This window comes from Leucoraja erinacea, chromosome 2, assembly GCF_028641065.1.
Source record: "Leucoraja erinacea ecotype New England chromosome 2, Leri_hhj_1, whole genome shotgun sequence".
Lineage (NCBI taxonomy): Eukaryota > Metazoa > Chordata > Chondrichthyes > Rajiformes > Rajidae > Leucoraja > Leucoraja erinaceus.
This window is the reverse complement of record NC_073378.1, coordinates 4,807,964-4,924,441: the sequence shown is the minus strand read 5'-3', so window position 1 is coordinate 4,924,441 and position 116,478 is coordinate 4,807,964. Positions and strand designations below refer to the sequence as shown.

The following is a 116,478-nucleotide window of genomic DNA, read 5'->3' as shown; positions in this document are numbered from 1 at the left end:
TAAGAGTTTGGACTTGAGTCCTTATCTGAAGCTGGCAGAACATCATCTAGGCCCGTGATCTTTTGCATTATTGAGGGAATGCTGCAGTTTTTGGTACATCTATTTTAAAGAACATTAAAACTAGTCATTGGTTGCCCTCTTGGGTGGATGTCCAAGGCTGACTGTCTTATAATCAAAGGGCTGGGGTGTTTTCCATGCTTTTGTTTTTTCTTTAACCACTGCAACTTATCATCTATCCATTTACTTTGTGGAATTTTGCAACGAGTAAATTGTTTGTTACATTTGTTTAAGAAAGAACTGCAGATGCTGGAAAAATTGAAGGTAGACAAAAATGCTGGAGAAACTCAGCGGGTGAGGCAGCATCTATGGAGCGAAGGAAGAGGTGATGTTTCGGGTCGAGACACTTCTTCAGACTGAATTGTCTTTTACACTTCAGTTGACAGTAAGAATTCATGGACAATTCATAGGCATGAAAAATGCTACATAAATCCAGTTCTTTTGTGGTCCAAAATCAGGACCGCAAAAGAGTGTAGTCGGGATGCCTTTCTTCAGAGACAGTTCCTCCCGCAGATCCCTTCCCAACAAAAGCTTTTCACTGTACCTTGGTACATGTGACAAAAAACAAAATCCCCTCACCAGCTACTTTCCCCTGCTAATGTAGGAGGAGCAATATCTGTCCCTATATCTTCCCCCTCGACTCTATCCAAGGACCCAGACAGTCTTTTCAGGTGAGGCAGAGGTTCACTTGCACCTCCTCCAACCTCGTCTACTGTGTCCGTTGTTCCAAGTGTGGACTCCTATATATCTGCAAGACCAATCGCAGGCTCTGCGATCATTTTGCTGAACACATTAATTCCCCCTCCCATACAGACATTTCTGTCCTGGACCTCCTCCACTATCAGAGTGAGGCCCAATGCAATTTGGAGAAATAGCAGTTCATATTTTGCTTGGGCATTTTATAATCCAGCAGAATATTGGCTTCTCTGACCAAGTAATCCTTGCTTTCCCTCTCTCCATCCCTCCCCCTCTCTAACTAGTTTGACTATCCTCCTGATTACATTTTACATAGTATGCCTCGTTGTCACCTTCCCCTAGCTAACGATACATTCTACATTTTCACTGATTTCATCCTTTGATCTCTCGTTTTTAACCTACACCCTTCCATACCTCTCATTTTCCCTCTTCCCGACTCTCAGTCTGAAGAAGGGTCTGGACTCGAAACGTCACCCATTCCTATCCAGCGATGCTGCCTGGCCCGCTGTGTTACTCCAGCACTTTGTGTGTATCTTCAGTATATACCAGCATCTGCAGTTCCTTCCTATACATGCCTTTCTGGATGGGACAGATTGTAACTCTGCTGGGTAACAGCACTCAGGTTGGTTACTGTGAGGAGTATGGGTTGATGTTTGACAATGTGGTAACACACAATATGTTTATGCCACAATAGACCAACAACCCTAACTGCAGACCAGTCCGAAGTAGGCGCAAACAAGTTTCACACAACGGATCATTCATGATAAAATATTGATTTTATTCTACATAATCCAAGCTGTTGTGCAGATTTGTAAATTTCCTGCCTTGAAAGAAAAAATAATCTTAACATTCTGTTTTCTCAATCCGACATCTGGAAACATAGTTAACTTTTCAGTACTTATTCAGCTGGCTACTGAACTAAGTGGATAAAAATATATAAATCTATAATAGAAATACAAATAAACAATTGCCCGACCAGTCACTATTCACCCTTTTTAAAATGCCAAGAATTGACATATTATGAATATAAACTGATCTTTGGTTTGTAATAAATTGCACAGTTCCCTTGGATGCAAAGTAATTTTTAGTAAACATTGATGGCTGTTTTTCATATAGTTTAAAGGCTCTCAAGCAATTTATTCATGTCACCAGTGAAGAACCAGCCCAATTTGAAACTGAATATGTTGTAGAATAAAACCATCCTATACCCAGCTAATCAAATGCAATACCAGCCATAAATTAAACAGCAGTAGAATCCCAGTTATACTTCACAGCAGAAATATGTACATCAAATGATTTTTGTTTTAAAGATATATATAATACATTTACACATCTCCTTCATTTAAAATGCATAGAAGAAATCCAACTAGAAGTGTTAACCTTCTTGCCACCACACTAATTTTGCTTGACTTTAAGAAGTGAAATATTGTGCAGTGTCTCTGAAAGTTTCTGCAAAATTAATAAATTCCAATTGTTGCTTCTAGAAAACGAGTCCCCTTTAAGAAACAAATCTAAGGCATGTACCCAATTCGACAATTCCTTGAGAGTAATCAAAGGGGCTCTGGACTCACTGTAAGTGAGCAACCTTGAGTGGGACAGTACTGTGAAAGTCCAAGAAGAAAGGACCTTCCTGACCGGGGAGGAAGGTGGTCGGGATGATGTTGTAAACTCCGCCAGGAACACGCTCGATTTCTGAATAGCAAAACCCACATCTGTAACAGAAGAAATGCACATGTTAACTCTCCCAGGTTGCACATGGACTGTACAAACTGATAACCAACACAAACATGAATCTATGCTCTGTCTCAGCACCAATGAGCTTTACAGCCAAAGTTGTAGTTTGGAAAAGGCAGTAGCCAATTTACAACAGAAAACTTCTTCAAGTAGCAATGTAAAAGTCTTTAGATAATCTGCTTCATTGATGTTGGTTATGGGATCAGTATTAGCCACCCTCTTTCACACTGTGTCATTTGGATGACTTTGCATTCCTGAGAAATCTAATATGCGTTGGTTTAATGCCTTATTGAAAAGACATCACATGTGGGCAGTGCAGCACGGCCACAGCACTGCATTCGATGTAGCAGCTTATGTACTTATGAACCTGGCCGTGCCTTAAACTCAGTGTGGCGATTCTAAGGTAGGTGCAACAAGTGAGTCAAAGCTAGCACCAGAAGAGAACATGAATCTTCCCCATTATTGCATCTCCTTAATACAAAATTTCTTCAAGACTTTTCAATGAGCAAAACCCAAACAGTTCCAGATGTTGTCACATTCAGGATAATGCAATCCTTGGCATTATAAAGTATGTTGGATTATTTTGCCAAATACATAATAATAATAATAATAATAATTTTATTTATAGAGCACTTTAAAAACACACATAGCTGCAACAAAGTGCTGTACATCACTAATCATTGACAAAAAAGTTAATACACACCAAAAATAACAATCAAAAGAAATAGTAGGAAAAGACATGTAAAATAAAGAAACATCAAAAACACCACAAACAGAAGCAAAGCCTCAGGCATGGTCAAAAGCCAGGTTTTAACACTGGATTTGAAGATGGACCTGAGGGGGCTGTCTGATGTGCTGTTCCAGATTGCCAAGCAGCAACAGAGAACATGTACTCAGTCTGTTAAAGCCTTCCTCTGGCTTCACAATTTGCAACTCTTCAATCCATATATAGCTCTTAGGGCTAACGGAATTAAGGGATATGGGGAGAAGGCAGGAACGGGGTACTGATTTTGGTTGATCAGCCATGATCATATTGTATGGTGGTGCTGGCTCGAAGGGCCGAATGGTCTACTCATACACCTATTTTCTATGTTTATCTCACATCCTGTTTATTCACATGTGGCCTTTGTCCAACCATCTGCCTATCAACCCCCACCCTTCCTCCTTGGCCGTGTTCACCTCTTATCTGCCACACTTTATCCTGTACCTCCTCTCCTCCCGCTTTTATTCTCCCTACAATCAGTCTGAAGAAACATAGAAATTAGGTGCAGCAGTAGGCCATTCGGCCCTTCGAGCCTGCACCGCCATTCAATATGATCATGGCTGATCATCCAACTCAGTATCCCGTACCAGCCTTCTCTCATTACCCTCTGATCCCCTTAGCCACAAGGGCCACAGCTAACTCCCTCTTAAATATAGCCAATGAACTGGCCTCAACTACCCTCTGTGGCAGAGAGTTCCAGAGATTCACCACTCTCTGTGTGAAAAAAGTTCTTCTCATCTCGGTTTTAAAAGATTTCCCCCTTATCCTTAAGCTGTGACCCCTTGTCCTGGACTTCCCCAACATCGGGAACAATCTTCCTGCATCTAACCTGTCCAACCCCTTAAGAATTTTGTACGTTTCTATAAGAGCCCCTCTCAATCTCCTAAATTCTAGAGAGTATAAACCAAGTCTATCCAGTCTTTCTTCATAAGACAGTCCTGACATCCCAGGAATCAGTCTGGTGAACCTTCTCTGCACTCCCTCTATGGCAATAATGTCCTTCCTCAGATTTGGAGACCAAAACTGTACGCAATACTCCAGGTGTGGTCTCACCAAGACCCTGTACAACTGCAGTAGAACCTCCCTGCTCCTATACTCAAATCCTTTTGCTATGAAAGCTAACATACCATTCGCTTTCTTCACTGCCTGCTGCACCTGCATGCTTACTTTCAATGACTGGTGTACCATGACACCCAGGTCTCGCTGCATCTCCCCTTTTCCTAGTCGGCCACCATTTAGATAATAGTCTGCTTTCCTGTTTTTGCCACCAAAATGGATAACCTCACATTTGTCCACATTATACAGAAAGGTCCCGACCCATATTATCACCTCTCCATGTTCGCCAGGAATGCTGCCTGACCCATTGAGGAACTCCAGCACTCTTGGAGCCTTGGATTTTTTTCCCTATTCCTTCAACATTATTTGCTCTAAATGACCGACGTAACACATTGGAAAAGGCTGCTGGACTGCACAAAGATAACTGCAACATTTCTGTACTAATCCTCACATAATATGCACTTCTCTCTTTAGTGGAGTAATGGGTGATATGAAGCAGGAGGAATTGATATGGCGGAGTTTGCGGTCGAGTCCACTGGCTACTGTTAATGCCAGGGAATAGCTAATACCAGAAGAGCAGATGAGTCATTTACGAGGGGATCAGGCAAGGCCAGCTAACACTGACCAGAATAATTAATTCCTTTGAGTAAGTGAAGCTGCAACCAGTATGGGAAGGGCTGGAACAATATTGAGGCTTATGCAACTTCCACTAGAATAATCAATTCATTTTTTAACCTCAAATATTCTTCAGGAACTGAAAGTTATAAATATGCTTAAAGTTACCATAGAAATGACTACAATCATTGTATTAAAATAAAAACACACGTTCATACCTATAATCTCCACTGGCCTTTTTTTGGAACTCATTGTCTCCTGTTGTTGAAACGATCACCATTTCAAAACCAACACTGTACTGTCTATAAAAAAGGAAAGTTAAAATGAACAGAGAGAAAAATACAATGTATAATTACAATTTTGGTTTGTTCCCTCTCTCAGATCACGTCATATTAACATGAATTGTCCCATTTATCCCATTATCATTTGTGCTTGTTGAACTACATGGGGTCTCAAACTATCACTGGTTTGGTTTAAAAATTCTCATCATTTGTGTTCAAATCCTTCCATTATCAATCACTTTCCAAAGTTTAAACTATTCTGGCCCTACAGTTCTCCAAGATCTCTGCATTCTTTTACATTCTGGCATTTCGTGCCCCTATCAATTGGCCTAAAAGTTGGTTTAGTGTGTCAGTGATAAGTTTGTCGTGTGGTAACCAGTCAGCGGAAATACAGTACATAATTACAATCGAACCATCAAGTGTACAGATACATACTAAATGGAATAATGTTGAGTGCAAAATAAAGCCTTGTAAAGTTGGATTAAAGATAGTCTGAGGGTTTCACACAGAGAGTTGTGAGTGTGGAATTCTCTGCCTCAGAGGGCGGTGGAGGCAGGTTCTCTGGATGCTTTCAAGAGATAGCTAGATAGGGCTCTTAAAAATAGCGGAGTAGAATATGTCTTCCGACTTATTGGATGAAGCAATGAAGACCAAGGCGGAATCAGCTAATTTAATATCGTACCTATATAATATCATTTTAAACATAGAAATACCCACAACAGATGGAATTAGAAAAGATTGGGAACAAGAATTAGCTATAAAAATCTCAAAAGAGACCTGGGATAATCATTTACTACAGGTGCATAAATGTTCGATCAACGTACGACATACGCTCATTCAATTTAAAACATTACATAGATTATACTATTCAAAAAATAAATTAAATAAAGTTTCACAAGAAGCACCAATGAGTTTTTTGTAGTTCTGGTATGAAACAAAATTGATCAAAGAACACTGGTACCCCCAGAATGGATTACTTCGGAATGGAAGGTAACCCACAGAAGAATTTATTTAATTACGGCTAAGGCAAAAAAGCTTATACTCTGGAAAAATGCGCCGACACCAACAATTGTGGATATCAAATAGTTTGAAACTACATCTGAAGAGATGAGATTCTCCTAGCCGGTAAAAGACCAATTCCAAAAGACGTGTCTATGTTTCTGGACCTATTACAAGTATGGGTGCAATAGTCAGGACCTGGTACGGGGAGGTTGGGATGACTTGGTTGGTAGTCCCCTTTCTGCGGAGTTTGAATGTTATAATGAGCGATTGTTTCTATTTTCTCGAAGGGTCTATTTTCTCACTACTCCTTCTCTAACTTCTTTCTATTGCTTTCTAATAAGTTGCACCCACGACTCTCTTGCACTTGCTTTTCTTACTTATCTCTTAAAGCTCAAAAAAAGGGTCAAAAAATGTATTAGCATATATGCTGTTGTAATTTACCGTACAAAAAAAAAAAATTTTAAAAAAAAAAAAAAAAAAAAAAAAAAATGCGGAAGGGGATATGGGGAAAGGCAGGAATAGAGGGAGATCAGCCATGACACATTGAATGGCAGTGCTGCAGATGCTGAATTGTCTATCTAATAAGTCCCCAAACTCGTACTACTCTGTCAGGACAAGGTCATGTAAAAGCAGAGCTGTGGGCAAAAAATGTTGGAAAAGGCAACCAGTAGAGAGGAGACAAGGAACTGCAGATGCTGAAATCTTGTCCAAAACATAAAGTGCTGGAGGAACTCGGGGACAGTCAGCATCTTTCGGGGATATGGATAGGTGACATTTTGGATCAGAACCTTTTTGTTAGGAAACAGGTTTGGGAACTTTTTGGCATAAGTTTCATTAATTTGTTCTATATCTCTCTACATCACCATTTATATCTCTCTTTTCACCTTTCCCCTGACTCAGTCTGCTGTAGAGTCTCGACCCAAAACGTCACCTATTCCTTTTGCTGTCCGACCCGCTGAGTTACCCCAGCTTTGTGCTTATCTTTAGGATACTTGAGCCTGACAGGATATGCTCTCCCGCTTTCCTTATTTATATATCAATTCCTAATCCTCAAAAATAAAAGCTGTTTCGATGTCCTCTTTGGAAAGCAGACTCCTACCCAATTTACAGCGTTTCACCTTTCCTAGTAGTAAAATATTAAAGTATAAGCAGGAAAAATTGTGTGATGAGAACGTGCTTTCTCCTCAGAGGATATTCCCACTGAAATAGATCATTTATTTGATGCCGAGGAAAGTTATTTTATATTATGTTTGAAACTATCAAAGACTGAAAAATGTAGTTCTTTAGGAGAACAGGAGCAGAGAACTAAACTCAATGTCTTTAAAATTACTCAGAAGTTTAAAATGTCTTTGTCAGAGGCTTTCACTTCGAAGTAAATGCTTTAAAATTGTTATCAGATTATATTTTACAAATAATCAATAACATTAAATAGCCATTATCATTAGACAGGTACATGGATAGGGTAGGTTTAGAGTGATATGGGCCAAATACAAGCAGGTGAGACTAGTGTAAATGGAACATGTTGGCCGTGGTGAGCTAGTTGTACCAAAGGGCCATTTTCCACATCGTTTGGATCTATAAATAATCAATCATAGCCAATGAGACATAAATGTAATTTATCGTCTTTGCTGTTACTTCAGTCATGCAACCCCCATTAAAGCCAGGAGACTTTCTAAGCAGAATGCTGGAGAATCTCAGTAGAACTGTGATCTGCTGTCGGACTTTGTCGTTACAGATGGCTGGGTCTTAATGCTGTTACATAGCAAGTGGTTGACGATTCCATTCGGAATCACTGGCAAAAGCCAGCTCGTTATCTGATGTGATTTTCAACCTTGAAAATAAAACCAGAGTGTACTAATCTTGTAACTCAAGGGAGTGCCGCCTTGTGTCATGAAAAACAAACACAGAAACCAAACACAGTTAATCATGAGCTGAAGGTTATTTTTCTTCTTTACTGACCTGGGACCCCGTAGTTCGATCAGCAAAGGCCCAGTTTTTTCTGCCGTGATCTGGTAAATTGGATTCATTTTGTAGCTGTCCCTGTAGTTTCCACATCCTCCTGCAGACTGACCTTTCCACTGACCATTAACCTACCATAAATCACAAACACACAGTAAAAAAAAAAACAATAATGTATTTCGGGTCAAAGGAATAAAGACAAGACACCATAATATTTGTTACAATGACAGGCATATATCAGGAACGTGGCATTTATTTGGTCAAGCTTGTTCTATCGTTTATAAAGATCTTTGACTGTATCTATCGATGTTATCCTTACCACAATTCTGCCAATATCAGATTTTATATTAATTGACAGATAATGATAATCATTTCAGTTAAAGGCTTTCATCTCAGTTGCTCTGCCATATCAAGATCATTTTTTAAACGCCAGGACTCATTAGAGAAAAAACATCTTTGGCAATTATTTATTCGAAGAGCAGAGAAAATTTTGAATGAACAGATTTTACCACAAGCCCAAATTGGCACGGGCTTTCTCACAAATTTGCTTTAATATTGAAGACATTGAAGCTACAAAAGGGAATGGGTTGTTTGCCCAACCACAGCAAATTGGCAGAAGTAAAAACAAAATTGCAGATACTAGAAATCCAAAACAAAATCGGAAAATGCCAGTTGCACACAGCAGGTCAGGCAGTATGTGTGGAAAGAGCAAGAGTCAATGACTCCAAATCAGATGATGTGACCACTCTATTAACAAATAATCATGATTCCATTTACCCAACCTGCCCCCTATATTTATATGTATTTTTCAGACATGTGTTTAAACCATCTAATCATGAACACTGGTATAAGCTCACCCTCAGCCACTGACGTTGGAAGTGAATTCTATATCCTAGTTTTGTCCTCCCAGCAAACTCAATGTCAATGTCAAAATGATTCTACATTCTTCTTGCACTTAATCTTAGAAACATAGAAAATAGATGCAGGGATAGGCCATTCGGCCTTTCGAGCCAGCACCGCCATTCAATATGATCATGGCTGATCATCCAAAATCTGTACCCCATTCTGGCTTTTATGACTTGGACTAATCCTTTTACTGCTATCCAAATGACCCATTATTATCTCTTTAATAATTGACTCCAGCATCTTTCCCACCACCGAATTCAGGCTAACTGGTTTGTAATTCAGTTTTCTCTCTCGCTCCTTTCTTGAAAAGTGGGATAACATTAGCTATCCTCCAATCCACAGGGACTGATCCTGAATCTATTGAACATTGGAAAATGATCACCAATGCGTCCACTATTTCTAGAGCCACCTCCCTGAGGACCTTGGGATGCAGACCATCAGGCCCAGAGGATTTATCATCCTTCAGTCCCATTAGCCTACCCAATACTATTTCTCGCCTAATGAAAATTTCTTTCAGTTCCTCTACCCCCTTAGATCCTCTGTCCTCCAGTACATCTGGGAGATTGTTTGTGTCTTCCTTAGTGGACAGATCCAAAGTACCTGTTCAACTCTTCTGCCATTTCCTTGTTCCCCATAATAATTTCACCCGTGTTTGCCTTCAATGGACCCACATTTGACTTTGCTACTCTTTTTCCCTTAACACATCTAAGGGACACTTTCACTGTCCTTCTTTATATTCCTGGCCAGCTTCCCCTCGTACTTCATCTTTTCAGCCCGTATTGCCCGTTTTGTTTCCTTCTGTTGTCCTATGAAAGTTTCCCAATCCTCTGGTTTCCGGCTACTCTTTGCTGTGTTATACATCTTTTATTTTAGTTTTATTCTATCCCTAACTTCTCTTGTCAGCCACGGTTGCCTCCTACTCCCCTTAGAATCTTTCTTCCTTTTTGTAATGAAATGATCCTGCGTCTTCCGGATTATGCCAAAAATTCCTGCCATTGCTGTTCCACCGTCATTCCTGCTAGGATCCCTTTCCAGTCTACCTTGGCCAGCTCCTCCCTCATGCCTTCATAGTCCCTTTGTTCAACTGCATCACTGACACTTCCGATTTAACGTTCTCCTTCTCAAATTGCAGATTAAATCTAATCATATTATGATCACTACATCCAAGCGGTTCTTTTACCTCTAGTTCTCTTATCAAATCTGGTTCATTGGACAACACTAAATCCAGAATTGCCCTTTCTCTGGTCGGCTCCATTACAAGCTGCTCTAAGAATTCATCTCGGAGGCATTCTACAAATTCTCTTTCTTGGGGTCCTGAACCAACCTGATTTTCCCAGTCTACCTGCATATTGAAATCCCTCATCACCACAGTGGCATTACCTTTGTTACATGCCAGTTTTAACTCCTGCTGCAACTTACACCCTACATCTGGGCTACTATTTTGAAAACTCACCTCAAACTGTTTATTTGAGTGATAGTCAGACATTCTTCAGTGAAGAACAGATTTATTGGAAGTCAATATGCACCATTTCCAGCCAAATGAGAAAATACTTAAACATACCTGATGATTTCTATAGGGTTGCAAGCAATTTTAAAGTTATTGTGGCTTCGTACCAGTAGCACTCACCCGCTTATAGTGTGTGTAGGGGAATAGGATCTTAGAAAACGCAAACTTGCACATGGAATATACCTATAGGAAGGAATAAAAATCCTGTAACTGAACAGTATAATTTTTGTCGTTGAAATAAAACCCAGCATGTTGAGCAACTGGTTTCGTGTTGCCAAAGAGCAAGTTAAAATTGAGATACATTGTATTCTAAAAAGCATAAATCACAATTCGTTAGGAACGTGTTCAACTTTTTTTTGTTATGGAGACAAAAGACTGCAAATGTTGTAATCTGAAGCAAAAAAACAAACTGCTGGAGGAAGAGCAGGTCAGGCGACATTCGTGGAAGCAGAGAGGCAGTCGACGCTTCTGGTCGAAAATCGGCATCAGGAATGGGACAGACTCCTTTGCCTCCACTAATACCACCTGACCCGCCGAATACCACCAGTACTTCGTTTTCCTCCCTCCCCTTTTCGCTAAGTTTTTTTTCCCACGCTAAATTGCCATCTTATTCCTCAATGTGTTTCTCTCCTGAAATCATCAATTTTTTAAAATTCAGTTTAGTCACCTGGTACTCAGAATAGATCTCCGTCAATGTTTGGCTTTTATAAGTAGCCATTTTGTCCATGCATATAACTTTCTCAAAAGTCATACATGCAAAATTATGTGAATCCAATAGGTGTCGTTCCTGATCACAATGAATTTATTTGCTACTGCCTCAGCTGAGCTTAGAGATACACCGTGGATACAGGCCCTTTTGGCCCAGCGAGTCCACACTAATCATCGATCACCACTACACTACTTCCATGTTATTCCAGTTTTGCATCCGACACCCGAAGGGCAATGTACAGAAACCAAATAACCTACAAACCTTCATGTCTTTGGAATGTGAGAGGGAACCAGAGTACCTGGAGAAAACCCAAGTGATCACAGGGAGAACATACAAACTCTGCACAGATAGCATCCATAGTCAGGATCGAACCCTTGTCACTGGCACTGTGAGGTAGCCTCTCTACCGCTGCACCACTTGGTACTGCCATATGTAATTCACTGGTAACATGCCCACGTCGAAGAGCTTCATGTGTTTGAGATGCATTCTTGAGACTCGAGTATGAAAGTTATACTGAAAATAGAGCATAGAAGCCCAAGGCACAGAAACAGGCCCTTCGTCTCTCAATATCCGTGCCGAAAATGATGTCAAGTTAAACTAATCTCCTCTCCCTGCATGTGATCCATGTCCCTCCATCCTAAAAGCCTCTTACATGCCACTAGTGCCACTATTTAAATGCCAATACAGACACCACAACACTGAAGAGGTGCAGTGTCAAGGGTGTTGTCTTTCAAGTGTTATGTGGTGAAGATCACAGAAACATGTTTAAACATATCAAACGGTCTCAAATTTCTCAGAAATCAATGTTTTACATTTAAGCTAATAACAGAGGGTAAACAGTAACAAATCAATAATATGCGTACCCTGAGTGTGTAATGGATGGTGTTCTGTTTCTCGTACTGAGACACCACTAAAGTAAACGTGTTTGTCCCCGGCGTATTCAGCTTAATCTTGGTCAGGTAATGAGGGCTGTTTATTCGAATCCCATCGATGTATGGAGGCGGTTCATCTACAAGATAATTTACAATATATCAGACTAGCTTCAGAGCTAAGAATTATACTGTCTGTTATTTAATGGATTTAATCTTCAATCAATAGCACTCTATATGTGCCAAGCATCCATTAATGAAACTCTGCTCCTAATATTACATCAATACTAATGCATGCCTGCATGCCTCTGGTACTCATCCTGAAAACAAGGATAAAGGAACATCAGACAAAAACACTGGGAAAGAGGTAACCCCAATTCTAATTTATTAGGTAGGCAAAATGTATTTTGTGAACGTAAATGTATTAGTTTACTTAGTGAGCCCAGAATATTTAACATTTATATTTTAATACCATCAAAAATTCTGAAATTGTCAAACTTGGAACGCTGAACGCTATTCCCTTATCATGTACCTATACGCTGTAAATGGCTCGACTGGAATCATGTGTTGTCTTTCGCTGTCTGGCTAGCACGCAACAACCTCGGTAAACATGACAATAAACTAACCAGTACCAAAAACGTACGGTTCATACTGTACTCAGGAAATTGTGATGAACTAAATGATCCCACAAACATCTGACCATCGTTGGTTCAAGAGAAAATGTTTGCGGTAGACAGAGGCCTGAGCATTCTGTCACTGACTCCATCCTCTTCCCCAGCCACCAATACAGGCTTGAAATGCACTTCCCTTAGAATTAAGTTCCTGTTTTAACCTGCATCATTTAAATCTGCCTTTAAACAAGCACATTCCAATCCTAATCTTTTCTCGCCAACAATTTTGTGCTCGTTGAATTCTGGCCTTGATCATTCTCAGATTTCTTCCCTGCTCCACTGGCAGTCACGTCTTCAGCCAAGTCGGCTCTGAATTCTTGAAATAGTTTCCTTAAATATTTCCATGCCTCTCTCCTCCTTTACGATATTCTATTAAAACTTGCATCTTCAAGCAAGTTCTGCAAAATTTGTCCTAGTATCATTTTTGTTTTTCAGCAAAATTGAGGGGCATTTTATGTTCTCAAGTACAATGTACAGTAAGCACCATTTAACTGTGTATCATCTCATTGCTCTTTGGGTTACCTTACCATGTGGGAAATGCTTACTGCATTTTCCTGCAAAACTGTAGTTGGCTCAACTACATTCCTACTCTTATCATGCAGCAAAATCCGAATATAACATGGCTGTTTCTATATTAGAAAATAAATGGTCCACATGTGGGTGATTTATCGTTAAACTGGGTTTACCAGAATATCTATTTTACAAATATATTACACAGTGCAATACATTTCTTTTTGATCTCGTTGCTTGTGGCTTTCAGGCACAGTCTTAAGTTGGTTCAGGTCATATCTACAAGATAGGAACTATTTTGTTTCCATTGGCGACTTTGTATCGGAACCAATAAGATCCCGCAAGGTTCGATCTTAGGGCCCTCTTTATTCAACATCTATATGCTCCCACTAGGGCAAATCATGCAAAATAATAATATTAACCACCACTGCTATGCCGATGACACTCAAATCTATGCAGCGCTATCACCAAATGACTATCACCCCATAGATCTGCTGTGCCAGTGCATTGAGCAAGTCAAAGACGGGATGTGCCAAAATTTCCTCCAACTAAATAAGGACAAAACGGAGATAATTGTTTTTGGTGCTAAAAAAGAAAGGCTTAAAGTAACCCAACACCTTCACTCTCTGTCCCTGAAAACTTCAAACAAAGCCAGAAATCTTGGGGTTATTATGGATTCAGATTTACATTTCGACAGTCACATCAAATCAGTAACAAAATCGGCCTACTATCACCTCAAAAACGTAGCAAGATTAAGAGGACTCATGTCAGCTCAAGACTTAGAAAAACTTGTACATGCCTTTATTACTAGTAGGCTAGATTATTGTAACGGTCTCCTTGCAGGTCTTCCGAAAAAAACTGTCAGGCAGCTACAGCTTGTTCAGAACGCTGTTGCTAGAGTTCTAACAAAGACCAAAAAATTTGAACACATTACACCAATTCTTAAATCCTTACATTGGCTCCCTGTATGTCAGAGAATTGATTTCAAAATCCTGCTGCTCACCTATAAATCACTACATGGTTTAGGGCCAAAGTATATCACTGACATGCTTCCACTATATAAGCCTTCTAGACCGCTAAGATCTTCTGAGACCAATCTGTTAGTGATTCCCAGAGTAAATACAAAACATGGGAAAGCAGGATTTAGTTACTATGCAACAAATAGCTGGAATATACTTCCTGAAGATTTAAGACTTGCCTCAACTTTGACCACTTTTAAAACAAGACTGAAAACTTTTATGTTTACTTTAGCTTTCAGCTAAATCTTAACTCCATTGCACTTTTAACTTTTGCACTTTTTATAATGCATTTTTAATTTTGCTTTTCTTTTCTTTTAATTCTTCCATTTTATTTCATTTTATTATTTCATTTTATTTTTTTACATGTTTTTATGTGAAGCACTTTGAGTCTGCCTCGTGTATGAAATGTGCTATATAAATAAAGTTGCCTTGCCTTGCCTTGGCTTTTTTAAATTTATTAGTCATGTCCTTTAATTCCACACTCACTGTTCAAGTTAAAGAAACCTAATGATATCTTTGTTATCGTTTAAAATCCCACATGAACTTGGTCTTTGCTCTTCAGGTGCCATATGGGAAGAAATCAACAAATAAAAAATACTGGGATCTCACTGAACCTTGGACTGTCAAGACGTTTTTTCACTAATGAGCTCTTTGTTAAGCTGATTAGTATCTTCACTGTGAACATCCAATCCTTCCACACTTCCATCCCACTGTAGGATAAACTGTAGGAGGGCACTTCTTTAATGAACATAGACCTGTACAATGCCCCTCTACCCTTTGCCCATCTGGCTGAACTCATTCTCACGTCAAACCACCTTGCCTTCAACTCCACTCACTTGCTCTAAATCAAAGATGCGGCAATGGGAACATGCGTGGGCCAAGCTACAACTGCCTCTTTGTGAATACATGGAACAGTCCTTTGACAGATTGAAAATTACAGCATGGATACAGGCCCTTCAGCTCACCGAGTCCATGCTGACCATCAATCATCTGTTTATGCTGGTTCCATGTTATCCCCTTCCACATCCATTCCCGACACATTATGGGCAATTTGCAGAGGCCATTTAACCTACAAACACACACGTCTTTGGGATGTGGGAGGAAAGCGGAGCGAAAACAGAGAGGATGAGACGGAGGTTCTTCCCACAGGCCATTAGGACTGTAAACTCTAATCTCACCAGGACTAATTTACTGTTGTGTTGTGTCTTTTTTAGTTTTTTCTAAAATGTAGATACTGGTTCTGTTCTATTCTGTTCTGTTGTTTTTGCACAATCCGCAGGCATCGCCGCTTTCATTTCACTGCACGTCTTGCATGCGTATGTGACAAAAAAGTGGGCTTGACAGTGAAAACCTATGCCATCACAGCGAGACCGTACAAACTCCACATACAGGTAGATACTACCCAAGGTCAGGATTAAATCCGGGTCTCTGGCTTGTGTGCAGCAGATCTATCAGCTGCGTCACCGTGTCACACTTTGGTCCCACTTGGCCCCTTGTTTTTTTGTTAAACCACTGCATTGATAAACATATTGCATTGTGTCCTACAAAACATAGGCATTTAAAAACCAATAACTCAACTCCGTTAATTTTTAAGCAACATACTTACTCGGGTAGTAAACCTTCTTTCCTCCAGTCTGGTAAACTACCAATGTAATAAATTCTCGATTGTGGGCAAAATCATCCTGTAATTAGAATGCAAATTTAATATTTAGGTTAGGGTGTAAAGCACAAGGTGGAATCATGGTAGATTTACTAGAACTAGACAAGTAGATCACCTCATCCATCACACCACAGACACATTATTGTCCACATGACCATGCCCACATCTTTGACCCAATCACCACAAACTTGAACACATTTGTTTAATTTCCCTTTCCAAACTTTGAAGAATAAAGCTTCCATTACCATCAGAGGAATAAACCAGGTGGATGCAGTCTCTTGTTCAGAGAAGGGGAAATCAAGAACTAGAGGACATAGGTTTAAGGTGAGGAGGGGAGGGGCGCAAAGATTCAATAGGAAGCCGAGGGGTAACTTTTTCACACACAGGGTGGCGACTGTATGGAACGAGCTGCCTGAGGAGGTAGTTGTGGCAGGTACTATAACAACGTTTAAGAAGCATTTAGACAGGTACATGGAAAGGACAGGTTTAGTGGGATATGGGCCTAACACCGGCAGGTGGGACTAGTGTAGGTGGGACATGTGGGCTGGTGTAGGTGAATTGAGCCAAATGGCCTGTTTCCATGCTGTATGACTAAGATAATTTCTAGTACTGATTTCCCAACCCTAATAACTGAATGTTTTTTTTTTGATGATCATCATTCTTTTGATGATCTTAAGCCAAACATCCATAACATTGTATAAATTGCTACAAAACAATTATCAGATACACAAGAGTGGCAAGGGTGGATTTGGCCTTATTTCCTCTCGCTGTTACCCAGGTCCTCAGGAAACTATTGTGAAAAGTAGAATTTCACAGGCACTTTTTACCATCTTACGCCACAGTACATTAGAGTTTCAAGAAAGCTTTTGGTGTGCTGTCCTTTATAAATCAAAGCATTGAGTATAGAAGTTGGGATGTAATGTTGAAATTGTACAAGGCATTGGTGAGGCCAATTCTGGAGTATGGTGTACAATTTTGGTCGCCAAATTATAGGAAAGATGTCAACAAAATAGAGAGAGTACAGAGGAGATTTACTAGAATGTTGCCTGGGTTTCAGCAACTAAGTTACAGAGAAAGGTTGAACAAATTAGGTCTTTATTCTTTGGAGCGCAGAAGGTTAAGGGGGGACTTGATAGAGGTCTTTAAAATTATGAGAGGGATAGACAGAGTTGACGTGGATACGTTTTTACCATTGAGAGTAGGGAAGATTCAAACAAGAGGACATGATTTGAGAATTAAGGGACAAATGTTTAGGGGTAACACGTGGGAGAACTTCTTTACTCAGAGAGTGGTAGCGGTGTGGAATGAGCTTCCAGTGGAAGTGGTGGAGGCAGGTTCGATTTTATCATTTAAAAATAAATTGGATAGGTATATGGACGGGAAAGGAATGGAGGGTTATGGTCTGAGTGCAGGTAGATGGGACTAGGTGAGAATAAGTGTTCGGCACGGACTAGATGGGCCGAGATGGCCTGTTTCCGTGCTGTAATTATTATATGGTTATATGTGTTATATAAGAACACGGGACTCTCTTTTGAAATTGAATTGCTCAATCCTACTATCAATTTGCACTCGTCTGAAGAAGGGTTTCGGCCCGAAACGTTGCCTATTTCCTTCGCTCCATAGATGCTGCTGCACCCGCTGAGTTTCTCCAGCTTTTTTGTGTAACCATCAATTTGCACTTTTTGTTTCGCATTTTAATTCCTGCTAATAAAGCAACATCACAGCCATCAGCAAAGATTTGAGAGAATGATCGCATCTTGTTCACTGGTTGCCAACCTAGGCTGAATGAACATGGATCAGATTGCGTTAGATCAATGGCCAATTGAAAGAATCGTTTACCATCGCCAAATTACCCTTCAATATAAATAGATCCTGATATCAATGTTTCTTCAGTCACAAAACGAGTCTGTGCAGATCTGTTTGAGATGCAGCAGACCCAAACAACCAATTTACAAATCAATCCACAATATTTCTAACCTGTTCCCCAGGGAAACACAATGTAAATTGACTGGGAAAGAAAGTGCGCAGACATCTCAGAAACCTCATGAAATGCTTAACACCTTCTACATTATACACAACTACAGGAGAATAAAACAAAGCAGGAGTATAGTGAACTTATTGTAAACCAGATACACCAGAGAGTCATCCAGCACAGAAACAGGCCGCTAAACCCAACTTGCCCATACCGAGCAATATGCCCCATCAATGCTAGTATCACCTGCCCGCATTTGGCCCACATCCCTCTAAACATTTCCTATCCATGCAACTGAATTGAATACATTTTATTAGCCAAGTATGTATACATACAAGGAATTTGTCTTGGTGCTTTGCTCGCAAGTAACAACACGATATACAGTAGACAATTAAAAATAAAATATTATAATTTAAACATGTGAAGAATGAAATAAAATACCAGAGCAAAAGGAGGCTACAGACTTTTGGCTGTTGATCAGAGATACTGTTTGTGGAAAAAGCTGTTTTTATGTCTGGCTGTGGCGGCTTTGACAGTCCGGAGTCGCCTTCCAGAGGGGTGCATCAATGAGTTTGTGGCCAGGGTGAGAGTGGTCAGAGATGATCTTACCCGCTCGCTTCCTGGCCCTTGCAGTGTACAGTTCGTCGATAGGGGGAAGGTTGCAGCCAACAACCTTCTCGGCTGATCAAAAGATGCACTGCAGCCTCCGGATGTCATGCTTGGTGGCTGAGCCAAACCATGACGGAGAAGGTGAGGACAGACTCTATGAAGGCAGTATAAAACTGGACCATCATTGCCTGTGGCAGATTGTGTTTTCCCAGCTGCCGCTGGAAGTACATCCTCTGTTGGGCCTTTTTGACTGTGGAGTCGATGGTGGCCTCCCATTTAAGGTCCCTGGAGATTATGGTTCCAAGGAACTTAAAATGACACCACGGATGTGACTGTGGTGTTGTTGATGGTGAATGGGGGGGAGGATAGGGTGAGCTTTCCTAAATCAATCAATTCCACTGTCTTAAGAGCATTGAGCTCCAGGTTGTTGCGATGGCACCAGGATGCCAGCTGTGTCACTTCCTGTCTGTAGGCAGATTCCTCCCCATCCTGGATCGGGTCATTCAGGGTTGTGTCGTCTGCAAACTTGAGAAGCTTGTCAGAGGAGTCAGTGGAGGTGCAGTCATCGGTGTAGAGAGAGTAATGGAGAGGGGAGAGTACGCAGCCTTGCGGTGCTCCTATGCCGAGGGTCTGCGGGTCCAAGATGTGCTTTCCCAGCCTCACATGCTGCTTCCTGTCTGTCAGGAAGTTGGTGATCCACTGACAGAGGGGTTCAGGCACAGTCAACTGGGAGAGATGAGTGTAGTAGCTCTGGCACAATGATGTTGTATGCAGAGCTAAAATCCACAAATAAAATCCTTGCATAGGTCCCCTGGCGGTCTCGGTGCTGGAGGATGAAGTGCAGGCCTAGACTGATACCAGGCCTGATATGCATACAGGTCTGGTATGCAAACTGCAGGGGGTCCAGCAGGGGGTTTGTGATATTTTCCTGGTGGGCCAGCACAAGTTTTTTCAAGGGTCTTCATGATTACAGAGGTCAGTGCGACAGGCCTGAAGTCATTAAGACCAGTAATCCTTGGCTTTTTGGGTACGGGAACCATAGTGGAGACTTTGAAGCAGGCAGGGATTAGATTAGATTAGACTTTATTAATCCCTTTATTCAGGGGAAATTCAGATGTCCTTGCAGCACACTAATAAAAATACAACATAGTATTCATGAAGAAATTCAACACCAAACATAAAACATCCCCCCACAGTGGTTCCCACTGTGGGGGAAGGCACAAAGTCCAGTCCCCATCCTCTTGTCCACCCAAAGTCGGGCCTATCGAGGCCTCTACAGTCGCTGCCACGACGCCCGATGTTCTCGCCGGTGATGGTATTCCGGCGTCGGGAGAACCCCCAGCGGCTTGAGGGGCCAGAGAACGGCCGCCTTGCCACCGGAGCCCGGCTTCCAAGCCAAACAGCCGCGCCAGACGATGTGCTTTCCCAGCGGTACATCTGCGAGATGTCTTCAACGTCGCAGCTAGCCGATCCACCGAACCGAGGCTCCACGCACAGTCATTATCGGGGAGAGCATACTGGAGTTCCAGCGCGGCGACCCCAAAGGATCGCCCGCTCCGCACAGCGCTCCAGCGCCGCGTCGCACCAAATAAAATTCTGGTCAGGTCCCCTCAGGGTCTAGGTCGCTCCAGGACCCGTGGTAGGCCGCGAGGACTGATCGAAGACGCTGCTATGCAGGAAGGCAACCCCTCCGAACTGCAGAGGGTCCAGTTGGAAAAGCATTTTCCCCCTTCCCCCCAGCACCCCCCCCACACAAAAAAGATTATGACCCCCTGAGGTCAGTGCGACGTACTAAAAATACATTAAGACCAGTAATCCTTGGCTTTTTGGGTACGGGAACCACAGCTGCAGGACAGGCAGCCGTTCAGGACAGCGCCTCCGGGACAGTGCAGTTTTGCAGGGACCAATTGAAAATGCCTGTGTAGACTGGTGCCAGCTGTTCGGCACAGAGCTTGAGAGTAGAGGGGGAAACATTATCCAGTCTTGGAGATTTCTGGCTTTTCTGTCTCCAGAATAGCTTTTCCACCTCCTCAATGAGAGGAAATAAGCCCAAATCCGCCTTGTACACTCTTGTGCATCGGATGTTGAAAGTAATTTACACACATTATTGCAGAAGTTCTGTTGCACTCAAGTTGCAGAGACACCTGTCCAAATATCTTTTAAATGTTGTTTCAGCAGTCATCACATTACAAAGAAAACAGATTAAAGTATGTGTGGAAATATACCGCTTTTATGGTCCGATTGACCCCACAAAAGTATATTTGGGGAGGGGGGAATTCAAAAATAACACTTGAATTTAGGTGGCAACAATAATTTTATCTAAGAGGAATGAGAGGAATAGATCGGGTAGATGCACAGAGTCTTTTACCCAGAGTAGGGGAATTGAGGACCAGAGGACATAGGCTCAAGGTGAAGGGGAAAAGATTTAATAGGAATCCGAGGGGTACCTTTTTCTACACGGAGGGTGGTTGGTGCATGGAACAAGCTGCCAGAGGAGGAAATTGAGGCTGGGAATATCCTATCGTTTAAGAAACAGTGGACAGGTACATGGATAGGACATGTTTGGAGGGTTATGGACCAAATGCAGGCAAGTGGGACTAGGGTAGCTGGGACATTGTTGGCCGGTGTGGGCGAGTTGGGCCAAAGGGTCTGTTTCCACACTGTATCACTCTATAATTCAAAGGACAAATGACCCAGTGCCTTGAGATTTTATCAATAGCTTACCTTGTCAGTAATGTGTCTGGTCAATAGAACCCAGACAACAGCGCCACCTTGTGGGCACTGTACACCCAGCTTGTACTGAGGGTTGTTAGCCAGGCTGTATGCATCTTTCACTGGGCCTTGCTTTGCATCCCAGGTACTGCAACGGAGAAGAAACATTTATATTTTAGCCCATTAGCAACGCAAAGAAAAAACTTACAAATTAAAACATTTGCATGCAATAATAATTCTGTAAATCAATCTGAACAACTTCCATATCCTGAACAAGTTTCTTTGTAATGGAAGGTACACAAAAAAGCTGGAGAAACTCAGCAGGTGCAGCAGCATCTATGGAGCGAAGGAAATAGGCAACGTTTCGGGCCGAACCCCTTTCAGACACTTTGTATTTTCCAGCATCTGCAGTTCCTTCTTAAACATAGATGCTGCTGCACCCGCTGAGTTTCTCCAGCTTTTTTGTGTAACCTTTGATTTTCCAGCATCTGCAGTTCCTTCTTAAACTCTGTAATGGATCTCTGTTGTGAGAACAAAAAGAAGTGGAAACTTGGTTGCTTGAGGCTTAGCTGTTGACTGGTTTCAACAGGCAAGAGAGGAAGAGAGGATCTGGACTTCCAGAAGGCTTTCGACAAGGTCCCACATAAGAGATTAGTATACAAACTTAAAGCACACGGCATTGGGGGTTCAGTATTGATGTGGATAGAGAACTGGCTGGCAAACAGGAAGCAAAGAGTAGGAGTAAACGGGTCCTTTTTCACAATGGCAGGCAGTGACTAGTGGGGTACCGCAAGGCTCAGTGCTGGGACCCCAGCTATTTACAATATATATTAATGATCTGGATGAGGGAATTGAAGGCAATATCTCCAAGTTTGCGGATGACACTAAGCTGGGGGGCAGTGTTAGCTGTGAGGAGGATGCTAGGAGACTGCAAGGTGACTTGGATAGGCTGAGTGAGTGGGCAAATGTTTGGCAGATGCAGTGTAATGTGGATAAATGTGAGGTTATCCATTTTGGTGGCAAAAACGGGAAAGCAGACTATTATCTAAATGGTGGCCGATTGGGAAAGGGGGAGATGCAGCGAGACCTGGGTGTCATGGTACACCAGTCATTGAAGGTAGGCATGCAGGTGCAGCAGGCAGTAAAGAAGGCGAATGGTATGTTAGCTTTCATTGCAAAAGGATTTGAGTATAGGAGCAGGGAGGTTCTACTGCAGTTGTACAGGGTCTTGGTGAGACCACACCTGGAGCATTGCGTACAGCTTTGGTCTCCAAATCTGTGGAAGGACATTATTGCCATAGAGGGAGTGCAGAGACGGTTCACCAGGCTGATTCCTGGGATGTCAGGACTGTCTTATGAAGAAAGACTGGATAGACTTGGTTTGTACTCTCTAGAATTTAGAAGATTGAGAGGGGATCTTATAGAAACTTACAAAATTCTTAAGGGGTTGGACAGGCTAGATGCAGGAAGATTGTTCCCGATGTTGGGGAAGTCCAGGACAAGGGGTCACAGCTTAAGGATAAGGGGGAAATCCTTTAAAACCGAGATGAGAAGAACATTTTTCACACAGAGAGTGGAGAATCTCTGGAACTCTCTGCCACAGAGGGTAGTTGAGGCCACTTCATTGGCTATATTTAAGAGGGAGTTAGATGTGGCCCTTGTGGCTAAGGGGATCAGGGGGTATGGAGAGAAGGCAGGTACGGGATACTGAGTTGGATGATCAGCCATGATCATATTGAATGGCGGTGCAGGCTCGAAAGGCCGAATGGCCTACTCCTGCACCTAATTTCTATGTTTCTAAGAGGGATGCAGCCTGGCAGGGCAAAGGCAGGGGGCTATGGCCTGGATGCAAGGAGAAAATCATGAATAGAATGGGTAAACGCACAGTCTCTCGCCCAGAGTAAGGGAATCGAGAACCAGAGGACACAAAAATTCGGAAGATGGTGGCTGTGTTGGGGATGGTGGTGAGATGTACGGTGAAAGGGAAATAGCAGATCATTTTTTTCCGAAGACATGGACACCATTCATTGACTTATTACAAGGATAGCCTACTAGCACAATGTAACTGGATTTAAATCTAATTACGGGTTGGGTGAAGTGGGTGGGGAGGAATGAGAGGCAGGTATATCGCTTTTTTCTCTCTTTTTCTTTTTGTCCTTTTATTGTTTTTCTATTCCTCTCTTCTTTCTTTCGTTTATTCACTCTTTGGTTACACTACTTTGGTAATCTTAGGCAGTGATTCACAACCTGGGGCCATGGCAAATTTCATGGGGGCCACAGAACCATTTGGGTATTTAGGGGGCCACAGGTTCAATGAAAGGGGCAATTTTTTCCCACTAATAATGTCAGGGGGGGGCACAGAAAAATTAAACAGCCCTAGGGGGCCATGAACTAATAAAGATTGGGAACCACTTGTCTAGGGGCTCTATTTTTGCACATTTCACTTTTTCTCTTTCTTGCTTTTTCTCCTTTCTTTTCTTCCAACTAAAGCTAAGAAGTTAAAATTGAAGCTGTACAATAACTGTATAATTTTATATGCCGTTGGTTCTATTTTTTTACATTTGCTTCTAATAATAAAAAATAAATTTTAAAAAAAGGGACTTGTTGGAGGGGGATAAAATATATTGAGGTTGGAGGCCAAGTTCCAATTGGGGGGAGGCAAAGAACACTAGCACAAGACAAAGTAAAAAATAGTCACTATCATTTTTAAAATCAGCAAGAAATAGATGTCCCACAATCGATTGGTGTGTAGCAGCATTGGTAATCACGAAAATACTTTTAAGCATTCATCTTATCCTCTAATGTTCTTTCGTGTAAGAAACCCGCCATCTTGAGAGACTGGACTACATAGTGTTCCAGACACATCACGATGGTTGACTCCTATCTGTCTTCTACAGTGGCCAACAAGCTACTCAAATTAGGGGCAGACAGTAGGTCAGATTTGCCAGGAACGTCCAAATCTCAAGATGCAATAAAACAAAATTAAAACATAGGAAACAAATCAATACGATAGCGAAATTAGTGAAAATGCAAGAACATCTTGACAAGTATACCAAAAAAAGGATCTGGCTAAAAAAAGATTGCTTGTTAGAGTCTCAGTAGAATCACTGCTTTAGTATTTACATGAGGTATACAATAGCCATAACTACAATTGGTTCGCCTTCTCTCCTTAAGGGTCAAGAGAGTTTAATCATCATATGTACCAACATGGAACAATGAGATTCTTATTTGCAGCAGCGTAACAGGTCTGTAAGCAGTACTCAATAAGTGACATAAACAAACAAAAAGTTCAAGAAATAAATTAGTGTAAAGCAAAATAAAAGCATGAAGTCCCGAGTGCAACCGAGAGTTTAAAGTTCAGTTCTGTCCTATGTGACTAGTAATTAAAATCTCAAATCATTTTAATTAACTTTGAAGTGTACATAAAAATGGGCAAACTGTCAGCCCTATGCACAGCAACTGCAGATAAATGACCATTTGGTGGAGTGGGAATAAACGTAGGCTTGGTTGCTGGAAGAAAACCAGATCTGATTTAGAAAGAGCCATGGGATCTCTAATGCCCACAGGAAGTGCACAAAATAGATGTGTTTTCCTGTTGGCACAACATTTCCAGGAATTATGAAGAACAAGAGGTCACGATTAAAATATTCATGCGAAAGAGCCGCTTCCTACTGAGAAACAATGTATAACTAGGGGCCACTGTCTAAAAATAAGATATCATCCAGAGATAGACCAAAAAAAGTACAGTGCGGTAACAGGCTCTTTGGCCCACAGTGTCTGTCAAGCATGGTATCAAGTTAAAAGGATCTCACGTGATCAGAATCCTTCCGTTCCCTGCATATCCATGTGATCATCCAAAAGCCTCTTAAATCCCACCCTCGTATCTGGCTCCATCACCGCCCACGGCAGTGTGTTCTAGGCACTCACCACTGTGTGTAAGAAAAAATGCCCTGCGGATCTCTTTTAAATTTTGTCCCTCTCCTTTTTAAAGCTGGGCATTCTAGTCTTTGACATTTCCACTCTGGGAAAGGTATCTAAACATCTACCCAATCTATGCCTCTCAAAATGTTATATACATCTGTCAGGTCTCCCTTCAGCCTCCAACGCTCGGAAGCCAATCCAAGCTTGTCCAACATAAAAACATAGAAATTAGGTGCAGGAGTAGGCCATTCGGCCCTTCGAGCCTGCACCGCCATTCAATATGATTATGGCTGATCATCCAACTCAGTATCCTGTACCTGCCTTCTCTCCATACCCCCTGATTCCATTAGCCACAAGGGCCCCATCTAACTCCCTCTTAAATATAGCCAATGAACTGGCCTCAACTACCTTCTGTGGCAGAGAATTCCAGAGATTCACCACTCTCTGTGTGAAAAATGTTTTTCTCATCTCGGTCCTAAAAGATTTCCCCCTTATCCTTAAACTGTGACCCCTCGTTCTGGACTTGTCCAACATCTCATTGAAGATAATACCTCCTAATACAGGCGGCATTCTAATACATTTGCACCCATCCAAGCTTCCACATCCTCTGTAATGGGGAACAAGACCATAAAAAAATAGGTGCAGGAGTAGGCCATTTGGCCCTTCGAGCCAGCACCGCCATTCAATATGATCATGAATTGGCCTCCACTGCCTTTTGTGACAGAGAATTCCACAGATTCCCAACTCTCTGGGTTAAAACGTTTTTCCTTATCTCAGTCGTAAATAGCCTACCCTTTATTATTAAACTGTGACCGATGGTTCTGGACTCCCCCAACATGGGGCCCATTTTTCCTGCATCTAGCCTGTCCAATCCTCTAAGAATTTTATTTGTTTCTATAAGATCCCCTCTCATCCTTCTAAATTCCAGTGATACAAGCCCAGTCGACACATTCTTTCATCATATGTCTGTTCCGCCATCCCGGGAATTAACCTGGTGAATCTACGCTGCACACCCACCATAGCAAGAAGGTCCTTCCTCAAATTAGGAGACCAAAATTGCACACAATACTCCAGGTGCGGTCTCACCAGGGCCCTGTAGAACTGCAGTACGACGTCCTTGCTCCTATACCCAAATCTTCTCGCTATGAATGCCAACATTCCATTAGCTTTCTTCTCTGTCTGCTGTACCTGCATGCTTACTTTCAGTGACTGATGAACAGCACGCAATATTCCAAATGTGGCATAACCAAAGTCCTGTAAAGCTGCAACCTGACCCTTATTCTTAATGCTTCAACTGATGAAGGCAAGCATACCACATGCTTTATTTACCACTCCATCTACTTGTGTTACCAGTTTCAGGGAACTATGGACCCCAAGATCCCTCTATATAACCACATAACCATATAACATTTACAGCACGGAAACAGGCCATCTCGGCCCTACAAGTCCGTTCCGAACACTTATTCTCCCCTAGTCCCATCTACCTGCACTCAGACCGCAACCCTCCATTCCTTTCCCATCCATATACCTATCCAATTTATTTTTAAATGATAAAATCGAACCTGCCTCCACCACTTCCACTGGAAGCTCATTCCACACAGCTACCACTACATGCCTTTATTACTAGTAGGCTAGATTATTGTAACGGTCTCCTTGCAGGTCTTCCGAAAAAAAACTGTCAGGCAGCTACAGCTTGTTCAGAACGCTGTTGCTAGAGTTCTAACAAAGACCAAAAAATTTGAACACATTACACCAATTCTTAAATCCTTGCATTGGCTCCCTGTATGTCAGAGAATTGATTTCAAAATCCTGCTGCTCACCTATAAATCACTACATGGTTTAGGGCCAAAGTATATCACTGACATGCTTCCACTATATAAGCCTTCTAGACCGCTAAGATCTTCTGAGACCAATCTGTTAATGATTCCCAGAGTAAATACAAAACATGGGTAAGCAGGATTTAGTTACTATGCAACAAATAGCTGGAATATACTTCCTGAAGATTTAAGACTTGCCTCAACTTTGACCACTTTTAAAACAAAACTGAAAACTTTTATGTTTACTTTAGCTTTCAGCTAAATCTTAACTACGTTGCAATTTCAACTTTTGCACTTTTTATAATGCATTTTTAATTTTGCTTTTCTTTTCTTTTAATTCTTCTATTTTATTACATTTTATTATTTTATTTTATTGTATGACATGTTTTTATGTGAAGCACTTTGAGTCTGCCTCGTGTATGAAATGTGCTATATAAATAAAGTTGCCTTGCCTTGAGTAAAGAAGTTCCCACTCATGTTACCCCTAAACTTTTGTCCCTTCATTCTGAAGTCATGTCCTCTTGTTTAAGTCTTCCCTACTCTCAATGGGAAAAGCTTCTCCACGTCAACTCTGTCTATCCCTCTCATCATTTTAAAGACCTCTATCAAGTCCCCCATTAACCTTCTGCGCTCCAAAGAATAAAGACCTAACTTATTCAACCTTTTTCTGTAACTTAGGTGCTGAAACCCAGGCAACATTCTAGTAAATCTCTAGAATTGGCCTCACCTATAATCAATGCCAACAAGCGTCCTGCCATTAACAATATATATTTCCCTTACACTTAACATCCAAAAGTTCAACACCTCACACTTGCTTGAATTACATTCCATCTGCCATTTCTCTGGCCATTTCAGTAGCTGATCTATATCCCAGTGTGTACTTTGATAATGCCCCCCTACTGTCCAAAACCCCACCAATTTGAGTGAAATTTTTAAACTTACCAACCAACCCATCTACATTTAAGTCAAAGTCATTTATATAAATGGCAAACAACAGAATTCCCTGCACAGATCCATGTTAAACTCCATTGGTCATAGACCTCCAGACACAGCACCCTTCCACAACAACCCTGTCTTCTACGAGCAAACCAGTTCTGAATCCAAATGACCAAGCCACCAGAAATCATAATCCCTTCCTAATATTCTGGGTTTAAATACTTTCTTACAGAGTCATTAGTATTTGAAAATCCCTTCATCAAGGGGCAATGGAAACATCATCCAAGGGTATTTTTATGGCAGAGGTAGATAGATTCTTGACAAGCATGAGGTTGAAAGGTTATGAATAGACAGGAATGTGAAGTCAAGGTTACAATCAGATCAGCTATGTCTTGTTGAGTGGCAGAACTGATTTGAAGGGGCCGAGTGGCATAATGTTACTCATGATTCATATACTCTTTTTGGGTCTTCTGCAGATGCATCACTCTTTGAAAGCGCACATTATTCTAGGAAACAATAAATGTCAAGCACTGAAGCAAGTAACTAACCTGTGAATGTAAGTCGACTCTTTGAATAGACCAGGATTCCAGCTCAAATAAATCACATCATAATGCTTACATAGGTCTTCCCAGCTAATCCAAAAAACTCCTGCAGTGAGGAAACATCCACATGAGTAACAAAGAATGTCCAGCAATTGGTCATTACTTTTAATGTCCCCAATTTAAATGTACACTTTAATTAACATCAACTTTGACAGCATTATTAAAACCTTGCAGTGCTTCAATTCCTTTAACATAGAAAACTCAACAGCTAAACATGTCTACCCAGTGCAAGAATAGAAAGGCTGACCTGGTAAAACAGAGTGAAGAGGATTGGGTGCCTCTAACTAATACGACTCTGATTTCAAATCTATTGAAGTTAATTGGCAACAAATTGGATTTGCATCTTTAGAATACGCATTCCCAGCCCCCTCCATTTTCAATTTCCCCCTTTGCTACCCATCTTGGAAACATTTAACTTTCAGATACTGCAAGATGAAGTCAACATATTTTTTAAGACATGGTGAGCTCACGTGATAAAGCCTCTGTCTTATTTATAGAAGGGTAACCTAATCTATGAAGAGTATCCATCTCCGTCTATCAATGGAGCTTACCATTATCAATTTTCTGTGCTGTTTTGGGATTGAAATTCAAGTACTTCTGAAGAGCTACAGTCCAGCTCTTCTCATCTTTATCACTGTACCGTCCTTTCCATCGCAAATGGCTCCATGGATTTTTAAGCTGAAGGAATTTAAGACCCTACAAGATAGTACAAAAAAAGCACCATTTAGTATGAGTTCAATATCTCCTGTAGTGTTTTCACTTGGGACCGTTAATTTGGAAGGAAGTACATGACCATTTCTGAGCATCTTTTATTATAATAGGGAGATCGAATAACATCAGCGAAACAGGCCCTTTGGCTCAACTTGTCCATGTCGACCAAGATGCCCCATCTACACAACTTCCATCTGCTCACGTTTGGCTCATATTCCTCCAAGCTTTTCCTAATCATATACCTGTCCAAATATATTTTAAATGTTGTGTTAGTGCCTGTCCCAACTACTTCCTCTGGCAGCTCGTTCCATATACTCACCACCCACTGTGTTAAAAGGTTGTCCCTCATCTTTTCCCTCTCACATTAAACCTCTGGATAGTTGAAACTCATACAATGTAACCATTGGGTAACCTCGTGGAATCATCCCTGGAACCGTGATGTGTTTTCGTTAAGAGTGTTAATCTGTCTCACTAAAAAGAATCATTGACATGAGCAGTTGATACTGGCAGGCAATAGAACATCCATTGGGGATCTAATAGTACAACCGTTCTACCCGAAAATAGGTTGTTACCTTGTAGTCCCGGATGTCAAGAACAGCATATGCATGTGTAGGTACGAGCCCCCAATGTTCTCCTTCTTCTTCACTCATTATACCAGTAGCTGTGGTAATTAGAACATCTCCCTTGTGAAACCTATTGGATTTGGATATTGAACAAAAGCAATTCATAAATTGCTGAGTGAAACCGTTTAAAGAAGTTTACTGTGCATCAAGAGTAGTTTACCTTTGATAAAGCATTTTGAAAGTGGCATCGTAATCAAACTTCTGATTGTCTGAGTGCATCGCTATTCTCTCTGGTATCCAGCCAGTCAAGGCGTGAAGATCAATGTTCTAGAGTGTCAAAAACACAATTTTGTATACAAGGTCACGTGGTCAATGGTAACACAACCTATGACCTTCAAAGCTTTCAAACCTGATGCATTAACCATGTAACAATTACAGCACGGAAACAGGTCATCTCGACCCTTCTAGTCCGTGCCGAACACATATTCTCCCCATGTCCCATACACCTGCGCTCAGACAGTAACCCTCCATTCCCTTCCCATCCATATAACTATCCAATTTATTTTTAAATGATAAAAACGAACCTGCCTCCACCACCTTCACTGGAAGCTCATTCCACACAGCCACCACTCTCTGAGTAAAGAAGTTCCCCCTCATGTTACCCCTAAACTTCAGTCCCTTAATTCTCAGGTCATGTCCCCTTGTTTGAATCTTCCCTACTCTCAGTGGGAAAAGCTTTTCCACGTCAACTCTGTCTATCCCTCTCATCATTTTAAAAACCTCTATCAAGTCCCCCCTTAACCTTCTGCACTCCAAAGAATAAAGCCCTAACTTGTTCAACCTTTCTCTGTAACTTAGTTGCTGAAACCCAGGAAACATTCTAGTAAATCTCCTCTGTACTCTCTCTATTTTGTTGACATCCTTCCTATAATTAGGCAACCAAAATTGTACACCATAGTACAGAATTGGCCTCACCAATGCCTTGTACAATTTTAACATTACATCCCAACTTCTATACACATTGATTGGGTCATGTGGTTTAAGCACAATTATGACTGGAATTATTTCACTTTAAGATTAATTTAAGGTCACTTTAAGGTCACTTGAAACTACAGTATTTCTTTATGATTAGAAACATAAACAATGTCTTAAATTTAAATTCAAGGAATTAAATGCCTCTGGAATAAAAAGCCTGTAAAGTCTGGAATATGGAAATACCATAACCTGGAAGGAAATCCAATCATCACTATTTACAGGCTATATTTCAAAATGAAACATAGAAACATAGAAAATAGGTGCTGGAGGAGGCCACTCGGCCTTTCGAGCCAGCACCGCCATTCATCGTGATCATGGCTGATCGTCCCCTAATAACCCGTGCCTGCCTTCTCCCCATATCCCTTGACTCCACTAGCCCCTTAGAGCTCTATCTAACTCTCCCTTAAATCCATCCAGTGATTTGGACTCCACTGCCCTCTGTGGCAGGGAATTCCATAAATTCTCAACTCTCTGGTTGAAAACGTTTTTTCTCACCTCAGTCTTAAATGACCTCCCCTTTATTCTAAGACTGTGGCCCCTGGTTCTGGACTCGCCTAACATTGGGAACATTTTTCCTGCATCTAGCTTTTATAATTTTAAATGTTTCTATAAGATAACCCCTCATCCTTCTATAAGATTCCATCCTGAAAATGAACATTTCCTCATCCTGAAAATGAAGTTTCAATCCAAATGTCTCAGGTGGAAGTAACTAAAAACAGTTGTTAACTTACACCGCAATTAGGAAGTCATGTTTCCAACGTTACAATAGTTATTGTACTCGAAAACGAGTACATTGCTCAATTATAACTCAAGGCCAAGAAAACTCTTATCTAAAATAGCAGAACAATAGTGCTTCACATAAATGGAAACAAAATGTGTGCAGTAGGAAACAACTCAAGGGTGAGAAAGTTAATCATACAACATTTACCATGCAATTATTTGCCATTAGTATGCAAGGAATTTTGCACCAGTTCAAGAATAAGCAACTTTATTTATCATCAGGGACTATAGATGTAGTTGGGAAGAATGAAATGAAGATGGAGTGGATGTGGAGAGGATGTTTCCACTAGTGGGTGAGTCCATGACTAGAGGTCATAGCCTAAGAATTAAAGGATGTTCTTTTAGGAAGGAGATAAGGAGGAACTTCTTTAGTCAGAGGGTGATGAATCTGTGAAATTCTTTGCTGTGGAGGCAAAGTCAGTGGATATAAGGCAGAGATAAAAACATTCTTGATTAGTACAGGTGTCAGAGGATATGGGGAGAAGGCAGGAGAATGGGGTTAGGAGGTAGATCAGCTATGATTGAATGGCGGAGTAGACTTGATGGGCCGAATGGCCTAATTCTATTCCTATCTCTTATGATACATTAATTGTGATTAATACTTACAGAGTTGGAACCGGGAAAGTCATATCCTCCCATAACTTTCATGTAAGCTTTTTCAATCAATGAGACCCAAAGTTCATTTCTGTTGTTGGAATAGGAACAAAGCAGCTCACCATTATGATCCACTGGCAAATAGTCATCAATGATTACCTGTTTTGGAAACACATTTGGGATAATGAAACAACCAGTTTTCAGTGGTTACACAAAAAAGTTTTTTCAGTATCTTGTTTGTGGCAGCTCCAGGATTCAAAACATACATTACAAAGCGTACATAGGTGATGCAAAGGTTGCAGACAGATAAGCATGAACAGCAGTCACTCAATGATTTTAAACATGACAATTCCACCCCATAGATGTGCAATGCTCATAAACAGGTGACTGGATTCACATTGTTGTGTTAAGGTTATAAACTAGCGAGTATAATCACCAGATCATGCAATGGTCACACACAGGTGGAAGTGGTGCACAAAATAACATCTGGCTCCATTAGATAGCTCATCCACTGCCCTCTATGTTCATCTACCCCTACTGAACAATAACAATTGAAAAAACAGCCCTGTTGATAAGGAAACCAGGTACAGAAGAGATGCAAATCAGTTGCTTGTGTGGATGTGTGGCAGACAGTCTCACCCAGCTAACAATTATCTCTAGCAGCTAAACTGATCATCTTCAGCACTAACTATAACCCTCATCACTGAACTTAGATGATTGAGTGGAACTGCCTGCAGCTGGGTTATTTAATTATCAAATAATTGATTCAGATGCACGATTCCTGATATATAATCATAAAGATACCCAGACATTAAAGATTAGTTGCTGGTGCATCAGTGGTAGGGAAATTATTGAAGATCCTTCGGGATACGATCTACTCTCTGGAAAAGCAAATACTTGTTCGGGAGAGTCAGCATGGTTTCTGGGTACATGATGCCATGTTTCACAAATTGGGTTGAGTTTGCTTTTGACAAAGATGATTGATGTAAATAGGCAGTGGATGCTGAGCACAAGACATTTGCAAAAACATTTGATAAGCCCTCTCTTGGATGGCTGATCCAAAAGATTAAAGTACATAGGATCCAAGGGTACACAAAAAAGCTGGAGAAACTCAGCGGGTGCAGCAGCATCTATGGAGCGAAGGAAATAGGCAACGTTTCGGGCCGAAACCCTTCTTCAGACTGATCGGGGGCGGGGGTGGGCAGGAACTAGAAAGGAAAAAGGAGGAGGAGCCCGAAGGCTGGGGGATGGGAGGAGACAGCAGGGGGACTGAGGAAGGGGAGGAGACAGCAAGGACTAACAAAATTGGGAGAATTCGATGTTCATGCCCCCAGGATGCAGACTCCAAGGGAATTGGTGGATTGGATTCAAAATGGCTGTAGAAGCACTAGATGCCTGGAACGTGCTGCCAGGGAGGTGGGGAAAATCCAAAAGTATGGGTAGCCACTTTTAAGAGGTATTTAGATGGGCACATGATCAAGCAGGGAAACGAAGGATATCGACCACGTGCAGACAGATGTGCACTTTAAATTGGCATCATGATCAGCACAGACATCATTGCCCAAAGGCCTGTTCCTGTGCTGTGCTGTTCTATTTTCCATGTTCTAACTTAAGAAGAACCCTCAACTCGGCAAATGTAGATATAATTTCATTTTTCGAATAACTGACTTTTGTTAAATTTGATCACAAAATAAACTTGGCTTTAAATCTCTAGTGAGCTGTAAATTAAACTCAGAACTATATACAAATGTATTTCCCACAAGAACCCTTAAACAGACAAATGTAAATATTTAACTTCGCGAGTAACTGATATTTACAGGCTGTCTTGTGGGCAACACTATTGTTAATCATCTGATGTATGCAGACGACCTGGTCCTGCTCTGTCCATATAGTGCTGGGCTGCAGCAGATGTTGAAGGTGTGCTCTCAGTATGGCCTTGATTATGACATAAAGTATAACGCTAAGAAAAGCCGCATAATGGTGGTTAGAAGCGCTGAGGACAGGGAATCATTTTTCCGACCTTTTATTTGTCAGACAGTCCTCTTGTAGTGTGTGAGGAAATTAAATACTTAGGTCATGTCATATCTGATGACTGGAAGGATGACAAAGACCTCTACCGACAGCGCTGTAAAATTTATCTTCAAGCCAACATGCTTATAAGGAAGTTTTATATGTGCTCTGACCATGTGAAGTGTTCCCTGTTCAGAACCTACATCACACCGTTATATACTGCTCAATTGTGGTCTAAGTATAAGAAAAAGAGTATGCAGAGGCTTAAGGTAGCATACAATGATGCAATGAGGTTGCTACTTCGTGTCCCTAGGTGGCATAGTGCCAGTCAATTGTTTGTGTCCACTAGAGTGCCAACCTGTGAGGCACTCTTAAGACAGCTGATGTTTAGTTTTATGTGTCGCCTGGACAAGTCAGAGAACCACATAATTGAAGGCTTAGTCAGCCCTCTGAAAAGCTGCTATAGATTCACTTCTAGGCTAAGATGGCATTGGTGCAATAGCTTATATATATTTTAGGCTAATATGCAATTTCTTAATGTATCTTTGTAATTCTTTGTACTGTTTGATGTGTATATGGACCTGTGTCTGAAATAAAGCTTTAATAATAATAATAATAATTTGTTCAATTTGATCACAAATTAAACTTGGCTTTAAATCTCTCGTGAAATGTAAATTAAACTCAACTATATACTTTATTTAGAATATATCTTGTGTTTGTTACAAATACATTATATGCAACTATATAAGAAGAATGCCCTCTCCCCAGAGACAAATCACAGTTGCTGCCGAACCTGCTGATCTGGATTTCCGGAATTCATTTTGATTTTCATCACAGGTGCTGAGTTTGCTGATTTTAATCAATGTCTTGGGAAGGGGTGGGGATGGGAATAGCTCTACTTATTTTGTATCAATTCCCCAAAATCCTGTGTTGTAGGTTATTTGACCCAGAGTCTACCTTTGAGTAAAAAAAACCGCTAATTAGACAAAATGCTTAAGCACACCAAGTGGGGCATTCTAATTATGAAAAAAAGACTTAGATCAATACAGCACAGGAACAGGCTTTTTGACCCCCAATGACCGTGCCAAATATGATGCCGTTAAACTAATATGGATAGGGTGGAAGAAAACTGGCAGACGTTAGAGATAAAACAATAACCTATAAGACTTCAATGATGAAGAATGAGGAGACGGGCTTACCTTTCTGGGAACACCATTGATGTGAAGTTTTACCATGTATTTCCCACAAGGATTATACTCTGGTTCTCCTTTTCTATTCTGAGGATAAATAATGCTGCAAATCAAATCATAAAGATAAAATGTACTGAATGTAGAATGTAACATTTGCAAATGTTCAACTCCCCAATCTTCCCTTTTTCCATTCACTTTTTCAACCATTTAAAATCCCAGCCCGAGGGGAACATAGTTAATTGTCACTAACACCTCTGCAAATACAACTCTGAAATTATCAGGGATTTAAGAGCAGACAGGAGTAAGTCTTGCCAATTTGTCTCTCTCCGAGACATCGGTTTATGATAGCCATTAAATCCCACAGATAAAGTCAGGCATCTAGAAAGTACAAGACAGCAGGTACAAGGGCACATTATAGTTCTGTCGAGTACCATTAACTATATTATTATGCCTCCAAACCATTAAAAATGGTTTATTAAAAAGAGCTTTGCCTTCTAACTTTCTCTGATGTGCACAAGGGCAATTCTTAAAAAGGACACCACGTCCCTGAGCTCAGGAATATGCATTCTTTAATATATTAACATAAAATTCATGATACAAAATATACTAAAATCTTAAGCCATTACAAAACTTAAGATGTTCGAAAGTAACTAACATACAAAATGATACCGATCTGCCAGAGCAGATGTTGGGACACATCGGAAAGTCATGATGCAGCTCTAAAAGATTTGGGTTAGGCCTCATTTGAAGTATTGCCTGCAGTTCTGGTCACCCCATTACAGGGAAGATGTAGAGGCTTAGGAGAGGGTGCATGGGAGGCTGACCAGAACCCTGCCTGGAGTAGAGGGTTTCAGCTACCGGGAGAGGTTGGATAAACTTGGACAGTTTTCTCTGGAATGTCGGAGGTCGAGGGGAGACTTGGTAGAAGTATATAAAATTATAAAAGACATAGATAGGATAGACAGTCAGGACCTTCCCCCCCCCCCCCCCCCCACAGGGTGGAAATGCCCAACATGAGAGCATAGCTATAAGGTGAGAGGGAGATTAATGGAGATGTGCAGAGTACGTTTGGTTTTTTTCACATGTAGAATGGTAGGGCCTGGAATGCAGTGCCTGGGGCAGTGGTGGAGGTAGATTTGATAGTGGCATTTAAGAGGCTTTTGGATAGGCATATGGAAGTGCTGGGAATAGAGGAATATGGATCATATACAGGCAGATAAGATCAGTTTAACATGGCATCATGTTTGACGCAAACATTGTAGGCTGAAGGGCCCACTCCTGTGTTGTCGTGTTGTATGATACAACATCGCTTGTGAGAGATCTATACAAGTTTAAAGTAAATTAACGAAACCTTGTGATTAATTTTTTATTGTAACGTCTTTCATATGCAGCACCAATAGCAAGCGAGGCCACGAACGAACAGTCCGATACCACAGTCTGGAAAAGAGACCATTTAAAATATCTCTTAGAATTGTCAATAACAAAAGATCTGCTACTGTGGTTGAGCATAATTGTAAAACACTTTAATCAAGACAGACATTGTTTAGACATAAAAAGTTGCAGTAACTCAAAGGGTCAGGCAGCATCTCTGGAGAAAGGAATAGGTGACGTTTCGGGTCGGGTCTGAAGATGGGTCCCGACTGGTCTGAAGATGTGTCTAGGGAAAAGTCACCTATTCCTTTTCACCAGAGATGCTACCTGACCCACTGAGTTACTCCAGCTTTTTGCATCCATCTTTAGTTTAAACCAGCATCTGCAGTTCCTTCCGACAGACAGATTTTAGATGTTTTCCCAAACATGTGCTGCAGGGGGCAGCAGTCAATGCTGTACAGGTGCATAACCTTTTATCCGGAGTTCCGGAAACCGAAAAGCTCCGAAAACCGGCCATTTTTTCCAGGATGTCGACTGCACACCAAAGCTCGCGGTTGGCGCCAAACTTGACCCGAAACGACCCATGGTCAACCCAGGTCTGTACTACTGTAGCGGCTGCCTCCTCCCCAGAGACCGGGAAGACACTTAAACATCTGTAAATCATTGCTTAAATGTTAGTCAGTTAGTTAGTTCGTTCTGTTAAGGCGGCCACAGCGCTCTGGAGTTTACCGCACGGCGACCCGGTAAGGCATGGCCCACTCCCCGCTGGTATCCCAGCCCTGCGACGCCGCCGATTCCCAACATCGCGGAGCTGGGGCTGCGGGCATCCGACCGCAGGCGACGCTGGATTTGGAGCGCCGCGCAGCCAGGGGTAGAGTTGCTGGGGTCGGAGCTCCAACCGATGCCACCCGCGGCCGGATGCCCGCAGCCCCCAGCTCCGCTATGTTGGGAGTCGGCGGCCACAGCGCTCCGGAGCTTACTGCACGGCGACCCGGTAAGGCATTGCCCGCTCCCCGCCTCTCCGACCAGGTAGGGGACTAAGAATTAAAGTTTCCCCCTTCATAACCCCCCCACCACATAAAATCCCTCCAAACTAACTGACTAACATTTAAGCAATGATTTACAATGATTCCCCGGTCTCCGGGGAGGAGGCAGCCACTCCAGACTTTTCAAGCCGCCCGCGCTACCTACCTAATCTACGCTAAAAATCTTCCATTCCGAAATTTGAAAAAATTCCGAAATCGGAGAAGTGTCTGGTCCCAAGGCTTTCGGATAAAAGATTGTGCACCTGTACTATCAAAATTTACGTCAAGTTGATGAGTGTTCGAGTGAGTATAAACGTGACGAAACAAGGATGGATGCAGGATATGCTTTTAGCAAAAGCATATCCTGTCATTGTTACTATGAATCAGTAACAATAAGCATGCAAAGGTGCTGGTGTGAATTAGAGAATTGGAAACAGACATTATAGTAGACACGTGACGTGGTAGCAATGTTATTGTTAAAGACTGTAGGGGATCCGACTCAAGACTATTAAATCAAAGCACGAATCTGAGGAGGAGACTATGTAAAGCCAGAATCAAGATGGTGAACTGGTGGAACAGGACATGACAGATCAGAAGCCAGTATCAGCGCAGACAGAGGCAGTGGTCAGACCAAAACGTCAGAGAACACCACCCAAAAGATACTAAGATTATGAGATGTATTGACATGTGAAAATGGCTCGTTATCAATGTAACAAATGCCATATCCTAAATAGTGTTGGAATGGTCAATTTACATTATGATGATGCGGATATCGTTTTTGTTTGATAAGGGAGGGATGTCAAGGTAACTATGGTCATATTTAAATGTATCACATGTTACTATGAAGCAGAAAGGTCAGAGTACATATGTTTCCAGGATGTAAAGGAATGGTGAACGAATAAACCAAAGCGTTTATGTTCAGTATCCTTGAAGTGTGTTAGAAACATAGAAACATAGAAAATAGGTGCAGGAGTAGGCCATTTCCGAAATCCGAGAAGTGTCTGGTTCCAAGGCTTTCGGATAAAAGGTTGTGCATCTGTATGTGTGGATTTTGGCAAATGCTCTTCCAGAATTGGCATTAAAACTATAAACCATTGGAATCATCCATGCATAACATCATCGCACATGAAAACCAGCTGAAAACTGATATTGCTAAACTCTCAGATTTGCTGTACTGAACTCCATGTGTCATTTAATATCGCCCTGCCATTAAATTAATATTTAATTTAACAATCTGCTCGTTGTTCCATATTATTTAAAATCATCGCTTAACAAAATTTATCAAACTGCTTTCAGGTGTTGGATTGACTTGGAAGGAGAGAATTTTCTGCCTTCATAGAACCGCTCTGTGAGAAATACGCCAAATGTTAATAGCTGATGTGCTTTGACTTTAACTTTTGCATTAACTACAAGCAGACAGATCTGATCTTAAAAGACTGACCTGTTTTATACTTAAACTAGACACAGTGTAGATCATTGTAGGGTTGTTGCTGAGGTCATCTGGCCGGACCCACCTTGAAAACAATGCTTCCTGTTTTGGTGACAATACTAATTTGCCAGCACGGTCCCTAGGTAAGGAAAAGAGGGTTTTTAAAAGCAGCACATCTTCTTGAGTGGACTGTATTAAAGGTTCATGACTAAAGGATCATACTGATATCAAGACAAGATTTTACCAATACTATTGAGAGACGGAAGCTTGAGATTAGTTTATCGTCACGTGGCGAGGTTTGTTGCATGCTAACCATTCAGCGGAAGACATCTTTCCACTGACTGTTTAGCACGCAACAGGAGCTTTTCACTGTACATAGAAACATAGAAATTAGGTGCAGGAGTAGGCCATTCGGCCCTTCGAGCCTGCACCGCCATTCAATATGATCATGGCTGATCATCCAACTCAGTATCCCGTACCTGCCTTCTCTCCATACCCTCTGATCCCCTTAGCCACAAGGGCCACATCTAACTCCCTCTTAAATATAGCCAATGAACTGGCCTCGACTACCCTCTGTGGCAGAGAGTTCCAGAGATTCACCACTCTCTGTGAAAAAAGTTCTTCTCATCTCGGTTTTAAAGGATTTCCCCCTTATCCTTAAGCTGTGACCCCTTGTCCTGGACTTCCCCAACATTGGGAGCAATCTTCCTGCATCTAGCCTGTCCAACCCCTTAAGAATTTTGTAAGTTTCTATAAGATCCCCTCTCAATCTCCTAAATTCTAGAGAGTATAAACCAAGTCTATCCAGTCTTTCTTCATAAGACAATCCTGACATTCCAGGAATCAGTCTGGTGAACCTTATTCTGCACTCCCTCTATGGCAATAATGTCCTTCCTCAGATTTGGAGACCAAAACTGTACGCAATACTCCAGGTGTGGTCTCACCAAGACCCTGTACAACTGCAGTAGAACTTCCCTGCTCCTATATTCAAATCCGTTTGCTATGAAAGCTAACATACCATTCGCTTTCTTCACTGCCTGCTGCACATGCATGCCTACTTTCAATGACTGGTGTACCATGACACCCAGGTCTCGCTGCATCTCCCCTTTTCCTAGTCGGCCACCATTTAGATAATAGTCTGCTTTCCTGTTTTTGCCACCAAAATGAATAACCTCACATTTATCCACATTATACTGCATCTGCCAAACATTTGCCCACTCACCCAGCCTATCGAAGTCACCTTGCAGTCTCCTAGCATCCTCCTCACAGCTAACACTGCCCCCCAGCTTAATGTCATCCGCAAACTTGGAGATATTGCCTTGAATTCCCTCATCCAGATCATTAATATATATTGTAAATAGCTGGGGTCCCAGCACTGAGCCTTGCGGTACCCCACTAGTCACTGCCTGCCATTGTGAAAAGGACCTGTTTACTCCTACTCTTTGCTTCCTGTTTGCCAGCCAGTTCTCTATCCACATCAATACTGAACCCCCAATGCCATGTGCTTTAAGTTTGTATACTAATCTCTTATGTGGGACCTTGTCGAAAGCCTTCTGGAAGTCCAGATACACCACATCCACTGGTTCTCCCCTATCCACGCTACTAGTTACATCCTCGAAAAATTCTATAAGATTCATCAGACATGATTTACCTTTCGTAAATCCATGCTGACTTGGTCCAATGATTTCACCACTTTCCAAATGTGCTGCTATCCCATCTTTAATAACTGACTCTAGCAGTTTCCCCACTGTTAGACTAACTGGTCTGTAATTCCCCCTTTTCTCTCTCCCTCCCTCTTAAAAAGTGGGGTTACGTTTGCTACCCGCCAATCCTCAGGAACTACTCCAGAATCTAAAGGTTTTGAAAGATTATTACTAATGCATCCACTATTTCTGGAGCTACTTCCTTAAGTACTCTGGGATGCAGCCTACCTGGCCCTGGGGATTTATCGGCCTTTAATCCATTCAATTTACCCAACACCAGTTCCCGACTAACCTGGATTTCACTCAATTCCTCCAACTCCTTTGACCCACGGTCCCTTGCTATTTCCGGCAGATTATTTATGTCTTCTACCTCGGTACATGTCACAGTAAACTAGGCTCAAGTGAGAATAAACTAAACTCTTCCCACCATCTTACAACAGCGTTATCGCTTATTATTGTATCGGGTTTAAAGAGTTCATTTGTCCTGACCATCTTGTGGAGATGTGCTCATGCACAAGTATCCCTGGAGACGGAGCATGTGGTGTTTAACAGCTCTGGGGGGGAATGGACTGTAACATTAAGAACAGGACTTGCTTTAAATAAAATGGGACATTTGAATCAAATTGCCCTTTCCACGAATTAGTCCCTGTATTAATAAAAATACATAATCCATCAAAATGAAATTAAACGCCAAATAGAAAAGTTGTATTTGTTTGGCATTCTTTTTTTTTCTTAAAACACCAGGGCTGTTGTTGCATGCATGTCTGTCAAATTGTAGGCTCATTAGAAATTGCAGAGGATTGTGGGTGCAGCCCAGACCATCACACATAAGAACCTCTCTTCCATTGATTCCATCTACAATTCACGATGCCTCAGCAAAGCCACCAGCATAATCAAGGACAAGTCCCACCTCGGACACTCTCTCTTCTTCCCTCCTCCAACAGGCAAGAGGTTTTCTTCTTATCGAGTCCACATCGCAAGATTATAAATTGTTCAGCCAGAGCTGAACACACTTGTCAGCATCTGCATACAATGGCATCTTGTGCCTCTTGTGCGTGGCGGTGGAAAGATTGGTGGAAACAGGGCTGCGACGTGAACGCTCTTTCCATGGCTCCAGGCAAGAGGAATAGAAGTGTGAAAACGTAAACCTTCAGATAGAGGGACATTTTCTTCCCTGCTGTTATCAGGCAGATGGACCATCATAATCAACAACTAGAAAGCGGTCCTCAGCAACCATCTATCTCAATGGAGGCCCGCAGACTATCTAAATCAGACCTTACTCACCGTACACTAAACACTATTCCCTTTTTCCTGCATCTGTACACCGTGAATGGCTTGATTGTAATCATGTATTGTCTTTTTGCTGACTGGATAGCATGCAACAAAAGCTTTTCACTGTACCTCGGTACCTGACAATAAACTAAACTAATCTCTCTTCAGGAATCTTAGCAACACAATCTAGTCTGACAGCATTGAAAGAGGAGAACAATTTTGTGCTGCACTGCACTGTCAGAGGCATCATTCTTTGAAAGGCAAGACATTAAATTACCGCTGGATGTGAAACTTGGCTGACATGTTTAAAAAAAAATTAAAAAAAAATTTCCTTGGCCAATATTTAAATGTCAACTGATATGGCCAAAACTGGTTTCTTTACTTTGGTTGCTGTGGTTATAAAACGTATTATGTGCAAATTATATCTACACTCCCTACATAACAGGAATACCTACAAAAGCTTTCGGCTTTGAAATGGTTTAGCATGCCACTCAGCAGTATCATTAGTTGTTAGTGAACTTCTACCGCTGCACCATCGAGAGCATCCTTACCAACTGCATCACAGTATGGTATGGCAACTGCTCTGTCTCCGACCGGAAGGCATTGCAGAGGGTGGTGAAAATTGCCCAACGCATCACCGGTTCCACGCTCCCCTCCATTGAGTCTGTCCAAAGCAAGCGCTGTCTGCGGAGGGCGCTCAGCATCGCCAAGGACTGCTCTCACCCCAACCATGGACTGTTTACCCTCCTACCATCCGGGAGGCGCTACAGGTCTCTCCGTTGCCGAACCAGCAGGTCGAGGAACAGCTTCTTTCCGGCGGCTGTCACTCTACTAAACAACGTACCTCGATGACTGCCAATCACCACCCCCCCCCCCCCCCCCGGACACTTATTATTTTTTTTTTATTCAAATCGTTTGCTATGTCGCTCTTCAAGGGAGATGCTAAATGCATTTCGTTGTGTCTGTACTGTACACTGACAATGACAATTAAAATTGAATCTGAATCTGAACAGCTATAATATAGTTGGGTTTACAGATACATGGCTCCAGGGCGACCAAAGCTGGGAGCTCAATATGCAGGGGTATTCAATATTCAGGAAGGATAGACAGAAAGGAAGAGGAGGTACGGTGGCATTGCTGGTTAAAGAGGAGATTAATGCAATAGTAAGGAGAGACATTACCTTGGATGCTGTAGAATCTCTATGGGTAGAAAACGCTTATTGGAGTTGTGCATTGATCACCAAACAGCAGTAGGGAGGTTGGGGATAGCATCAAACAGATGCGTGTAGCAGAGGTGCAGTAGTCACATTGCCCTCCATAATGTTTGGGACAAAGACCCATCATTTATTTATTTGCCTCTGTACTCCACGATTTAAGATTCGGTGTGGTGTATTTGGACTTTCAAAAAGCCTTTGACAAAGTCCCACACAAGAGATTAGTGTGCAAAATTAGAGCACATGGTTTTGGGGGTTTGGGTATTAACATGGATAGAGAACTGGTTGGCAGACATGAAGCAAAGAGTAGGAATTAACGGGTCCTTTTCAGAATTCGCAGGCAGTAACTAGTGGATGCCGCAAGGCTCAGTGGTGGGACCCACGTTATTTACAATATATATTAAACGAATTAGACGAGGGAATTAAATGTAACATCTCCAAGTTTGCGGATGACATAAAAGCTGGGTGGCAGTGTGAGTTGTGAGCGGGATGCTATGAGGCTGCAGGGTTACTTGGATAGGTTGGCTGAGTAGGCAGATGCATGGCAGATGCAGTACAATGTAGATAAATGTGGGGTTATACACTTTGGTGGCAAGAATAAGGCGGCAGATTATTACCTGAATGGTGTCAGATTAAGAAAAGGGAAGGTGCAACGACCTGTGTGTCCTTGCACATCAGCCACTGAAAGTAAGCATGCAGGTTCAGCAGGCTTTCATTGCGGGAGGATTTGCGTTTTGGAGCAAGGAGGTCCGACTGCAGTTGTACAGGGCCCTGGTGAGACCGCACCTGGAGTACTGTCTATAGTATTGGTCTAATTTGAGGAAGGACATTCTTGCCATTGAGGGATTGAAGCGTAGGTTCACCAGGTTAATTCCTGAGATAGCAGGACTGACATATATGATGAAAGAATGGGTCGACTGGGCTTGTATTCACTGGAATTTAGGAGAGGGTATCTTATAGAAACATGACATTCTTAAGGGATCGGACAGGCTGGATGCAGGAAAAATGTTCCTGATGTTGGGAGAGTCCAGAACCAGGGGTCACAGTTAAGAAAAAGGGGTTTAGAGCAGGGAAAAACTGTCACCCAGAGAGTTGTGAGTGTGGAATTCTCTGCCACAGATAGCAGTAGAGCCCAATTAACTGGACGTTTTCAAGACTTAGATTTTGTCCAAGGGCCAATGGAATCAAGGGACATGGGGGTAAAAGCAGCAATGGGGTACTGATTTTGAATAAGCCATGATCATATTGGATGGTGGTGCTGGCTCAACGGGCCAAATGGCCTACTCCTGCACCTATTTCCTATGTTTCTATAATTATTATCCACTAAACAGAAAATGCCTAAACAGTCATCAGATCAGTTTCTATGGAATGAGAAATAAAAGTCACATTTCAGTCTAAATATCAAAATCTATCGATTTTTCTCCACATATGCCACTTGAACCGCAGAGTTCCACTAGCACTTTATTTATTGGTCAAGATTCCAGCATCTGCAGTTTCTCATGTATCCATCTTTCCTGGCATGTTCAATAATCTTTGGGTTGCACAGTGGCACAGCAGTGGAGTTGCTGCCTTACAGCGCCAGAGACCCAGGTTCAATCCTGACTAGGGGTTCTGTCCATACAGAGTTTGCACGTTCTCCCTGTGACCATGTGGGTTTCCCCCAGGTGCTCCGGTTTCCTCCCACATTCCAAAGACGTGCAGGGTTGTAGTTTAATTAGCCTCTGTAGATTGTCTCTAGAGTGTCGAATAGAACTGGTATACGAGTGAAGACTGATCGACGTGGACTCGGTGGGCCAAAGGATTTATTTCCACGCTGCATCTCTAAACTGAACTTGAAATACTGCTGGAATATCTGATATCCAAGTTATTTATTAAGGCAAATTAAATTTCACATGCCTTGCCTGAATTTAAAAAAAAAAAAAAAATTAATTTGGGTAGCGCAGTGCCTCATTGATCTTGTGATCCGGGTTTCATTTGACCTTTCTCTGTGTGGAGTTTGCATGTTCTTTCATGACCACGTTGCTTTCCCCCAGAGACTGTGGTTTCCCCACAATTCACAAGGACAATTAATCAATTATTTGGTTACTCCAAATCACCCCCAGTATCCCAATAACCCTTCTCTCTCAGGTGCTATTTAAGTCAATTTCAACTCTTCTACCACTCACAAACTGGGGGTAATTTGGAGTAACCAATTAATTGATTAATTGTCTTTGTGAATATACCAGAGCCTCTGGGGGGAAACCAACATGGTCATGCGAGAACATGCAAACTCCACACAGGGAAAGGTCAAATTAAACCCAGATCAGTGAGGCACCGTCATTACCTACCGTGCCACAATGCTCCCGAAATTTACTTTATTTCTTCCCACACAAGTCGATCGATTCCAAAAATGTAATAGTTAATCTCCATTTTGAAAGTAAAGGAGCAATGGTTTCGGCTCCACCAAGCAGTAGTTACAGCACCATGTATGCAAATTATAACAAAAAAATGTAAGGCTTGATAATCTAATTTTTCCTATAACCTGTTAATTCGTAATTCTAGCCACAGTTAACATCAAAGCCCTCTTGCACACTGAAATCACTCTAATAGTCCAAAGACTGGTCTGTTAAACAATTTCAGGTGTCTAACACTGGTTTGGGACGACTTACGCCTACAACTTACGAGAATGGTATTGGAAATGCAACCCGTTCCTTGAGATCCACACTCATGAAAGGTACATATTCTATTCCATTAATCTTGGAAGTTTTGCTGAAAAAAACGCAGAAAAGGTCATGAAATAAAAAGATAATGTTTAAAAGTTTTACAATTTCACATTACCAAAAACTAAATAGAGAGCAACAATACCAGAAAAATCTTCGTACCATCCAAAATTAAACACTTTTGCATCAGTAACTGACCTCAAGCTGTTTGGTATGAAAAGCAGATGAATTCAATGCAGAATAGCGCATATCTAGGTTGTAAGTTTGAGTGTCTGTAGCCCATTCAAACCGGGATGTCTTTAACACTAATTCTATATTACTAAAACTCTGTTCTTGACCGGTTTTGGCGATCTGTGCTGTGTTTTCCCAGAGAACGCCGCCACCTACGGCCGTCATTTTTGGCCACCTCGCTCAGAGCCCCCCCTCCGCAGTATATGTGCCGAGGATTTTTCCCGTCGATGAAATATGACAGAGATATTAATGTTTTTACTAAATTCCCCATTCTCTCTGCTGCCCCCGCTGGAGGCAGGGGAAGGGACTATAAAACCAGGAAGTGGTGTGCCTCAATCAGTCTCTGCAAGCTGGAGCTCTGTCAATTAGTCTCTGTCACTGAGCTCTGAATGACACTGAACAAATGTCTACAGCATTGTGAGTACCCTTAAATTGGTTTGACAATGAAAATATAGTTAGTTTGAAGTAAAAGAGCACTGCCTGCAAATGGTTGTTTGGGTTGAATTAAAAAGGCACTCTCTCTCTCTCTCTCTCTCTCTCTATCCCCTTCTCTCTTTCTATCTCTCCCTCCCCCCCCTCTCTCTCCTCTCCCCCCCCTCCCCCCCCCTCTCTCCCCCCTCCCTCTCCTCACCCCCTCCTCTCCTCTTCCCCCTCCCCCCATCCCATCCCCTCCTCTTCTCTCCCTCCTCTCTCTCTCTCTCTCTCTCTCTTTTTCCTCCCATCCATCCCCTCCCCCACCATCCCTCCCCTAAACACCCCTCCCCTCCACACACCCCTACCCCCTTCCCTCCCCCACCCCCTGCTCCCCACCTCCCCCTCATCATCACCCCCCCCTCTCTCACCCTCTCTCTCCCCCTCTCCCCCTCTTCTCTCTTCCCTCCTCTCCTCCCCCTCCGTCACCCTTCCTCCCTCCCCTCCACACCCCCTACTCTCTTCCTCCCCCCCTCCCTGCTCCCCCACCTCACCCCCCTCTCAGCACCCCCTCTCTCTCACCCTCTCTCTCTCCTCCCCCACCTTTCGCCCTCACCCACCTTCCCTCTTCTCCTCCTCTCCACCCCCCTATCCCTCTTGCCCCTCTCTCTGTCTCTCTCTGTCCCTTCTCTCTCTGCCCTCACTCTCTATCCCCGCTCGCCCCCCCCCCCTCTAGATGTGACTGCAAGTTGGGGGCTATGCGTCAGTAGGTAGGGTGGTTATAGGGTAAAAGGAGCAAATTAATAATATTAATATAATATCAAGGGGTAATTAGCTTGAGTGCGGGGGGGGGGGGGGGGGGGGGGGGGGGGGGGGGGGCGGGGGATAGTTAAGTGTGTGGCCAGATCAAAGGAATAGTGAGCTGCCACTCCACTTTGTGAAGAAGACAATTAAGTGTGGCATGGCTCGAGTGGCGAGTGCTGAAACATTTGGCCATGCCTCTTGAATGCCCCGATAAGATTTTAAACAGACAGGATAAAAGGAACCAGGGCCATTCATCTTCTTAGAGATAATATATATAAGCATCTGGATAAACAGGGTCTGATTAGGAACAGTCAACATGGATTTGTGCCTGGAAGGTCATGCTTGACTAATATTCTTGAATTTTTGGAAGAGGTTACTCGGGAAATTGATGAGGGTAAAGCAGTGGATGTTGTGTATATGGACTTCAGTAAGGCCTTTGACAAGGTTCCTCATGGAAGGTTGGTTAAGAAGGTTCAATGGTTGGGTATTAATGGTGGAATAGCAAGATGGATTCAACAGTGGCTGAATGGGAGATGCCAGAGAGTAATGGTGGATGGTTGTTTGTCAGGTTGGAGGCCAGTGACGAGTGGGGTGCCTCAGGGATCTGTGTTGGGTCCACTGTTGTTTGTCATGTACATCAATGATCTGGATGATGGTGTGGTAAATTGGATTAGTAAGTATGCAGATGATACTAAGATAGGTGGGGTTGCGGGTAATGAAGTAGAGTTTCAAAGTCTACAGAGAGATTTATGCCAGTTGGAAGAGTGGGCTGAAAGATGGCAGATGGAGTTTAATGCTGATAAGTGTGAGGTGCTACATCTTGGCAGGACAAATCAAAATAGGACGTACATGGTAAATGGTAGGGAATTGAAGAATGTAGGTGAACAGAGGGATCTGGGAATAACTGTGCACAGTTCCCTGAAAGTGGAATCTCATGTAGATAGGGTGGTAAAGAAAGCTTTTGGTGTGCTGGCCTTTATAAATCAGAGCATTGAGTATAGAAGTTGGGATATAATGTTAAATTTGTACAAGGCACTGGTGTGGCCAATTCTGGAGTATGGTGTACAATTTTGGTCGCCTAATTATAGGAAGGATGTCAACAAAATACAGAGAATACAGAGGAGATTTACTAGAATGTTGCCTGGGTTTCAGCAACTAAGTTACAGAGAAAGGTTGAACAAGTTAGGGCTTTATTCTTTGGAGCGCAGAAGGTTAAGGGGGGGACTTGATAGAGGTTTTTAAAATGATGAGAGGGATAGACAGAGTTGACGTGGAAAAGCTTTTCCCACTGAGAGTAGGGAAGATTCAAACAAGGGACATAACTTGAGAATTAAGGGACTGAAGTTTAGGGGTAACATGAGGGGGAACTTCTTTACTCAGAGAGTGGTGGCTGTGTGGAATGAGCTTCCAGTGAAGGTGGTGGAGGCAGGTTCGTTTTTATCATTTAAAAATAAATTGGATAGTTATATGGACGGGAAGGGAATGGAAGGTTATGGTCTGAGCGCAGGTATATGGGACTAGGGGAGATTATGTGTTTGACACGGACTAGAAGGGTCGAGATGGCCTGTTTCCGTGCTATTGTTATATGGTTATTATATGGTTATCTTCGACATGAAAAATTAGCTCTGATTCCCTGCTGACAGATGTGGCCTGACTGCCAAGTAATCCCAGTATTCCCTATGTGTTTATTTTAAAAGTATTATGTATAGTTGAAAATATTTAAATTAAAAAGTAAAAAGACTAAAAGCTTTAAGAAAATGAGGAAAGACGAACTAACATAACCTTTTCTTCCCACTCGCCACGTCATGAAACCCCATTCAAACAAGTAGAGAGTCTGATCCAAAGCCTGCTCTAAATGATACAAGGTCACAGGAGCAAATTGCACAGAATAATGAAATGTAGAAACAGTTGCAGGGTTTTCTTTGGAACCGCCAGCTAACACCAGCATGATTGGGCCCAATGATTTTATTTCCTGCCGCAAGGATGTTGATGTGATGAGAATTTCTGGCATTTTCAATTTTTATTTGAACTTAAAAGTAGCTTACACAACATAAATAAGGATTTGCATGCAGATGTTGGTTTACAGAAGGACACAAAGTGCTGGAGTAACTCAGTGGGTCAGGCAGTGCCTCTGAGCACATGGATAGGTATCGTTTTGGGTCAGGCCCTCAGTCTCAAATATAGTATTTGTCATATTTCCAACAAGACATCAGAGCCTAAACATTAACATTTATCTTGGCTGAAAATGCATTTTAGGATGTTCTTATGTGCCAAAAGGTGAAAGGTCTTTTGTTCTATTTCATCTTTGGGAAGCATTTCACAATATTGTCTGGAGCTTGAGTCATGCGGTCAATTTTAAGGCATTCTTACCGTAAAACCTCAATTTCTTCTCCCGAATAAAATTGGCCCTGGCTTGACAAATCATTGCCTTGAACTCTGGACAAATGCGGTTTATCATTCAGAGAAAAATCCGATCCCAGAGGATGGAAGGTTCGAACTGGCTGATTTGGTCTCCCAGTAACATGCTTCTTCTCTTGAGATATTTTGGACATTGAATCCTTCAGTGCTTCAGCTCTAAAGAACAGAAAAAAGAGTCAGTTATTCATATTCATGGCATCCATCCCCTTGAAGGACACGGACAATAGGTACATGTTAGCACCATCTCTCGTTTTCTTTCATCATCTAATCTTAGACGTATATTGTTTAAGAAAGAACTGCAGACGCTGGAAAAATCAAACCTGGACAAAAATGCTGCTGAAACTCAAGAGTGTGAGGCAGCATCTATGGAGCGAAGGAATAGGTGACGTTTCGAGTCGAGAGAAGGGTCTCGATCCGAAATGTCACCTATTCCTTCGCTCCACAGATGCTGCTTCACCCGCTGAGTTTCCCCAGCATTTTTGTCTACCTTAGACAAATATTGTGTTATTTCTTTGGCATCAAATCAAAATCTGGAACTCAGGTTCCAACAGCAGTTTATCAGCAATTCAGCATTTCAAAATATGGGACCAATTGCTGTCTAAAGAGCAATTAGGGACTGGTAGTAAGTTCTTGACTTGCCAGTGACAGATTTTGCCTGCAAAGCAACCCAGGTTGAGTGAAAAGTCCCCATGTCCAAACTATGTACCATATTTCTTGGCAATATAGACGCTTTTTTTTTACACTAAAATAAGGCCCGGAAATTTACCTGCGTCTTGGAGGCCAGAGGTTAGATTGTTAGCCAAGAAAGATAGACTTGGCTATCCCTCAGTACAGCGGCTATAAAAGAGCAGCACTGCTGGGGGGGAGGGGGGGAGCAGAGAGTTCCTTCCACAGCGTGTGGGGATTCTGGCCCGGGTCAGCATGGCTGGGCCACCAGGGGTAAAGTTATGGTGAGGGCAGGAGCGTTGAGAAGGACGGGTCGGGGATCATGCCAGCAAGTCACTCAGTACCTCGGGTGGCTGCGAGCGGCCTCCAGGACCGGACAACGGAACTGCAGCTGGACCCGTGCCTCGCAGGCAACCTGGGCACCACAGCCAGTCCCGAGGTTGCAGGCGGCTTGGAAACTGCAGCTAGACGGCAGGGTGGTAATGCCAAAGACTGGAAGGCGGCGCTTTAAGGTAAACGGAGGAAAGTTTAAAAGAAATGTGCTCGCAAGTTGTTTTCTTTTAATTTATAGACGGTGGTAGGTACCTGGAACGTGATGTCATTGGTGATGTCATTGGTGGAAAACATGCCGTCAGATGTGGGGAAACTATATCGTGGTCGCATAGCTACACAGCCAAACACCAGCATACCAGATTTACCACAGTTGTGTTCGCCAACGACCAGGAGAACCTAAAACTGGCCAAGATGATTTGCACGTTTTAGAGCTGCGCCATTGACGAGAAGAATGAGATGTATGAGCGATATCTCTTCAACAAAAGACAGCAAGAAGCAGGTGAAAACTTTGAATTGTTCCTCGCGAGCCCGAGAACATGAGCAAAGTCCTGTAATTTCTGCCAGTAAATGACGGACAGCTTGCTCCGTGACAAGATTGTGTTGGGCATTGGGTTGCAGACGAGGAGACGTTTGCGGCAGGAAAGGAAGCTCACTCTCAACGGATGTATCGACATCTGCAAGAGTGCCAAGACTGCTGAGTCACATCTCCGAGCTGGGTCAGCCAGCTTGTGGTCGCGGAGAAAAAGAATGGCGATCTCCGAGTGTCCATCAATCCACGACCGCTAAACAAAGCGCTGAAGCGAGAACACTAACCGCTCCCAGTTATTGAGAACATCTTGCCAGGTCTTGACCAAGCGAAGATCTTCAGTAAGCTAGACATGAGCTCAGCTTTCTGGCGGGTGAAACTCGATGACGAACCGTGCAATCTGACAACGTTCAACACACCTTTCGGGCGTTACTGGTGGTGCCGATTGCCATTCAGTTTAAGTGTATCGTCTGAAATCTTCCAGCGAAGATTACACCAAGTGCTCGAAGGGCTACCTGGAGTGATCTGCGTTGCAGACGATAGAAGAGGCGGTCATCGACCACGACTCGAAGCTCGAGCAGTTGCTTCAGCGATATGTATAGCAACTCATAAACTTAATAAGGACAAGTCTGTCTTCAGAGCAACTGAGATACCCATGTTAGGACATATGATCACTGACACTAGACTGCAACCCGACCCCAAAAAGGTTACAGATGTCATCAATATGACAGCACCCTCAGATGTACAGGGTGTGCAGAGGCTAGTTGTATGTCAACTACCTGAGCCGTTTTCCACCCAGCCTGTCTGACCCTTGAGCCCATCAGACTGCTGACGAGACCAGTCATAGCATGGGAGTGGTCTGCTGAGCAGGACAAAGCCATGTCTAACATCAGACAGATGGTATCTGAAGCACCGATCTTAGCGTACTACAATCCCAAGGAGGAGCTGACGATTCAGTGTGACACGAGCAACAAGGGACTGGGGGCAGCCTTGCTCCAAAAGGGACGTCCCATCACGTATGCGAGCAGAGCAATAACTGACACGATATGCCTCGATTGAGAAGGAGATGCTCGCCGTGGTATTTGCAATGGAGTGTTCCCATCAGTATACATTTGGTCGTTCCACCAGCGTGATCAGCGATCACAAGCCACTGGAAATGATAGCAAAGAAGGCGCTTGTGAAAGCGTCAAAGCATCTTCAAGGAATGCTACTCCGCCTACAGAGCTATGATTTCGACATCAGCTACTTTCAGGGGAAGCTCATGTACCTTGTGGATACACTGTCATGTGCAGTTAGCGGTACTTCGAGCAGAAAGCAAGCATTCGAGGAGGTAAACATGGTATCACACTTGCCAATTAAAGATGAGCGTCTCGAGAAAATTTGCAATGAATCAGCGAAAGACAGTACAGATGCTGAAACGTGTCATCATCAGAGGTTGGCCTTGTGAACGAGAAAGGCTACCAGAGCAGCGCACGCCTTATTACAGCTATAGGGATGAGCTCGCATTCTAAGATGGTTTGATCTTCAAGGGCGAGCACATGATCATACCGATAAGCTTAAGAGACATGAAAGAAAAGACACACTCTTCACATCTAGGCGTCGAATGCTGCCTGTGACGAGCACGTGAATGCCTATTCTGGCCTGGCATGAGTAGCGACATCAAGCAGTATATTGCTACACCTATGAGGTGAGCCAGCTGAAAGAGACACTCATGAGTGATGAGATACCGACAAGGCCATGGGAGAAAGTCGCCACATATCGCTTTACATGGTACGGGAAAGATTATCTCGTCACCATAGACTACCATAACACCTTTGTCGAAGTAGACCGGCTGAGAGGCACGAGCAGTCCAACCATGATTCGCAAGTTGAAAGCTCATATTGCGAGTTATGGCAGCCTGACACAAGTTGTGAGCGATAACAGGCCGCAGTACATATCGGTCGCATTTCGCCAGTTCGCGAGGGAATGGGATTTTGAGCTGTCCCGGTAACAGCAAAGCGAACAGGAAGGCAGAATCAGCCGTCAAAACAGCAAAGCGAATCATGACGAAAAGCAGCTAATCACGATCTGACCCCGACCTAGCGATGTTGGATCATCGTAATACGCCTTCGCAAGGGCTGAGTACGTCCCACTCAGCGCCTCATGAATCAACGAACGCTTCTGCCGACAACAGCGAGACTACTTGAACCCAGACTTGTGTACGTGCATCAACGCATAAAGCAGCGCGTTCAGCAGCAAGCTGACAAATGCAATAAGTCAGCTAAACACCTTTCCACACTTCATGAGGCGACACAGTGCGATTGCAACCCCTCATACAAGGAAAGAAGAGTTGGGAGAAAGCCATCGTTTCTCGCCAGCGTTCATATGTGGTTCAGGGCCCATCTGGCATATACCGTCGCAATCGCTTACATCTCCGCAAGACCTGCGAAAATCCACCAGACGAGCTGGATGCACGTCAACATGTGAAGCACGGCCAGACCATCAAAGACCAGGGCGAATCGACTACACTGACCACACCTAACGCGACACAGGCGTTGAAACAGCAGCCAGCGCCTACTGTAAAGAAAACAGCTACTGAGCGAACTGACAAAAACAAGGACATTAACATAAACGAAAGTGAGAACTCGCTCAGGTCAAGCTGTGAGACCGCCTAAGTATTTTGGAGAATATGCGACCCATTGATTTAGTTCTTATCAATTGTTATGAGGTTGCAAGTACGATAAAACAAATTTATGTAAATAAGATGAGAAGGAAAGGAAATTGTACATTAGAAAAAGTGTTCTTTTCTCATTTGGACAGACGTATACATTGTACAGCTGTACGTTTTTCTCTTTTAAAAAAAGAGGGGATGTTATTCAATTCAATTCAATTTATTTGTCATTGATACATTGAACATGATACGTGTAATGTGCCTTTGACGACTTAATAAAGTCCACACATGCATGAGGGTTCCAGGCATGCGGAGGAGTTTTATTTACTGGAAAAGCATGTCCTTGAACAATAAAGTTGGCTACTTTCCTGAAGCAGCATGAAGTGTAGTTGGCGGGGAGTCTGGTTTGTATATTGGACTGGGCTAAATCCATAACTCTGCAATTTCTTGCAATCTTGGAAATGTTTCCAAACCAAACTATTATGCAACCTGTCAGTAAGTTTATAAAAGTTTGTAAAATGGGAGATATGCCAAATTTCAGTGTTCTCCCGAGGAACTAGACGGGGGAGTTTGCGTTCTTGGCTATCGCTTCAATCTACACGTCCTTTTCTTTCTCCGTCTGATTTATCTCGGTCCAACCGCACAGTCCCTTCTTTCCAATCCATCCCAGTCCCATTACCCAGGTTTATTCCCCTCCCGAATCTGCTTCCACCTGCCTACACTCCAAACTTTCCGAGTTGACTGTGCCTGAACCCCTCTGTCAGTGGATCACCAGCTTCCTGACAGACAGGAAGCAGCATGTGTGGCTGGGAAAGCACATCTCGGAAAGCAAACCCTCAGCATAGGAGCACCGCAAGACTGCGTACTCTTCCCCCCTCCTCTACTCTCTCTACACCAACGACTGCACCTCCACAGACTCCTCTGTCAAGCTTCTCAAGTTTGTGGACGACACAACCCTAATTGGACTGATCCAGGATGGGGAGGAATCTGCCTACAGACAGGAAGTGATACAGCTGACATCCTGGTGCCATCGCAACAACCTGGCGCTCAATGCTCTTAAGACAGTGGAATAGATTGTAGACTTTAGGAGAGCTCACTCTATTCACAATCAACAATACCACAGTCACATCTGTAGAGTCTTTTAAGTTCCTGGGAACCATCATCTCCAGGGAGCTTAAATAGGGGTCCACCATCGACTCCACAGTCAAAAAGGCACAACAGAGGATGTACTTCCTGCGGAAGCTGGGGAAGCACAATCTGCCACAGGCAATGATGGTCCAATTCTACATGGCCATCTGTCCTCACTTTCTCCATCATGGTCTGGTTTGGCTCAGTCACCAAGCGCCACATCTGGAGGATGCAGTGAATTGTCTGATCAGCTGAGAAGGTTATTGACCTTCCCTCCACTGACGAACTTTACAGTGATTTACATCACTGCAAGGGCCAGGAAGCGAGCTGGCAAGATCATCTCTGACCCCTCTCACCTTGGCCACAGACTCTTTCAATCACTTCCCTCTGGAAAGCCACTCCGGACTGTCAAAGCTGTCACAGCCAGACATGAAAACAGCTTTCCCACAAGTACTAGTAGCTCTACTCAAAACAAAAAATCTGTAGCCTCCTTTTGCTCTGGTATTTTATTTAATTCACATGTTTAATAATTAATGTTTTATGTGTCATTCCTAACTGCCACTGTATATATCATGTTGTCACATGCGGGCGGAGCACCAAGGCAAATTCTTCGTATGTGAATACTTGGCCAATAAACTTATTTATTCATTCCATCACACACACATAATCCACTTGGAGCCACATCCCAAGCATCCACCAAGTAACTGTTTCTAGTTATCACCTGCCTGTTTTATCAGATTCCATCATCTGCAACCCTTTCTTGTGTACACTGATAATGTTTCAGCTTCAGTTGCTATCTCCACCTTCCCCCTCCAATTCCATCTGCAATCCAACCCACCCTCACATGGATCCACCAATCATTGCCCCATTCCACCCCCTCACCCCTTTATATTTTCCATCTCACTTTTACATTCTGGTTTCTTTATTGTCACGTGAACCAGATACATTAAAATATTTTTTTCCTTACAGATCCGCAAGACTAACCCCGTACATAAGCATAATCGCCCCAGTTAGTAGAATATGTACAGAGCAGCCCAACGAGTCCATATGCAAGAGGTGACAGTTTACAGTTCCAGCTGCAGTTGGCCACAATGGCCCGTTGTAGCCGTCTCCTACTCCATTTTGGTCATCGCGTGAACCGTCGTCCCTCTTCACGCCTGACCCTCTTCAACCTTCGTTTCCCGGGGATGAGGGGCGCCTCCCGCAGCCGACTTAGAGCGTGCGGAAGGCATGACCCCCCCCGGTTCGTGTCACAGGGCCCTTTGTCCAGCGTTTGCCACCATCACCTTCCACCCCTTTCTGATTCTGGGTGAGCAGGGGCCGGGCTCGAGCGAGCTGGGCCTGCGTTTGGTTCATCGGGCCGAGCCCCAGGCTGCTGCATGGCCTCCAGTGGCCCTGTCCATCATCGAGGCCCAGCCCTGCTTCCCGCTACGGGTCCACTGACCGGCCCTCGGCCCGTCTATCTGCTCTCCAGTTCAAGCAGTGGCTGAACTTGGCGGCAATTTCTCCTTGCAAGTTCTCATTGCCGCGGCAGCAAGCCGTGGCTCGCCAGGAGGCTCACCAGGCTGCTCGCCGGCATCTCTCCTCGCTGTGCCGGCATCCGATCACAGTCCTGATCAGTGTCAGATCCTCGCCAGGATCCAGATGTCACTAAGGAAGACATAAATAATCTGCCGGAAGTAGCAGGGGACCGGGGGTCAAATGAGTTGGAGGAACTGAGTGAAATCCAGGTTAGCCGGGAAGTGGTGTTAGGTAAATTGAATAGATTAAAGGCCGATAAATCCACAGGGCCAGATAGGCTGCATCCCAGAGTACTTAAGGAAGTAGCCCCAGAAATAGTGGATGCATTAGTGATAATTTTTCAAAACTCTTTAGATTCTGTAGTAGTTCCTGAGGATTGGAGGGTAGCTAATGTAACACCACTTTTTAAAAAGGGAGGGAGAGAGAAAACAGGGAATTACAGACCAGTTAGTCTAACGTCGGTAGTGGGGAAACTGCTAGAATCAGTTATTAAAGATGAGATAGCAGCACATTTGGAAAGTGGTGAAATCATTGGACAAAGTCAGCATGGATTTATGAAAGGTAAATCATGTCTGACGAATCTTGTAGAATTTTTCGAGGATGTAACTAGTAGAGTGGATAAGGGATAACCAGTGGATGTGTTATATCTGGATTTTCAGAAGGCTTTCGACAAGGTCCCACATAAGAGATTAGTATACAAACTTAAAAGCACACGGTATTGGGGGTTCAGTATTGATGTGGATAGAGAACTGGCTGGCAGACAGGAAGCAAAGAGTAGGAGTGAACGGGTCCTTTTCACAATGGCAGGCAGTGACTAGTGGGGTACCGCAAGGCTCAGTTCTGGGACCCCAGCTATTTACGATATATATTAATGATTTGGACGAGGGAATTGAATGCAACATCTCCAAGTTTGCGGATGACACGAAGCTGGGGGGCAGTGTTAGCTGTGAGGAGGATGCTAGGAGGCTGCAAGGTGACTTGGATAGGCCGGGTGAGTGGGCAAATGCATGGCAGATGCAGTATAATGTGGATAAATGTGAGGTTATCCACTTTGGTGGCAAAAACAGGAAAGTAGATTATTATCTGAATGGTGGCCGATTAGGAAAGGGGGAGATGCAACGAGACCTGGGTGTCATGGTACACCAGTCATTAAAAGTAGGCATGCAGGTGAAGCAGGCAGTGAAGAAGGCGAATGGTATTTTAGCATTCATAGAAAAAGGGTTTGAGTATAGGAGCAGGGAGGTTCTATTGCAGTTGTTCAGGGTCTTGGTGAGACCACACTTGAGGAGTATTGTGTACAGTTTTGGTCTCCTAATCTGAGGAAAGACATTCTTGCCATAGAGGGAGTACAGAGAAGGTTCACCAGACTGATTCCTGGGATGTCAGGACTTTCATATGAAGAAAGACTGGATAGACTCGGTTTGTACTCGCTAGAATTTAGAAGATTGAGGGGGGATCTTATAGAAAGTTACAAAATTCTTAAGGGGTTGGACAGGCTAGATGCAGGAAGATTGTTCCCGATGTTGGGGAAGTCCAGAACAAGGGGTCACAGTTTAAGGATAAGGGGGAAATATTTTAGGACCGAGATGAGGAAAACATTTTTCACACAGAGAGTGGTGAATCTGTGGAATTCTCTGCCACAGAAGGCAGTTGAGGCCAGTTTATTGACTATATTTAAGAGGGAGTTAGATGTGGCCCTTGTGGCTAATGGGATCAGGGGGTATGGAGAGAAGGCAGGTACAGGATACCGAGTTGGATGATCAGCCATGATCATATTGAATGGCGGTGCAGGCTCGAAGGTCCGAATGGCCTACTCCTGCACCTAATTTCTATGTTTCTAAACACACTTCACGGATACTGAACATAAACGCTTTGGTTTATTCGTTCACCATTCCTTTACATCCTGGAAACATATGTACTCTGACCTTTCTGATTCGTAGTAACATGTGATACATTTAAATATGACCATAGTTACCTTGACATCCCTCCCTTATCAAACAAAAACGATATCCGCATCATCATAATGTAAATTGACCATTCCAACACTATTTAGGATATGGCATTTGTTACATTGATAACGAGCCATTTTCACATGTCAATACATCTCATAATCTTCGTATCTTTTGTGTGGTGTTCTCTGATGTTTTGGTCTGACCACTGCCCCTGTCTGTGCTGATACTGGCTTCTGATCTGTCATGTCCTGTTCCACCAGTTCACCATCTTGATTCTGGTTTTACATAGTCTCCTCCTCAGATTCGTGCTTTGATTTAATAGTCTTGAGTCGGATCCCCTACAGTCTTTAACAACAACATTGCTACCACGTCACGTGTCTACTATAATGTCTACTTCCAATTCTCTAATTCACACCAGCACCTTTGCATGCTTATTGTTACTGATTCATAGTAACAATGACAGGATATGCTTTTGCTAAAAGCATATCCTGCATCCATCCTTGTTTCGTCACGTTTATATTCACTCGAACACTCATCAACTTGACGTAAATGTTGATAGTACAGGTGCACAACCTTTGATCCGAAAGCCTTGGGACCAGACACTTCTCGGATTTCGGAATTTTTCGTATTTCGGAATGGAAGATTTTTAGCGTAGATTAGGTAGGTAGCGCGGGCGGCTTGAAAAGTCTGGAGTGGCTGCCTCCTCCCCGGAGACCGGGGAATCATTGTAAATCATTGCTTAAATTTAGTCAGTTAGTTTGGAGGGATTTTATGTGGTGGGGGGGTTGAAGGGGGAAACTTTAATTCTTAGTCCCCTACCTGGTCGGAGAGGCGGGGAGCGGGCAATGCCTTACCGGGTTGCCGTGCAGTAAGCTCCGGAGCGCTGTGGCTGCCGACTCCCAACATTGCGGAGCTGGGGGCTGCGGGCGTCCGGCCGCGGGCGGCACTGGTTGGAGCTCCGACCCCGGCAACTCTACCCCTGGCTGCGCGGCACTCCAAATCCAGCGCCGCCCGCCCGCAGCCCCAGCTCCGCGATGTTGGGAGTCGGCGGCGTCGCAGCGCTGGGATACCAGCGAGGAGCGGGCAATGCCTTACCGGGTCGCCGTGCGGTAAACTCCGGAGCGTTGTGGCCGCCGACACACATCGCGGAGCTGGGGGTAGAGTTGCCGGGGACGGAGCATTGTAGCACGTTGGCACCATAAAATGCTTTTTCACAGCAGCAATGGCCATTGCACAATCTGCTTTTACTCCCGCCTCTGAAAGTTTGAAAGTCTTCCGAACAGAAGCTCCAGCACTGTACTGTAACAATGCTCTTCGTCATGTGAGCTGCATTATCCTTCAACAAGCAGACCTAGCTATCTGCGTAGGAGTCAAATTCCTCTAGCCATGCCTCAAACCTTGCACTCGCCACACTCGCCTCCCCATTCAGTTACAATGCATTTAAACATCTAATTCCACCTGCTTTATTGAAACATAGAAACATAGAAATTAGGTGCAGGAGTAGGCCATTCGGCCCTTCGAGCCTGCACCGCCATTCAATATGATCATGGCTGATCATCCAACTCAGTATCCCGTACCTGCCTTCTCTCCATACCCTCTGATCCCCTTAGCCACAAGGGCCACATCTAACTCCCTCTTAAATATAGCCAATGAACTGGCCTCAACTACCCTCTGTGGCAGAGAGTTCCAGAGATTCACCACTCTCTGTGTGAAAAAAGTTCTTCTCATCTCGGTTTTAAAGGATTTCCCCTTTATCCTTAAGCTGTGACCCCCCTTGTCCTGGACTTCCCTAACATCGGGAACAATCTTCCTGCATCTAGCCTGTCCAACCCCTTAAGAATTTTGTAAGTTTCTACAAGATCCCCTCTCAATCTTCTAAATTCTAGAGAGTATAAACCAAGTCTATCCAGTCTTTCTTCATAAGACAGTCTTGAACACCATATGTGCTTCAAAAGTTTAACTAAACAATCACCAGTTAATCATTGTCGCCAATGTCAGATGCCTGGGCCCGACTGTAATAAACACACTTCAAGGACACTGAACATAAACACTTTGGTTTATTCATCCATCATTCTTTTACACCCTGGCAACGTGTCCTCTGACCTTTCTGACTCATAGTAGCACGTGATGAACGAATGAATACGTTTATTGGCCAAGTATTCACATACAAGGAATTTGCCCGCAAGTGACCGCATGACATCCAGTGACAGTTAGGAATGAAACATAAAACATTAATAATAAATAATTAAACATTATTGAGCCGGCCCGGCGCGGGGTTGAGACGGTGCTCCGGTAGTTGAGGCGGCGGCAACCTGAATCCAGGGCTCGGCCGCGGGCCAGTGGACGACATCGTCGGGAGCTCGCAGGTCACAGGCTGGTGCCTGTTTTCCGGAGCTCCTGCGGAAACAGCTGCGTCCGCTGGACTGGAGGGCGGCAGCTTCGACCACGCTGGGCCACGGAGCTTGAACCGGCCCGTTCGTGGAGCTCGGTGAGCCGCGGGACTGACTTACCATCGCCCGGGAGGGTAACAACATATTGCCTCAGCGCAGAGGAAGAATGAGGAGGGAAGAGACAGTACCCCTAAGATTTTTGCCGCCATCACAGTGAGGAGGTGCCTGGTGAACTCACTTGTGGTTAACTCAATGTGTTTATTGTGTGTTTTGTTGTTTATTATTATATGTTATATATATTATGGCTGCAGGCAACGACATTTCTATCAGACTGAAAGGTCTGAATGACAAATAAAGGATCTAAGTCTAAGTCTAAGTAAGCATGTGAATTAAATGACAGACCAGAGCAAACATTTTAGAATGTCGTTAGTTACCATGACAATGGGCTCCGTGCCGGTGGCCGGGCCCAGTCCAGCAGGGCTGCACAACGCATGCCAAGAGCTCCCTTCCCCTCGGTCGTCCTGCACGGTCTCAACCCAAAACGTCAACTGTCTCTTATCCGCCTTATATGCTTTCAAATCCGTGGAGTTTCTCCAGCAGCTTGTTTTTTGTTCCAGAATACAGCCAATTCAGAATCAAATAACACCTCAATATGGAAGGTACACAAAAAACCGCTCCCTCCATAACTCCCTTGTCAATTCTTCCCTTCCCTCCCGTACCACCCCCTCCCCGGGCACTCTCCCTTGCAACCGCAGGAGATGCAACACTTGTCCCTTTACCTTCCCCCTCGACTCCATTCAAAGACCCAAGCAGTCGTTCCAGGTGCGACAGAGGTTCACCTGCATCTCCTCCAACCTCATTTATTGCATCCGCTGCTCTAGATGTCAGCAGATCTATATCGGTGAGACAAAACGGAGGTTGGGCGATCGTTTCGCCGAACACCTCCGCTTGGTCCGCAATAACCAACCTGACCTCCCGGTGGCTCAGCACATACCCCAGGATGCAGACTCCCCCTCCCGAATCCGACCTCTCTGTCCTGGGTCTCCTTCATGGCCAGAGCGAGCAACACCGGAAATTGGAGGAACAGCACCTCATATTCCGCTTGGGGAGTCTGCATCCTGAGGGCATGAACATTGAATTCTCCCAATTTTGTTAGTCCTTGCTGTCTCCTCCCCTTCCTCAGCCCTCCTGCTGTCTCCTCCCATCCCCCAGCCTTCGGGCTCCTCCTTTTTTCCTTTCTTCTCCCCGCCCCCCCACACCCGATCAGTCTGAAGAAGGGTTTCAGCCCGAAACGTCGCCGATTTCCTTCGCTCCATAGATGCTGCTGCACTCGCTGAGTTTCTCCAGCTTTTTTATGTACCTTCCCTCCATATCCATATGCCTATCCAAGTCCTTTCATTACCACTAACATATCTGCTCAACTGTCACCCCCAGCAGCACATTCAAGGCACTCAACACCCTCTGTGTAAAAAAAAAACTCTCCGCAAACAACATTTACAACATTTCAAATATGGCTCTGCCAGCAGACAGTAATTGACTCACCTGTCAAGTGCTTGTCTTGCTAACTGTTTTAAATTAGCCTGCAGTGCTTGATCAGAAGTTTCATTTGCCTAGGGTGAAAAATTAGTGCTTAATCATGTTTCTGCACATTTATTCAATCAAATAATCTGGTCAATCACAAACAAGTTTATAGGCTGGACTTCATTCCACAGTAATTTATTTGATGATCCGATGGTTTACTCACTGTTTGTAAACATAATTCAACAGCTTCAGTGTACAGTTCTACAGCCTCGTCAGCATTGTCCTTCTCGTCTTCTTCAAACGCTTGCGTGACCAGGAAGTTAGCACGTTCCAGATCCATCTGCTGCTTTGTCTTCAGTGGGACTCCTTTGCTGTTCTGTGTTTGAACTGAACATACATGTAAATTCATCACCTGTTATAACTGAGTTATTTTCAACTTTTAAAATTTGTACATTAAAAAATAAGAAATAAATGTAGATGATTAGAAATGTGCACCTGACTTAAAAAAAATAAAGTGCTTGAGTAACGCTGCGTGTCAGGCAGTATCTCTGGAGAACATGTATAACCATATAACAATTACAGCACGGAAACAGGCCATCTCGGCCCTACAAGTCCGTGCCGAACAACTTTTTTTCCCTTAGTCCCACCTGCCTGCACTCATACCATAACCCTCCATTCCCTTCTCATCCATATGCCTATCCAATTTATTTTTAAATGATACCAATGAACCTGCCTCCACCACTTCCACTGGAAGCTCATTCCACATTGCTACCACTCTCCGAGTAAAGAAGTTCCCGCTCATGTTACCCCTAAACTTATGTCCCTTAATTCTGAAGTCATGTCCTCTTGTCCTATGGGTGACATTTTAGGTCTGGACCCTTCCTCAGATGGATTGTAGGTTGGGGGGGGGGGGGGGGGGGGGGGGGGGGGCTGGGGGGGTTGCCAGGCAGGCAGAAGCTGAAGGGGTAGGGGGCAGGACAAAGTCTGGCATGTAATAGAATGATACGTTAATGGAGGGTTTTTGACAGGCAGATGGTTGGGGTTGGACAAAGTCGAAAAATTAAAAGTCAGAAGGTATGAGGCAAAAGGATCGAAGAGCTGCTGATTGTGAAGCTAGAGGAAGGAATGTAAGTGAAAAGGGAGGGGAAGAAAGCGGTATATGGGGAAGAAGGGAGGAGAGGGGTTTGTAGTTGACTAATATTGGAGAATTCAATGTTCATGCCGTTGGTTTGTGCAAGTGTTTGGTACAAGTGCAAGTGTTCAGTGAAACAATCACCAAGTCTATGCTTGATCTTGCCAATGTACAGGAGGCCACGTCAGGAACAGCAGATGCACTCGGTGAGGTTACGTGAACCACTGTCTCACCTCTAAAGAGGGAGCGGTCTTTGCAGAAGGCAGAAAATAGTGAGGGCGAGAAGAAGCATTTTTGCAAGAGGCAGGGCGAGGGTAACTGTAGTCCAGATAACTGTGGGAGTCGATGGGTTGATGACATGAACTTTATCACTAACTTCAACCCTGCACTCGAATTCACTTGGACTAACTCTGACCCCTCTCCCCTATCTTGATCTCTCTGGCTCCATCACAGTTGATAGACCATTGATTGATGTCCACTGCAATCCTACCAACTCCATTGGCTGACTTTCCAGCTTTCTCCCCCCCACCCTATATTTTGAAGAAGTGTGCCGACCCAAAACGTTGCCTATGCATCCTTTCCAGACACTGTTACTCCAGTACTTAGTTTTTTTTTTGTAAGGCAGAATCTGCAGTTCCTGGTTTCTACATTTCTTCAGAAGATTATAGCTACAATTACAATTACAGCTACAATTACAGCTATTCCCAACATAAATCACACAAACCTGCAGAGTAAAGAGCCTGTACTCGGTCCAGATATTCACTTATTTTCTCCTGTATAGCATCCAATTTTGATCCAGCTACAGTAGCACATATCAATGCTTGAGCAGCTTCCTAAAAAACAAATAACCAGTTTTAGTGGTGGACAGATTTTCAAAGGGAAGGAAATGGCTTGTACGTTTGTAGTGCCTTGCACAACCTCAGGATGTCTCGAATGCTTTGAAATGAAGAATGGTTGAAATGCACAGAAATGTAGTCGACAAATTCTGCAGAGCAAGACTCCATCATCTGCAATGAGGTAGGAATCAAATAGTCTGTTTTCAGTGATGCTGGATGAGGGCAAGACCCAAGGTGAAGGGTTCGAATCTTCTTTACATGATGCCATCTGATCATCCAAGTACTGCACAAAAATTGGCCACAAACAGTTCTCTAAAATAGATTCCACTCCTTCTCTAGAAATGAGTTCTTGGTAACTTATCTAATACCAATATTACTGATCACATATTTTCTCCAACACCAAGCCCATCTTCAAAGCATCCCCCCGATTCCATCAGAGAACATTTGGCCTGACTAATCTTGCCCAGCACTCTGTAAAACAATGTCGTTTGCCCCACTCCCCAGTTTTTCCTTCCAATACTCAGGCTTTGCTTTCCTGTATTAATCCAATTTCCTTTTAAAAATCACAATAAAGCACCATGGCGCTGAGTGTGACCGCACCCCCCTTTTTTTAAAATCGGAGCACAATCAGCGTTTCCACTTTGTGGGAAATTGCCCAAAAATTCTGGCTCCGGCCGCTGGGGGAGCAACAAATGTGCCCATCCGCGCCTGCGCAGTTGGGGAAGCGACGCAAAATGGCGCCTCTATCCGTGCGCGCACGCAGTGGTCCCGGGCAGGATCAGATTCCAATTTGTGCTTCACCCATTGAGCTTGATGCCTCGCGTCTATTCCAGGTAAGTAGCGGAAGGGGGGTGGGTGTCTGCCCGCCCGGTCCAGCGTTTCCATCCGCGGCGTCTCATACTCGCCATCGGCCAGCCTGGCGACCAGGAGACCGTCCTCTCGTCGCCGGGCGGGAGTGGCTGTAACCCCAACACCAGACGCCGCTACGGCGGGGCCATCTTCCGCCCACGCCACCCCAGCTTGCCTACACCACCCCCGCTGAACCCCGCCACCCCGCTGATCCATGCCACCCCCGCTGAACCACGCCACTCCCGCTGAAACACGCCACCCCGCCGACCCCCGCTGAAACACGCCACCCCGCCGCCCCCCGCTGATCCACGCCAACCCCGCTAATCCACGCCACCCCCACCAGCTTCATCTTCGCCCCCCCCGCCAGAAAGATGGGGGGGGATGTGAGAGGGGGGAGAGGGAGAGAGATCGAGGGGAAGGGAAGGGGGAGAGAGAGATGAGGGAAGGGAGAGGGAAAAGGGGGAATATCTTTAATGAGATTGTAAAATTGAGGTAGGTTTTAGAGCTATTATATTTTTTCCTCATGAATAATATCAAATAATATCAAACAATTGGAACTACTTTCTTTGCCTTGATAACAATACTGAAAAATATGATTTCCAAAGTTTGTCTCTTTTTGCAGCATATTTTTAATATAATTTGAATATTACAAAAATCTGCATGTTTTCATGGTCATCATGGATCTGTCTGCAGTAATGCAGCAGTCTGTTGATGTCTGAAGAAGGGTTTCGGCCCGAAACGTTGCCTATTTCCTTCGCTCCATAGATGCTGCTGCACCCGCTGAGTTTCTCCAGCTTTTTTGTGTAACCTTCGATTCTCCAGCATCTGCAGTTCCTTCTTAAACACAGTCTGTTGATGAGCTAGGCAGAAGGTGGAGTTGGAAGATCTCCTTGTTGCAGTAAAAAACAAACGTTTTATGAATCTATATCATGGGTTCTTCAAAGGTATTTTATTGATCACATTCACATACACCGAGGAGTAATGAAGTGAAATGCTTTTTGCCATTTTGCAGCACACAAAAAAATACAGACATAGCACCAATAAGAGTCTTAAACACAAAGAACATCCCCCCACAATGGCTCCCACCATGAGGGAAGGCACAAAGTCCAGTCCCCAACCCCAGTTCACCCATAGTCGGGCCTATTGAGGCCTCCACAGTTGCCTCTACGGAGGCCCGATGTTCCTGGCCGTTCTTGCCGGGTGGTGTTGCTCCGGCTTCGGGAGAGTCCTCCCTGCGGCATGGGAACCCTGGAACGGCCGCCTCCGTACTGGAGGCCGCGGCTTCCGAAGCCGACAAGGCCGCGCCCGTTGGAGCTCCACAACTGGCGATCCCGTCGCGAGATCCCAGGCTCCCGGTGTAAAGTTCGGCGCCGCCGCCTGCAGCTGGCCGCTCCACAGTCCCGCAGCTCTGCGATGTTTTACCCGGCGGTATCAGCTCACCGGAGCTCCAGCGCCGCGACCCAGGCAAGTCATCGCCCACTCCGTGATAGCGCTCCAGCGCTGTGCCGCCGCCAAAGCCGAGGTTCTGGGCGGTCCGCGACAGGAAACGCCGCTCCAGGCCCGCTGGTAGGCTGGGAGGATGGGACGAAGCTGCAGCCCGGAGAAAAGCTGCCTCTCCGACCAAGTAGGGTCCCCTTCCCCCCCCCCCCCCCCCCCCCCCCACAAAAAAAGTCTAGAACTCCAAACAAAACACTTTCACTAACTAAAATAAAAATAAAACGGTGAAAAGACAGACAACTGCTGGCAGGGCAGCCGTGCACAGGACAGCGCCCCCAATTCTTACAAGAATTGTGAAAACTTCACATATATGCAGCCTATCAGTAAAATATTTTTTGAATACATGTAATGTCTTAATTCCTGTTAATGATAATATTGGCCAAATAAAATGTCACAAAATGGAGAATCTCTGTATTTGCAAAGCCTGTTTGTCCACTTTCTGTGAAAGGTTACAAGCTGTGAGTCACGCTCCAAGGAGTCTGGACCCTAGATGGAAGTTGAGGATAAGGCGAGGTCCAAATGTTGTTCCTTGTGTTTATATGTATGAGGGTTTTGTAGAAAAGCTAAGGTGTTGCATTTGCATGATTAGCATTGGTCAGATAGGGGGGTGTTGTAAAGTACTGTTAATTATGTTGCAGAGTTTGTGCTGTTATCTTGTGAAGTGTGAAGCCTTGTTCAAATTGTTTATACTACCTGGAGAAATGTTTCTATTCTTTTGTAAACTGTCTTCCTGCTAGAACTTTCTGTAGAAACAATGTAATGGTGAATTTTGTGATTGGGTTCGGGAACTGTCAATAGCTATAATTTAATCAAGATTCAAGAGAGTTTATTGTCATGTGTCCCAGATAGGACAATGAAATTCTTGCTCGAACTTCTCTCGAGCATGAAGGAGAGTTACATAGACCTCCAAGGACCATGTGTCGACCATGCTGCGAGTTTGAGTCGAGTGCAAACTCTTCTAAACTCGCAAATTAGGTCCCCACAGTGCGACAGGCCCTTTAGTTGATCCAGTGCTGGACTCGGTGTTTTACTGACCCACATGCCCACCAATCGAGGCCCACCTGGCCCCGCCCCAGTACGTTCGTGCCACGCCTCCCGCAGCCAGACTCCCACGCCCGCCCGCTCCAACTGCCCTGCAGATCGGGAGGTCACAGCAGGTTACAGCTGGACACCGGAGGCCACCTGCTTCTGAATCCTTTCCGTATCCCCCGCCCGATGGTGGAACATGGCTGCCCCTCCCTCCCTCCCGCTGCAAACCCAACGCGCTGCCAGTCGCAAGTCCTTTGTTAAAAAACTTGTGACCCCCCCTCTCTCCCCCCCCCACCTCTCTCTCTCTCTCCCCACCTCTCTCTCTCCCCCCCCAACCTCTCTCTCTCCCCCTCTCCCCCCCCTTCTCTCTCTGCCCCCCCCCCCCCCTCCCTAGACACGCCTGTGAGTTGGGGGCTATGCGTCAGTAGATAGGGCAGTTATGGGGTAATAGGAGCAAATTAATAACATTAATATATTGACAAGGGGGGTAGGTAGTGTGTGGGGGTGGTTAATGTGTGTGACGCCGCATGATGCCCCCCCCACAACCGCACGTTGGGGGAACAGACCCAACGGGTCTGCACTGGGTCTAGTTCTTCTTAATTCTACCACATCCAATGAAGAAGCTGCTAAAGCTATTGCCAACCTCTCAGATGCTCAGAAGCTGTACCTCATACAGAATCACTTTAAACTGGGTCCAACATACAAATATTGTGCCTTCTATAAGAATGGATGCTGGCGAAGATTTAACCCTGACTGGTTTCGAGCATACCCCTGGCTTGTATATAGTGATCATGTGGATGGCGTCTTTTGCCTATCTTGTGCCTTGTTTGTGAACAGGAAATCACTTGTCGTCAAGTCAAGGTAAGTCAAGTCTATTTGTCACATACACATACAAGATGTGCAGTAAAATGAAAGTGGCAATGCCTGCGGATTGTGCAAAACAACGGAACAGGTGCTCCTGAATGTATATTGCCATTTACCACTACTTCTACTAATGCAAGGGCATTTGTTGGCCTTGCCCTGTAAACCAACCCTGGTTCCGCAAATCCTGTTATGCCACCCCCCGTTTTGAAAAGCTACGTATGGGCCTGAACACACATTCCAGATGTTAATTATTCAGTGTACAAATAAAATTCTATCACAAACATGGACATAATGCTGAAATAACTCAGTGGGTCAGGCAGCTTCTCTGGAGAAAATGTATAGGTGACATTTAAGGCCCATCATCTGACTGGTATAAAACAGCATTTGCAGTTCCTTTTTTAATCACATCTTATTTTTATTACAATTCCATCATCTTTCGCTATTTCCCCCAATCACCTTAAATCTTTGTCCTTTTAATCTTGACAACTACACCAGCACATCACGTATTTATGCACTGTAAATGGCTCAATTGTAATCATGTATTACATGATTCGTGACAATAAACAAAACCAAGTAGAATATTTGTCTAAAACGTATTAATCTGAATATCATCTATGGACTTTATCTTCCACTGTTATTCCCATCATCCTGTATCTGTACAATATGGACAGCTGATTGTAACCATATATAGTGTTTTTGCTGACTGGATAGCGTGCAACAAAAAAGCTTTTCTCTGTATATCGGAAAATATGCAATAATAGTCAAGTCAAGTCAAGTCAAGTGAGTTTATTGTCATGTGTCCCTGTATAGGACAATTAAATTCTTGCTTTGCTTCAGCACACTGAACATAGTAGACATTTACTACAAAACAGATAAGTGTGTCAATATACCATAATATAAATATATACACACATGAATAAATAAACTGATAAAGTGCAAATAACAGATAATGGGTTATTAATAATCAGAGTTTTGTCCGAGCCAGGTTTAATAGCCTGATGGCTGTGGGGAAGTAGCTATTCCTGAACCTGGTTGTTGCAGTCTTCAAGCTCCTGTACCTTCTACCTGAAGGTAGCAGGGAGATGAGTGTGTGGCCAGGATGGTGTGGGTCTTTGATGATATTGCCAGCCTTTTTGAGGCAGCGACTGCGATAAATCCCCTCAATGGAAGGAAGGTCAGAGCCGATGATGGACTGGGCAGTGTTTACTACTTTTTGTAGTCTTTTCCTCTCCAGGGCGCTCAACTTGCCGAAGGAAGCCACGATGCAACCGGTCAGCATGCTCTGTACTGTGCACCTGTAAAAGTTAGAGCGAGTCCTCCTTGACAAACCGACTCTCCATAATCTTCTCAGGAAGTAGAGGTGCTGATGAGCTTTCTTGATAATTGCATTAGTGTTCTCGGACCTGGAAAGATCTTCAGAGATGTGCACACCCAGGAATTTGAAGCTCTTGACCCTTTCAACCATCGACCCGTTGATATAAATGGGGCTGTGGGTCCCCCTCCTACTCCTTCCCAAGTCCACAATCAGTTCCTTGGTTTTGGTGGTGTTGAGGGCCAGGTTATTGCGCTGGCACCATATGGACAGTTCTCTCTTCTATACTCTGACTCATCCCCATCAATGATACGTCCCACAACAGTGATGTTGTCAGCGAACTTGATGATGGAGTTCGCACTGATAATAATATCAGTTAATAATAATAAAAACTAAATCTGTGTGCAGAGGTCATCAACAGTCATACTCTAAAGTCATAGTTTTAGTCAACTATATGTGAAGCCATGGAATGGGCAGGGTCCTCAATAACTATTTCTCATCTGTCTTTACTGTGGAGAAACATGAAGATAACGGAACTTGGGAGAGTTTGGAGGATGGCATGTATTACAATTAACGGGTGCTGGTCCTAAGACATTAGAAGGCAGATACATATCCAGCTTGAACAGATGTATACAAGGTTTCTGTGGAAAGTTAGAAAAGTAATTGCTGAGATGTACAAATTATCATTAGACTTGGTGAGGTGCCGAAAGACAGAGGGTTACTAATGTGTGCCTCTATTTAAGAAGGGCTTAAAGAAAACCTGGGAACTATAGACCATTGAGCCCAACATCAGTGGTAGGCAAGTTACCGGAGTGGATACAGAGCATGCAAACGGACATTGATTTGGAAAGACTGGATGGTTTAGTGAGTAGGTGATCACATCTCATGACTTTGATACGAGTCTTTGGAAGAAGTAACCAAAACTGTTGACGAGGGCAGGGCCTTCGTTTTTATGAACTTCAGCAAGGCCTTTGATAAGGATCTGCATGGCAGGCTGCGCTGGATGGTTAGATCACATGTGATCCACGGAGAGCTAGCTAACACATACAGAATTGGCTTCATGACATGAAGCAGAGGGTGGTGGTGGATGGTTGTTTCTCGGACTAGTGGAGTGCCTCAGGGATCGGTGCTGCACCCATTGTTGTTTGGCATTTGGATGGAAATGTTCAAGGCATGAATAGCAAGATGGCAGACAACACAAAAATAAGTGGCATTGCAGACACTGAATATGATTATCAAGAATTACAATGTGATCTTGATCATCTGCGCAAGTGAGCTCAGAAATAGTTTAAGAGATAGAACCATTGTTTCTGAATTAACAATGTCACTCTCGATCCTAATGAAGAACGCAACCATATTATGGTCACTCTTGCCCCAAGGGGCCACGCACAACAAGACTCCTAGCTAACCCTTCCTCAGATAATGACAATAAATTGAATACAATACAATGCAAAAAAAATGAAAGGTATCAGGATGCAGAAACTGAAAATGCGAAATGAAACCAGTGGAGGCTGGGAACGCCCAGGAGATGAAGACGACATTTGTGCAGAGGGAAATAAATGGTTGAGGAACCTTTGATCAGGGGGTTACACAGAAAAGCTGGAGAAACTCAGCGGGTGCAGCAGCATCTATGGAGCGAAGGAAATAGGCAACGTTTCGGGCCGAAACCCTTCTTCAGACTGATCAGGGGGTGTTGCACTGACATGATGCATCATCAGCTGTAGCGGTGTTGCTGCAGCGACGGACGGACGGACGGCTGGCGGACTGTGGGCTGTGGGCTGGAGCAGGCGGCAGCAAAGCGGCAAGAGGCAAGAGGCTGCTCGGAGACAGACAGACATCCCCGGGGTGGGGACATGACAGTGCGGCGCTGGTGTCGGGGCCCAATGCCCCGCCCGGCCCGGCCCGGCCCGGCCGCCAACTCCACCCACAGACAGGGTGACCCCAGCTCACCTTGTAGTAGAAGACGGCCTCGGTGAAGCGGCCGTTCTGGTCGTTCCTCACCGCCATCTGGGCGAACTTGACGGCGTCCTGCTCCAAGGCGTTGGCGTCCATGGTGCAGACACGCCCGCCTCCTCCTCCACCGGCAACCCGCACCGTCACTTCCGCATCCGGCCTGCACCATCCACTTCCACTTCCGCTTCCGGTGGGACCAACCGCCACTTTGCACACACCCGCCATTAATGTGTTGCTCTGCCGTCTCCACATCATCGTTAAACTCTATATCTCTCTCTCTATATCTCTCTCTCTCTCTCTCTATATATATATCTCTCTCTCTCTCTATATATATCTCTCTCTCTCTCTATATATATATATATATCTCTCTATATCTCTCTCTCTCTATATCTCTCTCTCTATATATCTCTCTCTCTCTATATATATCTCTCTCTCTATATATATATCTCTCTCTATATATATCTCTCTCTATATATCTCTCTATCTCTATATATCTCTCTCTATATATATCTCTCGTTTCCCTCTCTCCTGACTTGCATAGAAACATAGAAACTAGGTGCAGGAGTGGGCCATTCGCCCCTTCGAGCCTTTTCAGTCTGAAGAAGGATCGTCGTCTAAACATCTCCCATTCCTTTTTTATTTGCCCCAGACACGCTGCCTGTCCCACTGAGTTACTCCAGCATGTTGTGCCTATCCCTTGGTTAGATGGTCTTGTTGTGGATGTCAGTAAATGAATGCGCATGAACTCTGATTGCATGGCACAGCCACCATTGCCAAATGTGTAAGAAAGAACTGCAGATGCTGGTTTAAATCGAAGGTAGACACAAAGTGCTGGAGTAACTCGGCGGGACGGGCAGCTCTGGAGAGAAGGAATGGGTGACATAGAAACGTAGAAAATAGGTGCAGGAGGAGGCCATTCGGCCCTTCGAGCCAGCACCACCATTCAATGTGATCATGGCTGATCGTCCCCAATCAATAACCCGTGCCTGCCTTCTCCCCATATCCCTTAACTCCTCTAGCCCCTAGAGCTCTATCTAACTCTCTTAAATCCATCCAGTGATTTGGCCTCCACTGCCCTCTGTGGCAGGGAATTCCATACATTCACAACTCTCTGGGTGAAAAAGTGTTTTCTCATCTTAGTCTTAAATGACCTCCCCTTTATTCCAAGAATGTGGCCCCTGGTTCTGGACTCGCCCAACATTGGGAACATTTTTCCTGCATCTAGCTTGTTCAGTCCTTTTATAATTTTATATTTTTTATATGTTTCTATAAGACGTTTCGGGTGGAGACCCTTCTTCAGGTGAGTGGGTGAGACAGGGATAGTCAGATGTCAGGTGAGTGGGTGAGACAGGGATAGAATGTAGTCAGAGACAGTAAGACTAATGGGAGAACTGGGATGGGAATGGAGAGAGAAAGCAAGGGTTATCTGAAGTTAGAAAAGTCAATGTTCATACCGCTGGAATGTAAACTACCCAAATGAAATATGAGGTGCTGTTCCTCCAATTTGCGCTGAGCCTCACTCTGACAATGGAGGAGGCCCAGGACAGAAAGGTCAGATTGGGAATGGGAGGGGGAGTTGAAGTGCTGAAGTTGAAGTCCCTTCCCACCCAAACCACCTCCTCCCCAGGTACTTACCCCTGCAGCCGCAGGAGATGCAACACTTGTCCCTTTACCTCCCCCCTCAACACCATCCAAGGACGCAAACAGTCTTTTCAGGTGAGGCAGAGGTTCACTTGCATCTCCTCCGACCTCATCTACTTTATCCGCTGTTCCAGGTGTCAACTTCTCTACATCGGCGAGAACAAGCGCAGGTTCAGCGATTGTTCACTGAACACCTCAGCTCAGTCTGTCTTAACCTACCTGATCTCCCAGTGGCTCAGCTCTTCAACCCCTCCCATTCCCAATCTGACCTTTCTGTCAGTGGCTTCCTGCATTGTCCGAGTGAGGCCCAGCGCAAATTGGAGGAACAGCACCTCATATTTCGCTTGGGTAGTTTACACCCCAGCGGTATAACCAATGACTTTTCTAACTTCTCTCTCCATCCCGTTCCCCTTCCCAGTTCTCCCACTAATCTTTCTGTCCCTTGCAAGGGGTGACATTGAAACAGGAGATGTGGAGTCAGTATGGATGGAACTAAGGGATTGTAAGGGTAAAAACACCCTAATGGGACTAATCTACAGGCCCCCAAACAGTAGCCTGGACATAAGGCGCAAGTTGAATCAGGAATTAAAATTGGCATGCAGCAAAAGTAATACTGTGGTTGTTATGGGAGATTTCAACATGCAGGTTGACTGGGAAAATCAGGTTGGTACTGGACCTCAAGAAAGGGACTTTGTAGAGTGTGTTTGTGATGGATTCTTTGAACAGCCTACCAGGGAGAAGGCAATTCTGGATTTAGTGTTATGTAATGAACCGGATTTGATAAAAAGACCTCGAGGTTAATGAGCCATTAGGAGGCAGTGACCATAACATGGTCAGGTTTAATCTACAATTGTAGAGGGAGAAGAGTAGATCAGAGGTGTTAGTGTTGCAGTTGAGTAAAGGGGACTATGGGGCCATAAGGGAGGAGCTGGCCAAAGTTGACTGGAATGATACACTAGCAGGGATGACAGTGGAACAAAAATGGCAGGTGTTTCTAGGAATAATACAGAAGGTGCAGGATCAGTTCATTCCTACGAGGAAGAAAGATTCCAAGGGGAGAAAGGGACGACCATGGCTGACAAGGGACGTCAGGGACAGTATAAAAATTAAAGCATAGAAGTACCCTGTACAACGTAGCAAAGATGAGCGGGAAGCAAGAGGATTGGGTAATGTTTAAAGAACAACAGAAGATAACCAAAAAGACAATACGGGGAGAAAAGATGAGGTACGAAGGTAAGCTAGCCAAGAATATAAAGGAGGATAGTAAAATCTTCTTTAGGTATGTGAAGAGGAAAAAATTAGTTAAGACCAAAATTGGACCCTTGAAGACCGAAAAAGGCGAATTTATTATGGGGAACAAGGAAATGGCAGATGAGTTGAACAGGTACATTGGATCCGTCTTCACTAAGGAGGACACAAACAATCTTCCTGATATAGTAGTGGCCAGAGGATCTGGGGTGACGGAGGAACTGAAGGAAATCCACATTAGGCAGGAAATGGTGTTGGGTCGACTGATGGGACTGAAGGTTGATAAATCCCCAGGGCCTGGTGGTCTGCATCCCAGGGTACTTAAGGAAGTGGCTCTACAATTGTAGATGCATTGGTGATAATTTTCCAATGTTCTATAGACTCGGGATCAGTTCCTGTGGATTGGAGGGTAGCTAATGTTATCCCACTTTTTAAGAAAGGCGGGAGAGAGAAAACGGGGAATTGTAGACCGGTTAGCCTGACATCGGTGGTGGGGAAGATGCTGGAGTCAATTATAAACATAGAAACATATAAACATAGAAATTAGGTGCAGGAGTAGGCCATTCGGCCCTTCGAGCCTGCACCGCCATTCAATATGATCATGGCTGATCATCCAACTCAGTATCCCGTACCTGCCTTCTCTCCATACCCCCTGATCCCCTTAGCCACAAGGGCCACATCTAACTCCCTCTTAAATATAGCCAATGAAGTGGCCTCAACTACCCTCTGTGGCAGAGAGTTCCAGAGATTCACCACTCTCTGCGTGTAAAAAGATGAGATAGCCGAACATTTGGATAGCAGTAACAGGATCGGTCCGAGTCAGCATGGTTTTACGAAGCGGAAATCGTGCTTGACTAATCTTCTGGAATTTTTTGAAGATGTAACTAGGATTATGGACAAGGGAGAGCCAGTGGATGTAGTGTACCTGGACTTTCAGAAAGCATTTGATAAGGTCCCACATAGGAGATTAGTGGACAAAATTAGGGCACATGGTATTGGGGGTAGAGTGCTGAGATGGATAGAGAAGTGGTTGGCAGACAGGAAAAAAAGTAGGGATTAATGGGTCCCTTTCAGAATGGCAGGCAGTGACTAGTGGGGCACCACAAGGCTCGGTGCTGGGACCACAGCTATTTACAATATACATCAATGATTTGGATGAAGGGATTCAAAGTTACATGAGCAAATTTGCAGATGACACAAAGCTGGGTGGCAGTGTGAACTGTGACGAGGATGCTATGAGAATGAAGGGTGACTTGGACTGGTTGGGGGAGTGGGCAGATGCATGGCAGTTGAAGTTTAATGTGGATAAATGTGAGGTTATCCACTTTGGTATAAAAAACAGGAAGGCAGATTACTATCTAAATGGCGGCAAGTTGGAAAAGGGGAAGTACAATGGGGTCCTTGTACATCAGTCTATGAAAGTAAGCATGCAGGTACAGCAGGCAGTGAAGAAAGCAAATGGCATGTTGGCCTTTATAACAAGAGGAATCAAATATAGGAGCAAAGAGGTCCTTCTGCAGTTGTACAGAGCCCTAGTGAGACCACACCTGGAGTATTGTGTGCAGTTTTGGTCCCCTAATTTGAGGAAGGACATTCTTGCTATTGAGGGAGTGCAGCGTAGGTTTACAAGGTAAATTCCCAGGATGGCGGAACTGTCATATGCTGAGAGAATGGAGCAGCTGGGCTTGTACACTCTGGAGTTTAGAAGGATGAGAGGGAATCTGATTGAAACATATAAGATTGTTAAGGGCTTGGACACGCTAGAGGCAGGAAACATGTTCCCGATGTTGAGGGAGTCCAGAACCAGGGTCCACAGTTTAAGAATAAGCCATTTAGAACAGAGACAAGGAAACACTTTTTCTCACAGAGAGAGGATTGAGTCTGGAATTCTCTGCCTCTGAGGGCGGTACAGGCAGGTTCGAAGAACCAAATGGCCTACTCCTGCACCTATTGTCTATTGTCCCCCACTACCTATCTTCTATCCCACCCCCCTGCCCTGACATTGGTCTGAAGAAGGGTCTCGACCCGAAACGTCACTTTGTAGTGGCCTGGATGCAGTCAGGAAAAGGCAAGACGCCAGGCTGATTCAGAAGTCGTTTAATGAATCATCGCAAACACACAGAGCAGGACCTGGGAAACCCCGTGGACAGACAATCATCCCTGACCCTCAAGAGCGGAGGGGGATAACCTAAGGAGTGGCCTAACCCCCAGAGACCACCACAGGACCCCCCCCCCTCCCCCAAGAACCAGAGGCACGAAACGGACAGGAGGGCGCACGCACGCGCCCTCACTTACGGGGCAGCGCTACCAGCACCGTCTAATCAATGTCAATATGCGCCGGCTTCAGCCGCGGTACCGAAACAGTCTCATGCCGACCCCTCATGTCCAGGACGAATGTAGATAAGCCATGCTCCAGGACTCGGAAGGGAAACTAATACGGCCGCTGGAGGGGTGTCCGATGAGCACCCCTACGCATGAACTGGCAGTCCCCCAGAGCAGAGTGAACGTGCGGATGGAAGGGCCCATGACGAGACGTGGGCATAGGCGCCAGCTTGCCCACCGTCTGCCGAAGACGTTGCAGAGCATCCGAAGGCTGATCCACCTGGCCACATGCCGGCGGGATGAACTCCCTGGGCACCGTCAATGGAGAGCCATACACCAACTCGGCAGAGGAGGAGGCCAAGTCTTCTTTTGGTGCAGTGCGGATCCCAGCAAAACCCACGGGAAAGCGTCCACCCAGTCTGGATCATTCAGCCGTGCCTTCAGGGCCTCCTTGAGTTGGTGGTGAAACAGCTCCACCAGGCCGTTCGCCTGCGGATGATATGCCATGTTCGTGTGGTGTAGACGAACCACCAGGAAGCGTGCCATGGCCGACCAAGTTCCGATGTGAACTGAGGCCACCGGTCAGATGTTATGTCCAGCGGCACCTGGAACCGGGTGATCCAGTGCGCCACCAAGACTCGAGCACAAGTGGCCGTTGAAGAATCAGCCAGCGGAATGGCTTCAGACCACCACGTGAAGCGGTCCACCACGGTGAAGAGATAGGTCATGCCCCGGGACGGTGGCAGCGGCCCCACGATGTCCACGTGAATGTGGTCGAACCGTTGCCGAGGGATGGTGAACTCCTGCAACGGCGCACGCACGTGTCACTGCAACTTGCGGTCTGGCACGGGATGCAGGTGTGTGCCCAATGTCCAACCTCCTTGCGCAGCCCATGCCACATGAAGCGGGAGGCTACAAGGGCCGTTGTCGCCCGGATGCAAGGATGAGCAAGTCCGTGGAGCACCTCAAATACCTTGCGCCGCGAGGCGACGGGGACGATGGGTCGCGGAAGTCCAGTGGAGACATCGCACAGCCGTGTTGCGCCCCCAGGACCACAGACATCTTCCAACTGCTAACCCGATACCGCCGTGCGATAGGCGGCCATTTCCTCGTCCACCAGCTGTGCGGCTGCCAGGGCTGAATTATCAATACCCTCAGCGACTTGGAGAACCGCGTGAACCGCAGGTCGTGATAAGGCGTCGGCCACCATGTTGTACTTGCCCTCCACGAAACGGATGGAGGTGATGTACTCGGACACGTACGCCAACTGCCTCTGCTGCCGGGCAGACCACGGGCCGGGCAGACGAACGCGAAGGTTAGTAGCTTATGATCCGGAAATGCAGTAAAAGGCCTCCCCTCCAGGATGTAGTGAAAATGGCGTACGGCGAGATACAGGGCAAGGCGTTCATGGTCGAAAGCGCTGTAGCAGCGCTGAGCACCACTGAAGAAGGCGAGTGGCCGCCAGCATTCGTCAATGAGCTGCTCCAACATTGGCCCAACCGCCACCTCAGAAGCATCCACCATCGGGGCGGTTGGGGCATCCTCTCGTGGGTGGATGAGTATTGTGGCCCCAGCCACGATCCTCGTTAGCACTCTTGAACGCCGCTACTGCTTTTTTGGACCACTCAACTTCCTTGCAATGACCAGGATCATGTGGAAAAGCGGTCGCATGATTGCGGCAGCCGCCGGCAAGAAACGGTAATTAAACGCAACCATCCCTCTGAATTCCTGGAAGCCCTTAACTGTGGTTGGACGTGGGAACCGGTGGACAGTGTCCACCCTGGCTGGCAGAGGCACCACCCCTTGTGGAGTTACGCGGCTGCCAAGGATGTTGATGGCCGTCACCCCAAAACGGATCTTGGACGAGTTGATAGCCAATCCATAATCACTAAGGCGCTGACACAGCTGATGGTGAATGCAATGCTCCTGCCGCGAATATGTCCTCCAAGTACACAAATACGAAGTCCAGGCCACGGCACACAGTCCATAAGCCGCTGGAAGGCCTAAACAGCGTTCTTCAACCCAAACGGCAGCTGCAAAAATTCAAACAGTCCAAACGGTGCAATAATGGCTGTCTTACGGATATCGTCGGGGTGGACCGGAATCTGTTGTCCATGGATGCAACTAGGTTCACCTTGGAGAACACCGATGCTCCGGCCAGATGGGCATTGAAGTCCTGAATGTGTGGGACCGGGTACCTGTCGGCGACGGTCGCATCATTCAGACGATGGTAATCCCCACATGGGCACCAGCCCCCTTCCGCTTTTGGGACCATGTGGAGCGGTGACGTCCATGGCTATCGGAGGGGCGCACGATGCCCGTCGCCTCCATTAGGCGGAACTCCTCCCGAGCTAGACGGAGCTTGTCCGGCGCGCGACGATGCGCCCTGGCATGCACGGGCAGGCCAGTAGTCAGAATATGATGCTCCACCCCGTGTTTGGGTGCGGAGGTGACTGGCGTCTGGTGGAATAGCAGGTGAAGTTGGCTGGGCCGAACCTTAGCGACCTCTGCTGGCGCCGGATGGAACTGAAGGTGGGCTGTGCTGGAGAGACAAGCCTGCGCTGGAATGCCCGATGGCGGCCGGATTTCGCCGCGGAGATCGACTGGGAGCAGCGGAGACGCGGTTGATACAGACCCCGATCTGCTCAGCTCTTCCCGATGTCGTGGGAAGGAAACCAGCGCTTCCAGGTCCCGCTGACAGGACACCCACAGCAGGTAGGCGCGCTCGGCCAGCGCCTGCGTGTCAGCAGAGGAATCGGTGGCGAGCTGCAGGCGGATGTCGGGCGAGAGCTGCTGTAGGTAAGCATTTTTTAATTAAAAACGGCTGGTGGTTGCATATAAGGGCGAGCTTGTCCTCCAGGAGGGCCGACAGTCACCTAGGCCTTCCATGCATAGAATCCGAGCTGCCCGTTCTGACTCACTAAGACCAAATCGCTTGATAAGCAGGTCCTTAAGACCCCTATATTTGTTAGTTAATGGGGAGGCGCTGAGGTAAGGTTTAACCCGCCTCGCAATCGCCTGATCAAGAGCGCTGACCACGTAAAAGTACTTTGTTTCATCTACCGTCACCCCTCGCAGAGCAAACTGTGCCTCTGCTTGCTGGAACCAGATATCAGGCTCTTCGGCCCACAAAGTCGGGAGCTTCAGTGCAACGGCATTGTTTTCCATCACGATGCGTGATGAACGTCGGGGTCACCAGTTGTGGCCTGGATGCGGTCAGGAAAAGGCCAGATGCCAGGCAGGTTCAGAAGTCAGTTAATGAATCATCGCAAACACACAGAACGCCCCTGAGCAGGACCCGGGAAACCCCGTGGGCAGACAATCGTCAAGAGCCGAGTACAAACGTAGCAGATAGAGCCGAGGGGGATGACCCAGGGGGTGGCCTAACCCCCAGGGACTGCAACAACCTATTCCTTCTCTCCAGAGACGCTGCCTGATCTGCTGAGTTTGGAGTAACTTTTGTGTCTATCTTCGATTTAAACCAGCATCTGCAGTTCTTTCCTACGAACCAGGGTGTCACAGTTCTCAGGCTCTTGGCAGCAATGGTAGTAGCAAAATGAGAGCAGGGGTTGGGCAGTGTGGGTCTTTGATGTTCCTCATCGGGCCTGGCAGATTTATCTACCTTCATATATTTTAAGTCATCCACCACCTCCTCTAGTATAACGTCGACCATCCCCATTACTCCGGATTAACTTCCCAAAGTTCCCTGGTCTTCATGTCTTTCTCCATGGTAAAAACTAAGAATAAATCTTAGTCTACTGCCTGACTTAATTGAATTTGAAAGATTTAATGACACATTTCTGAAGAACAGCGGTGTCCTGGGATCATTGCAAAAACACAAAATCAGAATATTTATTTATTTACCATATATTGAAATTTGTGAGAGCTTGCTGTGCACAAATTGACCACAATATTTCCGACTTTCTAATAAGGACTTCCTTCAATGCTACACTTTGGTCATTTCAAAGTGTATGTCAAAGCTCCCAATGTTAATTTAAGTTTATATTTCCAAGTTCCCAGATCTGTACATGTGCACAGACTCCTACAGTTCATGATTGTACCCACCAGAATAGATGGTCGAATATCTAGAATAATCTACTTTGGAAATTGTGGCGACTAGATTGATGGAGATATGTAAAGAGGACGGAGCCAACTTTTTTGAAAAATCTGGCAATTGAAGATTTGAAGATGATGGAGAACTGGTGCTGAAGATAAAATAGGCCTGGGACAGATCTGCCATTATTAGGTATGTTACAAAACCTACCTGAATCGTGGCTGAGCATCTGCCCCACCCCTTGTGTGTGATTTTGGAGCTGTTTGGAGGGGGCGGGTTTAAAACCCGATTTTTACTAGGCTGTTCCAATCGCAGATGTTCAGCCTAGTAAATCATTAACGGAGAATCGCTGCAAGACCCGGTCCCAAAAGCTATTATTAGTTTTATAGGCCTCGAATAGTAGATATAATAAATTTAAAAGCTCTCGTTCAGTTCGCAAGCTTTCGCAGCCCCAGGGTTTTATAAAGCAAACAATTAAAGGTATGTACCTTATTTTTACATTAAATGGGGCATGTATATAACCCTATAATTATAATTATCTATAACGAATAGCTCATTTTGGGCTTTTTATATCCCGCAGTATTTTTCTCGGCATTTGAGGGCACTAATCTAGCGCGCTGTCAACATTCTAAACCTGCGCGTTCACAGAAACCCACTAGAAAACCGATTTAAATGGGCATTTATTTACAGCAATTGAACACTAAATTCCTTCCATTTGGCCTATAAATGAATGTAAATTAGATATAAAAATCATGTTATATTGTGAATTATTTGTGAATAATCTTTGGACACTTAGACTATTTAAAAATGTTAATCTTTCCTTAAGAAATGTGCTTTTGACTATCCAAGATCACAGCTTTTTTGTAATGCCCATTGAAAATCAATAGGGAACAAGATGCTAATTTCCGAGTATGAAAATGGTCATAACTTTTTTAATACTTGAGATATGAAAGTGAATTAGGTGTCAAATTAAACTTATTGTTATGCTTTATCTGATGGGATAAATTGCAGACTTGATTTTTTAAATCTCAAAATTTTGTAACATTGCTACCATTATCATACAGAATAGTAAGGTGGTCCCTATTGATCTAATTGATAGCATGCAAAACAAGGCTTTTACTGTACCTCGCTACATGAGACAACAATATACCTCAACCAAGTCTAGAGGGACTGAATGGCCTTTTCTTGCTCCAGTTTTGTTGTAACCACCACCTGCACATTTCTTATTTGTCCATCCTAATCATCATCAAGCAAAGTTGTGGCAAGGTGTTGCAAACATAAAGACAACAAGAAACTTTAACTGCTCCAGGACATTAGTATTCTGGCTACTTACAGGAAATCCTGTGCACACCCACATCAATAGTAAATCCAGAAATATGTTCATGGATGGGGTGCCCTGGAGCTTTACAAATTCTTCTGAGAGCCCTGTCTGCCTCTTCTGAATGATTGATGATGTGATGATGTCCTGCATCTTTATGAAGCCAGAGGCTCAAATCCAACTGTCCATCAGTCTGACCTGCACATCACAAGTGGAATTTGTGCAAATGCCAACATTGACAAAAATACTATCAGGCACTGCATCATTAATTATGTGCTGCATAACAAGGATAAAGGATAGCAGGTAGGTAGGATTGCTCAAAGATAAAGGATGGAATTTGTACTTGGAGTCTGGGGATGTAGGTGAGGTACTAAATGAGTACCACAAGTCAAACAGAACAATACCATGGATATCCTACTTTCACGAGTGGTGAACATCAAGAGGACTTTAAACGTCACACAGTTTAAGTAAAAACAAAGCAATACTTTGCAAAGATAATTTTTCCAGAGGTAGTGCTGAATAAAACTGAATGAAGCTTATGTTTTAGCAATTTAACATGAATATCTGGTGGTATACAATGATGTTCCAGTTCCAAACATTCAATGTGCTACTTTTGTACAGCAGTAGGTTCATAAGTGATAGGAGCAGGATTAGGCTATTCGGCCCATAAAGTCTACGCCGCCTTTCAATCATGGTTAATCTATCTTTCTCTCTCAACCCCATTCTTGTGCCTTTTACCCAAAACCCCTGACACCCACACCAATCAACAATATATCTATCTTTGCCTTAAAAATATCCATTGAAATATCCATTGACCAAGGGGAGAATAAGTGTTCGGCACAGACTAGAAGGGCCGAGATGGCCTGTTTCCGTGCTGTAATTGTTATATGGTTATATGGACTTGGCCTCCACAACCTTCTGTTGCAATGAATTCCACAGATTCACCACCTTGTGACAAAATAAATTCTTCCTCATCTCCTTCTTGAAGGAACGTCCTTTTATTCTCAGGCATTGACCTCTGGTCCCAGATGCTCCCATAAGTGGAAACAACGTGTCCACATCCACTCTATCCAGGTATTTTTTTTGTTTTAACCACAGTTAAACCAATGACCTCACCAACTCCCCAACAATACAAGCCCAAATGACTATTATGTTTGGGGGGCGGGGCGGGGGGGGGGGGGGGGGGGGGGGGGGGGGGGGGGGGGGGGGGGGGGGGGGGGGGGGGGGGGGGGTCCAGAATTTCACTATGCTCTGCATACGTGACAATAAAGAACCATTGAATTTCAGAATCCTGTGAGCTGCTGCCACTTTGATCACCATAGATATCTCTGGGAGACAATCTACAACCCACTTGCAAGTAACACTGCAACTTCCCTGCAGCAACTAGGGTGAGGACTACACACAAAATGTATGGTGTTGATGGCTTCATGGGCCTGAAGGATTTAGTTCCATTTGGAAACGAATGGATAAATCGGGGACAGTTGGCATGACTTTGTACACGGCAAGTTACTAACTTGATCAAATATTTAAGAAGGAACCGCAGATGCTGGAAAATCGAAGGTAGACAAAAATGCTGGAGAAACTGAGCTTCGCCAGCATTTTTGTCAACCTACTAACTTGATCAGATGTTTTGAGGAGATGTGAAGGTGTTTGATGAAGGTAGGGTGGTGGATATTGTCCACATGATTTTAATAAGGGATTTGATAACGTCCCTCATGGTACGCTGATCCAGAAGATTAAGATGTGCAAGAATAATAGTGACTTGGTTGTATAGATTTGAACTGATAGAGGACAAAGGATTGTGGTGGAAGATAATTTTCAGACTGGAGGTCTGTGACTGGTGGAATTCCACAGGGATCTGCACTGTTTATGTTACGTACAAATGACTTGGACGTAAAAATGCAGGCTGGTGGCTAGTACGTTTGCAGACGACACTAAGATTGCTCGAGTTGCAGACTGTGAGGAAGGCTGTCAAAGTGTACAGTGGAAGATAGATCAGCTTGAGAAATGCAGATGAAGTTTAAAATGAGCAAGTGCGACGTGTTGCACTTTGGGAGTTCAAATGTAAGAGACAAATGTACAATGTCATGACCCTTAATAGTATTGATGTTTGGAGTGGTTTTAGGTTCCTTGTCCACAACTCCCTCTCCTTCCAGCACCAGTGGTAAAAGAAAGTACAGTATATTGTATTCTTGACTAGGGCATTGAGTATAAGAGTCAGGAAGTCACAATGCAGCTTTATAGAACTTTGATAGACCGCATTTGGAATTTTGTGTGTAGTTCTGATCACCCCGTTCCAGGAAGGAGAGAAAATTTACTAGAATGATGCCTGGACTTGTGGTATTAGTTATAGGGAAAGGTTGGACAGACTTGAATTATTTTCTCTGGAATGCCAGAGGTTGTGGAGTTACCTGATAGAAGTATGTAAAATTATCAGCGCCATAGGTAGGGTAGACAGTCAGAATCTTTTTCCCAGGATTAAAACATGAGATACTAAAGGGCGTAGCTTTAAGATGAGAGGGGCATAGTCGAAAAGGAATGTGTGGGGCAGGATTTTTACACAGAGTTTGGGGAGTGCCTGAAACAGGCTGCCTGGGGTGGTGGTTGAAGCAGATACATCAGTGGCTTTTAAAAGATTTAGGATCAGTATATGGATGTACAGGAAGTGGAGAGATATGGGTCTCATGAAGGTAAATATGTGATTGTTTTGGCATCATGTTCGGCACAGACATTGTGGGCCAAAATACCTGTTCTTGTGTTGTACTGTTCTACGTTCAAAAGATATTACAAAAAGACGATCTTTATAACTAAGAGGTAGAATATTGAATGATGTTACACGCTCACCAGGTTCACATCTGTGATAGGCACATGTGGCAAAGATGCAAGGAAGTTTGTTGGTGTGGTTACAGATATAACAGGGAAATTACATACTTTAAGAGGATTATAGGATTTCCAACGGAGGAATGTCATGTGCAAAGAACAAGGAAAAGCATTCACAAAATACTAAGTGTATTATTCCAAAGGAAACTTGAAAAGTTCCAGGGGACATAACTGAAAACTAATAAAATAGTTGGCAAATAAAAACTTTGCAAATGTGTAACAAAATATTGAGAGGTAACAAATACAGTAACATTGAAATGAGTCTCGATACAGGTGATAGTTGTAGACCATAGAGTTATTGCTGAGGTCGGTGGGTCTTTTTTCTTAATGAAGATATTGTTCCTTCTATTTTTGGAGCAACATGGATAAAGTGAACCGTCGCAATTCTATCCTTTCCCAGGATAGAGGATTCTAAAAATAGAGGGCAAAGGCTTAAAGTAAGAGGGGAGATATTTTAGAGGGACATCAGGAGCAGATTCTTGGCTCAGATGGTCAGTGTTTCGAATGAGTTGCCAAAGGAAGCTATAGAAGCAGATATAATTGTGACTTTTAGCAGACATTCGGACAGATATATGGAAAAGAAAGGTTTCGAGGCTTATGGCCCAAAATGTAAACAATGGGACTAGCCCAATATGCCGGCGTGGACGAGGTGAGCTGAAGAGCCTGTTTCTGTGCTGTACAGCTCTATGCATCTATTTTATGAGGCAAAGTGCTTGGTGACTAGGATGATGTTGTCCCTTAAGAATATTAAAATGTACAAGCTTGATTAGGGGACACCTGTTAGTCTGACATGGTGATTTAAGGATTGAGGCCACAGCAGATTATCATAAAGTAAGAGATTATGAGTGCTATCCAGGGGTCTGGTGTTAGTCATCAAGCCTTTCTATGTTTGGTCACAGACGACACTGACAAAATGAAACAACTTAGCAGTACATTTCTACAATTTCAGGTGAAGTCTTCCAAGGTGAAGACACAAACAACTGCAGACGATGGAATCTTGAGCAAAACACAAAGTGCTGGAGGAATGCAGCAGGGCAGGCAGCATCTGTGGTGGGAATGGACAGAAGGAACCTGACCCGGAACGTTGTCCATTCACTCCACATATGCTGCCCAGCCCACTGTGTTCCTCCAACACTTTGTGTCTTCCAAGGTGATGCAGGTGCAGATAATGCACCAAACTCATCATCTTGATATACTCCTGCACGAGATCCCTGGTCTCAAGAAGAAATTGCCTTTCCTTTATTCCAGAATATCTATCACCTTGGGCAGCAGCTCACAAAATATCATCCCGGAGAGGGCTTACTACTGAGTACCTTTCATTTCCCTTTTCTCTTACTGGAAGGATGATTGTTCTACAAACTTCTTCCCCTTCCTCCGTTTGATATTAAAGCCCCCAGATTAATATTTTCCTAGTAACCTTGTTCGGGTTAAAGTTCAGAATTGTTGATCAAAACACTCAGTGAAACCTTTAACAGAATTTATCTTCTCTGACAATCTATATTACTAAAAGTCTGATCTTGACCACTTCCTGTTGTTCTGTATATTGATTTTAGAAAAAACGCTGGACAAGAGGATTTTTCCCATCAATGAAAATTAAAAGTTATTAGTGTTTAAAAAAATGTTGAGATTCTCTCCCCTGAAGGCCACGCCCCTTCCAGAGGGACTATAAAACCCGGAAGTGTTGAGTGCCTCAGTCAGTCTCTGCAAGATGAGGGAGCAAGAGGGTCATGTCTCTCAGTCTGAGCTGTGAATAACACTGAACACATATCTACTAAACTGTGAGTGCCCTTGATGTGGTTTGAAAATGTAGTTTGAAAATGCCTCGGTGTTGCCTCTGCTTTGAAAGTGCCTCATTGGAAAGTGGTTGGTGTTGCCTCTGCTTTGAAAGTGCCTCATTGGAAAGTGAGACGCTACCACGTATGGCTGTGATTTTTGGCCATCTTACTCAGTCCCCCCCCCACCCCGCTCATCAGACCCATTGATGAAAAAGAGTTATTAATGTTTAAAAAATGTTGAGATTCTCTCTCCTGTCAATCACGCCATGAAGGCCATGCCCCTTGAGGGGGGAGGGACAATAAAAGCCAGAAATGTGGGCGTGGCTCAGTCTCTGCAATCAATCAATCAATCAATCAACCTTTATTGTCATCTTGCAAGCAACTTGTACAGTGCAAAATGAAAATACATTTCCCAGGGAATAGCGGAGCATCGCATATGAAATTTAAAACATTTCACACATAATAACACTAAAAACAATCCAGTCCCTGATGGAACAGTATAAATAGCTAAAAGCAGGTAAAACACAACGTTAAAATACAATAAACCAATCATAAAAATGTCCGGGGCAGCTGATTTGAGTGGCCAGTGCCAGTTATTAAAGTGTCCGTGACAGCCGCAGAATCAAGTGACTGTGTGTACAGAGTGACTGTTTAGCAGTCTCACAGCCTGTGGTAGGAAGCTGTTTAGCAGTCTCACAGCCTGTGGTAGGAAGCTGTTTAGCAGTCTTGTAGTCCGGGCTTTGATGCTTCGATATCTTTTGCCTGATGGCAGGAGATCCAGGTGTGTGTGGAGGGGGTGCAGTTTGTCCTTAGCAATTCTCTGAGCTTTTTTCAGACAGCGGCTCTGGAACAGTTCTTGTACTGAGGGTAGGGAGACGCCAATGATCCTCTCTGCTCCCCTCACTACCCTCTGCAGAGCCTTCCTGTCCGAGCAGGTGCAGTACCACGTATTTATGCAGTACGTGAGTATAGACTCCACCGTACCCCTGTAGAAAGTCCTGAGGATGTTGGTGGGGAATGAGGCCTGTTTTAGTTTCCTCAGGAAGTGTAGTCGCTGATGGGCCCGTTTGACGGTCCCAGTGGTGTTCCTGGACCAGGTGAGGGAGGGAGAGGTCATGACTCTGTCTTTAGCGGCCTTGCACACTGCTTGAAGTGGCATGACACTGACACTGCAAACTAGATAGACTCGGCTTGTACTCACTAGAATTTAGGGCATGTAGTCACTAGAATTTAGAAGAGGGGGTTCTTATAGAAACTTACAAAATTCTTAAGGGGTTGGACAGGCTAGATGCAGGAAGATTGTTCCCAATGTTGGGGAAGTTCAGAACAAGGGGTTACAGTTTAAGGATAAGGGGGAAGTCTTTTAGGACCGAGATGAGAAAAAACATTTTTTACACAGAGAGTGGTGAATCTGTGGAATTCTCTGCCACAGAAAGTAGTTGAGGCCAGTACATTGGCTATATTTATGAGGGAGTTAGATGCGGCCCTTGTGGCTAAGGGGATCAGGGGGTATGGAGAGAAGGCAGGTACGGGATACTGAGTTGGATGATCAGCCATGATCATATTGAATGGTCTACTCCTACACCTATTTTCTATGTTTCTATGCACCTGAATTTGGTGGCCTTGCACCCTGCTTGAAGTGGCATGAAACTGTGCTTGATTGTGGTGGCATTGCACCCTGCTTGAAGTGGTATGAAACTGCACTTGAATTTAGTGGCCTTGTACCCTGCTTGAAATGGAATTTCACGGAATAGCCGTGAGTCAACAGCCAGCCCACCAGCCGTGAGTGAGTGGGCTGCCAGCACAACAGGCTTGAGTGACTGAGCCGCCAGCCTAAAGCCGCTCCCGTGCGAACATGGGACCCAACAGGTCCCACTTGGTCTAGTAGCAGATATTTTTTGTGGTCTTCTTTCTTTCAGAAATTTGACATGTATTTTTTGTATATAGTAAACCCATGTTATTGCAGACCACTTTATAACGGATATTGGTTATAGCAGACGGATTTACCAATGGCTGATGACACCATCCCTGGCTTGCACCACCTGCCCAGCCGCTTCAGGCCCAGCTGCCCAAGCCATCTGCGGCTAGCACAGTACCTCTGGCTGCCAACAGCCTTGGCTGCCCACGCCATCCCTGGCTTGCACCACCTACCCAGTCGTTTCTAAGGCCGGCTGCTGATGCCACCCCTGGCTCTCACCACCTCCCTAGCTGTTTTCAGGACCAGCTGCCCATGCCACCCCTAGCTCATACCACTTCCCCGCCACTTAAAGTCCTGGCTGCTCATGCCACCTCTGGTTAATGCTACCTCCCCAGCCACGTTAGGGGCGGCACAGTGGCACAGCAGTAGAGTTGCTGCCATACAGAGCCTAACGCCAGAGACCTGGGTTCGATTCCAATTACGGGTGATGTCTGTACATTTTCCCCATGACTACATTGGTATTTCTCCGAGATCTTAGGTTTCCTCTCGCAGTCCAGAGACGTACAGGATTATGGGTTAATTAGCTTGGTATAAATATAACATTGTCCTAGTGTGTGTAGGATAGTGTTAATATGCGGGGACTATTGGTCAATGCGGACCTGTTTCCACGCTGTATCTCGAAACTAAAGTAAATTTGAAAATCTAGACCGGGCTGCTGACGGCGGCCTGCTTCGCCTCCCCTGTCGCTTCCAGGACAGACCTGCTGCTGCCACGGCCGGCCCATACAGCTTCCTCGACCACTTCCAGTGCCTGCCCATCACCAACACTGCCAACCCTTACTTGCACTCTGGTCGCCCACAGGCCACAACCATTGACTTTGTCGATCCTCACCTCTCCCCTGGCCACCAGCAGGCCAACGCTGTCATCTTATCTGGAACTTAGCCACTTCCGGAATGAGAGCAGGATGGCTGGATGGCAAAGAGTGGCAATAAAGGGGGCTTTTTCCAGTTGGCTGCCAGTGACTAGTGGAGTTCCACAAGGGTCAGTGGTGAGGCCACCGCTCTTCACGTCGTATATTAATGATTTGGACAAGGGGATTGAAGTCTTGTGGCAAAGTTTGCAGATGATACAAAAATAGATTGAGGGGCAGGTAGCCTAGAGTAAGCAGGGACTTTGCAGGAGGATGAGACAGGTTGGGAGAGTGGGCAGAGAAGTGGCAGATGGAGTATAATGTAGCAAAGTGTGGAGTCACGCATTTTGGTAGTAGGAATAAAGGCATAGACTATTTTCTAAATGGGATGATAATCCAGAAATCTGAAGTGCAAAGGGATTTGGGAGCGCTGGTGCAGGATTCCCAAAATATTAATCTGCAAGTCGAATCAATAGTAAAGAAAGCAAACTCAATGCTAGCATTTATTTCAAGAGGGTTTGTATACAAAAACAGGGATGTAATGCTGAGGCTCTATAAGGTGCTGGTATTGTGCCATTTGGAATATTGTGAGCAATTTAGGGCACCATATCTGAGAAAGGATGTGCTGGCTCTGGAGAGGGTCAAGAGGGGGTTTACAAGAATGATCCCAGGAATGAATAGGTTAACCTATGATGAGCATTTGTCGTCACTGGGCCTGTACTCGCTTGAGTTTAGAAGAATGAGGGGTGACCTCATTGAAACATACAGAATAGTGAAAGGCTTGGATAGAGTTGATGTGGAGAGGATGTTTCCACTAGTGGGAGAGTCTAGGACTAGAGGTCATAGCCTCAGAATTAAAGAATGTTGTTTAAGGAAGGTGATTACGAGAAATGTCTTCAGTCAGAGGGTGGGAACAGGGTGGGGAAACCTAAGAACGGCGTCCCACAGGGCTCAGTGCTGGCACCAATGCTGTTCAACATCTACATCCATGACCTGCCTCCAATCCAGTCAAAGAAGTATGGCTATGCTGATGACCTGGCCATCCTACTCAGTAAGCCATCCTGGGAAGCAGCAGAAGAGGGCCGGCTTCCCTGAAGACATGAACATCCTGTCTTCATACCTGAGGAACTGGCGCCTCAAGCTCAGCATGGGTAAGACAACATCTTCAATGTTCTGCCTCAACAACAGGGAAGTGACCGGCGAGATGAACGTCACGGTGGATAACGCCCAGTTACGGTCCCAGCCCGTCCCCATGTACCTCGGTGTGAAGCTCGACAGAACGTTGTCAATCAAACAACACCTGGAAGGTGCCAAGGCAAAGACAAGCGCCCGTGCCGCACTGATACGCCGCCTAGCCGGCACCACATGGGGAGCCACGACAAAGACACTGCGCATGTCCACAGTGGCCCTGGTGTTCTCAGCTGCTGAGTACTGCGTCCCGGTCTGATGCCGTAGCCCTCACGCCAAGAAGCTGGATGCTGCCCTCAACAGCGCCCTGCGGACTGTCTCCGGATGACTACGTGCCACCCCAGTAGATCAACTGCCCGTCCTCGCTGGCATCGCCCCAGCCAACATCAGATGAGAAGCAGCCATGCTGGCCCTCTCTCGAAAGGCACAGACTTCCTCCATCAGATCATCACAGAGAAACCACGACGTGTGCGCCTCAAGTCACAGCGCCCCTTTGCCACGCAAGCCCAAGAGCTGCTCTGCACAACACCGGCTGATGCTTCCAAGGCCGCCTGGGTCAAGACGAAATGGAGAGACCAGTGGAAGTCAGTGGAACCATCTAGGCCCCACCATTACATCGATGACCCCATAGACGTCCCTGGCCAGGACCTGCCCCAAAAGCAGTGGACAATCCTCAACCGCTTGAGGACAGGTGTCGGATGCTATGGAGTAGCGATGAAGAGGTGGGGCCTCGTGGACAGCGCCTCCTGCGAGTGTGGGGACCCAACACAGACAGTGGAGCACATAGTCACCCGTTGCCCCAAACACCGGCCACCCAATGGTGAATGAGGTCTGATTGACCTGGACGATGACACGTTGGCCTGGCTCGCCTCAACCGAACTGCAGGTCTAAAAGACACACGACAGAAGAAGTCAGAGGGTGGTGAATCGTTGGAATTATTTGCCACAGAAGACTGTGGAGGCCGTCAGTGAATATTTTTAAGGCAGAGATTGATAGATTCTGGATTAGTACAGTTGTCAGAGTTTATGGGAGAAGGCAGGAGAATGGGGTTAGAGGTAGATCAGCCATGATTGATTGGCGGAGTAGACTTGATGGGCCGAATGGCTTAATTCTACTATTCCTGATGACCTTGTGTCCTTATGAGAGTCTGAAGAAGGGTCTTGACCCGAAATGTCATCTATCCATGTTCTCCAGAGCTGCTGCCTGACCTTCTGAGTACACCAGCACTTTGTGTCCTTTTGTGTATTAACTACTAACTGCAGTTGTTTGTTTCGACTAGCAATGATAATACCTTACTCAGTTTTAGTGGACAATTGGCAATAATGGACACCGTTCAGTGGTTCATTGGCACTTTATTGTCATGTGTACCGAGATGCAGTGAAATTTGATTTTCCGTACAGTCAGACAGAAAGAGCAACAAGATACCTAACTACATTAAGATTAAACACAGACTTCAACAGCTCCACAGCGGCATGTTAGAATCCCCAGGGCACACAGCATAAGCAGAGACCCACAGCCATCAGTTCAATGTCCGGTCCACACACACACACACACACACACTCCTTCACCGTGATGTGACCAGAGTTGTACCGACCGTTGTCACTCTCTCCGCAGTTCCAGTCCGCCAGAACAGTTAGAAAGCAGTCCACGCTCGCAGTAGACTCCGGGATGTCTTCAAGGAGCGATGTCCCCACAAACACTGAGATCACTGCACTCATGGCACTCCCTCTGAGTCCTCACCAGTGCAGGCAGCACGTCCACCTTGTTTCTTTGGCGACCTCACATTCCCCACTGTGATGGAAGGCAAATAACTTATACCTTCTTTCCTCCTTTTCTCCTGCGGTCGTGGCAATCGAAACGTCCACAGTCGGGACGATCGAAGCTCCCGAAGTCGGCGATCGAAGCTCCCCGCATCGGGGTGATTGAGGCTTCCCGCGATCGGGGCGGTCAAAGCTCCTGTGGTTGAAGCTCCTGAAGTCGAAGCCAAACAAAGGGACCGCCAGCACCACGATGTTAAGGCTACAGTGCGACTGGAGATACGATACGGAAAAAGTTGCATCTCCGTCGAGGGAAGAGATTAAAAAAGTTTCCCCCACCCCCACATAATACAAAAACTAAAGATGCATTAAAACATCCAAGTAAAAACAGACTAAAAATAACAAAAGAAGAAAGGGACGAGATGGGCTGTTGGCAAAGCAGCCATGTACTGCACCACCCGTATTCTCTATTTATGGTCCGTTATAATGAGGGTTTACTGTAATTAATGTATAACTTTTTTTTTTAATGTGTTTATCTGAGTTTATATGCCTGTGATGCTCCCTTTTTCATTGTACATGTACCTCACCATACCATAAACTCGACTCGAATTGCCTTGTTTTTGTGACCAGGAGATAACTGGGCAATTTCAGATATGGTTGGAAAGATGGTATTGTTGTATCCATTCTGAAACTACTTGGCTGCCTGCTGGCCCAGTTAGTCTGGGCAGCAAGCCATCAGTACTAAGAAGGAATATTGCATGTCTGCCTGTATACTATCCAGTCCTCCCAGCTATTTCTTAATATTTCCAAGCTGTTATCAGACTTTACAGACTTTATCTTGGACTAAAAGTCAACTTTATTTATCACATACACATATACAAGATGTGTAGTGAAATACATAATACAAGATGTGCAGTGAAATGAAAGTGGCAATGCCTGCGGATTGTGCAAAAACAACAGAACGGAATAGAACTGAATCAGTATTTACATGTTAGAAAAAAGAAACTGTGTCTCATCCTCTCTGTTTTCACAGCATGACAGCGGAGGTGTTTGCCTGACCGTAGCAACTGGAACAGTAGGGGTCCCCCATAACGTTGCTGGCTCTGGATGTGCACCTCCTGGTCTGTGTAGTTCCCATATTGCGTTCGGCCGAACGCACTTCTCTGCAGAGCCTTCCTGTCCTGGGCAGAGCTGTTCCCAAACCAGATTGTGATGTTGCCGGACAAGAAGCGCTGAGTAGATTGATCCTCAGAGAAACTCTGAATTTCCTCAGCTGTCTGAGGTGGTAAAGGCGCTGCCTTGCCTTACTCACCAGTGTGTTGTCCATGTCAGATCCTCTGTGATGTGGACTCCCAGGTATTTAAAGCAGCTCACCCTATCCACAGTAGTCCCATTTATCTCCAGTGGCGTGTCCGTCCTCGGATGTTGTGCCCTTCTAAAGTCCCCAATCAGCTCCTTAGTTTTAGTGACATTCAAGAGGAGGCTGTTGTTCTGACGCCAGAGTGCCAGATCAGCCACCTCCTCCCGGTAGGCCTTCTCATCGTTATCGGAGATCAAGCCCACCACCACAGTGTCATCAGCAAACTTGATTATGGAGTTGGAGCTGAACCTAGCCACACAGTCATGTGTGTACCGGGAGTACAGTAGGGGTCTAAGGATGCAACCCTGGGGAGATCCTGTGTACAGGGTGAGGGGTTTGGATGTCTCCCCATCTTGACCACCTGGGGCCTGGCGGTGAGAAAGTCCAGGGCCCAGGCACACAGGGGAGTGTTCAGCCCCAGTTCCAGCAGCTTCTCAGCAAGTCTGGTGGGGACTATGGTATTGAAGGCTGAACTGAAGTCAATGAACAGCAGCCTCACATAGCCCCCCTTCTGGCTGTCAAGGTGAAAGAGAACAGTGTGCAGAACCGGGGAGACCGCATCATCCATGGATCTGTTCGGACGGTATGCGAACTGCAGCGGGTCCATGTTGCGAGGGAGGAAGGCACAGATGTGGTTCTTAATCAGCCTCTTGGGGTGAGGGCCACCGGTCGGTAGTCATTCAAGCAAGCTGGAGAGGCATTCTTTGGCACTACAATAGTGGATCTTTTGAAGCAGGCAGGGACTACGGACTTGGCCAGGGAGAGGTTGAATATTGTGGGGAGCACTGGAGCAAGCTGAGTAGCACCAGACTTTAGTACTCGCCCAGATATACAATCTGGGCCTACAGCTTTCATGTTCACAAGCGTCAGAGCCCTCCTCACGTCGTGCCTGGACACCGAAATTGTGTGCACATCTCCAGCGGTGGACCTCCCTCCAGCCTCGCTAGCTAGCTAGCACGATGGCGGTGTTGTTTTTAGACGGCGAGCTAGGGGTGATGTTGCCTGTCTCAAATCATGCGTAGAAAGGGGTCAGATCAGCTAGGGAGGTGCCAGCAGTTAGTTATAGTCCGTAGCCCCTGCCATAGACGTCTTGGCTCCATCCTGTCTCTGTACCTCTTTTTTGGTCCTTCACCGCCCTTCGCAGTCTGTAGGACTCTGCCTTGTAGTCAGCCATATTGCCGGATGCCAGGCCGGAGTTGTAAGCGGTGTGAGCATTCAAGGCAACGTGAATGGAATTGTCCACCCAGGGTTTTTGATTAGGAAAGATGCTAACCCTTACTGCGGGGACAATGTTATCGGCTATTGTTGCAATGAAGTCCATGATCGCTTCCCGCGAACTCACTGACGTCTCCGGAACTTACTTGGAACATATTCCAGTCGACATCACTCAGTGCATCTTGCAGCATGGCCTCTGAATGGTCAGACCACCGCTTTATGTCCCTCGACACTGCCGCTTCCCGTACTATCAGGGTGCAGGGCCACCAAACTCAAGTGCAGTTTCCTGTCATTTCATTGTCCATACTAACCCGTCCCTTCAGCCCACAGTACCCATACTAGTGCTCCAGAAAGCCACCGCTGCCCCCCACTGGCCACCAATTGGTGGAGAGGTGGAATATTGCGTTGGTGGACCAGCCCTCCCATGTGAACATGGGACCCAACGGGTTCCACAGTCTAGTTTATGCTATAATTGGACAGAAATATCTTGGGACTGTTTCAGTTTATGGTCAATGCAAAATCAGTGCTTGATATTAGTTTTAAAGGCAAGAGCATTTTGTTAATATGTCGAATATAAGCATTGTCTTAACTTCTTAACTGCCTCCAAGTCCAAAACCATAATTTTCCATTCCCCCCAGTGCATTTCTACACTTCAACAGGAAGGGGAGACATGAATGGAACATGGCTAGGAGGTTAAAAAAACAGAAACATTACAGCTGACATCAGGCTGGTCATTTGGTGTGAAGCCAATTAAATGAATCATAGATTTACGGTGGCTAATGTTTACCTAAAGAGGGAGAGCTTTGGTTCCTATTTTTGATATTTTCTGCATTTCCTGGATTATTTTGATTCCTGCATTTTAGAGAAAGAACCCAACTCTATAGTAGCGACAGATTTGTTTATAAAGTGCGTAGGAAAGAACTGCAGATGCTGGTTTAAATCAAAGATACTCAAAATGTTGTAGTAACTCAATGGGACCGGCAGCATCTCTGGAGGGAAGGAAAGGGTGACGTTTGGGTGAAGACCCTTCAGACTGATCTCAATGTTTAGAAAGTACATTGAAATCTTATTGAAGACATTTGGCACAGCACTGGGAAAATAAACAAGAGATCTGTCATAATTATGTTTAGCTGCTGCACATCTTTCCCTTGGGGCTCTATTTAGGATTTAGTGCCTTAGATAAGCAACAAATGTTGGAAAACCATAGACTGACTGGCTACTGGCTGTTGGATAATAGGCATTTTGTATGTGACTGTTATTCTTTGCAATGTGATTAAATTGTGGAACATGACCAAACAGTTGAATTGAACCTAATTATATTCAGAAGAAATTAGGTGACCTATGAATTAAAGAGGCACTGTATGTCCATCGAGTGCGATAAAGAAAGAGATGGCTTGAGAGGTGCATAAGTACTGTTGTTGTCCAGGCTGTATGAATTACATGCCAATGTGCTGTAAACTTTACATACAGTCAATCACCAGGCACATAGTTCAGTTCCTGAGAAAGCAAATTGTGGGAGAAGATCACACAAACTACTGTGATGAGAAAAGGAAAAGTGGCCACTAGCCAGCCTCAGTGACTCAATGAGCAGATGTATCCACTCAGTGCTCCCAGTACTCCACAAGTTGACATAACCCCTGACTCGTATGGGCCTTAGGAGGGAAAGCATGCTGAAGTGCTCCTTTCCCACCAAGCAGAAGATGCCTCCGCCTCCACAGTGGCCAGCAATCCATTCCATCCATTTTACTGGTCTCCCAAACATTCATTTGCATGCATGGAATGTCCATTGTTTTGGATGTTCATAACCCGTGTAAGCATCTATGTTAATACTAGACTAAGTGGGACCCGTTGGGTCCCATGTTCACACTGGAGGGCTGGTCCCCCGACGCAGTATTCCACCTCTCCACCAATTCCAATATTAGTGGCCAGTGGGGGGGTTTCTGGAGTGCTGGTATGGGTTCTTGGGGTGGCAGCCCAGTCCCTCAAGCCTGATCTGCTGGCAGCTCACTCACGGCTGGTGAGCTGGCAGTTGACTCATGATTATTCCTTGAAATTCCTTTGTTCCTTTTCAAGCAGGGTGCAAGGCCACCAAATTCAAATCCATGTTCCTACCATTTCAAGCAGGGTGCAAGGCCATCAAATTCAAGTGCAGTTTCTTACCACTTCAAACAGGATGCAATGCCGCCAAATTGAAGTGGTTTCATTCCACTTCAAGCATGGTGCAAGGCCACCAAATTCAAGGGCAGTTTTATTCCATTTCAAGCAATGTGCAAGGCCACCAAATTCAAATGCAGCTTCATACCATTTCATGCTGGGTGAAACCACCATAAAACCACACAAAACACCAAACTCAGTTCAGTAGACATTCAGTGTGTTCAGTTGATTCACAGCTCAGACAGAGTCGTGACCTCTCCCTCCCCCATCATGCAGAGACTGTCACACACACACTTCCGGGTTCTATAACCCCTCCCCTCCCAACCGGAAAAGGTGTGGCTTTCATGGCGTGATTGACAGAAGAGAGATTCTCAACATTTTTTTAATAACTAATAACACTTCTATTTTTCATTGATGGGAAGAATTCTCTGCACCTACTCAGCGGAGGGGGATGAGTAAGATGGCCAAAAATTACAGCCGTAAGTGGTAGCGTTTTATCTAAAATCAATATACAATGCAAACAGGAAGTAAGTGCATTTGCAGTAGTGCCTTTCTAACTTCAAGCCAAAGCACCCAAGCCACCATTTGCAGTAAGTAGTGCCTTTCAACTTCAAGCCAAAGCACCCAAGCCACCATTTGCAGTAAGTAGAGCCTTTCAACTTCATGCCAACTTTTGCAGTAAGTAGCGCCTTTCAACGTCAAGCCAAAGCACCCAAGCCACCATCTGCAGTAAGGAGTGCCTTTCAACTTCAAGCCATTGCACCCAAGCCACCATTTGCAGTAATAGTGCCTTCAACTTCATGCCACCATTTGCAGTAAATAGTGCCTTTCAACCTCAAGCCACACCCAAGCCACCATTTGCAGTAGATACTGCCTTTCAATGTCATGCCAAAGCACCCAAGCCACCATTTGTAGTAAGTAGTGCCTTTTCTACTTCAAGCCAAAGTTCCCAAGCTACCATTTGCAGTAAGTAGTGCCTTTCAATTTCACGTCAAAGCTCCCAAGCCACCATTTGCAGTAAGTAGTGCCTTTCAACTTCAAGGCACACCCAAGCCACCATTTGCAGTAATTAGTGCCTTTCAACTTCAAGCCAAAGCACCCAAGCCACCATTTGCAGTAAGTAGTGCCTTTCAACTTCATGCCAAAGCAAAGCCACCATTTGCAGTAAGTAGTGCCTTTGAACATCAAGCCAAAGCTCCCAAGCCACCATTTGCTGTAAGTAGTGCCTTTCAACTTCATGCCACCATTTGCAGTAAGTAGTGCCTTTCAACTTCATGCCACCATTTGCAGTAAGTACTGCCTTTCAACTTCAAATCAAAGCTCTCAAGCCACCATTTGCAGTAAGTAGTGCCGTTTAACTTCAAGCCATTGCACCCAAGACACCATTTGCATTAAGTCGTGTCTTTCAACTATAAGCCACACCCAAGCTATCATTTGCAGTAAGTAGTGCCTTTCAACTTCAAGCCAAAGCAACCAAACCATAATTTGCAGTAATAGTGCCTTTCAACTTCATGCCACCATTTGCAGTAAGTAGTGCCTTTCAACTTCAAGCCACCATTTGCAGTAAGTAGTGCCTGTCAACTTAATGCCATAGCACCCAATCCACAATTTGCAGTAAGTAGTGCCTTTCAACTTAAAGCCAAAGCACCCGCCACCATTTGCAGTAAGTAGGGCTTTTCAACTTCAAGCCAAAGCTCCCAAGCCCAGGGAGAGGCCCAGGGAGCCGTTGGTGAGAGGGGAGGAGTACCTGCGCTGTAAGTATAAAATACACCGCGGGGCTTGTTAGTGCCTTTAAACAATGCCAAAGCACCCACGCCACAATTTGCAGTAAGTAATGCCTTTTAACTTCAAGCCATTGCACCCAAGACACCATTTGCATTAAGTCGTGTCTTTCAAGTATAAGCCACACCCAAGCTATCATTTGCAGTAAGTAGTGCCTTTCAACTTCAAGCCACACCCAAGCCACCATTTGCAGTAAGTAGTGCCTTTCAAATTAAAGCCAAAGCATCCAAGTCGCCATTTGCAGTAAGTAGTGCTTTTCAACTTCAAGCCAAAGCTCCCAAACCACCATTTGCAGTAAGTAGTGCCTTTCAACTTCAAACCAAAGCACCAAAGCCACAATTTGCAGAATGTAGTGCCGTTCAACTTCAAGCCAACGCTCCCAAGCCACCATTTGCAGTAAGTAGTGCCTTTCAACTTAAAGCCACCATTTCCAGTAAGTAGCGCCTTTCACTGTCAAGTCAAAGCACTCAAGCCACCATTTGCAGTAAGTAGTACCTTTCAACTTCATGCCACCATTTGCAGTAAGATGTGCCTTTCAACTGCAAGCCAAATCACCCAAGCCACCATTTGCATTTAGAGCCTTTCAACTTTGAGCCACACCCAAGCCACCATTTGCAGTAAGATGTGCTTTTCAACTGCAAGCCAAATCACCCAAGCCACCATTTGCATTAAGTAGGGCCTTTCAACTTCAAGCCAAAGCTCTCAAGCCACCATTTGCAGTAAGTAGTGCCTTTCAACTTCAAGCCAAAGCACCCAAGCCACCATTTGCTGTAAGTAGTGCCTTTCAACCTCATGCCGCCATTTGCAGTAAGTAGTGCCTTTCAACTTCAAACCAAAGCTCGCAAGCCACCATTTGCAGTAATTAGTGCCTTTCAATTTCACGTCAAAGCTCCCAAGCCACCATTTGCAGTAAGTAGTGCCTTTCAACTTCATGCCACACCCAAGCCACCATTTGCAGTAAGTAGTGCCTTTCAACTTCATGCCACACCCAAGCCACCATTTGCCGTAATTAGTTCTTCAATTTCAAGCCAAAGCTCCCAAGCCACCATTTGCAGTAAGTATGGCCTTTCAACTTCAAGCCAAAGCTCCTGCCACCATTTGCAGTAAGTAATGCCTTTAAACTTCATGCCACCATTTGTAATAAGTAGTGCCTTTCAATTTTAAGCCAATGCACCCACGCCACCATTTGCTGCAAGTCATGCCTTTCAACTTCAAACCATTACACCCAAGCCACCATTTGCATTAATAGTGCCTTTCAACTTCAAGCCAAAGCAACCAAGCCACCATTTTCAGTAATAGTGCTTTTCAACTTCATGCCACCATTTGCAGTAAGTAGTGCCTTTCAACTTCATGCCACCATTGGCAGCAAGTAGCGCCTTTCAACTTCAAGCCAAAGCACCAAAGCCACCATTTGCAGTAAGTAGTGACTTTGAACTTCATGCCACCATTCGCAGTAAGTAGCGCCTTTCAACTTCAAGACACTCCCAAGCCACCATTTGCAGTAAGTCGTGCCTTTCAACTTCAAACCTAAGCTCCCAAGCTACCATTTGCAGTAAGTAGTGCCTTTCAACTTCAAACCAAAGCTCCCAAGCCACCATTTGTAGAAAGTAGTGCCTTTCAACTTCAAGCCAAAGCACACAAGCCACCATTTGCAGTAAGTAGTGCCTTTCAACTTCAAGCCAAAGCCAAAGCACCCAAGCCACCATTTGCAGTAAGTAGTGCCTTTCAACTTCAAGCCAAAGCACCCAAGCCACCCTTTGCAGTAAGTAGTGCATTTCAACTTCAAGCCAAAGCACCCAAACAACCATTTGCATTCAGTGCCTTTTTACTTCAAACAAACCATATTTTCATTTTCAAACCACATTAAGGGTACTCACAGTTGTGTAGACATTTGTTCAGTGTTATTCAGAGCTCAGAGAGGCGTGACCCTTTGCTTCACCCAGCTTGCAGAGACTGAGTGAGGCACACCACTTCCGGGTTTTATAGTCCCTCCCCCTCCCTCCAGCAGGGGCAGCAGAGATAATGGTGATTAAAAAAAAAACATTAATATCTCTCTGATTTTTCATCGATGGGAAAAATCCTCCACTCCCTTAAAGCGGAGGGGGGCTCTGAGCGAGGTGGCCGAAAATGACGGCCGTAGGTGGCGGCGTTCTGTCGGAAATCACAGCACAGTGGGCCAAATGCGGTCAAGATTAGAGTTTTAGTAATATAGATAGAAGATACAATCACAGTCAAACAACATTGAATTTGTGCCAACCATCAAACACCCATTTTACTCAGTCTTACACTGATCCCATTTTATTCTCTGTGTTTCTTCATCTCAGTTTCTGTCTCTCATCTACTTAATAGGGGCAATTTAAAATGACCAATTCAGTGGCTAACCCGCTATCCCTTTTGGGATCTGGGAGAGACGAGAGCATTGCAGTCACAAGGAGAATGTGCAAACTCCACACAGATTATGTGCTCTAATATTGGAGTCCCTGACCTTTGGTGAATTAATGGCCATACTGCAGATAAGAAGTGTAATGACACTACGAATTTCCATCTCTGCCGCCATACATGGCAGCCGCGCCAACAGCCTGTCTTGTCTTTTTCCTCTTTTGCTGTTTTGGTCTGTGCTTACGTGTATGTTTCTAGTGTACCTTTAGTTTTGTACTATGTGGAGGTGGAGTGGGGTGGGGAGCGGGGGTGTTTGTGGAAACCTTTTTTTTAATCTCTTTCCTTGATGGAGATGCGGCTTTTTTCTCGTATATCCGTCTGCAGTGCGCCGTTAACATCGTGGAGTTTGCGGTCCCTTTATTAGGGATTGACTGCGGGAGCTCCAACCGCAGGAGCTGCTATCGCGCCGATGTGGGGACTTCGATCGCCGACTGCGGGAGCCTAGATCGCACCAACTGCGGAAGTTTTGATTTCCACGACCGCGGGAAAAATGAAGAAAAGAAGGTATGTTATTTGCCTTCCATCACAGTGGGGAACGTGAGGTCGCTGAAAGAACAAGGTAGACGTGCTGCCTGCACTGGTGAGGACTTGGAGGGAGTGCTGTTAGTGCAGTGATCTCAGTGTTTTAGAAACATAGAAACATAGAAAATAGGTGCAGGAGTAGGCCATTCGGCCCTTCGAGCCTGCACCACCATTCAATATGATCATGGATGATCATCCAACTCAGTATCCTGTACCTGCCTTCTCTTCATACCCCCTGATCCCTTTAGCCACAAGGGCCACATCTAACTCCCTCTTAAATATAGCCAATGAACTGGCCTCAACTACCTTCTGTGGCAGAGAGTTCCAGAGATTCACCACTCTCTGTGTGAAAAATGTTTTTCTCATCTCGGTCCTAAAGGATTTCCCGTCTATCCTTAAGCTGTGATCCTGTCCTGGACTTCCCCAACATCGGGAACAATCTTCCTGCATCTAGCCTGTCCAACCCTTAAGAATTTTGTAAGATCCCCCCTCAATCTCCTAAATTCTAGCAAGTACAAGCCGAGTCTATCCAGTCTTTCTTCATATGAAAGTCCTGACATCCCAGGAATAAGTCTGGTGAACCTTCTCTGTACTCCCTCTATGGCAAGAATGTCTTTCCTCAGATTTGGAGACCAAAACTGTACGCAATACTCCAGGTGTGGTCTCACATGCGTGGTATTACATGTAAATGTATATTAATATGCACTGTCCCCTAAATAAATAAATTACAAATTACAAATTACAAATTACCAACACCCTGTACAACTGCAGTAGAACCTCCCTGCTCCTATACTCAAATCCTTTTGCTATGAATGCTAACATACCATTCGCTTTCTTCACTGCCTGCTGCACCTGCATGCCTACTTTCAATGACTGGTGTACCATGACACCCAGGTCTCATTGCATCTCCCCTTTTCCTAATCGGCCACCATTTAGATAGTAGTCTACTTTCCTGTTTTTTCCACCAAAGTGAATAACTTCACATTTATTCACATTTTACTGCATCTGCCATGCATTTGCCCACTCACCCAGCCTATCCAGGTCACCTTGCAGCCTCCTAGCATCCTCCTCACAGCTAACACTGCCCCCCAGCTTCATGTCATCCACAAACTTGAAGATGTTGCATTCAATTCCCTCGTCCAAATCATTAATATATATTGTAAATAGCCAGGGGTCCCAGCACTGAGCCTTGCGGTACCCCACTAGTCACTGCCTGCCATTCTGAAAAGGACCCGTTTACTCCTACTCTTTGCTTCATGTTTGCCAGCCAGTTCTCTATCCACTTCAATACTGAACCCCCAATGCCATGTGCTTTAAGTTTGTATACTAATCTCTTATGTGGGACCTTGTCGAAAGCCCTCTGAAAGTCCAGATATATCACATCCACTGGTTCTCCCTTATCCACTCTACTAGTTACATCCTCAAAAAATTCTATAAGATTCATCAGACATGATTTACCTTTCATAAAGGTGGGCAAATTAATGGAAAGGATACTTAGAGATAATATATATAAGCATCTGGATAAATAGGATCTGATTAGGAACAGTCAACACGGATTTGTGCCTGGAAGGTCACGTTTGACTAATCTTCTTGAATTTTTTGAAGAGGTTACTCGGGAAATTGATGAGGGTAAAGCAGTGGATGTTGTATATATGGACTTCTATAAGATTCGTCAGACATGATTTACCTTTCGTAAATCCATGCTGACTTTGTCCAATGATTTCACCACTTTCCAAATGTGCTGCTATCCCATCTTTAATAACTGACTCTAGCAGTTTCCCCACTACCGATGTTAGACTAACTGGTCTGTAATTTTTGTGGGGACATCGCTCCATGAGGACATCCTGGAGTCTGGTGCGAGTGTGGACGGCTATCTGACTGTTCGGGCGGACAGCGACTGCAGCGGTCGGTACAACTCTGGTCACAACACAGTGAAGGGGCGTGTGTGTGGCCCGGACATTGAACTGATGGCAGTGTGTCTCCGCTTATGCCCAGGGGATTCTCACACCGTTGTGGTGACTGTTTAATTTATGTTTAATTTTGATGTGGTTATGTATCGTGTTGCTTTTTTGTATGACTTGTATGTTTACATACTTGGCTAATAAATTACAATTACAATTGTAGCCTTAATATTCACTATTCTTGGAATCCTGAGGTTATGAACCCTTCTGCAGCTGGGTCCACTTTTGCTTATTCCAGACCATCATCTAAGTCTCCAATGCAAACAATTTGTTCTAATTAATCCAACTTTTATGCTATCAAGATGTTAATCGTACATCAAACAAAAAATTAATTTGTTCAATACAAGAGTTGTTTATTTGCAGAAGAATACACAGTATCTCTCTGTTGCAACAGTCGCAAAATAGTTTTCACCATGAAGGGCAATTGCTTCTGAATTATATTAGTGGTATTAAAGTGCTTTAGCAATAGCTCATTGATACTCAATGGATCACTAAATATAAGCTGTAAGCTAGCCCAGAAACCTATTTTAATATCTTCTTATATTTCAATGGATATTTTTAAGGTGGAGATTGATAGGTTCTTGCTTAGTATGGGTGTGAAGTGTTATGGAGAAAAGGCACAAGAATAGGGTTAAGAGGGAAAGATAGATCAGCCATGATTGAATGGCGGAATAATGGTGGGCTGAATGGCCTAATTCTGCTCGTATAACTATGAGTTTATGAACCTGCAATAGCTCCTCAGCACTTGCTGACATTTTAGTTTGGGATGCATGCTAGTGCTTTGAAGTTTCATTTTTAGCTAAAAGTGAAAAAGCTACTTTTCTTAACTACTAAACCAGGTTTGCTTCTTAATAAACAGACACCACACAAACTGTTTGGTAGACCAGTTCAAAACTTTACTTAACATCGGCCGATGGAAGGGAGCGAGAATTCCAGCTAAGTGACCAATGTAAACACTTAACTGTGCTCAGCCACCTTCTCTGAACAACAGAATTACATTGCCTTAAGTAGGGTTTTTTTGTCCCCTTAGCACATTCCACAGACATTAGTCATGGTCAGAGGTACAGGAAAAGGTTTCCACAGAGTGCATCACATCAAAGGCCTTTTGTTTACATGGTACAAGATATACTAAAAACATTGGCCATTTGCTTTAGGTTATTTTATCTCCAAAGAGATCACCCTAGCTCTTTCCGCTGCTTCCTCTCTGTCACTTGGTCCCTCATAAACATAGGTCATTTGTTTACAAATATGTGACCAGCTATGTCCCTCTTCCTTTATTGCCTCCTCCCCATAAACATTGGTAATTTGGTTTATGGCATCTTACTTCAAAGATGTGACTAGCTATGTCTCTCTTCCTCTCTGTCACTTCCTCACTTGGGAGACAATGTTATGGTATTTATTATTCCACACACTGCAACCTGAGGCAAGCCTAATTTGACACTAAATATAAGCTGTAAGCTAGCCCAGAAACCTATTTTAATATCTTCTTATATTTTTAACTAAAATTCGGCTTCATCAAAAGGACATCAGAATAGTGATATGGAGAGTTGTTGAACTGAATTCAGGTGATGTTGTCAACAAATCATGATGCAGATTTCACCAGGTTCGAGCAAAAGGTAGATACAAAATGCTGGAGTAACACAGCGGGACAAGCAGCATCTCTTGAGAGAAGGAATGGGTGACGTTTCGGGTCGAGACATTTCTTCAGACTCAGGTCTCGACCCAAAATGTCACCCATTCCTTCTCTCTAAGAGATGCTGCCTGTCCCCCTGAGTTACTCCAGCATTTTCTTTTGTCTAAACATAGACATAGACGTAGAACATAGAAAATAGGTGCAGGAGGAGGCCATTCGGCCCTTCGAGCCAGCAACGCCATTCATTGTGATCATGGCTGATCGTCCCCAATCAATAACCCGTGCCTGCCTTCTCCCCATATCCCTTGATTCCACTAGCCCCTGGAGCTCTATCTAACTCTCTCTTAAATCCATCCAGTGATTTGGCCTCCACTGCCCTCTGTGGCAGGGAATTCCACAATTCACAACTCTCTGGGTGAAAAAGGTTTTTTCTCACCTCAGTCTTAAATGGCCTCCCCTTTATTCTAAGTGTGGCCCCTGGTTTTGGACTCGCCCAACCCTCGATTTAAACCAGCATTTGCAGTTCTTTCCAACACAAATTCGAGCAAAACATTACTTCCTCAATTGATGTGGTTTAACTTATTGTGGACGATTTAGGATCTGTTCTGGCCCATGCATCAGTGTTCTTTGCACATTCAATGTAGTCTGGGGCTAACAGAAACACATTTCCTGCCTCTTCAAATTTCCAAGCATGATCATGTTTCCAATTGTCATGTGTTGAGGTGGTCACCTGTTTCGGATGGCAAAGTGGAAGCCAGCATTAATAATTTATCCCTCTCTGTTGAGTCTAATAGAAACCATCCCTTGTCCATTTTTATTGTGCTGAAATATCCCACTAGAAAAGATGAGAGCAGGATTTTCCATTGAAGTGAAGCACCAGAAATTGCTTAAGAACTGCAGCGTCAGGTCCTTGCTTGTTGTTGGTTACATAAGGATTTCCTGCTGAAACTGATGGTAACGCCAATGTTCAAATATGCATGGGATTACAAAAGTATCTACGCAAAATGGTTAATGAAAAACAAAAGACTACAGTTACTGGAAATCTATAATTATCGAATACTTGGTAGGTAAGGGATCAGTTGGCTTTGAAGTTGTTCAAACAGATTGTTGTTGACCTATGTGGGAAGGAACTGCGAATGCTGGTTTAATCCAAAGATTTGTTGTTGAAAATGGCAGTCACAATTTTCAAGATCCTTTACCTTCTTCAAACCAACCTCCCTGCTATGGACTCTGCCTGTACTTCACATGTCTCGGCATGGCCTAGCATCATCAAGGACCAATCTCACCCTGCTCACAAGCTCTTCTCCCCTCTCTCTTCAGGCAAGAGGCAAGAGTTTGAAAACTCCACACCCAGGGACAGTTTCTTCCCAGTTGTAGCCAGACGGTCCTCTCTTCTGCTAGAGTGCAGTCCCGACCTTCCATCTACCTCATTAGAGACCTCTGAATTATTCTACATTGGACTTCATCAGACTTTATCTTGCACTAAATGTTGTATCCTTTATCCTTTATATGTACACCGTGGGTGGCTTGATTGAAATCATGTATAGTATTTTCTTTGACTGGATAGCATGCAAACAAAAGCTTTTCGCTGTACCTGGGTACATGCAACACAAAAAACGGAACTAAACTTAACTAAAAGCATTTTTTTGTCTGAAATTTGTTAGTCGTAACTTGACCATAGACGCCCAATATCATAGACTTAAAACCACCTCCATCGTGCCGGTGCCAAAACACTCCACTGCAGCAAGCCTCAACGACTTCCGCCCAGTTGCACTTACTCCCATCATCACCAAGTGCTTCGAGAGGCTGGTCCTGGCACACCTCAAAGGCTGCCTACCCCCCACACTGGATCCCTATCAGTTTGCCTACCGCAAGAACAGGAGTACGGAGGATGCCATCTCAACGGCACTTCACTCCGCCCTCTCCCACCTCGACAACAGAGACACTTATGTAAGAATGCTGTTCATCGATTACAGCTCAGCATTCAACACCATTATACCCTCTAATCTGATCACCAAACTCGGTGACCTGGGCACCGACCCCTCCCTCTGCAACTGGATACTGGACTTTCTAACCAACAGACCCCAGTCTGTTAGGTTAGACAAGCACACCTCTTCAACCCTCACCCTGAACACTGGCGTTCCACAGGGCTGTGTGCTGAGCCCCCTCCTCTACTCCCTCTTCACCTATGGCTACACACCTGTACATGGTACTAACACCATCATCAAGTATGCAGATGATACAACGGTGATTGGCCTCATCAGCAACAACAATGAGTCGGCCTATAGGGAGGAGGTCCAGCTCCTAGCAGCATGGTGCGCTGACAACAACCTGGCCCTTAACTCCAAGAAGACCAAGGAGCTCATTGTAGACTTCAGGAAGTCTAGGGGTGGCACGCACACCCCCATCCACATCAACGCGACGGATGTGGAACGTGTTTCTAGCTTCAGGTTTCTGGGAGTCAACATCTCCGATGACCTCTCTTGGACTCACAATACCTCAACTCTGGTCAAGAAGGCTCACCAGCGTCTCTTCTTTCTGAGGAGACTGAAGAAGGTCCATCTGTCTCCCCAGATCCTGGTGAACTTCTACCGCTGCACCATCGAGAGCATCCTTACCAAATGTATCACAGTATGGTATGGCAACTGCTCTGTCTCCGACCGGAAAGCACTGCAGAGGGTGGTGAAAATTGCCCAACGCATCACCGGTTCCTCACTCCCCTACATTGAGTCTGTCCAAAGCAAGCGTTGTCTGCGGAGGGCGCTCAGCATCGCCAAGGACTGCTCTCACCCCAACCATGGACTGTTTACCCTCCTACCATCCGGGAGGCGCTACAGGTCTCTCCGTTGCCGAACCAGCAGGTCGAGGAACAGCTTCTTCCCTGCGGCTGCCACACCACTCAACAATGTAGCTCGGTGACTGCCAATCACCCCCCCCCCGGACACCACCAGGAAAACACTATGACTGTATGCATGTAAATAGATGTATTTATTGCTCATATTCTATGTCGCTCTACCAGGGAGATGCTAACTGCATTTTGTTGTCTCTGTACTGTACACTGATAATGACAATTCTAGTTGAAACTAAATCTGAATCTGAATCTGAATTGAATCTGATCTAGTGGCAGCACTGGATTGGAGTTTCATGGGTTGTCCTGGGCAGATGATGTTCCGATGTTCTCAACCGCTCCTGCACCAGTCTGTGCAGTTGCAGGGTGTATCTATTCCACCTGCTTGGCCATCCGCAGTGGTGCTTGTTCTAGTTTAGGTGTAATCTGGAGATACAGCTTGGAAACAGGCCCTTCAGCCCACCAAGTCTGCACGTACCTGCGATCCCCATTAAACTACCACTATAGTACACACTATGGGCAAGTTACGATCACGACTATAGATGTTTGTCTGTACAGAATTTGTATGTTCTACCCGTGACTGCGTGGGTATTATCTGCAATCTTAAGTTTCCTCCCACAATCCAAAGACGTACAGGTTTATAAGTTAATTGGCTTGGTATAAATGTAAATTGTCCCATGGCTTATAATTTCACCTCACATTGTAAAATCATTATCTGAAGAAATAGAAACATAGAAAATAGGTGCAGGAGGTGGCCATTCGGCCCTTCGAGCCAGCACCACCATTCATTGTGACCATGGCTAATCGTCCCATATCAATAAACCTTGGCTGCCTTCTCCCCATATCCCTTGACTCCACTAGCCGCTGGAGCTCTATCTAACTCTCTCTTAAATCCATCCAGTGATTTGGCCTCCACTGCCCTCTGTGGCAGGGAATTCCACAAATTCACAACTCTCTGGGTGAAAAAGTTTGTTTCTCACCTCAGTCTTAAATGACCTCCCCTTTATTCTAAGACTGTGGCCCCTGGTTCTGGACTCGCCCAACATTGGGAGCATTCCATTAGCCAACTTTCAGTGACCGGTGTACAAGGACACCCAGGTCTCGCTGTACCTCCCCCTTACCTAACCTAACCCCATTGATAATAATAAACTGCCCCCTTGTTTTTGCTGCCAAAGTGGAGAACCTCACATTTATCTATATTATACTGCATCTGCCACTCATCTGCCCGCTCACTCAACCTGTTCAGGACACCCTGCAACCTCCTAACATCCTCTTCACAGTTCACACTGCCACCCAGCTTTGTGTCATTGGCAAACTTGCTAGTGTTGCTCCTAATTCCCTCTTCCAAATCATTCATATATATGGTAAACAGTTGCAGCCCCAACACCGAGCCTTGTGGCACTCCACTCGACACTGCCTGCTAATCTGAAAAGGACCCGTTCACTCCTACTCTTTGCTTCCGGTCTGTCAACCAATTTTCTATCCATGTCAACACCCTACTCCCAATACCATGTGCCCTAATTTTAGTCACCAGTCTCTCATGCAGGACCTTATCAAAGGCTTTTTGAAAGTCTAGATACACTACATCCACTGGCACCCCTTCAACTATTTTACTTGTCATATCCTCAAAAAATTCCAGAAGATTAGTCAAGCATGATTTCCCTTTCATAAATCCATGTCGACTTGGACTAATCCTTTTACTGCTATCCAAATGCCCCATTATTACCTCTATAATAATTGACTCCAGCATCTTTCCCACCACCGGTCAGGCTAACTGGTCTGTAATTCCCCGTTTTCTCTCTCTCGCTCCTTTCTTGAAAAGTGGGATATCATGGCAGACCAATTGAATAACTACTTTGGTTCTGTCTTCACTAAGGAAGACATAAATAATCTGCCAGAAATAGCAGGGGACCGGTGGTCAAATGAGATGGAGGAACTGAGTGAAATCCAGGTTAGCCGGGAAGTAGTGTTAGGTAAATTGAATGGATTAAAGGCCTGATGAAAGGTAAATCATGTCTGACGAATCTCATAGAATTTTTCGAGGATTTAACTAGTAGAGTGGATAAGGGAAAACCAGTGGATGTGTTATATCTGGACTTTTAGAAGGCTTTCGACAAGGTCCCACATAAGAGATTAGTATGCAAACTTAAAGCACACGATATTGGGGGTTCAGTATTGATGTGGATAGAGAACTGGCTGGCAGACAGGAAGCAAAGAGTAGGAGTAAACGGGTCCTTTTCAGAATGGCAGGCAGTGACTAGTGGGGTACCGCAAGGCTCAGTGCTGGGGCCCCAGCTATTTACAATATATATTAATGATTTGGACGAGGGAATTGAATGCAACATCTCCAAGTTTGCGGATGACATGAAGCTGGGGGGCAACGTTAGCTGTGAGGAGGATGCTAGGATGCTGCAAGGTGACTTGGATAGGCTGGGTGATTGGGCAAATGCATGGCCGATGCAGTATAATGTGGATAAATGTGAGGTTATCCACTTTGGTGGCAAAAACAGGAAAGTAGACTATTATCTGAATGTTGGCCAATTAGGAAAAGGGGATATGCAACAAGACCTGTCATGGTACACCAGTCATTAAAAGTAGGCATGCAGGTGCAGCAGGCAGTGAAGAAAGCGAATGGTATGTTAGCATTCATAGCAAAAGGATTTGAGTATAGGAGCAGGGAGGTTCTACTGCAGTTGTACAGGGTCTTGGTGAGACCACACCTGGATTATTGCGTACAGTTTTGGTCTCCTAATCTGACAAAATACATTCTTTCCATAGGGGGAGTGCAGAGAAGGTGCACCAGACTGATTCCTGGGATGTCAGGACTTTCATATGAAGAAAGACTGGATAGACTCAGATTGTACTCGCTAGAATTTAGAAGATTGAGGGGGGATCTTATAGAAACGTACAAAATTCTTAAGGACTTGGACAGGCTAGGTGCAGGAAGATTGGTCCCGATGTTGGGGAAGTCCAGAACAAGGGGTCACAGTTTAAGGATAAGGGGGAAATCTTTTAGGTCCGAGATGAGAAAAACATTTTTTTCACACAGAGAGAGGTGAATCTCTGGAATTCTCTGCCACAGAAGGTAGTTGAGGCCAGTTCATTGGCTATATTTAAGAGGGAGTTAGATGTGGCCCTTGTGGCTGAAGGGATCAGGGGGTATGGAGAGAAGGCAGGTACAGGTTACTGAGTTGGATGATCAGCCATGATTATATTGAATGACGGTGAAGGCTAGAAGGGCCGAATGTCCTACTCCTGCACCTAATTTCTATGTTTCTATGTTTCTATGTTTCAGTCCCATTAGTCTACCCAATACTATTTCTCGCCTAATGAAAATTTATATCAGTTCCTCTACCCCCTTAGATCCTCTGTCCTCCAGTGCATCTGGGAGATTGTTTGTGTCTTCCTTAGTGAAGACAGATCCGAAGTACCTATTCAACTCTTCTGCCGTTTCCTTGTTACCCATAATAATTTCACCCATATCTGCCTTCAAGGGACCCACATTTGACTTTGCGACTGTTTTTCCCTTAACATATCTAAAGAAGCTTTTGCTGTCCTTCTTTATATTCCTGGCCAGCGTCCCTTCGCACTTCATCTTTTCGGCCCTTATTGCCCGTTTTGTTTCCTTCTGTTGTCCTATGAACGTTTCCCAATCCTCTGGCTTCCAGCTACTCTTTGCTGTGTTATACATCTTTTCTTTTAGTTTTATTCTATCCCTAAGTTCTCTTGTCAGCCACGGTTGCCTCCTACTCCCCTTAGAATCTTTCTTCCTTTTTGGAATGAAATGATCCTGCGTCTCCCGGATTATGCCCAGAAATTCCTGCCATTGCTGTTCCACCGTCATTCCGTTCTTTGGCTTCGACTTCTTTGCTTCGGCTTCTTGTCTGTCGGCGCCACGTCCGGGTACCCTCGCTACATCTTCCCTCTTAAAACCCCTTCACATTTCTTAGAAATTCCTGCCCACTGTTCTAAATGTAACTGAATATAAGCCTAGCCTTTGCAACATTCCCTCTTTATTCCATGAGTTGATCTAACAATACTTTACTGAACTGTTTCCTTCGATTATACGAGACAGTGGAACCGATGCTAACTGCATTTCGATGTCTCTGTACTGTACACTGCACAATGACAACAAAGTTTGAATCTGAATCTGAATCTGAATTGGCAGCAAAATGAGCTGTTCCAAGGAATTATCCTTGCAACTTCCTCTCCTTTCCAGTGAATTGTTTTCCCCATGTGTTTTAAATATTTTCCGTTTCTAATTCTAAAAGTGGAAATGCTGATCTTACGGATTGCAACTTTTCAAGAAGTTTAATATCGGTTTAGGTTCATAATTGTTACGTGTACCGAGGTACAGTGAAAGGCTTTGTTTTGCATGATGTCCTGTCAGGTCAGATTAAAGGGGAAGATACAGAGCGCAGAACATAATTGTCACTATTGTAGCGCACCAGTTCCATAGACAAAGTCCAATGTTCGCAATTGGATACAGGTGCATTACACAATGCCATACCTTATGGAAGGATGATTCAGAAGCCTTATAACAAATGAGATTTTTTTATGGTAATTTGCAAGAGGCAAGGTGCTAAACATTTAACTGTATGGTGTTGAAGATTGAATCATACTGCAATGTACTTGTGTTATAATCTGGAGACATTATACAATGCACTTAAAGTCATAGAGTCTTACTGAATTGTAAACTGGCCCTTCAGCCCAACTTGCCATGCCGACCAAAATGCTCCATTTAAAGTAGTCTCATTTGGCCCACATCCCTCTCAACCTTTCCTATCCATGTACTTGTTCAAGTGTCTTTTAATTGTTGTTATAGTATCTGCCTCAACTGCCTCTGCACCTTGTTCCATATACCCGTAACCATCACCCTATGAGTGAAAAAGATGCCCCTCAGGTTTGTATTCAATGTTGTCTCTTTCACCATAAACATATATCCTCTGGTTCTTGATTCCCTCACTCTGGGTAAAAGATTATTCACCCTATCTATTCCCTTAATGAATTCATACACCTCCATAAGATCACTCCTCAGACTCCCACTACTCCCGGGATAAAGTTCTAGCCTGCCCAATTTCCGACAGCTCTGCCCCTCCAGTCCTTGCAACATCTTCATTAATCATATCTGCACTCCTGCCAGCTTAATGACATCCTTTCCTATAGCAAAGTGACAAAAAGAGAAGGCAGTACTCCGAGTGTGGTGTCACCAATGTTTTGTACAACTGCAACACATTGTTCCAACATCTATACACAATACTCTGACTGATGAAAGCCAATGTACGTAACGCCTTTTTGATAACCTAATCTAGTTCAGTTTAGTTTATTATTATTGTCATGTGTACTCAGTTATAGTGTAAAGCTTTGTTGCGTGCCAGACTGTTTTTTCCCTGCTGTTATCAGGCAACTGAAGTGTCTTCTCACCAGATAGAGTTTAATCTCATCTACCTTAATGAAGACCTTGAACTATCGATTCCTAACTTTATCTTGCACTGTGATGTACCCTTTGTTCTTTATCTGTACGGCTTAATTGTAATCTTGTATTGTCTTTTCTTTGACTGAATAATTTTGGCAATTCTCACGGCATTTTGTATAGACCTATTCAACTCTTCTGCCATTTTCTTGTTGCCCATAATAATTTCACCCATATCTGCCTTCAAGGGACCCACATTTGACTTTGCTACTCTTTTTCCCGTAACATATCTAAAGATGATTTTACTGTCCTTCTTTATATTCCTGGCCAGCTTCCCTTCGTACTTCATCTTTTCAGACCGTATTGCCCGTTTTGTTTCCTTCTGTTGTCCTATGAAAGTTTCACAATCCTCTGGCTTCCAGCTACTCATTGCTGTGTTATACATCTTTTCTTTTAGTTTTATTCTATCCCTAACTTCTCTTGTCAGCCACGGTTGCCTCCTACTCCCCTTAGAATCTTTCTTCCTTTTTGGAATGAAATTATCCTGCGTCTTCCCGGATTATGCCCAGAAATTCCTGTCATTGCTGTCCACTGTCATTCCTGCTAGGATCCCTTTCCAGTCTACCTTGGCCAGCTCCTCCCTCATGCCTTCATAGTCCCCTTTATTCAACTGCATCACTGCCACTTCCGATTTAACGTTCTCCTTCTCAAATTGCAGATTAGAAACATAGAAACATAGAAATTAGGTGCAGGAGTAGGCCATTCGGCCCTTCGAACCTGCACCGCCATTCAATATGATCATGGCTGATCATCCAACTCAGTAACCTGTACCTGCCTTCTCTCCATACCCCCTGATTCCTTTAGCCACAAGGGCCACATCTAACTCCCTCTTAAAGATAGCCAATGAACTGGCCTCAACTACCTTCTGTGGCAGAGAATTCCACAGATTCACCACTCTGTGTGAAAAATGTTTTTCTCATCTCGGTCCTAAAAGATTTTCCCCTTATCCTTAAACTGTGACCCCTTGTTCTGGACATCCCCAACATCGGGAACCATCTTCTTGCATCTAGCCTGTCCAACCCCTTAAGAATTTTGTACGTTTCTATAAGATCCCCCCTCAATCTTCTAAATTCTAGCGAGTACAAGCCGAGTCTATCCAGTCTTTCTTCATATGAAAGTCCTGACATCCCAGGAATCAGTCTGGTGAACCTTCTCTGCACTCCCTCTATGGCAAGAATGTATTTTGTCAGATTAGGAAACTAAAACTGTATGCAATTCTCCAGCTTTGGTCTCACCAAGACCCTGTACAACTGCAGTAGAACCTCCCTGCTCCTATACTCAAATCCTTTTGCTATGAAGGGTCACAGAAGGGTCAACACCTTCCGGTTTCTCGGCGTCCATATCGCTGCTGATATCTCCTGGACAGACAACACGACAGCGGTCATCAAGAAGGCTCAGCAGCGGCTGCACTTCCTGAGGGTCCTCAGGAAGCACAACCTGGACTCTAACCTGCTGCTGACCTTCTACACTGCTCGTCCATCGAGAGCCTGCTGACATACTGCATTACAGCATGGTACGGCAGCTGCACCATGGCAGACAGGGAGAGGCTTCAGAGGGTAACTAGGACAGCACAGAAGATCATTGGTTGCCCTCTCCCCTCCCTGATGGATATCTACACCTCCCGCTGCCTTAGCAGGGCAAAGAATATCATCAAAGACAGCTCCCATCCTGCGTTTGGACTGTTCGACCTGCTGCCCTCTGGAAGGCGCTATAGGTGCATCAAATCCAGGACAAATAGACTCAGGAATAGTTGTTTTCCGAAAATTATAACTACTCTTAATTCAAATTCACACATGCACTGACTTCACAGCCCAACACCCGGACTTCCATCTGTATATATGTATATAGCGCCGCAGAATTGTGCACCTATCCCCCCCC

The 116,478-nt window shown here is 44.6% G+C and overlaps 1 protein-coding gene across 1 annotated transcript; it reads right to left on the bottom strand.

The window, feature by feature from the left end:
* Nucleotides 1–1,516: 1,516 nt before the first annotated feature.
* capn7 (calpain 7) lies at nucleotides 1,517–72,355 on the bottom strand. The gene is made up of 21 exons (XM_055651040.1): nucleotides 72,200–72,355; nucleotides 64,587–64,695; nucleotides 62,954–63,117; nucleotides 62,752–62,819; nucleotides 49,996–50,199; nucleotides 46,142–46,228; nucleotides 39,304–39,430; nucleotides 36,818–36,903; nucleotides 35,476–35,569; nucleotides 32,279–32,425; nucleotides 30,078–30,184; nucleotides 29,867–29,987; nucleotides 29,135–29,279; nucleotides 28,530–28,629; nucleotides 21,320–21,455; nucleotides 15,961–16,036; nucleotides 12,149–12,294; nucleotides 10,697–10,759; nucleotides 8,164–8,294; nucleotides 5,140–5,223; nucleotides 1,517–2,465 (listed from the first exon to the last, which is right to left on the bottom strand). Exons 1-21 carry the CDS (start codon nucleotides 72,299–72,301, stop codon nucleotides 2,321–2,323), a joined length of 2,442 nt encoding a protein of 813 aa, XP_055507015.1. The 5' UTR covers nucleotides 72,302–72,355; the 3' UTR covers nucleotides 1,517–2,320.
* Nucleotides 72,356–116,478: the final 44,123 nt, after the last annotated feature.

Bases quoted from the DNA above. Each gene is read 5' to 3' on its own strand.
- capn7 (XM_055651040.1), bottom strand. From the start codon at position 72,301: ATGGACGCCAACGCCTTGGAGCAGGACGCCGTCAAGTTCGCCCAGATG. The intron at 30,185-32,278 runs GTAAGTATTAAT...TTGACACTCTAG, and splicing joins ACTTTCCCGGTTCCAACTCT to AACATTGATCTTCACGCCTT. The intron at 12,295-15,960 runs GTAAGTATGTTG...ATTATCTTGTAG, and splicing joins AAAGAAGGTTTACTACCCGA to ATGAACCGCCTCCATACATC.